The sequence below is a fragment of the Agelaius tricolor genome, unplaced genomic scaffold (genome assembly GCF_023055355.1).
Source record: "Agelaius tricolor isolate 1412-34295 unplaced genomic scaffold, bAgeTri1.0.p SCAF_9, whole genome shotgun sequence".
Taxonomy (NCBI): domain Eukaryota; kingdom Metazoa; phylum Chordata; class Aves; order Passeriformes; family Icteridae; genus Agelaius; species Agelaius tricolor.
The window spans coordinates 9,003,661-9,147,839 of NW_027269269.1; the positions used below are offsets into that span (position 1 = coordinate 9,003,661).

Genomic DNA, 144,179 nt, shown 5'->3' on the forward strand with positions numbered 1-144,179 from the left:
GATTTCTTTGGTGGCATTATTTACAAATCCACCAGCCATGCAGATACTTTACAAGGCCTGAACAAAAGTAAGAACCAGACTTCAATTTACTGCTACCAAATGTAAGAGATTGGTATTCTGGAAATATTTCCTACAACATAACAGTTGTCATATGATAATGGAAAAAAAACCCCAACCAAATCTTTCTAAAGATGTAGATTTTCTCCAATTTTTAATAAATATTTTTAATCAGAAGGGTAAAATAATATTCCTTAGAGCTGTTCTGTCTGTTCCCTTGCCCTAATTTCATCCCCATCTGTCCCCATGCCCCAACCTCATTCCACTCTTTTAGTGGACTAACTATTCGTGAAAAGGTCTCTACTAAATCCTAGAATTGTCTTTTCTTTTCTTTGGAGGGTTAAGTGGTCATGGCATGAAATGCAGATACTATCTCATCCCTGCCATTTGCAAAATAGGAGTCTGGAAACATATTCCTGTTTAATATTTTTCACAGATTTTTTTCTTATGATTTCATGGGATGTTCATGCACCTATTACTACAACATGGTCTAAGTTTTATATGTTGACTATTGTGGGGGAGCCTAAAAGGTAACAGCTGAATGCTGAACTGTGAAGCAGAATTAATTTTGTTTAGCTTTTGCACATTTGCAATATAAGAACATCTACTAGGGGTGATTATCTAGGCTTCCCTGATGATCACTGGGAGAAAATTGGATAGACAATTAGCCAAAGAAGAAAACTGAATAGCTCTATGCCTGTGTTGTAAGCATCTAAAGGTAAGTGAAAATTGTTTCCACCCCATATGGTATTCTTAAAAGCCAAAGAGCCAAAGGATGATGTATCTCTGCCTCCAAACATACCTTCCCTCTTTTATTGCCAGCCACTATCACTTTGCTTTTTCTGCAGATAATCTGGTAGCAAATTAGGCAGATGAACACTGCAGTGCAGTTTGTAAGGTCCATCAGAAGGAAAGCTTTCTTTATAGAAACTGCAGGTGGGCATGTTTCATATTTTAACTTTTCTAGATTGAAATTGATTCAACTTACATGACACTGTGTTTAATGAATATATTACTTGCAGGTTTCCCTGGACTGTTTTTTTGTTTCTATTTGCTTGCTATGCTATTAGCTAAATCCTTCCATGCTATCACAATGGTCTGGATCAAAGAAATTTCACAAACTGTGTAACTAGTGACCATCATTCCTGAAGTGCCATGATGAAAAAAGGGCAGACAAATGTTATGCAATCTGGTGTAGCCAACCTTGGGGAACCTATGAATTACTACAAGAGTCTAATAAACAACAGCAAGAAGTATTTTTTGACACTGTGGTGGCATAGCCAGACACAATGAATAAGCATCTTGCAATGCATGTTAGCAATTTAACTTCCTTTACTGTAGTTTATGAAACTGAAATTGCATCTGGTGTCAGTGTGGGAACTGCAATATGGAGCATAGAAGATTTTCAGGTAATTAATACCCAACTGTCCCATCTGGTGGCAGGATACAGAGTGACCGCTCGTTCAGGACTGAAGTCACAATGGGTAGAACTGATTGTCAAAGGAAGTCCTGAAAGATGCCACCATAGCTCAAACTGTAGAATAGAGGACATATACATGGAGGATATATTTATAAAAACTTTATCTTACCAAGAATGTTGGGTAGTGCTTGTCAAATTGTTTGTAACAAAATCACTATGTAGCAGAATGAGTTGTCATACTTTTTCTGTATCAGCCCTGTTTTCTTTCTCAAGATATATGTATACTTGTGTTTCATATTATATGTATTATAGATTATATCTTTCAATTTAGTTCCTAGAATGCAACAATTAATTGTATATAAACGACTTCATCCTGGAAATCTGTTTATGTGTTTTTCCTAAAGGTTACAATAAGCAAACAATTATCCCCATTTTATTGTATTATTTTCTCTTAATGAATGCTTGGTGGACCTTCAAAAAAAAAAAAAACAAAAACAAAACCCAAAAAAAAACCCAAAAAAAAAAAAAAAGAAAAATAGTAGCAAAAAGACAGTGACTATCTTTTCTTGAACAATCCTGCAGTCACATATAGTTGTTGATGTGTGATTGTGTGATTACACAGAGGAATTTTCTGTTAAAACAGTTATTCAAACAAACCCTTACTAATCTAAAAATATATGAATGACAAATGGTGGTAGGCATGAATGTAGAGAAACCAGGGACTCAGAGGGGAAGGCTGTCACGCACCACATAATGAGCCTGTTTGAGAGGTCACTTGCAACCCTTCATGCAACACAATGTTCTTTTCCCAACTTACTTTTTTCCCAATTTCCAAACAAGACAACTCAGGCCAGCAGCAAGAACACAGAGAATTCAGGGTGGCAGAACTACAGAGTTTACCACAGGCCTGCCAGCAGGAGCCAGCAGAGAAATCTCTGTGATAGCTGTCAGAGGTATAGCAACAACAAACAATAAAAGGACATGTCTGAGTTCAAAAATCAGTATTGATGCCAATCAATGACACATCATGTTTTCTCTGTAAGACTGATGCTCTCAGGCCTTAGAATTACAAGGGAAAAAAACCCCCAGTGTCTTATGCTTTAAAAGGTGGGAAATATTAAATATTTCCTTCAAAATATTAACGCTGAGAAGCATTAAAGCTGTCTACTACTGAAGTCACTGAATAAGATGGTGCAGCACATACATGTAGCAAAATAAATACAAAATAGAATATAAATCCAGACAGGATTATTTTATTACTTAGAGCTTTGTTAAAAAGAAACTTAGGGTAGAAACTGATTTACTGTAAAGGAATAGGATGCACATATGTAATTCAGAGAAAACATAAGTAAGATACCATTTGTGCATAACTTAGAAAATATATTTTTGACAGATAAACGGTTGTGATTAACTATTTTAAATACAGAAGGATGAAATTAGTGGTATATCAATAATTATAAATTTCATCTTGAAGGCAGAATGATGGCACTAATATCCATCATGTCAGGATCCCTACATGACAAAGCTGACATAGCAGTGAGATGTTTAGGACGTACTCACTGCAGTTACTCTGCTTTCAATTTAACAGATCTGTTGGTCTCCTTTCAACATATTTTTCACACTTTTTGAGGTAGAAAATTTCTAGTGTTATGCTGGGCAGATAACTGATAAATTTTTACTAGTATCATCAATAACCATAAGTGATTTGAGAACTAAAGTAACTACTGATGTAATCGTTTAATATGACACAGTAATGAACCTTACTGTTGACAATGCTAACTTGAGATTTCTAGTATGCACCAGAAAAAGAAACAAACAAAAAATTATTATCTTCACATTAGTAGAAGCTTCACACCTTCAACTTGTAAAGAACTTAAAATAAAAAGCAAATAGAATTTTTTTTCAAATTATTAACCACATCATTGCTGTGGCTGTATATGATCATGTCAAGCTAAACAACTTGTTATTCAAACACATTTTGCAGGCAAAAGCTAAATACCAGGAATAGTTGTTTGAACGTTTAAGAACTTTTTTTTGTTGGAGCTGTGATGTATTTGTCACTCTTAATAATACTTGTTTAGTCTTTACACATTTGCAGGTCTAAATATCAAATCTCCAAGATAAGAACATGATTCTGCAAAGTATGTACGCAGAAGGCTTCAGTGTATCACATTCTTTACATTCTTTGCTAGTGTGACAAATTTAGGTGACAAGTGGAGATGCTTTGAACCACTCAGGCAGGACACAGAAGTTAATATAGTGCCTTGCATGAACATGGAATGGAAGCTGAAAAGCTCTTAGGTTAGTCATTAAAATGTCAAATTGAAAATACTTTATTTCTTTCTGTAATGAAAGAAGGTAGAAAAGGGAAAAAATGTAATCTTGATCTCACTTATGCTGTAAGTCTATTGATTTCTGTCAAATTAGTCTTGCATTTCATGACATACATGGTCTCTGGTTCAAGATCTCTTTCCATATACACTTTGATTAGAAGGTTAAAAACCTTTCCACTTCCTTGGAAAATAAAAATACATTTTCTAGTTAATTCTATCTAGTTTTGACTTCAAATATCCTCCTACACACTTAAAATAGAGAAGGAGTATCTTATTATCTGTAATGGGAATAGGGGCTTGATGACTTGTAAAGTTCTTTATCTCGGAGCAATATGCCTCAGACTACTGGGTTGGAAACACAGTATTTATTCAAAGCCCACAAAATTATATGCAATGAAGCTGCAATGGGTTTAGTGACAGTATTTCAATTGGACTGACTTTCACAGTGTAGATATAGCACAAGTGGGTGTTAGTACGTTTCAAAATTTTAAAATTATTTGACAATAATTAATTACACCATGTAAACCAAGGCAAATGTAGCCTGACAGATCTTGTGTGAAGGCAACAAGAGAAGAACTGTATGTTTCTGAAAAAGATAAAGGCTAAGCGGGATCTTGTAAGGGAGGGGACAGTGTGTGTGTACACATTTTATGTGATGGGAGTAGGATCATCCCTAGCAGTCCAGCAATAATGATGCTCCCAGAAATCTCTGGGTCCCCACAAACTCGAGTCCTGAGTATAAATGTTCTGGTAGGAACACATCCTTAAATTTTCTTTGTCACTGTAGACCCTACTTCTCTCCCCACTCTTTTGCAGTTCAAAAATCCTTCAGTATCTCTGGCCCATGAACACCCAAGAGTGGTCTTAGCCAAGAAATTTTGAACAGCTTTTGAATGTGTTTCTGTGATCCAGTCCTATTGCTCTCATCTAGCTCACCAGCCATCTATGCCTAACTCCTCATCAAGCTCTCCTTTGAAGAAAAAAGCTTCATCTGTAATTTCTGACTGAGTGATTAAAATGTGCACTTCAGTTTCATATATTTATCCAGGGAGCATTCTTTGTGAACAAAAGGGGTACAGCAATGAGAGCCAAGTCACAGAATCATAGAACAGTTTGGATTGGGAGGGACCTTGAAGATCATGTCATTCCAACGCCCCTGCATGGGCAGGGACACCTTGCACTAGACCAGGTTGCTCAAGATCCTGTCTGGCCTTGAACACTTCCAGGGATAGGGCACCCACATCTTCTCTGGACAACCTATTCCAGGGCCTCTCCATCCTCGTAGTGAAGAATTTCTTTCTAATATCTAACCTGAATCTGAAACAGCAGGTTGGATCAGGCAAGAGACTATACAAAGGAAGAATTTTAGACATGGGTTGGCACAACATGGCCCTCATTCACATATAAAAAAAGGCAGAAGGCAGCTGGGAATAGAATCAGCAGTTGACAATGGTTATTCCATTTATCTTATGAAGAGAAAAACAAAATTACTAAGTAGTAATGGTTCCATTTTCAGGCTTTCTAAAAGCAAGTAGAGAGTCCTGCACTATAGAGCAGAGAAGAATTCCATCAGGCAGGTTACACATCCTTCACAACTCCAAGCTGTATAGCATTCTTCTATTCTTTCCAAGTGATACTCACACCCACAGCAGTGACACTGCTTAGCCATCAGTTAAACTGACTTTGCACCTTTCCTGCTTTATTCAGCTGTGGTTTTAATAGCATTCCCATGGCAGAACAAAAAGCCATGAAACCGACTGTGGCATGCCCTGGAGTATCCTTGTTAGGTGCATTCCAACCAGCTTACACAACAAGACTTTTGTTAAATGCAAGCAATTAAACATCACTGTATGAATCCTTGAAAATTTCAGGTTGATGTTGTCACTTTCTCTTGTTCCTGAAGAGGTTTAGATTAGTCTACAAGTTAGCAATACAATTGCACCTCTATATATCCTCTATATATTCCACTATAACATTTGTGTAAGTTATGCAGTGAGGCCGAATCATGGTACTGTGCTGTTCTGCATGGCATCTTTTGCAGCTTTCATTGCCATGGTACCCAAGTGACTTGTAGTAGTGCATTGAGAAATGTGCCTGTCACTCATTAGGCAAGCTCACTCCATCTCTCATCCTTTCCCTTGTACAGGGAACAGGAGCTTTCAGCTTTTGTTTTTCATCTTTGTCAGTGAAATATCTCAGTCACTAGACTTGATTGAGTGAATGATGATGGAATAGTTTGTAACTTGCTCTCTGTAATAAAACCAATTAAACCAACTCGAAACTACACTTACACTTCACATTAATGCATCAGTTCTTTTTATCTGAGAAGACAGATGTATTTGCTGATAATGTACTAAAAAAGGTGCACAAAGGAAATATTAAGCATGTAAATGCTGCAAATTTTTTTGGTCAAGGTTAGGTATTTTTTACCTCTAAAGCATGAAAGGTTAATATGTGCAGGTGGATCTCTGCTCCACCATGAACCTCCATGGGCTGCAGGGGCACAGCTCTCTCACCATGGTCTGTGCACCATGTGCTGCAGGGGAATCTCTGCTCTGGCACCTGGAGCACCTCCTGCCCCTCCTTCTGCACTGACCCTGGGGTCTGCAGGGCTGTTCCTCTCACATACTCTCACTCCCTTCTCTGGCTGCAAATGTTCTTGCGCAGAAATTTCCCCCCATTTTTAAATCTCTTGTCACAGAGGCGCTCCCACCATTGCTGATGGCTCAGCCTTGGCCAGCAGTGGGTCTGTCTTGGAGCTGGCTGGCACTGACATCATCTGACAGGGGAGAAGCTTCTGGCACCTTCTCACAGAACTCACCCCTGTAGACCCTCCCACCAAAACCATGCCACACAAACCTCATAAAGACTCAGGAAAACCAACTGGTTTTTCTAGTTCAGTATTCACTCTGATTTTACATATAGATATATATACATATTTACAGGAAATAATAGAGTGAAGATCTGATCACTTTCTCCAGAACAGCAATTTCATTGTAATTCAATTTGCAATTTAAATGTCTAATAGATGACTGCATAAATATCAATAAAGGCAAATTCATTAAAAATAGCATATATTCATCTTTGCCACAGAAATACCAAGTCATTAGAAAAGCCAGAATAATATATAAATGTCATTTGGTGTTGGAAAGACTTGCACAAAGTGTAACGAATAGTTAAAGTTATACTCTGCTAAGAGTCTCTTTTCTTCTTTCTCACAGAAGAAAAGGACCACACCTTGCTTCTTCATTCCAGCACTTTGGCATCCAAAATAATTCTCTTTAACCTCACTAGCTTTCAGATAGTTACAGAATGGATTATCATCCCTAGCCTAAAAAAAGAAAAAAATGCAAGTCCACTCCCATATCCTGAACCATTCCAATATAAATGCATCAAAAGGACACACCACCTTTAGCCAGCGTTTCCATCATATTGTGATTCTTGGAAAACCCACAGATTTCAGAACATCTGTGCCTATCTGACCTCTAGTAGAAGTATAGCCTGCTCCTGTAGTGCTGCGTGTTTTCACCCTGTAACCAGGCAATGCAGACCAGGCAAGTATGTTGAAAAATGTCTTTTTAAAATATAAATCGGATTGAAAAAATTCAGAATTTCAGCTCAGCATCTTTTTTTTCCTTTCAAGGGCATTGAACATTTTTTGTTCCTATAATTTATCTGTCCAATGTTTCTGGAAAATCACACAGCTGTGCCATCATTGTATCATCAATAACACCTATTGAGAGTGGCTTCAGGATTTGTGAAAGGTTTGGGATTGGTGAGAAAGTAAGAGTGCCTTGGGAAATACCAGAACTTACGAGACTGAAATAAGAATGAAGACCAAGGAAAGTTTGGCATCTAGGAAGGGCACCAACTGAGAAAATGGGAAATGTCACCTAGAAGCTGAGACAAAGGAACAGGTATCATGTTAAAGATGGGAAATAATCTAGGGGCATTCAATCAGTAAGCACAAGACTGAAGGAAGCAGCAGAATGGAATAGAGAAAGTGGGTCTTGTGGCTCTAGTGCAGACTCTGAAAAAAAAAAATAAATCAAGGGATCTGCATGCCCATCAACAAAGTAGGATGATATTCACTTTAGAAAGAAGAAAATATACCAGTGGAGTGGAGAAAAAAGAACAGAGGGGAGGAAAGGGAAAAAACAAAAGTACCTGGAAGAAAACATTTGAAACAACAGCCTAATATCAAATAGACTACTTGAAATAAAAAGTAACTGCAAAGATTTGGGAAATATACAAAAAGCACTAAGTGGAGAAGTACTGTCTCTTCATAACAAAGTAGAACAAATTAAATTAAATGGTTACACACAAGAGCAGTGGAACACATCAAGATTCCATCACAAAGTATTCTAGAAAGCAATTTTCTTTCAATGAAAATGTGAGATATTATCAACAACATATTTCTCAAATGCAAAGCCTGCACATAATTTTGTGCTGTCTGTTTTCTATAGTAATATGAAAGAAGTAGGAGCATGAGAATTATAAAATACACATGGTATCATTGGTACTAAACTTCCTATTTAAAATAAAATATCCTTTAACAGAAAAAATGGTTTGCAAAGAAGGGAAGATTTCCAAAACTCATTAGAGTGTAATTTTGAGAGCCATAGCTGGGACAAAAGAAATTTCAGAAATTTGACTGCAGGTAGTTCTGCACCTCCTCTAAAGACCACGTAAATGAGCAGCAGGTTTCTTCACACAGCTCCTCCTCTGGCAGTTTCAGTAGGTGAGCCGAGTCCCAGTGGCCCAGGCAGCCACTGAAACCATGGGCTGGCTGGGGCTGCTGGAGAGCAGGGACAGTGCCAGCCTGCTTGGCAAACGACTGTCCTGGGGCTTGCCTAGCTATTTTCTCAGCACATCACTAAATCAGGGGAAGGTGTGCATGCCTAGAGAGTACAGGGCTGTGTGCTATTCCAACACAAACACAATTCAGTATGTGAACATGGCCAGGAATGAAGGAGTGATTTTATTTGGATGCACTAATGTTTTAACTAAACATTTACAACATTTAATTCTAAATATCCCCTTGTGAAATAGTAAGTGCTGTGTTTAACGTGGAAGATACCTAAAGGTCAGATGTTAATTCTTCAGTGCCACGCCTTTTTTAGAAAAGTTTGTAATTACTTTTTTGCAAACTATCATCAAACAAAGTGCTACCAGTGAAGCAGAACTGAGAAATACAAGTGGACAGAGTTTCGCTTAAGTGCTATTACTGCAAAAATATTGTGGTTTTTGGGTTTTTTTTTTTACTATGATATTTGATATTTTGCCCCTGCTCTTAACTGACGTTATTAGAGGCGATTAAAAACCAGCTCTTCTCTGAAACAGGTGAACAGAAGACGTCTTGGAGATGAAAGAAAGCGGCAAAGAGCCTGAAAAGGAAGTAGAATTTCCGATTAAATTTTCCAGTTTATGGGGAAGACTTAAAGTTGCAGATTTTCTGGGTGTACTTGATTAGCATTCATTTTCACTGATGCTCTTCCTCGGCCACTTACACGAGGACACAAGTGCAGCGCAGGCTGTCCTACTAAGCCACTGTAAATCCAAGCAAGAGTTCTGTTCCCCAGCCGCGGGGAACACCGCCAGCCGCGCGGCCGGTCCTGCCGAACTCCCACGGGAGCGTTCGGCGGGGTTCATTGCCGACCACCGCGGGCCGTGCCCGGGCAGAAGCGGCGGGAGGCTGGCTCGGTCCCGGCGCTGGGACATGGCCCCTGCCCGGGGCAGCGCCGCGGGCCCCGCCAGCGCAGCCGGGTCCGTGCCGCGGGCCGCAGCGAGCGGCGGCGCCAGCGGGGGAGGCGCGCAGGGGGCACCGGAGCCCCAAGGGAGGCGAGCGGAGCCCGCCGCCCTCCCACCTCCCGCCCCTTCCCTCCGGCCGGGGACAGCCGCGCCGCCTGACGCGCCGCAAACTTTGCTGCCCCCGCTCCGAGCTGCGCCTCGCCCGCGGCGCGGCGGGCGGCGGCTCCGGCTGCCGGGAGCCCCTCGCTGCCGGGGCGCGGAGCGAGCGGGGCCGCGGCGCTGCCGGCGAGAGCCCAGCGCGGCCCCGAGCGCCGGTGCCTCCGCGGCGCTGCCGGCGCGCCCCGAGGGAGCCGCCGCGCACCTCCGCCGCGGGACAGCATGAGCCAGGCGCAGCCCTACGCCCCGCGCAAGGGCAGCTCCCCGGCGCCGGGGACCCGGCGGAACGACAGCCAGGACTACCTGCTGCTGGACGCGGAGCTGTGCGAGGAGAGCGCCCTGCCGCCCTACGCCTTCTACCCCGTGTGAGTCCCGCCGGCCGCGCCGGGGGTCGCTCCGTCCCTGCGCGGGGGAGGCGGTGGCGGGACAGGGGCGGCGGGCGGGGGTCAGGGCTGGTGGGCAGCCGCATGGGGACCTGGCAGCTTCCGTCGCCTCCCCAGGGCCGGAGCGGGGTAGCTGTGCTTGCCAAGGTGGAGGAGCAGCGTTGGCACCGCCGTGCCCGGGCTGGCCGGTCTCCCCTGAGCACGGCGTGGTGCCTTCCCGCTGGCAGGGAGGCGAAGGGTGGCTTGGGCTCAGCTGTGGAGAGCAGGGCGAGAGACGTCGGGTGTACCTAGAACTGATGGTGTCTAATGGGTTTAATGTAATTACAGAAATTTTGACTCCTGTGATCGGTTGCTCCCACCGAGAGAGCGCACATTGCAGGTGTGTGCATAAAACCATCCTCCTTTCATTAATGCAAAATAATTACAAAAAACCCCATCCTCCTATTATTATCTTTGTCAAGGCCGCGTAGCCTTGTGTAATTTCATTATGTGAGTTTTGGCAGGTAGTTACCATTTAAAGCAGAGTGTAAGAACATATGCAATAAAAGCTGAATTATGTAAACATAAATTACAAAGGTTCCAGGAACCACAACTTAAGATCCACGTCTATTGGCGTTCAGTGTTGGCAGTGTCCCTTTGGTTATGTGCTGTCAGCATGACTACAGTAATTACCACTTGTTAATGCTTCTGAGGAGAAGCTACCCAACAGAGGGGGAAAATGGGTATTAAGCAGTGCAAGATGAGTCCTAAAATCTCAGACGATTGCCAGGAGAAGTGTACTTTCTTTTTTACAAATTATATTTTATTGCTTAAATGGTAAATTACAGTTATCAGGCTCTCCTAATATTTGCTGTTTTATCTGTGAGCCACCTACCAGCCACTTGACAGCTACCTGGATATAGGAAAGGAATAACAACAGTGAAACTGGGAACACTTACCGTGCTTGAATATTTATCAACTCAGCTAAGAACAACCAGAGTTTTCAAAATTTACTGCTGTATTGCTATTCTTGAGTGTCTTTGTGGATCGCTAATTCAGTATGCTCATGTAGCTGAATGTAACAGCATATATTTCTGCACATTGGACTTAAACCCTGCATATATGAATGCATATATCTAATGCATATATCTAATGAATCCTTTCAGAAAAAAAAGCTTTGTGATGTTTAGTTCAGATTGGTTCTCACTAGTGGACTAAAGCTTTGAACTAATATGGCAATTCTGGAGTTCTTTTGCCATCTACTCAGAGTGGTTGTGCAGATGTGAGAGGATAGAGCTTGCGTTAAGTGTTTCAAATCATCTCTTCGAACAAAGTCTGCAAGTCTGTGGGGTGCTGATAATTTCCCTTCAAGAATGGAGTGAAAAAAGTGCCTGTGCCTGCAGCTCCTGGTCCAGCACTCTCTCAGTGTGGGACTGCTTCTCATCACCTCACAGTGGCCATAAGGACAGCCTGCATCCTAATTTAGTTGCTTTGTAGAACAAGGGTAGCACTAACCACAGGAAGTTATCAAGAGCTTGGTTTTCACATCCACGTTAGGTATGGAGAAGTTGTTCTTTGGGGTTTCTCTGGATGTGGAAAATAATCACTTCACAGAGATCCATAGGCAATGCCTACATGTGGCCACTGCCAGGACTTCCTTGGCTGGCAGGAATGAATGCAGTGAGTGAACAGGCTCCTCTAGGCTACAGTGATTACCAAGCAGTTTATGAATTTTTCTGCCTAACTTCCAGCTATATCACATTTCAGGTACACTTTGTAGATACACCTTTTCAACCAAAAGTCATTGGTTTTGCTAGAGGCCTTCATATGGCCAAGAATTTAATAAATAATAAGCTGGGCCATGTGTAGCATATGATCCTTATACTCTATCATCTACACATAGTAAGAATACTTTTCTCCACTTTTTTTTTTCATCCTCAAATTACTGGTATTTCCTGATGCTATTATGGTGATTAATGGAGATCAGTAATGCAGAGTACAGCTGATATCCAAAAAAAGCTGAGTTTTACCTCCTTTTAAACATTACTGAGAGGGTAACACACTTACTGGCATAACGTGGCATGTGACTATTGCTTGAAAAGTAGCTTGATTCTAAGGAATAGTTTTTCTCAAGTGGTGATTTAGTGCTAATGCTGATGTTATTGAGGACATTGTTTGTAGAACATGCTTTTCATGTATTGTTTTGTGACTGCTGTTAAGTGCTGTAGTTTCTGGATGATAATAAAAACCCAAACCATTTACAGAAATGTATTTCCTGTATTTTAGCTCCTCTTTCTGGAGAACAGATTTACTGTATCCAAGGTATCTTTACTGCAAAAAAGATTTCAAGAAGATACCTTGAGCTTATCAGCTGTACCAAGTAGGGTCACACAGTCTTTTGGCAGTGAATGGAAGGCTTTTACCTTTATATGTGGCATGATGCAAACCAAAATTTGAATGGAATTTTGTGCTGAAAAATCCTGCTGTTCTTTTGAATTCAGAACCTTAAGCGGGAAATCTAAAAGTTAGGCAATCTGTAGAATTTGTAAATAAATTATTTCCAAAAGATGACTTACTTACTTACTCCAAAGTCTTACTTTTTAAGACTTAAGACTTCTAAGATGTGTTAGAAATGATATGCAAGTAAACATTTTCTTTCTAGTAGTAGTGCTATTCCATCTGGTCATTGAGTCCTGCCCCTTATGTATCAAGAAATACACTGCAATATAAATGTCAGAAGATTGACTCCTGGAATGCAAAAATGTATGTTGGGATTTATCCCTCCTGTGCAAGTATTTCATTGGCAAAAAGCCCAGTTTTGAGGTTTAAAACAGGATGGAAAGTGCATTTTAATGTCTAACCCCAAGTCTGAGCGCTGATGTGCAGTAGGATTTGGAAGTGATAGCACTTGTATGTAAACTTGTCTGCTGGAAAAACGTTAGTGAAGGACAGATTGTCAGTGTACTAAGCTAGTGAGAAGACACTAATTCAGTCAGACATCTGGTTATAATGCTTATTTATACTTCACAATATTTTGCGTTGTGAAAAATAGATGTTTTCTTATAGATGTGAGGAGGGATAATTGTGTATTAAAATGTCAGTTGTAAAGTAAATGAGAAACACAAGTTATCAGATGAAAACAGGGGAAAAGGGTTCTGATATCCAAAACTGCCTTGAGACCTAGACTGTTCCTCAACTTTTGTGGTTTTCCAGCTAAGTGTTTCTTGAAATTACCAAACCTAGTACATACTTAAAAACCTATTCTTTGTTAAATAACATGTTTAATGATTTCTTTCCTGCCTGCAATATAATGGTTTCTGCCATTGACATAATGTAATTTTTATCTCTAGTCTCAACTGTCTTGCTTGAAATGACCTGTAAAATTATTTTCCAGACTCTTCATTAGACATAATCTCTTCAGGGAGTACTGTACAATGTGGCAGCTATGTTTCAGATTGTCAGCCTCTTTGATGAGATGCTTTGTCTTCTGAAAATATGTTGAAATAGTTTCGTTGAAATCAAAAAGGTAGAAGTGTTGGTATGGAGGGGGGTTAATTTCCTTTTATAGCCTAGTGTATGGAACAAATGCACAAATAATCATGTGATTTATGTTTGATGGATCTAATTCATACTGGGCACTGGGAAAAAAAATCATATGTGAATCTCTCATATTCTGGGTGACTAAATGTAATCCCTTAGGTCTCGAGTAAAAGGACAACAACATTGTTATCAAGCCCCCCAACTTTTAGTTCACTCTGTGTATCCTGCAAGTAGGTAGAAGAGAATGCTTCACTTTCCACATCACACATATCCCTATTTATTTCATATTAAGTAGACTTTTCCCCCACATGTGTTCATTTTTGGTGCAGGCTTATGGGATTTCTTGGGTTTAGTTGTTAGGCACTCTTGTGTTCACTGTGTACACTCACTAATTTAACTGGGAGCTTCTTTGGTCAGCTACAATACCCAGTTTCCTATGCTATGATTATGAATAATAATTTTTCTTGAGCCATTGCAATATATCTGTGAGTTTATTTATACCCTAACTCTCATTTAGTCACCAAACAAATGAAAGTTGTCTCCCTGGGGGACATAATTTTGTAAAATGGTAAGATTTCCATGAAAATATAAGTAATTTGTTAAATTTGCATGAGGAAGGTGGAGTAGTGATTCAGAAATGTGTGGGATGTGTATGGCATACTTTTCAATGTAAATGTTAATAACCAGCATGCTGTTTGTCAAACATTGTCCCAGCAGCGTTTCCCACCACAGAAGCTGAAGGTTATAATAACTGGCTACTTGAAGAAGTCCTGCCAGTATTGGTATCCCCAAATAAAGGTGGTTTGGCATGGTGGTTCTGCATCATCAGGCTGTGTTAGACTTTCCAGCTCTGCAAACATGAGCAGAAGAAGAGTTTGGTGGTTAAACTGTGTCCATCAAATTCTTTTGCTTTCATACCTCAGGCTGTTGTGCAGTGTGAGGCAATGCCTTAGCAGAAGGCCTTAAACTTGAAGTGCATACAGTGAGTTTTATATACAGGTTTGTGCACTTACTTGTGGGTGTAGCCATTGCTACAGAGTCCACTCAACAGGAGGTTTAAAGGATTTGCGTTGATAAGCAGTGTTTAAATCTAAGTTTTGATAATTGAATGTGGACAAAAAGCTTAATGGTAATTAAATGACAGGCAGTGTTCTCTGGAATGGATTAAGATTTTTGTCTTGAAGTACAAAGTTTATTACTTGTTTAGCACTGACATACACAATCAAGTATACTATTTTTAGTGAAATAAAATGCGTGGAATATAATGTGAAGATGACTGACTAAGGTCTGGGTCTGGGCTTACCTTCCATATCCATTTCTGTCCAACTACATTTTTTTCTACTAATAGTGCATTTATCAGCACAGCTCTATTGTAACCCCTAGTCTGATATGTTTGAATACATTTTTGTCAATATTGGAAAAAAAAGCCAAAAGGCAAGCTTTGGCATTAAGAATAAAAGGTGATTTACTACAAGAACCCTGAATAAGTGAAATAATGGCATATCAAGTATTGTCATTTTTAGGTGCTTTCTCAGAGCTGTGTGGGAAGTAGATAATTTGTTTTCTGAGGAGTTGAATGTAGTTCCCTTTTGTTAAAAAAATTACTAAAATATCAATATTGTGGTTGTGAGCTCAGATTATGCCAGCTCAGAAGAGCATGACTGAAGTTTATTTTGGTCTTTGAACTTGATTAAACACTGGATTTGATGTCAGTATTTACCTTAGTGAAGAGAACAAAGAAGTGAGGATATTTACAAAATATTTAACATCTATGAGGCCTTTCAAGCAGGTAGAAAGAAGGATCTTAAACCAAAGGATCATGGTTGATCTGTAGAAAACAATATGGACCACAAGGCCTGGTGCTGCTGCAGCACTAACAATTTTGCAGAGTATTCAGTCTGGAGAATTTTCATAAAGCTTTGTGCTATGTTACAAAATCCTAGAAGGGTTTGGTATGGGGGTGATCTTAAAGATTGTCATCTAATCCCAACACCCCTGCTATGGGCAGGGATGGCACCCATTAGATCAACTTGCTCAGAGCTCCATCCAACCTGGCCTTGGACAATTCCAGGTATGGAACATCCACGGCTTCTCTGGGCAACCTGTTGCAGTTGTCTCAGAACCCTCTGAGTAAAGAATTCCTTCCTCGCAGCTAATCAACTCTCTCCTGTTTTAGTTTAAATTAAAGCCTTTCCCTCTTGTCCCGTCCTGTCGGCACATGTCACATCAGCTTAACGAGAAGCTCGGTGAGTGCCCAGCAGACTGGAGAGATGGACTCAGAGCTGGTCTGTTGCCTCCTGTCATCTTCTGTCAGCACTGGGGTTAGTTCAGAGGAACACTTGGTTGTGCTGATTTTCCTCCAGGCCCGGCTTGGTTTTCTCTTATTGTGCGCATTGACTGACTTTAGGACTGATGACTGACTGCTTAGCAGCTTTTCAAAAGGGAAGATTCCCTTATCTTTGAGGAGTGATTTGTGTTTTCTTTTCTTTCTGTAAAATGTTTGCCTGCCATCAACATGTTTCAGCTTTTCTAGTCATGATTTTCCCCCTTATTTGGAACAGCTAGCCAGGCCAGACTGATAAACTTTGTTAGTCCTACTCTGTGTGCATGTACTAGGCCTGCCAAGTAGTAATAGCCCACAGTAAACTTCTCTGAGAATTTTTTCTAAGCAACTGTTTTTCATGATAGAAGATTATAAACCAATTTTCTTTTTTGCTTTTCAATGCAGTAATTGATTTTCTATACTAGTTTTAATTCCACTGTGTTAATCTTTAGTTATATGCTTTTCTTACTTAAGATAAATTATAAAAAATGTCTTAATGAAAGAAACATGCACTAGAAATTTCTAGTTTATTATCTTCATTTGCTAAGGTTGTTGTGTTGTCTGTGAGTTGAAGTTATGTTTCTTGGAGTTTTTTTCCATCTGGATTTATTAATTTATAGTTAATTCCAGTGAAACCACAATGATCAAAGTATATTACATACAAAAAGCTTTTGAAATGGTAATTGAAAGGTTATAGAGCTTTATTTGGGGATATGTGGGAGAGGAGTTTTTGAAAGTTACATGTGTGCTATACTAGTGGTGCTTATTCAAAGAGAAATCCTGTGCTCTGAGAACTCTCAAGCTTCTCTTTGACCTGAAGGATAATTCTGAATGCTGGAGGATCTGCCTGTGCCATGTCCACTGCTTGTCTTTTGCTTTCCTCTGTCCTGCAGGAGCACATAGAGTAGGGTGGTTGCTCACAGGGTTCATTCAGGCTCTGCAAAGGATCATCTTGCTCCACTGGTGAGTGGGTTATCTAGTTATCCTGATAAATCAGATGCAAAAGGCAGGCTGTGGGAGGGCAGCAGGGACTCTTCTTCTCTGTAGATTTTATATTCCTCTCCCTTTAAGAACAAGTTTCCTATTAATTACTCAGGACAGTTTTTGAAGACTGCTGCTATTGTGAGTCTTAGAGTGACTCTTGTGCGTCTCAAGTGAGTTTTAGAATAGTACTTCTCCCCATACAAGAGAAAAATTTGTTTTCTCTCTTCTAAGTGTGGAAATCTAAGTTAAAAATTGCAACAACCCTTGATAAAAATACAACTGAAGAGCAGTGGCACTTAGCTGATATGACTTCATTTTCAAGTAGTAAGCACGGGATGAAGCTTTGCAAGGATACTGGGTATTTTGTGTGGCTTCTCATTGTGAGATGTTCTCACTTCAGGATCAAAAGCTCTGGAAAACTTGGGCTGTAATCCATATTACTGTTCAAGTCCCTTGGATGTCAGTGGGGCTGGGAGTCTGTAACAAGCTCTTGCTGCCCAGGAAAGACTAAGGAGTTGCAACAACATGGCAGATATGTTGGAGCAAAAATAGCAATATCTTGAACTGACATCTAAGCAACAAATAAAACCACCAAAAATTAGGAGGGGAGAGGGACTTAAGTTTCTGAAGATACAGTTTAGATTGAAACATTTTGTAGAGCACTTTGAACAAAAAAGTCAGCAATAACAGTATCACCAGGTCTGCAGAATGAATGCTGAATATGGTACTAAGCTGAAGAAGTTAATGTTCCCTACTTTTCTTCAGAAAAAAAATTTAGAGGCTTAAGTTAGACAGCTATTTAATCATTTAGCAACATCTGATGTGAGCACATTTGTAGGTAAACAGCAAATGATGTGACAGTGAAATTTCAGAACTTCTTTGTATGATAAAATAATAATGATCTTACCTAACAAGTTGATATATAAAATATACACTGGGATTTCTTACCCCACAGCCACTTCCATCCTAGAATCAGCAACACCATTTAATGCATAACAAGAAGAGAAACTAAAAAAAAAATAACCTAGGCAGGGATTTACAGAGACAGCAAGGCTAATGCCTCTCATTTTACAAAGCTATCTGAGGATCTTTCATGAGCTGAGGTTTCTATTTTACTGATTTTACATCAAATCTGTAAACTGGCAAAAATTTCCCTAGTTATCAGTGAGAGCATTGAAAATGCCTTAGAGGGAGAGAATATCCTTTGTGGTTTAACTAGCTTTGTGCAGGGCATGGCTTAGTGAGGAAGGTGCTGGTAGCAGCACTGCTGGGTGTCTATGTGCCTTTTTCAAACTCTGTCTATGACAAGATTTCTGACTGCATACAGTTATTGATATCTCCAGAGGGCCAGAAGAGGCATGGAAGTACACATTGAGGAGGAAGGGAAATAGGACCACTGCAGAGGCATGTGATCCAGTTCCTGTATGTATTTAGAGGCCTGAGGACACTTTTGGGGAATCAGAATTACATGACAGATTCAACGGCAAAGTCTCGGTCCCTCTGGGAGCTTCTCAGGAGCCCTGGGCCAGTCCCGAGTCTGCAGACACCGGGGGGCAGCCCCGACACGGCCGACAGCAGGGAGACACTGTCTGTGTGTGCCCCGAGGGTGCTGAGGGCACCTGGGCTGGGGGGAGACACTCTCTGTGTGTGCCCCGAGGGTGCTGAGGGCACCTGGGCTGGCAGGGAGACACTCTCTGTGTGTGCCCCGAGGGTGCTGAGGGCACCTGGGCCGGCAGGGAGACACTCTCTGTGCCCCGAGGGTGCTGAGGGCACCTGGGCTGGGGGGAGACACTGTCTGTGTGTGCCCCGAGGGTGCTGAGGGCACCTGGGCTGGCAGGGAGACACTGTCTGTGTGTGCCCCGAGGGTGCTGAGGGCACCTGGGCTGGCAGGGAGACACTGTCTGTGTGTGCCCCGAGGGCACTGAGGGCACCTGGGCTGGGTGCCTGTGCAGCACAAGAGACACCAGAGACATCGGTAGAAGAGAAAGGGCCGACTCTTAGCAGGGGTTAATCCAAGGTTCTATTAGGATCCCAAAGGAGCTCCTGCACCTCAGGGGCCTCCTGCCCAGAGCCCCAGGAGCTGTGCCAAGGGTACATTTAAAGGGAGGTGGAAACCCAAAGTAGATAACATTTTACCAACCAGTGAGTGACCCTAAGGGATGGATGCTGGGGGATAGACATTTAGGACAGCGTATGGGGCAAGGCTTGGGGGGCTGACCCCTGGCCTCTCGCTCATCACTCGATGACCTGGACCGAAGCTTCTGGATGGAGGGGATGGGATGCTGAGTGATTGACAGAGAGCCAGGGTGGGGGTTTGGGGATGATCTCATCCTGGGAGAGGGATAACACAGGTAAAGGGAGGGGGGTACAGTCTGGGATAAACCATTTGGGAAAAATATGGGAATACAAAACAAAACTACTTCAAAGTATTACAAAGTATAAAAATGCACTACAACAGTGTCTTTTGTTGAGTGAGATGTAATTTCTGAATAATTTCTATGTCTGGAATACTTCTCCTGAATCTATCAATATTATATTGGCAGGGGGGGAATGTTGCCCCAAATATGAATTTCCAACCAGACAGCCCCTTGACAGTGGCACAGTACAGCTGAGTGCTCTTTATTGTAAGAAATACGGAACAAGATTTGTAGCGCTGAGTGCCATCTGAAAATGGAAGTGTGCCCATCTGTGCAAGCTCTCATCTAGATGCAGCAGCTGACCTTGCTGGTAAGGGGCATGAGGTGGCTCTTTTTGCATGTGATGCAGGCTTGGGATCCTGCCTCTGTGCCTGCTGGGGTTGTACTTCTCTGCTATGTTGTGATAGCAAGCAGTCAAGATCATTCCAGCTGTGTGATCATGTCACACTGCCTGCTTGTTCAGGTAAGCAGAGCTTTTTGTTATGCTCCTTGGGCTGGTTCTCATGTTGCTGTAATCATAACATTTGTCCTGAATATAGGCCATGGGTCATTAGTGGAATATGTTCAGATATGTTAGTAGGTGTCACTGTCTTGGCTGAAGAGTCAGTGATCGATGCGATCACCTTACCTCTCGCTCTGCTCGGTAACCCCTGAGCCCAAGACTGAGACAAAAGGTAGAAGGAAACAAGAAAACATCTAGTATTCTTCTAATATTCTTCAAAGTACTAGTTCTGAGAATATAAGAGGCAGTAAATATGAAATGATGACTGCTAAATACCTTACCAAAAAAAAGGCAAGATGCTAAAATCTATGTAACTGGAGGAGATGTTTAAAAGGAATCAAAAAAGTTATGGACAAAATAAGACTGCCCTTTTTTCCCACCTGTCTCCAGTCATCAATTAGCATCTTCCCAAAAATTCAAGGTAATTTCCAGAAAGCAGCAAAGACAGATGCAGCTGCTTTATGTTCTCATGTACAGGAATGGGACATTGCAGAGTGGTGGAGAAGGATGGTAAAACTATTTTCATGACACTTTTCATGTGCAGCATCTAGAGAAATGATATGTCAACTAGAATAACTTTATATCCCAGACATTATTGCTGCATGAGAGCATGGCCCTCTGCTCCTCACACTTTTGCACTTACCGCTGCTGCACTTACTGCTGCTCCAGAGAGTACATAGCATAACACTTACAGGAGGATCATGAGGAAAAAAATCCAATTTCTCAGTAAATAAAAATTGTAAGTAGAACTCTGAAAGTGTGTGTTTTGTCTTTTGGGTTTATTTCCTTCCCCATCCCTTCTTCTTGGATGTCATCTTTTATGCCTGGCAAGAAAAGAACAATTTCATTTTTCCAGTAGAGAATATAGATGAAGGCTGTGTTCCCATTTCCCAAGTCCTATGTAAAAATGAAGGCTGAGTAAATCTGAAACTTCTGTTCATGTGGAATGTTATTGGTTTGGTATCTGTTTTCATGGTTTAAAAATCACTTTCATTCTTTTTTTCCAAATAAGTCTTGACAGCACTGTTCTCAGAAGTATTCTCCATTGGCTTTTTGATCAAAAGTGTTTCAATATGGCTGAAATAAGAATGTTTGCATTTGGTTTGTTGAGGCCACCATAAATCATCCATGGGTTGATCCAATATTAACTGCTTTTGAATTCCCCCCCCGGGATGGCTGTAGAGGGCAAAGCTCCAGCTCTGCTGAACTCTTTCCTGCTCTGCAAACGTGACTTGACTCCCTGGGCAGTGCTCAGGGTGTATCTGCTTGTCAGTGTTCAGCTCATGGTGTTCTCTCAAGAGACCAGCCCAGGCAAAGCTATTGTGACCAAAACTACAGTTCTGTCTCCCTTCAGTGGGAAAATGTAGCTAATTGTGCTGTGGAACTGATGCAAAGCTGTACATTCCAGATCAGTTACAAAGCAACCATACAAATGCTTTCTTCTCCTCTACAATGTGAAAGTTTGGATTCAGGTAATGCACCCTCCCCTTGTCCCCTTAATTTTAATGTATTTGGTTAAAATCTGATAAATGAGGTTAGGCAGTTAGACAAGCAAGAAGACTTCCTGATGAATTTTTTTTTCAGAACCTGTATGCAGCACTAAATAAATGAAAAGGCCTCTTTGATTCTTATTTCTCCTGATGTACTTTATTTCTCCAGGAGGAGAGTTCCCTTCCATCCCAACAAACTACTGCTGTATAAGTCTTAGCTCTGCTAGTGCCCATGCAATTTCATGCTAAAAAACAGTGTACATTGTTATTCTGCTTTGATTCACTGGATTCTCTGGATGTTAGAATCATCATTCTTTATCACTTAACACTATTTAACTAAGGAAAGTTTTAATTAAATTACAGTTCTTCTCTGGAGCATGTTACAAATCCAGTATAATTTGATAATAAGTAGGACCATGTGAGAACTGGTTTTGATTGGTATTTACTATTGTACCTGACAGTAAGTGCTCCAAATTCTTACAGTTTGAATCAATCTGTCCGTTTGAATAAATACCTCTTAGGAAAACTTCTCATGTCTATATTTCAGTGTAGTGAATTATTTAGCAGTAAGATAGGTTTGTAGGGTGTCAAAGACCAAATTGCAAGACCAGTTTCAACTCAGGAAAAACAGAAATCTCAATCCACAGCAGCTACCTGCCAGAAAAATATTAGCAAGGCATAACTCTTCTTGTTTCTCTTCCTTATGTTTTTTTTTTTGAAGATAAAGGTCTCAAGGTTTTCTCTGTATATTCTGAAACTTTATTTTCCCCATGTGAAAGCAAACTTCTTCATTTTAGCTATAATAACAGTCTTTGTCAAGTGATTCTAAAATCCTCCCCATGCTATTCTATTATTATTACCTGACTGGGAAGCAACAACAGCTAATAACATTGTCATGTGGCTAGCTAGTTCATGGATTTCTTCTGTTCTGTGGAATCAAAGGCAACATGGTGTTCAGTGGAGGCCAGGGAATCTCTTCTGAGTGACAGTGTTTGCAAATGTCACATGTTCTGCAAAATATTCCGCAATTATAAAGTAACGGTAGCTGTTAAAGGTCTCATTCTATGCCTTTGATCTATCAAATCTGATCACAGCTCTTTTGTAACTTGTGTTCTGTGCTGCAGTCACCAGTACATCTGAGATCTGAGAAAGCCAAATCATCTTTTCCTGCTGGAATTGTATTTGTGACTTGCCACCAATTCTGTTTTCTCTAAAAGTGTCACTGAGGTCATGATACCAAGTACGTGTGCATATAATATACACATCATCATTGTTTCTTTATTCTTATAAAGTAAATAATTTGCATAACAGTAATTACAAATATTATAAGTAAACCAAAGTAATTCCCTTTTTTTGTACTGCTTTCCCTTTTACATATGCACACATTGAAATGCCAAGATCTTCTGCAGGAGCTCCTATTCATCCTGAAGTTGCACTGCTGCAGTTTTTATTGTGTGCGTGTGTGTGTTAAGGTAAATTTGATGCTACTGCATGGATTCTTTAATTAGAAGTACATCACAGTCACATGATGAAAATGGCTTATTCTTAACAGACATGCAGGAAGAGCATCAATTGGCACACTTCATTATTTTCCTTCAAACACAGCTGTTAAAAAAATGGTCTCCTGGACATGAGCATCGTATATTGTGCAAATCTTTACTTTTTCTAGGTAGGAAAAGTTTGCGTAGATCTAGCGTTCTCTCTGAAGCTGGTGTCAGCCTTCATCATTGGTTGAGTTACAAATACAGTTTCTCAGTGAAATTTTAATTTTGTAGAAATACAAGATCAGACCTAGATTCATATTAGATGATGGACGTATTTTATTTTATATGGAGTATGTGGAAGAACAAATGGATAAGCATATTAAGTTCCTGACTCAGTCCAATGTGACTACTGGAATAATCTTAATCATTACCTTTTTCTCATTTGTATTTGCTATATTTTTGCATATCTCTCTTATTTGAAACACAATTATCTCTAAGTTAGTTACTCTCTTTAGTATAATTATAATATCTTCTACATTTTTTGCAAAGCAAAGACAGCTTACTGTTCCTTCTTCCTAAGATGCCAAGCAGAAAATACACATGCTGCTTCTGCAGAAGGAAACAACTCTGTCACTAAACCCCTGATGGCTCATCCAATTCCAATAGACTTTCCTATTGCTCTTTTCTATTCAGATGTTTAAAAGATCTTTAGTACTTTTGCCTGTACTCTGAGTAGCCCTGAGGTTGTTGCTTGTCATTTTCCTAATCAGTTGTTTACATGGCTTTCATTTCATATCCAGTCCCTTTTATCCACAATTGCATGCACACTCATAAATTATTCCAGTTCTCCTGCAATCTTGAGACATATATTCAGCATGGAGGATCCATAATGTTAAAATCCATATTTTTCTCCCATCCTTATTTTATTGGCAGTTTTCCTCAGTTGATAGTCCTCACCCATGACAGGTGAAGATTAGCGAGAGATACACAAAGGAGACTATATTGAAAGATACTATATTTATAAAAAGGAATAGCATCTGCAATAAAAAAAAGAATATGCTCTGAATAGTATTTCACCATGAAAGGTTCTGAATGTGGAGACTACCTAGGAACTTGATGAGATCTCAGGGCTGTTATATTTCATATTTGCAGATTTCCTCAGATTTCAGCTACGTTTGATATTAGTAGTCAGATCTACAAGAGAGAAATACAGACTGAATAGATCTTTTGAGGATAAAAGAGATACTCAATTTTTTATTACAACCCAGAAGCTGACTAACCTGATGAAGGCATAATTTATTCCAGTGTTGGAGTGCTAGGTCAGTGCTGACTGGAGGGCATGTTGATCTGCCCTGTTACAGACTCACTGTCTTGTGTCATTCACTGTAGGCTTTATGGTTAAACCATGAAGGTGTGTTCCCCCTCATTCAGTTAACAATTTTTTTCAGTTTGTTCCACTCTTTTCTATCTTTACTTGCATTGCATGTGGAAATATTGGAGTAATCTTAGTTACCATGTTGTTTCCTGTCTAGGATTTGTACTTCGCAACTTGATGGGATTTTGTTGTGAACTCTGGGCTTCCTTATCCTTACAGATTAGAACAATTCTACTGAGGCTCTTGTGCATGTTTTTCTTAAAGGATGCCCAGTAGTCTTGGTTTAGAGCAAGCAATTAAAAAATGTGGCTAGCTAAAATTAATAAACCTTTATAAAAATAAAGTGAAAGTGATGTATTTAGACTTGTTACCTTCTGCAGCGTTCCTCTGACCTCTGACCAAGTAACAGAGGAAGCAGCTACCTGAAGAGCTGTCTTTTTAAGGTGTTTTACATTACTTTATTTATTCTTTTTCTAATCATCTCCAGGTCTCCTGTTCAAGATGGTTTTTGTGTTTCTCTGACCTTTTTTGCTGAGAACCATACCCAATTGCCTGGAACTACAACTGTAAAATAAACTGTGCTAAAGCTATTGGTGAAAATTGTATCTGACTCATGCCAGAAGTAATTCATACCTCTAGAAGACGAGGGAAGAGGAATAAAACAGGACATTTTGAGTTTGGTCTGAATTCTGTTCAGTGTTTCACCTTGTGCTTGAATCCCCTGATGCAGTTCCTGGATTGCTGTATTGCAGTTGGATTTAGATACATTCAGTGTCTAGGATGAGCTCTATTATCTGTACTATGTGATAAATGTTCGTTTTCCTTCCTTTTATAGATATGTATGTAACATGCACATATTCATATATGTTCTCCTTTTTGAAAATACGTGGCATTAATTGGAATGAAAGGAAATTACCCTCTGTCATTAAATGATCAAAGTAGAGAGTTCAGCAGAGCTCTTGACAATGCCAGCACAAGCTTATATTGTTATCCTATGACTGTATTGTTGTGTTTATCCACCTGCTGAAAGTTCTGTGGGTGGATGATCTCTGGACCTTACATTGTATGAATTGCACAAAGGCAAGCAGTCAGGAGTTCCTTCTCCATCCCCATCACAAGGGATTAAGGTCCCTAAGGGACCTTGCAGCTTCTGAGCTAAGGAAATGCATGGCCTTTCTGGCTGGATATGCTTCAGCAGGCTTTCCCTGAGGTGCAGAGAGGGTCAGGGAGAAGATAGCACCATGTCTCAGTCCCACAGGTACATAAAAGGAGTGTCTGAAGTAGCCAGCCTTGTGGGGTGCACTTGGCACACACAGAACTATTTTATCTGGTTTTGTGTCCAGGGAGGTAAAATCCCAGAGGTGGGCAGCAGACAAGCAGTGTTACAGAAGCTGCTGCTGCTTCTGAGGCTGTGTCTGAGTATTGGGGCTCCATTCAAGCAGGATAGTTATTAACTTATGACCAGGAATGCATGAAAGAATCATTGTTAGCAGCTTAAAAATGAGAGGACTACAAGGCACCTGGTAGCTATTAGTTTGTTTTGAGAAGTGGGATTCTCTGTGCTTAAATTGTAGTTCTTTAAGCTTCTGAATTAATCTGTACACAAAAGGTATGTAGGGAGCAGTGGAAGTAATATGAAAATGTAAATTATCTAAGCCTACCCATAAATGTGTATTTAACCTTAAGACCCCTCCAATTCAGAAAGCACTTTACCCTGTGATTAAGTCTTAATAGTTTTAAGGCAACTAAAGTGAAAAGCAACAATCTACTTTTATGAACTTAGACTTTAGTTACATAAAAGAAAGTGGAAAAAACCCACACTAATATTTTACTATTTTTTGCTTCTACAAAAATATTTTTTCTAGTTTCACATATTTAGTATGTTCATCTTACTGACCTTAAAAAAATGGACTCTTAAATATACTAAACCAATCCATTTAAATTTCCTAGTGCACATATTGTATCACACTCCTAAACATGATTCTGACATCCTGTGCTTCTAAATATTTTTAATTATTTTTATGGTTTATTACATTTGGAAGCAATAAAATTAGTTTTCTCTAGTATTTAATTGAATATTAATGACTCATTTAATGGAGTTAATAATATGAGTGAGAAATTTTGAAAGGCATAAAAATTTAGTTCTGGCATTTAAGATTAGTTAACAGTGCTTATATTATCTGACAGAAGCATGGATAGGCATGAAACTATTATACTTTTATTGAGCTAATCTGTTTCTCTGTGTGGATTTTATAAAGCATGTTATAAGACATTAATGCACTTGTCAGTTTTGCAGATTTAAAGGGGTTAAAAACACAAGATTATTTGCATAAATGAAAATTGACAAATGATCTAGTGTAGATGAACAGTAGTATTTTTATCTCCAAAGAGGTTTTATTGACTGTAAAGTATTAGAAGGAAATTAATTTAACAGTGATGCTTTCTTCTTGCCACCTGACAATTTAAATATGTCAGCCCTGAGTAGTTGTATTAACTCACAGTAGAGCCAGTGCAGAGAATCACAATGTTTCATGTCTGATTGAAGAGCAAGAAATTGAGAATAAGGCCTGCTGACTGCAGGGAAAAAAAATCAGCCACTGAATTAATTTTGAAGTGCAAATTGCAGTATATATACACTAAAACCTGGATATATCTGAGAAAGTCATTAAAAACATAGAGTGTATCTTGGCTTTAACCAAATTTTTGAAGTATCTACTGACAGAACTTCAGATATTCTTACAGATGACAGGATGGGAGAACAAGTGCTGTTGTATAGTTCTCCTGCAGTAGCCTTGAACCCTGTAAGTTTGAGCTTTGTTTATCCATCTCACATCTCTGCAGATTGTTTATTGAAGGTGAAGTGTATTTGACTGGATATTTCTGGATTTATGTAACACTTTCATTTCTAGTTATAAAAATTGTGCTCTGTTTCCTGCATTTCTCCAGGTATTGACTGGTTGGCTTTTCCTTGTGCAGGCTGAAGGGCTGTGTGGATTCTCAATTACCTGGATGGATTACATTCTTACTGATTAAACTGCCTTTTGTCTGTGTCTTGTGAGGGGTGTTGTGTTTTGATTTGAGAACCTTAAAAATTTGCATTTTTTGTTATTAAGTGGATGACTGGATGATTTCTAATTTGCAAAACTACAAAAAATAAGTTCACTGTCATCCACTTTCTTTAATGTCAATTCAGGCCTCTTTATGTTTATCTTTGGAGTTCCTATCATTTACAAAAACAATTCTTTGGAATCATGGGGCAGATGATGTCATAAATGCAATTGAGACACAGATAAATATAATGGGAATGATGGGCATTTATGCATGAGAGCATAACTGGGAAAAGAGGAGTGGTTTTGTAACAGCTTGCACCATCTTGAGATGACCCTTATTTATGGCATCGACTGTGGGAAGGGAGCAGTGTTTGTGCAAAGTTTATATAGATGGACAACACTGAGATATATTTTATTTGAAGATTAACTTATGATGAACTTTAAAAAGCCATTTTTTCATACATGCAAAGCCCTCCAAATAGTAAATTTATTTTAAGAAAGTGAAGATTAATTTTTCTGATTATGTGTGCTCAGATTGTAACACTACTTACAGAACGAGGAACTTACTGCATGGACAACTATAACTACTGTGAAAATAAATGTCTTTTTGATTATTTTTATCTGGCACTGGATTTAAAAGATCTCTGATTTTGTGACTTTCAAATGAATTTCCTAATGTAAGCTTCAAGGTTTGACAAAGCTGCCTGTGTATGATCATGACAGAATGTTTTTATGTGCATTCTTTCAAAATTTATCCTGCTGAAAAAGTACTAGTCTGTCAGCAACTCAGTACTCATTTAGCTGTATTTTTCCAGTTAGAAGTGTAATAACTTCAAGGAAAGTTAATGGTGACCTTCAAGCCTGAAAAACACTGAAACATTCTCAATTTTAAAGTTACATCTCAATATATATAGTACACTTTCAGGCTGAGAGCTTTCATTAGGGGCTTCTAAACCGAGAGTTGATCAAATTTTTATTTTGGGACTTTCTGAACCAGATAGAGGTCATGATTTGTTTTTCTGCAATAGGTTTAGGTTTCCAACTCAGGGCAAATGGATACTGTGACTTCCATATGCTAGGGCAAGTTTAGTGAAGCAGATTATTATCTATGCTTTCTTTAATCTAAAATGTACATTTCAATGACCAAAATTCCCATTTAGAGCCTGAAGGCATCATCACTCTTGACACAATAAGTCACAGTAGAAAGGCTCTGTAACATATTCTCATGTGGGCATTGAAATGTCAAAGGGTTGTGTGGATCACCAGCTGGAGTCCTTAAAATTTAGAAGCACTTGCACGTTCACACAAGCTTAGGCATCCTAAATATGGCCAGTAACTAGAAATTTATGAAATACAGTTGGTAAAAAATAAGCTACATTTCAGTCAGATAGATGCTCAGATGAAGAATTAGAAGTATGTCTCTTAAAATGAAATTTCATGTTTGTAGAGTTGATTCAAAATGTGTTATAAAAGGAATATGGAAAATATTAAAATAATTTTTTCAAAGCCTATCCGAAGCTTTCAGTTCTAAAGGCAAACAATCTTTTCTTTGCCATTTCAGTTTTTATAGCTCTATCAGATAGGGGTGATATTTTGTGACAACTGAATGGTAGATATACCAGCCCCATTTTAAGAACAGAATACAAAGTTTTAGACAGAAAATTGAAGAAAGGAATAATACGACAAAATGAAATGTAGCAAATTTCCAGTTACTGAAAGATTAATTGTACATTAATAAGAAGAACAGTAAGAGTTAATGTACCAGGACTCAGTAATCCATTTGATATGATGGGCATATAGGAATTTATTTGTTAAGTTAGGAAATATTGTTGTCATTGAAGAAATTGCTTTGGTGGAAGGAAATAAGAGGTTGAATTCTGGTTTCCAAATGTTTAACTTCTACAGTTTTTTGTGATATAACTCCTTGCCTAGTTCAAGGAAATATTTTTTTTCTTTTGATTTTGAAGCATTATGTATCTGGAAATTTTTTGTGCAGTGGAGGTCCTCCCAGATCAAGAAGCACCAATCCAGTTCCTTCAGTTTTTTTTTGGATAGCTCTTTTCTTGACTTTTAATAATTTATTACCACACATCACACCTTGCTGGTGATGATTTGGTCCATATTCAATCACTTGTAACATAGTTGCCTCTCAGAAACAGTTCCTGTTTCTTATGTTCCTCTGCTTCCAAAATATACTTATTTATTATTCCAAAATATACTTATTTATTTGCTCAGAGAAGATCCAGCTTGTTCATGTTGCACATGGTATTGTTCAGCTGAGTTTGAACGATTTCAGTCTCCAGCAGTGGAGACTCCACAAATTATTTTGTCAGTCTATGCCATGGGGGAGCATTTTTTCTTTAAACAAAATTGGAATATCCTGTTGTTGCAACTTCTGCTTTTTGCATCTTGTCCTTTCACTGAGATGAGTCTGGCTCAGTTATTTTCATATCCTTCCAGCAGATCTTTATCGAAAGCAGCAAGATCTTTGCCTCAGCTTTCTTTCCTACAAGATGGTTAAGAACAGTTTCCTCAATCTCTTCTTTCATTTCTTGAGCTCCAGCACTGTTGAGCACTTGCTGGCCTTACCCTGTTATGTCCATGTCTTACTTTTGTTGTGAGTCCAGAACTGGACACAGAACTCCAGATGTGCCCAACAGAGTCTCAACAGAGCCCAGAAAAGGCTAAGGATGACTTCCCTTGATCCGCTGGCTGCGCTGTTACTGATACAGCACCGTACAGGGTTCATTGTCCTTGCCAAAGGGGTACATTGCTGAGTCTTCTTTACCTGGAGGATCTTCAGCTCTTTTGTGGAATGCTGCATATTCTCCAGCTGTTCTTCAGCTTGCTGCATTGGTTTAATCTGTCCTGGACATAGAGGTCACAACTGCCTTTGATGAAGTTTGTAATGCTACATTTGGCCCATTTCTGTGGTCTACCCTTTGAACAGCAGCCCTACCTTCCCATCTGTCGATGCTCCCACCATCTTCCCAAAGGTGTCATCCATGTCACACATTAAACACTATTAAACACTAACATTGTTCCAGGAGGGTTGCTGGTACCCAGCTGTACTGGGCTTTGTAGTGCTTGTTGCTACCCTTTGAGCCCAAATGTCCTGGAATTTTTGTGCTCACGTTATCCTGTCCCTCTCCAAACCATACTGCATCAATTTGTCTACCCTGCTGTGGGGTCATATTGAAGGCCTTGCTAAAATCAAGGTCAGTGATGCCATAGCTCTAGCTTGGTACAGGGAGCCCAACATCTTGTCATGGAAGGAAGTCCAGTTATCAGGTGTGATTTGCTGCCTTTTCCACCTTGTTATCCTTCATGTGTGGGAAATGTCTTCTGGGAGAATTTACCACAGACTTCCTGAGGTACTGAGACTGGACTGATTCACCTACAGCTGTGCACTGGTTATCTCTGGGGAAGCCCTTTTTTGAAAATGGTTGCAACATTTGCCTTTTTCTGCATATCAAGAATCAAGAAACTTTCTCAATTGCCAAAACCTTTGAGAGATATTAGATGACAATCTTGCAGTGGTATTGTCAAGGTCCCTCAGCAGCTTCGCATGTGTCTGATGTGATCAGTTGTACTTATGTATATCCAATTGGTCCAATTTAATCTTCTGGTAATGTAGGTAATGCTTTACTCCCCTGCACTCTGATACTTGGCTCACAGACTTGACAAACTTTGCCCGTCAAGTCAAAGAAAACCAAGCTCTTCAGACTTACTGATTCCATTAGGTTCACTGCCACATTGAGTAATGGACCTATCTTCTTTTCAGCCTTCCTTTTTTATTATTTGGTTTCTTTAGAAACCTGTAGAGTTGCTTTTCATTTCCTTTGCTAATTGTAACTTTACCCAAACTTTGGTTTACCTAGTTCCATGCCTATGCGGTTGGACAGTATCTTTGTATTGAATCAAATAGCTTCTGCCTTCTTTCCACCATCCCTGTGCTTCCTTTTTACATCTATGCTCAGTCAGGACATTGTTGCTCATCCATACTGGCCTCCTACAATGCTTTTTTTGATATATCACAAAGGATTCTTGTCATACTTTTGAGGAGATTGTCCTGAAAACCAACAAGTCCACCTTGACTTTTTGCCTTCCCACAGGATGCTGCCGAGCAGCTTTCTAAACAAGGTCATGTTTGCTCTCCTGAAGACCAAGACTCTTAATTGTTGTTTGTCTTGCTGCCTTCTTTCAGAGTTTTGAGCTGTACAACCTCACAGTTCCTGATGACAAGGCTGTTGATGACCTTTGTATCTTATACCAATTCATAGTTTGTGTGTAACAAGTTGGAAAGTTCCCTAGTTCCCTGTCCTGCTTTTTGCCTAATCCATATACAGTGATACAAACAATTCCCTTCACAGTTTAAGAATTGAGAGTGTTTCTGGACCTGTTTCCAAATGTTGATTTTCATGCAGCCACCCTGTTCTCAGCAGTGAGAGAGTTTACTGGAACTGAGCAGAGTGGCTGTAGTGAAACATTCATTTTAACCAGCGTAGAGGTCGATGAGGATTAGCCTCACAGGCGTGCCATGCAAACAGTTGACTAAACTTGCGAAAAATGCTGTACCAGCTAGTGCCAATTTAAAGAACACATTTATTTGTTCTGTAAAAGAAGACTTTCATTAGCTCTAAAAAGGGTAGAGATACAGAACAAATGATAGAGAAATTTAAGTGTGTGTCTGTATGTGTTCCCCCAAGCACTCAGCCAGTCCCAGCCTGGGAAAATTTTAAGTAGAGAGTTCAATGATAGTAAGAGACAAGTGGTCTCTTAAGACCCCCTCTGTCCCCCACCTGCTGTATTGGTTTTCCTTACTCTAAAAGTCCACTTCCTGCTGATTCTAGATGGAAAGCCGGAAGGAATAGCTGATGCTTTTTGATTAAACCTGTCTGTGCACACTTCCAAAGGCCTGCACCTGACACTTACTCTGGAAGCTTCCAGGATCAGAGTGTCCATTCCCCATTTCCATCTTCCCCACCCCCCATCCTGTCTCCATTTGGCTTTATACAAAACATCTTCTCATATGCAGGTTGGGAGGGAGCCTTATAACTGCAGTTTTTTCAAAGCAGAGTTTGGACTTGATCCTAATAAATAAATCTTCTATGACAGTTTAATCTAGCTGCATATTATAGCCACAATGTAACCATTGAAAAGAATCTTCTCTGACAATATGCTGGAAGGCAGTGTATTTATAGTTATTCAATAGAGGTGTAAATGTGTTCTCAAATATTTCTAATAAAGTAAAAATGGGTCATAGTAGCAAAAAGGAGAAATTGGCTACAGCAACATTTAGGAATTTATTGTATGATAGTATTTAATTGAAAAGTAAAATCCCCAGTGTATGGGGGATTTTTATGTTTTTAATTTTTTTTACTGTGTGCAGTGTTTCTACTGGGTGTTTTGCTTCCATGAACTCCTCTGGATGGTACTTCTTATCAATTTATTGAAATGAATTATGAAGGTTTTGTGTTTGTAGTGGCGGAATTTTAATCTGTGTATTGATGTAATTCTGTGTATTGATGTAATTCTGCAGTGATGGGTATCTCCTTCTGGATGGAGATGCCATGACTTGTACTGAACTGGAGTCTTCAGCCAGGACAGGTCAAAAGTGGCTCCTGCAGAATCCCCATCTCATCATCAGTCAGCACTGCTGGAGACACGTAGTACTGTGCATTGTGTCCCTGCTGGCCCACGTTTACTCCAGTGCTGCAGTCAGTTGTTCCTCATAATCCCAGAGTGATGGGACACTGCAGGAGTCATATGGACACTGCAAGAATCATATGAACAGTTTCTTGCCAGCTTGGTAGCTGTAGGCTGTTTTGTGCAGTGTAAGTTCACAGAATCACAGAATATGATGAGTTGGAAGGGGCCCACACGGATCATTGAGTCCAGCTCCTGTCCCTGCACAGCACCATCCCCAGGAGTCACACCATGTACCTGAGAGCATTGTCCAAACACATTCTGAACTCTGCCAGGCTGGTGCTGTCACCACTTCCCTAGGGACCCTGTTCCAGTGCCCAGCCACCCTCTGGGTGAAGAACCTTTTCCTGATATCCAGCCTAAACCTCACCTGACACAGATTCAGGCCTTGGGTCCTCTCACTGGTCACCAGAGAGCAGAGATCCATGTCTGTCCCTCCTCTTCCCCTCACAAGGAAGTTTGAACAACAATGAGGTTTTGCCTCAGTCTCCTCCAGGCTGAACAAACCTCAGCAGCTCCTCATATGGCTTCACCACCAGCCCCTTCACCATCCTCATGGCTCTCCTTTGGACTCTCCAATAGCTCTGTCTTTGCAGCACACTCCCGCTGTGTATGTTGTCACAGCTTCTTCATCATCTTTGTAATCCCAGAGTGCGGATACACTGCTAATGAGAGTTTGGGTGCACTAACTATGTAGGAATATTGGTTTGCAAAAAACAAAAGTACTTATATGTCAGTAATCATGGAATGAGATTTCCTGAGGATTTCAGTAGGAGCCAGTTCATGACTGAAAAAGGTATCAGCCACAGGTCAAGATGCATATAAGGCTGATGAATGTTTCTTTGTGCAATGCGAAAGTTTTTTTACTGGAATTTTTGTTGTTTAACACAGACTGTTTTCTTACTGTTGTGTCTGATATGTGCTTTCCCCATATTAAAAACAGATGGAGAAAGGACATAGCAAAAGTGTGCAAATAGTTACAGCAAAAAGACTCATCAGCCTAAAGCTTAATTTGTCCTGAAGAATAGAAAACCTTGCTAGATGAATAGTGGGTTCTTTAAAAGCTCCTTACATTTTATCAATATTGCATCCAACATGAAAAGTCACATAAATTCCTCTTTCAAATCCTGTAGAAGAGATTTTTGAATATTTTATTAAATACTTAGATTCAATTTATTAAGAGTTTTCTTAAGTTCCAACCACAGATCTCAAAAGTGTGATGGACTATCTTAGAACTCTGGTTGCAGCAGATAAGTATGAAGAATTTCCATCAGAAAGTTGTTTGAGATTCCTCTTTTCATATAAATAATTTCTGTTTCATGAGGCTGTATTTGAGTAAATATATCTGATGTTTCTTGGTAACGTAAGAACAAGCAGCATTCCAATAAATTGTGAAAACTAGGCAATGAGAAAATTAGGAATGCTCAAGAAACCTCTCTTCACTTTTCCGATGTGAATTAATAAATTCACATCGGAAAAGTGAAGAGAGGTTTCTTGAGCATTTCTCAAAATCATTCCCTGGATTACATAACACCGATGAGATTCTGTGGTGACAGGTTACAAGGAATTTATACTTGTGTATAACAGATTCAAATCCACTTTGTGCTGTTATAACTGGGGGGAAGATCCATGCCTAACTAAAAATGTCATGCTTAATTGAACTTCAAGAATTCAACTTCAAAATTATTAGTAGCCTTTTGCTCTGTGTTCATAAGAAAATACTTGGCATTCTCATTTTAATTCCATATATATTATCAGCATATATGCACTTAATGTTTCTGGCTGTCTACAAAATCAGGTATTTCATATGGATTACATAAATAGCTTGCTGTTCCCACAGAGAACTTCTGCATGGATATGTATTCACAGTCCTGCCCAGGAGGATGCCAGCTTGGCCTGAACTTGCCCTTAGCTTGTAAATGCTTTTGGTATGGTGCAGCATTTGGGTTATGCACCCAGCAGGAAGGCAGATGGCTCAGGCTGAACTTGTGGCTTAGCTGTGATTACTCAGCTTTGCATTTGGTGGAGGTTCACATCAGGCCAGCGTAGAAAGTCAGCAGAATGAAATCTTGCCTGCAGGCAGGGATTCTGCAGATGTCAGAGTGTAATTTTTATGTCCATTTAGTGCATTTGTCCAGGAACTTCCATTTGACTTTTCTGCTGCATGAGGGAAAAGGAAAATCTTGCAGTGATTACAAGTATATGATCTATTCTATTTCTACCATTGCCTTAAGTATAATGAAGATACTACACTGTTGATTATCAATAACATGTTGATTACAATGTTTTGCTTCCACTAAAATATTTATTTGTTTTATTTTGATTTCATATTTTTCATATTTCAGAACACTTTGAAAGTCTTTGTTTCTTCCCACTGCTCTATTTTTCCACTTATCTCAGTGCTTACCTTCACAAACAGGTGAAAGATTGCAAATAATCTGCATAGAAGGATTCAAAAGACTCAGAGGGTCCTGATGTGGCCATTGATTATAATGAAATTGATATGCTGCCGATTTTGAATTACTTTTCCTCACTTTGTTTCATTTTCTAGAAAATATCTTGATGAAGCATAAAACACTTGCAGTCCTAGATATATCATGGATTGAAATGTCAATTTCTTTCAATTGTTTTCGTTTTCCATTCTTCAAACTCCCTCCTGTTTCGCATTCGCCTAAGCATTAGTGCAGATCCATCCCAAACATCTTCTGATTGTACAATAATATTTACATTTTTACATTGCAGACAACATGTCCGGAGAAAACAGATGGCTTATTTTGTTCTAATAGATGCAAATCTGAATTGATTAAAAAAAAAAAAAAAAAAGTTAAGGAAAACTGGGAGTAAAAGCTGCTGCTTCTTGTACAAGGGGCTTTTTTGATTTTAGGAGTGTCAAACATTTGTAATGGATGCAAGACCTCAGGAATTTTGCCTCCCTCTCCTCCTAAATTCATCAATAACTACACAATATTCTTTTCTTCTCTTTGTTTTGTTACATCTGCTGTCCTTGGAAATATATGGGGGAAGGGAAATCTTGTAATTCAGCTAGCCATGTTTCCTGGGATATTCAAGGTTTATTATTTGTTTTGGAAACACAGGAGCTTTATTAGGGTTATTCTTGGGCATTTGCTCTCTACACATTTTTCTTTCAGGACCCAGTGTGCCGTTTCCAAGTTTTTGAACGTGCCCAGCAATTTCACACAACACCTGTAAATGGAATCAGTAACCACTGGGAACTGAATTGAAAACTTGTAATTTTGTAACTTGAAAACCTGTTGGTGACAAAGGTACCATTTTCTTATGTGTCTGGACAGCATGTCACACAACAGGTTTCTGCTCAATTTCTAGTCCCTAGGCTATGTCTGTACTAGTAAATGAGTAAGTGCCAGGGAATGTTCCTGGGCAGCGGATCTCGCTCTGTATGGCTAAATTATTAGAATGGTCCCTGGTATGTTTTTGGGATAAGCCAACTAGCATTCCCAAATATTCCCACGCGCCACTCAGGAGTTAACCCAGGCAATGGAAAATTTCCATTAGCTAGTCTGAATGCTGCCACTGTGTTTTTTTAAATAACAGGGTTTAATAAAGGGTCAAGGGTTGTTCAGCACCAGTTCACTTTTTGGTGCAGATACCCCAGTTCCCTTATGTGTGTTCCACATATACTCTAACTCATAATTTTCTTCAGCTTTCCTTCCCATGTCTTGAGTATTCCAAAGAGAGAAAATTAATCTACTGGCTGAAAGGCAATCGTAACATGCTCCAGACAGGTCCTCAGGGACAGGACCAGGACAAAGGAGAAAGCAGCAGAAAGCACCTGCAATTCTCTTTCTCTATAACCATACATGATGTGTCCTGTTCTGAGCATAGAACAATTATTTTGACTTGTTTCCTGCATTAAGGGGAGCAGTCTATATTTTCTTGGGAAATTATTTGTATTGCAGGAACATGAAACCTTCAAGGACCCAGTGTGCCAGAGGCAGCTCACTTGCCTTCCCTGTGATTGAGCAACTCATGGCACCTAGCATATGAGATCAATGAAGAGTGAATGAACAAAACAGTGGTGTGCTGAAAGCCAGGGAAATGAATGAGCTTCATCCTCTCTATCAGGGATTCCATGTGTGAACATTTATATCTTAGTCATAGAGTGAAGCTCAAGTACACACAGAAAATATGTTATGCAAAATTTGTCTGTATTTACGTAGGTTAACTAATATTTTACATACTGCAGCAAAGCAGAATACATTTTTTAAGAAGTTTCATTTTGGTATACATACAGCCAAGTCATACAGTAAAATCCCTCATTAAAGTGAGCAACAGAGCTTTATATTATCTTTGATCAAGTAAGAGTTTTATCCCTGTACATTTTTCATGGATGTTTGTTCACTTGTTTAGTTTTTCAAAGACTGATGTTCTCATACATTGTGCTAACTCAAGTAAGATGGTGGCATATTTTAATAATGATTCAGCTCTTCCAAACAGATAGCATTATTTCATCTCATTACAGGAATTTTCTGATCCTTTTGAACATTAAAGGTCCAGACCAGTTCCCACACAAGTCAGTAACATTTGGATCAGATTCAAGGAGATGTTTGGCTTTATCTAGCTTATGCTGCCATGGTGAAAATGCAACTGCCTGGGGAATTTTCACAGCATTATTTGACCTTTTGCTAGAGCTTAGATTGAATATCAGAAAAGTGTGTTTTCAAGAGAGCATCTGTTCTTACATAAATCTCTCAGATCTATGCTTTAAATCTAATTTCTGGTGCAACTTCTAGCTAAATTCCCTGCATTCTGCTTTACAAAGTGGCAGAGTTTGAAAAAAATGGCATGTTTTAATTTACAGACAATGTTACAGTCAGAATGATTTAAGGATGTTGGAAAGATAAGGTTTTGGGATGAAGGCAATACCTTTCTTGGACCAGTTAGTATAGACTTGAATCAGAGCATGAAAAAGTTGTTATCCCCTCAAAAAATTTTAGTGATGTCTATGTAGGTATCTCCATCTCAACTAGCCATGCTTAGCTCTTTTACAAAAAGTGAAGATAAATAGGCACTTCTAATGTGCAGTTCAATTTAGACATTTACTTGGGGCAGTGAGTCATGCCGTGGAAGGGCTTATTTCTGTCCATCAGCAGCATGGAGGGTTCGGGATGCCGAGTTCAGTTGCAGATGTCTGCATTGTGTGCATCTATATTTAGTCAAATCAATCCTGTCTGATTGTGTCACACATAATGGATATGATTAGGTATTATCTCATTTCCCAAGTCAGTTCTGGTGTCAACATGAGTATACCCCATTAAAAGCATCAGATTATTTTCTCCTGTGCTGAGTGACTCATGTTTAAATTTTTTTAAAAGAAAAACAGACCATTCTGACATACATTGTCTTTCTTACTAGTGGGCTTCTTGTGTGGCTAAAGTAAGAAAGATCTTGTGTAGTGACGTAAACTGTGCACAGCACGAGAGTGACTGCTTGACAGAAGAGTTCCTCCAGATCTCATTAGCAATAGAAATGTGAGTGAGTCAGTGTTCTGAGTCATTTTTAGGGAGTATTTGGAAATGCCTGGGGTGTTCTGCTCAGGTGTGTTGAAATCTTCTGTACAACAGTATGAGAATCAGGGTCTAATTTGATCCTTCTAGGCAGAGTTGTTGGCATTCAAGCAGTCCTGCAAAAAATTCTGCAGCCATTCAAAGGAAAGTGATTTGTTTACTAACTCTGTCAAAGAAGCATTTAGGAATAAAATTCAAGATAAGAGGTGGTAAGGAACCTCTCATTCTCTGAGTTGTGATTAGAAACAAAGTAAAACATAGAAGCATTGATTTAGAAATTAAACTTATAAAGTTATAGACTTAATTGTACCAAGCTCTGCTAAATCTGTGTCTTGAATTTGATGGCATATTTTGATATTTCTTACAAGTCACTGCCCAGTGCCTAGACTTCAGCACTGGGAACAATTACAGTACTTGTTCCTTAAACACCAGTTTTTATATCCTGATTCCTTCAAACCCTCTTATCCACAAATGCATACACATCCCTTCCTTCTCATTTAACCTATCTAAAAGCGTCCCTTTATGAGCTGAGCCACAAATTGGCTTGTTACTTTGAAAATTGAGATGACCAAACATTGTTATGAGAGAATGTTCTCTGAAACCTCTGCAAAGGAAAGCTACAGAGGGGCGAGGTCGTTAATGACCATATGAACCCTGCATTTTCATACATATTTAGCTTTGCCATAAAATTGATTGAGGTGACAGGGCATGTATAGGGAACCCACAGACAGCTGTGATAGTTAATTACTGTGTTTGATTGTCAGGTTGCCATCTTTGAAAAAATGTTATTATGACAGATGGTGCTCATAAAGGTAGAGCTCAAGATTCCTCTACGCTCTTCTGAGGCTTCCTGGGTGTCTGTGGAGTAGCCAGAAAAATAGGGATTAGAAGAATTAGGAACTACATCAGTAAACAATCATAAAGGCAAAACCTTTCTCATAAGATGAGTGCTATTTATTTAGTTTTGCATAGTATTTTCAAATAACTCCTGTCACATCATTGAATTCTGGACACATGAAATGGATGTGTGGTTTTATTCTGGCATAGTCTCAAACGCTGTTCTGATGTACACAGTCATGACCAGATATGGGTAACTCATGCAAAGAGCTGTGGCTCCCTGTCACAAAAGCAATTTCAGAAGCTCAGAAAATAGAATACAAAAAGTGATGTTTTACAAAACACAGGACATTTATTAGTTCTTTACCAGGGGCATCATTTAGGACATACTTCTTTAATCCTAGCAAAACAGGTTATTTGGGAGCATTATTTAGTTTCTGACAGTGTTCAACACAAAAAAACCACCCTAGACATAACAATGGCTACCATAAAATGTGGTGTTTTATTCCAGATCTATTTTATGATATTTATTATTCAGTTCTTAGTAGAGTTGGTTTTGCAAAAAGCCATAGTGCTCAGGGATGTAGTGACACAATTATATTCTTTCCAGAAGCAAAAGCAGACAGAAATTAATGGTTATATCTCGGGGCCACTGACACCAAGCATAAGACATAAGCTTTTTTTGTTGTTGTTGTTGTTTTTCCTTTTGAGGCACAAAAATGACAATTTAGCAGTTAGCTTGTGACCTTGAAGATCAAGATTAAAACGTGTCCTTTTGACACTAAGCAAAGCACTTGAGACCTCTTTTAAACTTTGCACTGATTGCCCTGCAGAGAATCCCAAGTTAATATTTGGGGTTTGCTCCATGCCTGAAGTCACTAAAACCTTTCATTTCCTCACTAATGAATTTCAGAACAACTGAAAAAAACAAGTTTCCCTAGAAAAGAAGCTGCTTCATCCTTTGGTCTTACTCCAAATGAATTAACATCTAGGGGAATGTTTTCCTTTGTTGTCATCAGGTTTTGAATTTGAGTTTCTGCTGTTTTGAGGAAGGAGGACTGGGCTTGAATTGTTACCTTTTTTAGGGAAACAGAATCAGCCAGCAGATATAAAGCCAAGTAGGTTATGGATGTTCAGTGTTCCACGTAGTGACATCTACAAGTTTCTTACTTGGAATTTACTTTCTTTTTACTTCCCCTGAAACATAAACTCAGTTGGGAGATCTGCTTGCAGGTTTTCAGTATTTCTGTGGAATTTATAATAAGTGTAAGAAGCCTTTCCTGCGTACTAGGTAACATGAATTTTGGCAGTGTAAGACAGCCACATTTTCAGATTGCTTCCTTATTACATTATTGATGCTGTCCATAATTTCATGTGAAAATAGTAATCAAAATGCTTCACCAGCTGCCATTTTACTGGTTTTGGGTTTGGGTTTGTTTTTCTGATTTTTTTGTTGGTTCTTTTTTTTTCCTGCCACACAGAACCTGAATAGTAGCAGTTCACCTGGGAGTAGAGTTGGTGTAATCCTGTTATGCCAGACTAAAGCCTCAACCAGGATCTGCTGATTTTATGATGCAAAAGGAGAGGTGACGTGCAAAAGAAAGGGGTGGGCAGCACGTTTTTCTGGAATTTGTATAATCCAAATTCAGGCTCCCTCTGACACCCATGGATTTTAGTGTTGCAGAGAAATGTCCAAAACAGTGTCCTGTTTCAGGAAACAGATTTTGTTTTCCTGAGTAATTTCCTGACCTGAATTCCTGAATTTAACTTTTCCTTTAATTTTCTCATGCTGTTTCCTATTCAAAGAACATTTTTCCCCTTTGGATCAGCTGGCTGCCATCTTTTCATTTCTTAAAGTGCCTTGAATAACCCAGGTGCCAACATGAGAAGTATGTTTATGAGTCAGGTTTCTTGCATAATATTCTTTCTTGTCAGCAGGGCTTCCTGATAGAGCTGTGTTATGATAACACAACCCTTTTAGGTCATTTGACCAATTTTTTATGAGCCAGTTCAGTTAATCGTATTCAGAAGTTTCTCAGACTTCATTCAGGTTTTCTTTTCTCTAAGAAAAAATGTACCATTGAGAGTCATATTGTTGATGACTTTCAGTGCTATTGTTTGATATTTAATAATATTTATTTTGATTTCCTTTTTCTGATTTTAACTATTCTAAAAGTATTTTAATGTTTGCTTATCTTCTTTTAGTAATGGAAATTAGTAAAAAATTTGAGAAATTATGCCCCAGAGTCAGCAGAAGTTAAAGGAAATACGTGTTCTCTGTCATGGTATTGTTTTTCTTCTCTAATAAATTTACAATAAATTTAGCATTCTTTCAACAAGTTCATTATTGCTCAGTATTGCTCAGTTCATTATTTTAAAGCTGTTGTGATTGCTCTAGAAATTGCATTATATATGAAAAGTTATGCTAAGGAACACTGAAAGCTAGATCATGATAAATAGACTGTTATGTTTGATGACGCAGGCAAAGGGAACATAATGTATTAAATTTATTTTGTCCCTGCCATAGCAATGAAAGCATTGATTTTCTTGGAAAGGATGAGACTGACACAGCAAATACTTTTTCTATTACTGACCTGTCTAGAGAGTGGAATAAACAAAAAAGAACTAAAACAAATTCTATTAAAACTTCTGGCCCAATTTTCAGAAGGTTTGTAAGACTCAGGTAGAGACCAGTGTAAAAACTGATGAAGAGGGGACAGGAAGAAATAGTACAACAACTCATATATGAAAACCTGAGAACAAGTCCTTAGGTTTTGTATTTGTGTGTAATTTGGGGCACTGTTATTTATCCAAAATGCTTTAATCAGGATAAAGGTAAAATTGAGTGGTTTTTATAAGGAACACTGAATAGTCTGCTTTTTACATCTGTTTCCACCTTATTTCATCTTTTCCTTTTATTCAGTTTTGAAGATATTTTTCATTTCCTCTGAATTCTTTAAGTGTTGGTTTAAATTTTCTTGTAATGGGTAAGAGAAGTCTCTTCTACATAATTCTTCTCAGACTCCCATAATGCCTTTCCCTTTCGCCCACTAGTATTTTTCATGACTAGGAAACAGAAAACATAATATCCAAAATGCAGATCTCAAAAAGAAAGACTGAGATAATCCACCATATTTTTCATGGAATTTTCAACATCTGCTAGTGCCAGGCATTTAAGGAGGCACAAAAGGTGCTTCAATAAGAAATTAATCCATTCTGAAACTGGAGGTAGCATTAAATGAATCTGTTCATTTTTTTGGATAGCTGACCTAATTTTTCTACAGCGAACTTGGCCCAGATGCTTCATATCACTATTACTTATTTATAGGTAAAATGCAAAGTATTTTTAGAAAAAAGTAAAAGCTCATTCTTTACTTACAAGAATGTTTTATTTAGGTCACACAGAAAGAAGACAGTGGGAAATTTAATGTAATATAAATGAAATGTGAATGAGGAAATGTAGTTTTGTCTGTGTTTCCAGCCAAATCTACCACTCTAGAATCGCGCAGCAATGAGACTTGTGGCAAACTAAGGCAAGGGTAACAGTTACACCAGCCACAAACTTCTTTGAGCTAAATTCTGAACAGCTTTAGGTGATCAGGATTATTTCTGCTTCTGCAGATGAGACAATTTGATTATTGTTTTGCTTGTAGTACTAAGCACTGGAATGCTCTCACTTTGGTTTTCACAGTAGAGATCATTCCTGTTGCTTGTCTTGTATATGGAGATATCAGACGTCTCTGTAGAAAGGTTTCCTTTGGGCAGTGTGCAGGTTGTCTGTGAGGAGATTTTGATTATTGGCCTAATGAACTGAGGACTAGATTTGGGGATACATCACTTTCTCTGCTCACTAGTAGAAAAAGCAGTTCAGGGTGACCCTGGACTATTTACCAGCTTGATTAATGTTGAATAAGCAGTGAATAGGTTGATTGGACACTTTCTAAAACAGTCCGGTACATTTGCTTAATATTCTTTATCAGTGTGGAACTAAAGCATTGCACAAGTGCTCCTCTCCTTAACAGGTGTTTCAAATGTTTGAAACCCTCTTTGATGACAACTTGTGTGAACACTATTACCTTACTTCATCCCAGTCTAGTACACTTTTTTCAGAAGTTGAGAATTTATTTTCACCAAAGGTGGCCACAGCATAAGTTCACTGTTTTTATTTATTCCTGGAAGATCAAGATTTACATAGATTTTAGGTAGATTCATTGTTTACATTGAGAGACATATTTTTTGTGCAATGCAAGGCAAATCTCCTAAGCAGAACAGAGCTGGAGATAGACAGCAGTTCTCAAGTACAGTTGAAGCTTACACAGCCTGAGGTACTTCAGCACACCTTTTCCTTGCAGACGCAATTTCAGTCTGGTTCCTTTCAGTTTCCATATATCTACTTCATCTCTATATCAATAACAGTTGCATGTTAGTGAAGTATGTTCTGGATAAAATGAGGAATTTGCATCAGGACAGTCCAGCTAAGGACCTGTCATGTTCTGATTACTCTGCATCAGCAATGATCTCTGAAAGCTCAGTCAAAAGAAAAAAAAAAAAAAAAAAAAGAGCAAGAAAATGGTAAGAAATGCCATTAAAAGGAATAGGGAGTGGTTGTATTAAGTTTAATTAAGCAGTCTTCAAAACTAATTGCTTGAGGTGGTTAGTAAATCTAATGAAGAATGATTCCCTTTTCTACTCTGCCAAAAAAGTAATGACTGTCTGGGCTCAATATAATGCCCAAGTTATCACTTAAAACAATGATCGGTAGCCCTAGAAGATGACCTGCTCTTTGTACAGATTTAGCACTGTTTGCTGTTAAATGTGTGAATGGAAATTCAGCATTCTGGCAAGTGGAAAGTGAATCCAATCTGTGTATGACAGGACATATAGTTGTGTTATTTCCTGTGTTATTTCCAATTCTTGTACTTCAATGACTGCCTTCCATTCTATTGCTGAGTTCTAAAATGGCTTATGGAAAAGCAGGTATCTACACTATGTATAACTATAATAATGAATTGTTTGCTATATGAACCCTCTGAAGTTTCTATGGTTCGAGGAGTTTGAGAGTCCCTGAAAATAAATGATTTATCCATCAGTAGCAGGAAGATTTGAAAACAAGGGAGCACCCTTTGTTAATTTTCCAAAGTCCTTTCTAAGCACCATAAAAATGTTGCATGAGATAAGTGATATGCCTTATGTTTTCTAAAATCACTTAACAAGATTCCTTTCTAGAGATTATGAGCTGTGGTAAAACGGTGTTGAGTGAAAGATGAAATAGGATATTGGCCAATTTCCAGAAACCAAGAAACAGCCATAGATGGATCTTTTTCTAATGGAAGGGAGTGAAGACTAGAGTAATCCAGCAGCCTGTTTCTGTCACAAGGGAGATTTTATTATACTGCTGGGCTTCTTTATGTCTCAGGGGTGAAAGGAAGTTGAAGACTGGTAATAGCACAGACAGGAGAGATAAATGTTGTCCTACATCCTGAAAAAAAATGGTACCATGTTTTCTGGAAAAGTAAAAATACCTTCTGTATTTTAGAGAATCAGAAATAGAAATGATAGATGAGCTTTTTTTTTAATTTTAATTTAATCTGTTTTGAATTGTTGTATTTTAGGGGTAAAACCTCTACATTTATTCTATACCATTACAAGGTAAAGGATTTTGAGCCCTGATTACTTGAGTAGATAATTATCTGTCTGCTGGAATCTGGTGTATCCCCTTGAAATGTTTGTGCAACATTTTCACTGTATGTATTCCCTGAAGAATATCTAAGTAGGATGCCTTTTCTGCCTGATCTGGTTTAGTTGATATTAACAGTGATTTTCTGTGTTCAAACCACGTGAAGTGCATCCCATCAGTGCGTTAAATACCTTTAATTTTGCACATGAAAATAGAACCCAAATTATTGAGAAGAATGTTGTGGGTTTTTTCAGGCTTTTTCTTAGTATATTACTTTCATAGTATATTATTATTTACAAGCAATTTACTAATACCCTCTGGCAGGTTTTGAATATGGATAAAGTAGGTGACAATATTTTCTCTAATAGGTGTTCGTTTAAAAAAAAATGAAGGAGTTAAGAAAGTGCTTGGGGAGAAGCATTTCACAAATGAGGTTAATTAACACATATGGCAGTAAGCAGCATTCAGTTATGAAAAAAACCCAGCAGAATGAAAATGGCTGTGGTGAAAGGGCACAGTTAAAATAAACTGAAGAATAGCAACACTAGCAAGTGTGTGGAGTTTCTCTTGCTTTTAAAATATTTTCCTGAATGTGACAACATTATGAGCTGAAGTGAAATTAATTTTTAAACATCTTCTGATAGCAACTCCACTGCTATCTGAAGTCTAATGCCTCAGGACTGTAATGGGACATCGCTTCATATCTGAGGCCTGACTTAAATATACCCTTCCCCAGCATTGCTTGAGTTTTCTTTCTGTTTTCCATTTTTTTGGTCAACAGAATTCAACCAGAATCTTTCTTGTACCTCTGTGAAGTATCTACAGATCTGCCCATTCTAGCAAGCAGAACAGAATAAAGGCTGCTAGGTTAGGTTTACTGATTGTTTCACAGATTTAGGCAGTCTTTCACATGCTGCACCTACCTACAGTGTTCAGCTGTGGCCATCTGGAGTCCCAGCCCCTGCAGTTCCACAGCTGGGATTTTGCTGGAGCTCAGCTGTGTAACTGTGCTTAAGGGCCCATTATTCTCCACCTCTCCAGCCATTGTTCTTTGCTTTGGGAATATGAGCTAGTGACTGTGGATAGTGTCACTTCCCTGACTGCAGACAGCCTGAAACCATAGTTTCACAAAGTATGAACTGCACAGTTATCCTAAATTAGGTATCTGAGTTTTCCTGCCTTTAATTCAAAATCACCTGGTCCCAGCAGTATTAAGCTTTACAAGAAGTGAAGCATTGTTAAATGGGATTAAATCCTATTAAACGGAAACCCCATGTACTTGCATCTAGTGTTTTTTCCCCTCTAAAGGTCAAGAGACACTGTGCAAAGTATGTTTTATACATTATGGTGTGAAGTATTCAGATGAGGGGAGCTATCAGAAAAATGTTCTGACTGTGCTGCCGGGTACTTTAAAGAACTCAAGGTGCAAACTTGGTTGGGAGAACACAGGGGGAAGTTTTCCTCACCTGTGTTTTTTAATTAGCTGTGTTTTTTACAGCTAATTACTCATGTAGGGAGAAGCTGATCATCAGAACCATGAGGCTTATTATGGGTGTTGTTCTCTAGCTGTGAGCCATAGGTGAATAAGATTTTGCAACGGCAAGAGGAGTGATATTTAGAGGAAGGTATATGGCACCAGTAGAACACCCACCAGTGTTGCTGGAGAGTTTCTAGGCTCTTGCAGCAGCATTGAGAGCTTGTGCCATTGAACTTTCACATTTCAGCCCTGAAATGGCTGAGAAGAATGGGCTGCTCCAGAACTAATCAATTAATGCTTGATTCCCTCATCTTTCTGGTACATCATGCACAGATGTCTTTTAAAGCTGTTGTTTAATTTCAGACATTGATATTTATTGTAGAGGAACTTAAATCAAGATCAGCTGTCTGAATGCTTGAGTTCTTCAAATTCTCAGGAAAGACTACAGTCAGGACAGTTTCTATTCCTTAAATTTATTTACATTAGCCTCTCGGGCCTATTTTTTTCTCTTAGGCGTGAAGTGATTTTTATAAACATGCATCCATTAACTCTAAATTACCACTGTACTAAATCAGATTCCATGTCTCTCTGATAAATTGTGGCTTTACTCAGAGGAGCGACACAAATGTAATTTTGTCTCTAGTATATAGATGTACCTTCCTGTTGCCTAATTTAATAATCTTTATCCATACTGAAGTTTACATAACAAAATGTCCATAAAAATTCTTTTATTCAGCTAAATTTTTACAACATCTATGCAATATGAATATTAAAACTATTGAGACTGGAATAGATTATAATAGAAGCTTTTGGAATGTGCTGTAGGCTGTGCAAACACCTACAGACATGGGTATGGTTCAAGAAAACCTTTTCAGGTAAGCAATTATATACAATTATATATATTATTTGGTATACACATGATTCCATGTCTAAATATATATATCTATATCTATATATATATATAAATAAGAGGAAATTCAATCCCAGCAGTGGATTTTTGTTGGCTGAATTTGTCTAGTTGCCCCTTAAGCCTGTTGTTAGATTTTATCACCTGTAGCATTGTGTGTCACGTTGCACATACTAACTGCACAGTATGACAGAGCACCTCCTTTGCCTTGCTTTGATCAGTAATCTGCTAATTTACTTCCTGCTCCCTTTTCTTCAGTTTCTTTTGTAGGGATAAGTTACAGGCTCTGCTTGTACTTGTTCTTGAAAAAAAATATATAAAAGAAAGGAGGACAGGCAGAATAAGTGATCAGCTTTCCCTCCAAGTGCTACTTAAAAACGTGCCTATTTGTGGTCAAAATTGAGGAAGACATGGCAGAAGGAAAATGCACACTATAAAAGGGTGGTGTTGTGTCTCCAGGTAGATTTGAATGTGTTGTTCTGTCAGTGCATTGGCACATGTTCTCTAGATAGAGGGGGGTTGTGTAAATGGGTTTCTCATCTTCATCAGCTCTCGGCCAATCTCTGGGATCCTCTGTAGCTCTTCATCAGTGGCCCTGTGATGACTCAGAAATGTGAGCAAGAGAGCTGTACATGCGCAGTCCTTGGGGCAGGGAGTCAGAGCAGGGTGCCAGCTGCAGGCATCCTGTTTGTGAACTGCAGACAGTGAGTGGACAGGAGAGCATTAAATGCTGAGAAAATAACCTGGCCCTTCTGGACTCATAGGTTTCAACCTGTTCTCTGTTTAGGATTCACTAAAACTAGAGATGCAGTGTCTTTCAGGATTTTTTTTTCATTTTCCAGTTTTTTCAGCTGAAGGACCACTGTTACTGGTCTAAATATGATTAATATGCCCAGGTTCTGTTTATCCGGTTGTGAAATGGGAAAGCACAACCCGGAGCTTAATAGAGAAAATCCACATGAAATTGTATAGTCTGCTTTTCCCCTGTCTTCTAAATCATCTGTCATCATCATAGATATATCACTTCATGAGTGAATACAAAATGCTGGTTAAAAAAAAAATCCCCTTTATTTTGCCTTGTAACCTATTGTTTTGAGTAAGAGCTTGCAGTAGGGTGGTTCAACAAAGGGAAAATACAAAGGAAAATACACAGTTGTGTCTAAGTGACTACTGTAGACAGTAATCTTTGTGGTACAGACTGGTGTTAGACTCAAATCTTTTCTCCTCACCTCCTGCCACTGATTCCTGTCCTCACTCTGCCTCCTACCAGGGGACAGCACAAGGGTTCACATCTGTGTGATAATCTGGGTTGGAGAGCTGGGCTTAGAGTAAGCATTTTCCTGGAGGGGTGGGGGGAGGAGAGGAGTTTTCTTATTTCAGAAATGTTAATTTTCATTTAGATAGCTCCTTGCTTGGGGTCAGCCTGGAGATTTCCCAGCACTTCTGTCAGGATACTGAATGACATGGTACAACAGTAACCATGAGCAGCCGAAGCAGAGCAGAAGGTTTGGAGTGTTTCTGCAAGGATGCACATGAAACCGCATCCTGACCTAATTTATGAAGCAGTTAGCAAAAGTGCTGCACTGTATAAAATATGACAGTACAGGAATTAACCTGTTTAGTTTAATAGAAATTAGGCTTTATCCTTTTGAAATTAAAAAAAAAAAAAAAGAAATTCAGTTCGTCCCTCTATCTCTATAGGATCAACATTTTGTGTAAAAATATTTGCAGAAATAAAACACTGAACTTTGCGTTTAGTTTATTGTTTAAAAGATATTTTCTCTTTAAGAATCTCAGCATTTCCAGCAGTTGAAGGCCAGCATCAAGTTGCTTGTATATAATAGAAGTTTGCTTTGTTTGTATCCAGTTTTAGCATTGGTACAAGTATCCACACTCTATTTAGAGTACTTTTATTTATAACCAGTGGGACACAGCACTAAAGCGCGTGCTACACAGAAGTATGATGTTCCATGAGATATAAGAGAAATGGATTTTGCTTTTATTTGATTTCTGGTCACTTCATTCCTAAGGAACTCTGTGCAAGTAACAAGGGCTATGGTGTTGATGTCTGCTATTTCACTGCTAATGTAATAATGTTTTTTTTATAGAGGCATGTTTGTCATATATAGACAGCTGTGTTTGTGTTACAGCTGCTATATCAATTGTGATCCTTCTAACTGAACGAAGTTTTAGCCTCATTTTAAAAAACCATGACCTGGTAGCTTCAGTGATTTAGTCTACAAATCATCCAGAGTAGTCTTAAGATACTAATAATGATATGAGAGTTATGGAAACTTCAGTGGTGACTCTGATATGAACTAGAGGTACTTTTTCAGGGGGCTCCTATCTAGATAAACAAATGGTTCTTAAATTGCCATCTCAGATAAAGTCAGACCTGGCATTCTTAAATTGCTAACTGCAGTGGCTTATTAAGACAGAAAGGCCAGTGATACTTAGTGGATAGGAGAAGCTTGCTTGAGGCAAGCAGGCTCCTGGCAATTGTTGTCTACAGTGGTCTTCCTGACCGTCATCTCTCAGTGAGGTGAGTAATGAAAGCCATAACTCACCAGAGCTGCTGGCAGGCAGCTGCACTGTACAGTACTGATAGCTCTGCAAAAGGTGTGCCTTGAAATGGAAAGAAAGCACTTGAGCAGAAAATGGAGTTTCTGAAAGGGGAGGTGGTTTCAGGGCTAACAGAAGGAACCTCAACAAGGACTGTCAGCTGCAGTGACAAAGTTAGGCATGGCCAGGTTACTGGGGAGTGAACAAGGCATAAGACATTACATTTTACAAAACATGCAAGTTCAAATAGACCTATATACTTTGTTTAAGCCCCAAATACAAAGCCACATAGAAACCTTCAGAAATTAAGAATAATTTGCGTAAGACTGTAGAAATACAGAATTTAACATATCCCTTGGCATATGCAAGTGAAATACCTCTATAAAGATGTGACAATGAAGACTGTGATGTAATTCAGGTATTCATATAAAAGCCACAAATTAGCAAAGCGGCTAGCTGATAAAACTATGCTAAAGTCATGCTTTATATTTCATGTCTTCTAATTTTCCTTTTTATCCTCAGTCCAGAAGATAAAATGCACGCTTTAATTTGAATTATTAAGACCCTTTGATCTTTGTTTTACTGTTCTTAAGCAAGTGAACTTTGGATGGTCTGTCTCCAGAAGGGCAGAGGATGTAACTAACTTACTGAGTAGGCACCAAGAGGAACTTCCTGAAAATCATGTAAGGAATGTGGAATCCTGTATTTTTTATTAGATGCTGGGTATAGAGGAGAACAGTGGTGTTATCAAGTGCCAAGCTTAATAAAGTGTTTACTAGTGGGCACACACCAGTATTCTTTGCCACCTTCTGCAAGAAACAGTACAGAAAAATAAATATTTCCTATCTTTAAAAAACCTCAGAGTTGAGATTGCACATTGATCAAATAAGCTGTGAAAATAGGCAATTGAACTTTAATTAAACTGTGTTTTAAAGGGTGAATGCATTCAACATTTTTTACAGGTGAGGAAAAATGTTTGAGCAGGTGTTACACAGAGAGGAACTAGTTTTGCAGACGTAGCTAGACATTCTGAGCAAGATCAGCTACTGGAAAGTAGGAATTCAGTTTTTCAGTAATGACACTAAAATTAGGCTTTAAAAATTTTATTGTAAGTTTATTGTCAAATGTCTTCAGCAGACAGAATGAAATTAAGAATGTGCTCGGGTACACCTCAGTGTTCAGACCTACACAATCCAGATGCCTATAAGTCTTTTAAACCTTAAAATTATAGTAATCCTCAAAGAAAAGGATGATATCTTTTGACACTCCATACTAAGCGGTCTCAACCCATTTCTTCATGTCATCTGCCTTGCCTTACCATCCTAGGCTTACCTAGGTTAGGCCTTACCAACCTAGGCTTGAGGTTAGCTTAGTTGGGGTGTCAGAGCATGGTGCTAGTAACACCAAGGTTATGGATTTATTCCTCATATGGGCTGTTTACATCAGAGCTGGACTCAGTAATCCTTGTGGGTCCCTTCAAATTCAGAATATTCAGTGAATCTGTTTGCTTTGCTTTGCAGTTGTGATGTATAAAAGCCTCTGGGCTGGTAAAGCACTCTTCTCTCTTTTTTTTTCTTTTGAGGAAGAATTTAAATCTCACACCCCTCTTTAAAAGCTTCAAGCAATCTGAGTGCTATAACCTTTTGTGTGTTGTTCCTGATAAATCTGTAAGCTGACTCGGTTACAGCTTTCCAGGCTACTTTTTCTCCTTAGGCCATTTTTTATTCAGACATTGTTTTCCCAGTCATTTCCCTAAATGCTTCTGTTTACTTGTCATTCCCATTTTAGAGGTTGGAAGCTAATTCATCAATAATAAACCACTGGTTTATTACTCAGCCAGGGGTAAAAATTAGGGTTAATGAATGACAAATTAAATAAGGAGCCTGAGAACTGGTTGTTTGCCTTATTTTGGGTGTTTTCTCTCCATCATCCATTAGATAGCCACTAAACTACTTTTCAGGAGAGAAAGAAAAACCTTTTGTTATTTCCTGAAGAAAGTGTTTGTCAGACTATTACCCTTCCAGGTTCACAAACTGTGACTGATGAAACACACTATAAAACATAATTGTTTTTAACTGTTCCTGTACAAAAGCATTTGCACAACACAATCAGTTTGGGGAAAACACTTCTCAGCAGTCTGTAAACAAGAAAGCTTTGACAGTCCAGGTCTAATAAAGACCTCTGGGACAGTTGCAGAAGGCAAATCAATTTTCACCAAAATTTCAAATAAAAGTCCTAAAGATTTTATATTTCATACTGTGTGTTACATGTACATCTTCTGATAAAAACCCCACAAAAATACTCTTTCTTGTACCTTTCATCTGCTACAAAATTAAATACTTAAGGGTTGTTCATTGTGGGGTTTTCTTACTCCTAAGACAGTCACTGTCACTGATTATTTGTAAGCTTTATAGTACATGTCCACAGGTGGTTTTGGCTTGTTATGTACAGTGTTTTTCAGCCCCAGCTCACTTACAATTCACCACCAGCTCCTAAGGGTTATGGAGGAACCTTGGATCCTCATGCCAAAAGATGGAAAACCCAAGGTTCGGATACTTGTTTCAAGATGTTTACCGTCTTTACGTTTAGAATTTCAATTTAATCTTGCTTTCTACAGCCTGTCATTTTCTGTCCCTTAGCATGGTATCATATAGAGGTTCACACCATGTCTCTGTCTAAGCTCCCATCCTATCTCTAGTTAGATGGAGTTTATATTATTTAATTTTATATATGCTGCTATTATTTTATGTATATCAAGATCTAATTTTATAAAATATGTTTGGCAGATTATATATGCTATTATGTTATGTGCTACATATATTTTTAAATTTTTTATATATAAGTATGATAAAGGACTGTAGAAGAACAGAACATCCAAATCCAAATAATTGGATAGTTTTGAGCTGATTTATTATTGGGTGTTTGGTGCTGATGATTTTGTTTGGTATTACTTCCTATCTGATCTCCTAGCTAATTGCTAATTATTGACAGTTTACCAATAGCATAAGAGAATTAAATTTGAAAATGATTGATTTAGTTTAGCTATTTTCTTCTCTTTGTAAAAATAGGCTCACAGCCTTTGAAGTTTTCTGGAAGCTTCCTTACAGAGTTGGTTCAGAAATGATTACTGATGGTTTCAACCTTGTTTCAGCTGCATCCTTGACTTTGAACAAACAGTGGAAACTATTGTCACAGTGATTGGACAATTTTCAGAATTCTTGAGCTTCACAAGATTGAGGAGCTTGTGATTAAACTAGTGTGTCAGCACAACTTTCTCCATTTAGTTTGCTCTGAGAGCATTTGTGTCTATGACTTTTTTTTTTCTTTAGGATACTGCCAGAAGTGTCAGCCTCCTTTTTTCCTTACGTGTTTCCAGCCTGTAGATTTGCATTGCTAGCAGTGTACATGAGTACACATTTATTTTCTTTTCATGAGAACAGCAGGCATTATGTCTGGTTTTATATTCAGATATGCAGGTCAGGGACTTCAGTGCAGTATCTTACTAAAGCATGGTCCTGAAGATAGTAGCAAGGTTGGATTTTTTGAGTTTAATTTGTTCTAATTTTTTGAGATGTCAGTCTTCTTCTAAAGGTTAAAAACTTTTGAAGGAAAGCCAAGCCTTAAGTTTAAATGCATTAAGAGATTACTCTAAGGTAATTCTAAAGTATTATAAGCTCTTTTAAGTGAGTAAAGGAAGATGAGGACTTTAACCTGTCACTATACCAGCTTGTTCAATTTCTAGCAGATATTGCAGAATTTCTTACAAAACATTTTATTTTGGATTCAAATGCTGTGGATACTCACAGTTGTTTCCCATGGCCAAGCTTTCCCAGCTTCACAACTCTTTATAATGACAGTTCATATCCTCAAAGGGAGTTGAGGGTCAAAATCAGATCTTTCAGCATAGTTCTTTCACTTCATAAAAAACTCATTGTCAGAGACCTGATTAAGGAAAGTCAGCAAAAGCAGAATTCTGCCTCACTAGAGAAACCATAGTGCCTAAAAATGATTTCTTGGATGTAAATGCACCTGAGAGATAGCCAAAGATGTACTGCACCAAAAAAGGTGTCTAATCATTTTACTACAAACACTGACACAAGGGATTACTGTATTTTAAGTTTAGGAAGGTGTACTCAAGATGGGTTTTGTCCTGTGGCAGACGGAACCTCATGGATGTAGCAGGAAATGAGAGGAGCTTCACTCAGCAAGATGAAGGTTGAGAAGGAGATATGATTGCTATGAGTTCATGTTTTGCAGGGGACTACTGTAAGGAAAAGTGATACTTAGTTTGAGTAAAATAGATCTAAATTGGTGATTTTTAAATTTAGGCTGAAAATTAAGTCAATGTTTCTGAGTACTACAACAGTCAAATTCAAGATCAGTCTTTCCGTGTGATTAGTGACAGACAATAAAATTTCAGCAAGACAGCCTTTTCCCTCAAGACAGAGTCTGATATTTTAATGGGAATTGTTTGAGGTGATACCTGTACTTGTAAGGGACTTTACTCCATCATCCTTCTGTGGTCTATATTCCTGTTAAATTCTATGCATTAAAGGAGGCCTCTCACCTAATCTGCTGGCATTCTCTTGGAAACAATGGAAAAATAGAGGTTCTCCACTTATAACGTAGGTAGGAGAAACGTCTTTCCTTTATCTACAGAGAAGATAAAAATTACTAATTTATACTAGAATTCTGCTGATCCTACAGTGAAAATGAGATGAGTGGAGTACCATCCTGTATAATTCACAAAATCAATCTTACTATGCTTTAAGTGGAAGATATGGTAGAGACTGTGTGACCTTTGTTGCTCTCTTGCATTTAATTTCTAATTTTGTAGAACTCCTTCTTGTAATATGATATCAAAAATGATGACAATATTCCAGCCTTGATCATACTGGTTCTTCAGTACTAAGGAGTAATGAGTATGGTACTTTAGACTGCATTTCTCCAAAGTACACTCAGGAAATGTCTTGCAACCAACAGTTACAGTCTGAGAAGGATGAGGTTTCAAGTGGCTTTAAGATTTATGTGGCCAGTACTATGACACAAACATCTATTTAAGAAAAAATGAACTGGAATTGAGTGTAAAATAAATGTAAGAACGTCAGACTAAAACAAGACTGAACATACCCTTCTGGATTGCCAAATTCCTTTCCCTGTGCTTAGAGGCAATCAAGTGTCTTACACATTTCTAAACAAACTCCTGAAGTAATGTTTCCTTCTCTATCTAGTTAAGCAGAAATAATAAAACAGAAAATTCAGCTTTCTGTGTTGCAATTAAACATACTTATAGCCTTGTACTGCAAGAACCAGTTTTAATGACAGATGCTTAAATTTAATTAACTGTAGATGCAAATGGACAAACCAGGACATTCATTTCATACATATGAAATGCATTGATGCAGGAGAAATTGGTTACATTGAGATTCTAGAGATCTGCATCAGACATGTGGTACAGGCCAGCAAACAATAAAAATAAATTCTATTTCATTCTATAATAGGTTCTAATTCAGTTGATGAGCTACTGTATAAGGAGTGTATGTATTTAATATCCCATTTAAGCAATGCTTTTCTTCTAAATGCAGGCAAGGAAAGAGGAAGTGGTACTAGACAAAGACACTAATTCAAAGTATTCTTCACTGCAATGATTACCCTTTGCTTTGATAAATCATACTGAATGTTTTGCTAGAATAGAAATAGAATATCTTTCCCTTATTTGAAAGATGGAAGAGGAAGTGTTTAATGAACCGCAGTTTTTGGCTTGTGGGCTGTGTCAGTTCACCACCACAGACTGATTATGCTGGTGGATCCAGTAACAAAGGACCCAGGTGAGGCTGAGGTACTCAATACTTCCTTTGCCTGTTTTCAACATTAAGATCTGTCCCCACAAGCATTATATTGGGTCAGTTAATCACCCCAGACTGCTGAAGCTGATGCATCTCAGGAAAAAATGACCAAGATTCTGTTGAAGGGTCTATTTCCTTGTTAAAGGATCAAATACTACAAAAATAATTTTATACTGGGTTAGTTTTGCTGGGCACATAAAGATACATATTTTATATCAATGTTATTGACAATTTAACTAAGATTTTAGTCTACATTGAACACGTCTTTGTTATTTGGAAGAAGTTTAAAAAATATGTTCCAATTTTTTTGTGGGTTGAATTTTTTATCTGTCTATAATCTGTTCAGAGGAGAATTAAGTTGGACATCAGGAAGAATTTCTTCATGGAAAGGGTTGTTATGGAAAGGAGTGCCCAGGGAGGTGGTGCAGTCATTTGGTGCTTGATACTTAGTGCTTTGGTCAGGTTGACAAAGTAGTGATGAGTAAAAGGTTGGACTTGATGATCTAGGAGGTCTATTCCAACCTAAATGATTCTGTCCTTCTGTGAAATAACTTCAGTATAAATTAATTGAATTATATTCAACAGTAATTGGCTGCTGCACCGAAGAAAGAAGCAGTTCAAGATAGATAGTGAACTACTGCATTTAAATTATCAGTTTACTCAAAACTGAGAAGCCAATGTGGAGCTAAGAAAGTTGGAAAACTTGGTGCACTTCAAAGATGGTAGAGAGCAACCTTGCCATGATTTATCCCTCTGCACCCCTGGATGCCAGGTCTCAGGACTTTGTGTCTGGTTGGTTAAATTGAAGCCCAGGTCAGTTTATCTTAAATGTAGGTAACCCCTCACACTGCTAAGGACCTTCTCTGGTATAAAAGAACAAATCAATAAAAAATGTATATGAAAACTTTGCACTGCTTTTCAGACTTTCTACAAATCTGATATCACAGGAACACACTGCACTGTGAAAATATAGGAAGCTTACAAAATTCAACATATACACAGGAAAACTAGGATAAATATAAAATAAAGCTTATATAGCTTTTTTTCAGAGCTACATTTCTCAGTTCATAGGATTTGCATTTATCACTAGGAAAAAAGTTTGCTTCTGAAATGAATTTAAACATAAAACTAAACCTTTCTTTGCTTGATTTAAATATTTTGTGCTTCCCTACTTGCAATTCTGAATAACTATTTATTAAAAATATCAAATAATGAAACTAATAATTATAATTAATAGTTACTGTTGTCAGTTGTGATATATTCCACATTCCATACCTATTATTATCTTGCAGAAAATTGGTCCTTTTATATTTAAGACTTTGGCAATTTCAAGTATTTCCAGTGCTGCAGAAGACTTTATCTCTAGAACATAGAAGACAAGAAGCAGAAAGGAAATTTATACTAAAGCTAAATCTAAACAACCTAGAATAAATAGTACTTTGTAATGTTACTTATGGTGAAGAAATTTTGAATCACAGAGGACTAATTTTTTTACTGAAACTTAAATTCATATTCATTAATATTTAATGAATAAAATATTGCTTATGGTTATTTTTTGTGGGAAATACTGAATGTAGCAAAGTGTATTTGAGCATATGTATGTAAAGAATAATTAAGCTATTATTCAATAAAGAAAAAAGATGAAGTTGTGGGGAATATTAAGTAGTTTAGCAGAGTAATTCTAGAAGAGAAAATTATTTGCAATTTAATTTATATTGCAGATTGGAATCTTAATAGACTGAAAAAATAAGATTGATTAGTTAATTAGATTTCCTTATTTTTAAAGAGAATGTAGCATATTTTGTAACATTTCTCAGAAAACTTAAGTTTGCCATGTTCACTTTATAATAATGACTAAATAATTATTAATGAGGTATTTAATATTATGGTTGTAAATGGCTGAAGATTTCAGTTGTAGCAGACTGGACAACATTTCAGAGCTATCATGAATCAAGAATTAGCAGGATTTGTTGGCAAGCCCCTGAGTGAAGGAATAACTAGCTTATTAAGATTATGAACTGCAATAATGAAAAGAATGGTGGAGATGGGATGTAAGAGATGCCATTCCATGTATTTGATGTGCTTTTATCTTGTCCAGATTCAGTTAATGCCTGAACACTCCATTATAGATGTCAGAAAAACAACAGCAGGGTGCAGAGGAGAAACCAGAGCCAAAATCTAAGTTAGATGGTTGCTGAAGTGGAGAGAGTAAGAGCAAGGAAGTCAGCCTGACTGCTTTTGTGAAGCAGAAGGGAGTTTAGACATTTTCATCTTTGTGTGCCCTGTTATCCTGAGCAATCCCTCATTTCCTATCCCATGACTGCTGACTTCTTTCACACTGTGGCTTATTCTCAATCTGAGCTGGGAGGATAAAATAAGGAAAAAAAGTGTAGTTTTAGATGATGATTGATGACAGCTTTTTCTTCTTGTTGAAATAAAATGTAGCTGGCTACTGATTCTCAGGTTGTGTAGTAACAGGGGTTACGAAACGCATCGAATTCAGGGTTTCTGGTGTCCCTGCTGCAGTCAAAATACACAGCAGATAAAGAACTAGAATATTTTTATAAATTATTATTCAAAATGTCCTTGCATAAGGAAGAACTAACAATTTCTCTGTGTGCACACAGCCGGGGCAACGAGAACAGACTGGCCCTGCGGCGACAGACCATTCTGCGGGAGAAGGGCAGGAGGCAGGCCAGCCGGGGGCCAGCCTACATGTTCAATGACCGCTCCACCAGCCTTTCCCTGGAGGAGGAGCGCTTCCTGGACGCCGCTGAGTATGGCAATATCCCGGTGGTTCGCAAAATGCTGGAGGAATGTCCCTCGCTCAATGTCAACTGCGTGGACTACATGGGGCAGAACGCCCTGCAGCTGGCAGTGGCCAATGAGCACCTGGAGATCACCGAGCTGCTGCTGAAGAAGGAGAACCTGGCCCGGGTGGGGGACGCCTTGCTGCTGGCCATTAGCAAGGGCTACGTTCGGATAGTGGAGGCCATCCTGAGCCACCCCGCGTTCGCCGAGGGCAAGAGGCTGGCTCTGAGTCCCAGCCAGTCGGAGCTGCAGCACGACGACTTCTACGCGTACGACGAGGACGGCACGCGGTTCTCGCACGACGTGACGCCCATCATCCTGGCGGCTCACTGCCACGAGTACGAGATCGTGCACACCCTGCTGCGCAAGGGAGCCCGCATCGACAGGCCGCACGACTACTTCTGCAAGTGCAGTGAGTGCAACCAGAAACAAAAGCATGACTCTTTCAGCCATTCTAGGTCCAGGATCAATGCCTACAAAGGTCTGGCCAGCCCTGCCTACCTGTCTTTGTCCAGTGAAGACCCGGTCATGACTGCCTTAGAGCTCAGCAATGAGCTGGCCGTGCTTGCCAACATTGAAAAAGAGTTCAAGGTGAGTAGAGGGACGCTGATTCTGGCAGACATGGAATGGCAAACTTTATCCTTCATAAATCAGCAATATAATGTGGGAAAAGATACAGTTTTTTTACTGAGTGGAAGATTTAAATCTTTGTGAATGTCTTATTGCTGTGTGCCAATTGTAATTCATGCTGCTTATGTAGAATGTACCAATGAACTAATTTTCTACTTCCTGTCAGGCAGGAGAGTGAAGGAGGCCCTTCAAACTCATGGCTGAAGCTGGTCTAGGGCAGGGAAAGAGTGGTACATTTTAGTCACTTATGTCAGATAAGTTGCATGATTCTATCAAACCCTCATGAATTCTCTTTAGTTTCTTGTATTTGGACTTGAAGCTTTCATACTTACAGTGTATTGCATTCCTTCATGAGGAGGATTCTAAATAGATGTCCTCCTTTTTTAATGTGGTATTCTAGTATTTCTGTTCAGTTCTTCCTCTTTCTTACTTTTTTGTGCTTAGTTATATGTAAACTCTGTAGAGTTAAAAGGCTTTTTCAGTGTTAAATAGAAATTTTTATATTTAATTAATGGATGTTTTTGAAAAAAAATATTAGTTTAGACTCTTGAAGCATGAGTTAAGGAGTAAGAATATAAGGTTTTATCTGTCAGTAAATGCAAAGTCAGGCCTTGTGCAAACATTGCCAATGTTATTTATGACCTGGGTTAGCTAAAATCATTTAGCATGGGTTTGCCTCATGGGACCCTGTCAAAAGCAGATGCTCCTGTGACAGAGCTCTATATATAGACTTCACTAGCAGGAGATCAACATCCTTCCAAAGCTGTAACAGAATAATTTCCAACATTGTGTTAGCAAGTGTTTGAAGTTATCATGATCAATATTTAAGAATAATCTTGGCAGTGGTACAGTTTACAGAACTGTGAACCTGTCTCTACTCAGCCAACCTGAGCTGAGGTGTTGCAGTTCTGAATTAATTCCCCTGGACTTGTGCTCATAGGTGGCACCAGTCTATTATAAGAAGCTGAAATATTTATTGGAGATGGAAAATAAGGAAGAAGAATGTATAAGGTGATCTTAAAAACAGCAGCTGAACTGCTGAAATTGGAGGGAAGGAGAAAAAACCAAAATGCTGGGAGGACCATTTGAGATTATTGCAGAGAATGAATATCTGCCCCATGAAGTCCCTGGCAGAAACCTTTAAGACCTCAGTGGGCTGAGATTTCATCCACTGATTTCCTGTGCAGTTCAGGGAAGAGTATTGAAACCACATACTTTTTTCTCTTTAGCAGCTGCTGATGACAACAAAAGGACTTGATTAACTTAAAGCAGAGTAAATTTAGAACAGAGCTAAAAACCGTTTTTCATAAACCATAAGCGCAGCCTGTTGAGTTCACAGCTATGTTGAGATAAATAGCATGTCTGATTTATAGGAACTGTATAGATCCCTTTACCACAGTTGGAGTGACACAAGCTAAGATTATTATAAAGATAGATAAGCTCATTATCTGGAGCAGCCAGCAAGAGGTGCCCTTCAATGAATGCTACAGAACACAATCAGTGAGATGAGTGAGAGGACAGTACCTGTCCATGGCACCACCAGGCAGGGAATGGAGCACACAGGTGAGAACCTAAGTAGGCTGGGTCACAGAAAAAGCTTCTGCAGCCAGCTCTGAAGTGCCATGAGGAGGTCCTTCTTTGGTGACTTCTGTTTTTACAGTTCCTCTTTTGTCTCAGTTGCTCTCTGTAAAATGAGAGCTTCACTTCTAGTGTAGTGTTGTACAAAGAATTTTAACAGATTTTGGATACTGTCCCTCAGCAGAAACAGGAGATTAGAGACAAAGCAGCTCCATACTGCTGGGCATTAATCATCCAGGCTCTGCTGGGACTATGCATACTCTTTGGGTAGAGTGCAGTGGAATAGGAACACTGAGGAGCACAAGGCAATGTGGAAATTTAACTCTCCAATAATTTAAGGTTTCACCAGGAGCTGGCAGCTGGCAACATAAGGTCTTTTGGGAATGTTTTTATAGATACTAAAACCATGTAGTGGTTCTGGATAAATATTAAAGACTGTGAAGTACATTTATAACTGAATTTATGAGAGCTGACATTTACACTATTGATAAGTAGTGATGTTTACAATATCTAGACAGGCCAGGGACTTGACTGCAAAATACCCTGCCTTAAGTTCAGTGGAGGCAGTACAAGTGTGTAAAAGTTACAAGAAATGGAGGCTGTCAGTTCTAGTGAGTCTGGGCATGTTTGCACTCCTGCAAGCTTATATCCCTGGTTGCTGCAATTAATCTAAAAAAAATGTTACCCTTGCTTTATTTCAGGAGTTTGCTACAATTATTTGGAGAGTGTGGTCACTGCATAAAAGTGTGGGTTTGGCAAAAATGCTTAACGTGTGTTAGTGTAATCAAAACAAGTATATTTTTAGTGCATAGGTTGTGGCACTGGACATGGCAAATCTTTAGCTCCACCTAGGGTTAGCCTGAGCCATTTAAAATATTTCAAATCTTACCTAAATTAAAACTGAGCTTTCTGGTAACACACCATTTTAGGTCACCTGTTTGATAGTGCTGATAGGGTATTGTAGCAGGGAAACTTTCAAGTGGTTGCCTACAGCAGCCAGTGACACAGATAATTTCCAGGTCTTCCTCAGAGGCAATAGGAAGGATCAGTGCTAAACTGTGATGCTGGTTGTTTTATGACTGTCCTATAAATTGCTTCTCTCATTTAATATTAGAGAGAACACTGGCCATGAAACTGTGATTCATACAAAATAGGAAATGCCACAGTTGGGGGAAACCATTATTCTCTGGAATAAACCCCTTTCTTTCTACAAACCTATGCAGTAGTGTTATCCAGCATTACATGCATTTTGCATTTTGTTGCAGGTATTAAAAGTGTTGCAGTATTTAAGAGTGTTTTGGAGAAAAATACTTTATTAGGCGTAAAATCAGAAAAAAGTAGATTACTTCTTAAGGAAGAATAACTGGACAGATGTGTAAAGTACAGTGTAGAAATATTTCTGTACCAAACAAATAGGTAATTCAAGCTTCCTAAATAATTCTGACATCTTCAGGTATTTCTGAAGACCATTTAATTTAGTTTTGTGTCATAGAACCATAGAATGATTTAGCTTATAAATGACCTTAAAGATTATTTAGTTCCAACCCCACTGCCAGGGCAGGGAACCTTCCATTAGACCAGGTTACTCACACCCCCATCCAGCCTGGTCTTGAACATCTCCAGGGATAGAAAGTACTCTAGGGACAACCTATTCCAGTGCCTTACCACTATTTTTGCCTAATATGTAGTCTAAACCTATGCTCCTTCAGCTTAAGGACATTGGCTCTCATTCTGTCCTGCCAGGCCTTTTTCTGAAGTCCCTCTCCAGCTCTCTTGGAGCCCCTTTAGGTACTGGAAGGTTCTGTAAGGTCGCGCTGGAGCCTCATCTTCTCCAGGCTGAACAGCCGCAGCTCTCTCAGCCTGTCTGCATGGGAGAGGTGCTCCAGCCCCCTGATTGTCTTTGCTGGCCTCCTCTGGACCTGCTCCAACAAGTCAACCTCTTTTTTATATTGGGGGCTCCAGAGCTGATGCAGCCTTGCAGGTGGGGTCTGAGCAGAGCAGAGGGGCAGAATCCCCTCCCTGGCCCTGCTGCCCACGCTGCTCTGGATGCAGCCCAGGACACAGTTGACTCTTCAGGCTGCAGTCTGACATTGCTGCCCCATGTTGAGTTTTTCATCCACAGCACTCCCAGTCCTGCTTCCCATGGTTTTTCTTGATCTGTTCTCTGCCCAGCCCATGCATGCACTTGGGATTGCTTCAGCACATGTGCAGGACACGGCTTAGTGTGCAGCTTTACTAAGTTTGATATTATATAGAATATTTTTATTTTTGGAGATGGTGTTCGTGTTTTCTGTCATCTCAGTGGTTTGCCCACCTAAGAGCTAATATATTTACTATACACATAAAGATGTAGATGATATATGACAAATGTTGTCCTGCAGAGATGTGGCCTGAAGTTTTGAGAGGGAACAGTTGTGGCCCAGTGCTGTTCAAAATAGATAAGATTAGCATTTGTTACAAAGTCCACTGCAACGATAATGGCAACTGACTGGTTTACTGTTTAAAGGGATGAAATGGAAAATGTGTTTTTAAGTTAAACATAGATATATTACTGTTTGCTGTACAGTAATCCCCCTAATAAAATCATCCGAATTTGCTTTTCTGATGAGAAGCAAAATTCAATTCAACCCTCTCAAAATCTAATTTTCTAGTGGTTTTTTTGGGTGTTTTTTGTTTTCTTTTTTTTTTCATTTATACAACCCCTATTACAGAAATGGGACCCCCATCTTCACTACAGCAGTTGTCAGCTTTCCTAAAGAAAAGTAACATCACTTGTTAGAGAAGGAGTGAAGCACTGAAGGCATAAGGGCCACCTTTGAAAGGGAAGTAATGTATTTAGCTATCTGCTGTGACACCTAAATTCAACATTACATCCCACTTTAAAATCCTAAATTCTAGTATAGCAGTATCCATATTTCTAATCTTGTCCTCTGCAGTTCACTGAGCAGAGCCAGGACATGGTCTGGAGCACTGCTCCATCCCATCCATGTGGTTCATTGTCGTCCTGCATGCTGAGAACATTCTAATCCCAGGCACAGTCTGGGGGACAGCAGGAGCCTGTGACTGGTCACGGGGGACTGTGTGAAAAAAGTCTCTTTCTTTGGGAGATACAGCTGTAGTGATGCTCTCCTGGCTGTGGTCTCCTGTTCATGGTCAGAGGTAAAGCAGGCCATGGTCAGCTGAGGTTTTCAGAGTGACAAGTGCCTGCTTGCTCCCTTACTTGGCACCCCAAGACAGTCTGGCACGTTAAGGGCAGGTGACTCCTCTCAGCAGTGCTACTCTCACTCCTCTGCCACCAGCATTGTTCTCTAGTTCCTCATCCCCCACAGTGCTGCGTCACCTCCCTTCTGCAGGTGGGAGCAGCTAGTACTTCTCCCTCATCCTTGGGAAGAAATTTGTGAAATTTGGCACAATTTGTTTTTTTTCCTAAACTGCTGAGGAGCCCTGAGCCAGTGTTGTCACATGCAGAGAATAAAGCACACATGCTTTACTGCAGAATTCAGTGCTGATTCTTTTTAAAGCCTCCAACTGTAACTTAGTTTCTAAATACCATCTAAAGTTTCTCAGGAATGGACTTTTTTAAAAAATCACTACATTTACAACATGCAGTAAAGGAAAACTCATTATCCATGCCTTTGTCCATTTTTGAAAATAAATTAAGCCAAACAAATTGCCCCACTCCCTTGACTCACATAAATGGTAGGAGACATGTGAGACCTGGGGAGGGGGACCTTTATTTGTGTGTATACAGAGACACATTGAAAAGTGTATCAATCATTTTTGCTGTCATTTCATTTTTTGTTCTGCCTTCAGCTGACTTTGCCTGTGACACAGCAGAGGAGGAGGCAGTGATGGGCAATGCTCAATTTCCCAGTTGAGCAGTTGTTTGCCATAACCTGACTGCCGAGAACTTTTCATCTTGGCTACCACCACTGGTCACAGCTGTGGCAGTATTTCATGGGAGGGGGGAAATGTTTTACTGCATTTGCAGATGAGAAAATAAACTGGTGGATTTTATGGATGAATTTACAGGGTGCATTAGCATGATAATGCATGATAATATACTGTAGTACTGTGTACAAACCTAAATTCAGAAGGGATAATTCCCTGTAGAGTAAAGGTCTCCTCACATACAGTTTTGAAACTCCATGTCAGTCACTTAAGCTGGTGTCAGTCACTTAAGCTGGAAAATACTTACAGAGAGTGTGTATGAGTGTGGATGTATGTACCTATCTTCTACCAGAAAAAATACACATACTAATATATTACAATGCTTCATAAGTTCTTATGAAGGCCAAATTATATTGTTCATATGTTTACTGAAAGTTACTTGGTTTTTTATATTGGTACTCAAGGGTCAAATATCAGTTTGGAAGAGTTAGTACCTAATCATAGGTGGGTAGTTGCCTCTATGTTTCTCCTTTGTCTGTGAATTTGAAATGGCTAATTTTCCTTTCATTTGGAAGAGAAAATTAATGTGTTAAAAATACTGAATAGTGAATCTTAGCTTCTGCAGAAAAATGAAAGCGAAACAGAAGGTGAAATATTACTCTCAAAAAAGTCTTTCTGTAGTGTCAGAAGTCAGGATTTTGGTTAAAATCTCCTGTTATTCATTGAATGGAGAGAAAACAAATAATGCAATAATAAATTATTCAGAATGAAAGGAAATTATTACTTTTAGTATTTAGATTCTGTTGTCTTTGTAGATAAATGGCATTGAATGAAGTGCCTTTTGCTCTTATAAGACTTCTGAGTTACCTTGTTTATGTTATATTATTAAAAAAATAAATCACTAGCAGTTTTATGTAGATGTCTGTAAATATTTGTCTGTGAATGTTTGCATCTATCTAAGCAAAGTGAAGTGTAAAACTTGGATGCAATCCTTTAATATATCCAAGTAATAAACTTTTATTGTAGTGTTGTGCGTAATAAAGCACAAAGATGCATGAAGTACACCCTCAGCAAAGAAATTAGGGTATCCTGTATGCTCATTCTCTTCTAGGATGAAGTATTGGATGCATTGGATGGTGGTTAGTATGAAGGAAGTATTTAAAGAGAAGGGGCTAACTCAAGACTAAGGGTGGAAGAAGGGGAAATACCCTTAAGAAGAGACTGGAAGAGGGGGAAATGTGTCTGTGTAATAAAGCATTTGTAGAAAATTACCTTGAACATGCCACAGAGACTACATGAGCAGTCCTGCATGGTGTGAGGGGGTGGGAAGTTTCTTCCATTCTTTCATTTAGGAAAAAATTCTACAGTATTTCATCTTTTTAAGACATTAAAATGAGCAGAAATCAAAAAATAGCAGAAGTTTTTGACAGGTGTGTGCCTAAATCTCTTATGAGTTTTTTTTTTAGATTTAGATACACATCTATACCTAATTCCCAGCTATATCCAACTTTTATGGTCCAAACACAGCTGCATGTAAGGAGTGGTTAATGAACTGCAGATTGCAATGATTAAAATACCACTTTCTGTTTTGACTTAGGTCTTTTGGAAAACAGTGCCCAAGGACAACACTTGTTAGCTAAAGCAATAAGCAACTGAAGCTGCAGTTGCAGAGCAACATTTTGGCCCATGTGCTGAAGTCTCTTAAGAGGTCCTTGAGCCAGAGCAGAGCTGCAGTCAGAGATGTAGTGTCACCACACAAGCTGTACCACTGGTACAGGTTAACTCTATAAAAGTGTTGCTGGAGAACAGCAATCAAACCTTGTCTTTGCAAGCTAGAATAGATGTTGGAAAAGGGGAAAGACAAAGTTTACAAGAATAGTTTTAGGCATTAGAAATTTCAGTATATTTATGCATTTCGGAACATGGTTGGGAATTTCTTCAGATGTATCTTGCTTAGGATGCTCATCTTGGCCAGTTGAAATCTCTACAGTGCAATTTTCTACATCTTTTCTAAACTTCTGCAACAGCGAATAGAAAAATTTCCCCTCTGCTATACATCTCAACTTGAACTGGTCATTAAAATGTGTCATACGATGTTTCTGAAAGTGTTTTGTTTTTTTTTTTCTACTTTAATTGCCTCTAAAGCATGTCTAGACAAGTGACTCAGGTGGGAAAAGTGATAATGAAGATGTACAAGACAACCAAGGTGAGATGAACCCCATTCCTTGAACATTTAGGAGAAGAAAGGAATAACAAGATGCAAAGAAGCTATTCACATTCACAGAGGTGTAGGTGGAATGCAGAATTGCTTCTCTCTTGTTGGATCTAAACACCAAGATATTTTTCTTTCTGCTTCTCTTTTCTAGAATGATTACAAGAAACTGTCTATGCAATGCAAAGATTTTGTAGTTGGACTGCTTGATTTGTGCAGAAATACAGAAGAAGTGGAAGCTATTCTGAATGGTGATGTGGAGATGAGCCATAGTAATGGAGAGCATGGTCGTCCCAGCCTCAGCCGCTTAAAACTCGCCATCAAGTACGAAGTTAAAAAAGTAAGCAATTCTGTTGATCAAACAGGCATGTCATGATGGTGGTATAAAATTATGCTTTTGTTAAATTTTATGTTTTGGTAGCCTGTGACACTGAAATGAATGTTTGGGCCCTTTGGGCATAGTGGTTTTACAATCTAAAGAGTCCTTGCTTGCAATATAAACAAGAGGCAGATGTTTAAGGTGAATACTGGTCACAATAAGCATGAGATCAAATGACTCTAAAACAATGTGTAGCTATGTGCAAAAGTTTTTGATACATATTTTTATTTTAAATCTGTTTTTTAAAGAAAAAAGATGGAAAAATTTTGCACTACTTCTGAAGCCTGGAAAAATGTAAGATCTAATAAAAGCTAAAAACAGTACATCAGTCCTAGTGCACTACATAATAAGAAATGACACAGATTTTTGTCAAGCTGTTGTGTCTTTCTCAGGAATTTGAGAAAGCCTGGAGAAATTGCATGTCTCACAGAAACTGTGTTTGTGTCTGTACAGAGGGATCAGAGGAACAACCTAGGAATATTAGAACTGTGGTTCTGAGGTCAGGAGAAAGCAGGCTTTAGGCAGTGCCAGCTACAGGAATTATTGTCCCTTCTTTGCTTGCTTTCATTTCTACTGACAGTTTAATACTCTGTTCTCCATCTGAACAGTGCTCAGTGAAACCAGCTGAGTTTGTAACTGCATAAACATTGGAATTTCCCAGGAAACTTGTCTTGGATAATATAGGTTGTAAAATTCTAGGTGACTTGTGTCAATCAGGGAGAAATGATTTGTGTGGTGAAGTTTGTATGACCAAAGATCAAGAAGACACAGATAAAAGGTATACTTCAAAAGCATGTTACCATAAATTTTTAGAGAAATTGAGTTAACATGCCTGGGGGGCACACGCAAATTTATATGTGAGAGGTTGTATTTATGTGTTCATGAAGGGAAGGAAAGACAAAAAACCCTTTTGGCTGAACCAGTATATGAGCACAACCTGCAAAACACTTCCAAGCTACAGTCACTAAAGAGAGCTGAAACAGCTTTTGAAGAGAACAGCTTACATTGAGGTTGGGTCCTTCATACTGTGAGTCTTAGTGCTTCTGCACATATGAACTTTCTTTCAACACTTTCTCTTACCTCAATAAAGACATTTCTTGTACCTTCAGCCAGTCATCTTTTAAGTATAGAGAAAGGATCTAGAAAAAAACACTACATTCAAATAAATTTTTATTTTATTTATAGATTTGGATTTTAAAATGTACAGTGCACAAGAATCTACAATTTTTAACATCTACCTTTGTAAGATGCTTCTTATACTTTCCAGAGGACACAAAGAGCCTTTAAGGACAGACTTCTCAGTTTTGCAGTTTGTCCAAATGGTTCCAGAACCAAGTTATAAGTAATCCTCATCTGATTTCCTGCAAATGTGACAGCTGTTTTCTCATGCCAGCTGAAAAAAATGGTATTTTCTGTGTAATTATGTGAAAATAGGATGTATTATTTCTTTCCTAAGTGAAGATTACATAGCAATTTTTGCAGAACAGAAGACTCAAGGTGTTTTAGTTTCTGAAGCAGTAAAATTAAAATTATAAATGTCAGAAACATATAGAGTTTGCCCAGATAAATTAACCTTAGATGAAATTAATAGTTTATGATGGAATATAGTGTTAATAAATAAGTTTTTAATTTAAAGTATTTCTTGCTGATGGCAACATGCATGTTTGCTGGGAGATTTGGCTTATCAAAATAGATTTTCTGATGCCCCTGTTAATGCTCCTTTGAATTTAAGCTGCATTTTCACAATTCCAGCATTCTTAATCCACTTCCTATGGCTGTATTTTAAGAGAAGTTATTCTGAAAGCAGTATCATTTTTGTGCCTTTTTTTTTATTATTATTAGTTTGTAGCACATCCAAACTGCCAGCAGCAGCTCCTCTCTATCTGGTACGAGAATCTGTCGGGTTTGCGGCAGCAGACGATGGCAGTGAAGTTTCTGGTTGTCCTTGCGGTTGCGGTCGGACTGCCCTTCCTCTCCATGGCCTATTGGATTGCTCCTTGCAGTAAGGTCAGCCTGGGAAGCCCTGTCAGGGCCTCCTAATAACTCCTCAGCCTGTAAATTCCTGATAGCACTTCAGAAACATGTCGTTTTAAAGCCATGTTAGAGTGGAATGGCTGCAAGGTTGCACGTTCAGGCAATTGTAATTAAGACAAGTAAATGTGTTGTGTTAATTGCAATATGAAGGAAACTAAGTTAAAATGGTCAACCAAGTGTTACGTTGAGGAAATCCTGCTTTATAAACCAGTCAAATAGTTTTTCATTTAGTTCTTGCCTTAGCAGGCAGATGCAGAGGATACTCATTTTCCATTGATTCAGATGTAAACTAAGCTCAAGCTGTGGGTTGATTCCAGTTGCTTCAAAGGACATTGTCTTTTTCATTATCAAAAATAACTCTATAAAAGTCAAGACAGTGCTAGTATTCATCATATTTTGTGAGGTCTTAAAAGCAGTTGCACAACCTGCCCTGCATTCACTTGGAATGCTATGTCTGGGATTAGGTGCTACCCATATATCTGGTTTGGTTTATATATAGTATGGAAAACCTTTCCAATAAAAATGGGCTGCAATTTTTGACCTCACTGAGCTTTGTGTTGAATCCCTGTTTCAGTTGGCCAGTGAGTGGACAGTTCCCTTTTGAGTGGACACTAATGGAAAATTTCCCTTGAAAGTATGTTAGAGGGACAAATGGCCTCCTATAAGGATTATTCAACATGTTGCAGTACGAGATCCACAATTCTAGCAGGTTGAACTCTATAGCCTTTTATGTTTTACCAATTTTTTCATGTCTTTCAATCTAGACAATAAAAATCAATTGCATTATTTTCACTTTTTGGTATTATGACTAGGGGTTTTATGAAGAGTTTTCTCTTAAAACGCCTTGAGATACAACACATTTCAGTAATTGAATTTTTGCTGTAGCAGTGACTTACCTTCTTGTTATTTTCCTTCAATAATTTATTTGTCATATGCAAATGCAGTCAGTCTAAAATTAAAAAGTACTTTCTGGAGCTGCCAACTAAGTGGATAAGCTAAGACTTTTAATACTAATACAGGCACTCTCAAAAATAAAAAATTGCTAGAAGTTCAACTCATGTGAGTTTGTATGGAGCTTTCAGGTTTTTAAGTGTTGCACTAAACTATTTTTTAAGTTTTTCATAGTGTTTACAAAGCTGAGAACTTTTCCTTCGTACAAGTCAGGAGGAAATTAAGACTCTACAGAACTACAAATACAACCTTTTGAGGTGTCACAACTTTTTTAGAAAAAGAAAATAAGTTGGGAAAACTGCACAATAACTGCTAAATTGAGTATCACATCAGTCAGGAAAGGGAATTATTTTCTTCATAATTCACTTATAATGATAATGCTTTTAGTAAGTGTGTCAAAATCTTATTTTCGGTCTTGCCTCACAATGAAGCTAGCTAGTATTAAAAAATTCAACAGCTGTAATAGATTTTTCTCTTGATTATTTGTAATAAACAAAAATGATACAAAATAATTACAGTATTATTTCAAATCACTGAGTTAAAATATATATTTTTTATTTTTCATTTCAGTTTCACTTTTAATCTATTGCTGATATCCTAACAGTGAAACTGATGGATTATTCCTCTGAAAATAACAAATCAGTAGAAACTTGTAAAGATGACTGTGAACAGGGCATCACGGTATACAAACGTTTTCAGATATTTGTTTCTTTGTATTATTGAAATATATGATTATCTGTGTTACTGCTCTTTTTATATACATTTTATTTGGAATCAGTCAGTGCAATATCCTTGTGTTTGTTGATCTCTTTTGCAGCTGGGGAGGATAATGCGTGGACCATTCATGAAGTTTGTAGCCCATGCAGCTTCTTTCACCATTTTTCTTGGTCTGCTTGTCATGAATGCAGCTGACAGGTTTGATGGCACCAAACTCCGACCCAATGAAACAACAGACAATGTAAAACAGCTTTTTAGGATGAAGACATCCTGTTTCTCATGGATGGAGATGCTTATTATTTCTTGGGTAGTAGGTAAAAATTTTTGCTTAAATTGCTATGATTACAAGTGAAGCCGAACCCTTTCCTTTTAACGTTTTGTGTAAAAATTGCAACAAAGGGAGTTTATTCAGCTGTCTGCATTCCCACGTGGGCCTTGTGTTTTTTATTTGATGGCAGCAGGATTCATGTGTCTAGTTGATCACAAACATACAGACTAAGTATTTAGGTGAAATCTCTATTATCTGAAGATTAATTAATTCAGTTTAATGAATATCAAAGCAAAGTGTCTACCAGTTTTTGAGTGGTTGAGTCCCAGTGTGAATTTCCAGGAGGAAAGATTTTTACATGATGAGACAAGATTTATTTGTGTCCAGTTGTCTCTTAATCTGTTACTTTGCAAGCATGCCTGCAGAACTAATAGTGTTTAACTGAATATATTAGTGACAAAAGAGAAGAATATAGATCCCCAAAGATTTGGTGGTAGATATTTTCCATCCCAACACAGGAATGAAATGAGTTCTATGAGCAGTACTCTGAGCTGACCCATTCAGCTTGGTGATGTAGAACTCTTCAGCATCAGAACTTGAGCCCAGACATTCCAAAATATATTAGCTGTCAGATTCTTACTTTCTACCTTTTAGTCCAGTGGGGTTTAGATGTCCAAATATTTTAAGGATCTGCTTGTTAATTATGTCAGTAAAAAGTGAGAGCTAAATTCAAGCTACCCATTCAAGAGCTTATGCATTTAAAGTCTTTGCTTTTATGATCTCATTGTGATTGAAATTTGTATACCAACTGATTATAGCTTTAAAAGACCTTGGCAGTATTTATTTATTTAATTGTAAAGCTATTTATAAACTATTATAATTTTGTATTTTAGGAATAATATAGCACTTAGGTTTTCAAAGTCTATAAACATCAATATTTTCATCTGATAATAAAGAAGTAAATAATAAATTCTCAATTTTAAGTTCTACTTTGCTAATTTAATCTATTTTTTATCACTTTCATGCATAAGACAGTTTATAAAAAATTGATTCATGCATACTGATGTGACATTGGATTTAGCTACTGTAATTGACATTATTATTGTCCTTATCTGAAAATGATGAAAAGTGCTTTCAATTTGATAAGTGTAAAAATTAGTGACATTATTCCATTCAGTTATTAATTCTTTAGAATTTTACTTCATAATTACATAATTTTTACCTTGAAAAGAAAAAAGGATTTTCACAATAAAAAAAGCTGTCATAAGCTGATAATGTACTTTCATTTTATTACTAAGGGACAGTAGTTAGGAATCTGACAGATTCCTTTGTCCTATTGAAGAAGAATTAGGTCTGAGTCTTACTTTCATGATCATTTGTCACATGTGTAAAAGAGACATGTAGCCAGGGAAATGGCAAATAAGAAATTTTGAGTTATGCTTTAGCTCTACCACCACTGCATTTCTGCTCTTCTCGTCTCATTCTGTGTCTGTAACAGATGGTAAGGCTCACATCCCATTCCTCTCTTGGAAAGCTTTTGTAGTTTTACAGGAAAAAGCAGTCTGAAAGACTAATTATTACTCAGATGAGAAAGAAGTCTCAGAATGTATATAAATTTGTAGGTCCAAGGATGTAATTTTGTATTTGAACTCCTACTGATCAAAATAGTTTTGAATTTGACTGCAACCAAGAGCATGTCCTATATATAATAAAAATATAAATATATTATTTATATTATATTTAATATAATATAATATAAATATATTTTATAAACATATTGTTTCTACTATATTTATGTTATATGTAATAAAAATATAACACAAGTGTGAAGAATAAAGAACACACTGTTTTTTCTGTTCTCTCTTACACAGGCATGATATGGTCTGAATGTAAAGAAATTTGGTCTCAGGGTCCAAAGGAATACCTGTTTGAGTTATGGAATATGCTTGATTTTGGTATGTTAGCAATTTTTGCAGCATCATTTATAGCAAGGTTTATGGCATTTTGGCATGCATCCAGAGCCCAGAACATCGTTGATGCAAATATGAAAGATCTGACAAGTCCAACACTGGAGCCCAACATAAAATACTACACCTTGGGTGAGTTGATTGCACAATTATTGGGCCAAAACAAACTGATTTTCTTTTAATTAGTCTCCAATACCATAGTTTCACAATGTAGTACTGGAGACATTCCCACTGCTTCTCTTCTTTATCTTTATGACAAGTTGAACATGAGTCAGCAGTGCCCTGGCAGCCAGGAGGGCCAGCCCTGTCCTGGGGGCATCAGGCACAGCATGGCCAGATGGGCAAGGGAGGGGATTGTCCTGCTCTGCTCTGCTCTGGGGCAGCCTCACCTCCAGTGCTGGGGGCAGTTCTGGGTGCCACAATATAAAAAAGACATTAAACTATGGGAGAGTGTCCAAAGGAGGGCAATGAGGATGGTGAAGGGCCTTCAGGGGCAGTCATATGAGAAGCAGCTGAGGTCACTTGGTGTGTTCAGCCTGGAGAGGAGGAAGCTGAAGGGAGAGCTCACTGCAGTCTGCAGCTTCCTTGTGAGGGGAAGAGGAGGGGCAGGCACTGATCTCTTCTCTGTGGTGACCAGTGATAGAACTCAAGGGAACGTCCTGAAGCTGTGTCAGGGCAGGTTTAGGCTGGATATCAGGAAAAGGTTCTTCACCTAGAGGGTGGTCAGACACTGGAACAGGCTCCCCAGGGAAGTGTCATAGCACCAGCCTGTCTGAGATCAAGAAGCATTTGGACAACACTCTCAGGCACATGGTGTGACTGCTGGGGATAGTCTTGCACAGGGCCAGGAGCTGGACTCAATGATTGATCCTCATGGGTCCCTTCTGACTCAGCATATTCTATGTTTCTATGATTGCACTATTGATCATGTTTCTATGATTGCACTATTGATCATCAGTCCCCTGGCTGTGTTGGTACATCTTTTTGTAGACTGTTCTAGACAGCACTGAAATGAACTAATATCAAAATAAATTCACTGTCACCCACCCCTCTTCTAGATAATTTTAATCTGTTCAATTATACAATACTGTCCTGCAAACCAGTCTGTGGTGGTGCTGCTTTGAATGGAATGTATTGTAATGCAGCGACAGAACTGAGCAATGCGGTGCAGGAAGTTCATAAACCTATTTTGCCAGAAAAACCAATGTATCTGTTATATATTATTTGCTCAGAGACTCTATTATATTTCTTTAATATTTTTCAATCCTTGCTCTTTACCAGTAAGAGATAAAAATGTCAAGAAACTTGCTTGGGATATTTGGGAAGTCCTAGAAGGTATTTTGCTCAAATGGGGCAAAAATTAAGCACTGCTGACTTGTGTTCACTCTCAACACCACCACATCTCACTTACCATTATTAGATATTTTTCTCTAGATACTAAATTGCATCAGTTTCTGTCTTTATTCTGTGCTTCAGATACTGTTTCTGAAAAGGTTGCATTTTCACACTATCCAGACTGCAGAAAAGCAGAACAATTAAAACATAGATATTCTGAAACACATTAAATTGTAGTCTTAAAAGTTTTACTTGAAAGTTATAAATTTCACATAAGTCCTAAAAGCAACTAGTTGAGGCATTTTTTTCATGTATGCATGTACACTGAAGTCTGTTTGAAGGGCATCTGTGTATGGATGGTATTAATAGTGAGTATTTAATGCCAGGTTTCTTCATAGGGTAGCAAAGATAACTTGATGGACACCAGGTTGAACAGGAGCCTGTGCAGCAAAGAAGGCCAGTGGTATCCTGGGCTACATTAGGCAGAGCACTGGCAGCAGGTGGTCCAGAAATGCCTCCCATAGATAAGCACATGTTTTACTGACAGGAATTCTCGTCTTTTTTCCAGCCAGAATAAACTGGGATCCGTCTGATCCTCAGATCATTTCTGAAGGGCTGTATGCAATTGCAGTGGTGTTAAGTTTCTCACGGATAGCCTACATCTTACCAGCTAATGAAAGCTTTGGGCCACTGCAGATATCACTTGGCAGAACCGTGAAAGACATCTTCAAGTTTATGGTGATATTTATCATGGTGTTTGTGGCTTTCATGATAGGCATGTTTAATCTCTATTCCTACTATCTGGGGGCAAAACAAAACGAAGCTTTCACAACGTAAGTACAACTGATTAAATTGTAACCTTTATTTTCTTGACAATAACTCAGTAAAATACTAAATGTTCTTTGCAATGCTACTGTATTTTTGGATATGGGGAGCTGAGATCTCTTTATCAAAGCAAGAGAAAATAAATCTTCAAACAGATGGAGATAAATAGGAAAAAGTACCTCAGAGGTTTGGACTTATGTTTATTTATAAACTGATCAGGAGGAAATACATGTATTTAAATTAACTAACCTGAAAAAAAAAAATCACTATTTCTACACCACGACTTTACCCTGGAATTGTGGAACAGTAAAAACTCAGCTGGAAGATTATGGTCCATAAGACCAATTTTTTAAAAAATTGATGATTTGCCATCAGATATCCTGTCTTCTTCATAGTTTTGAAATATTTGTCATATTAATGGTGAAATAATTCCCAGTAAGTGAACTAATAGTGCAATTTAAATAAAGTATTTACAGGTTAATTATTTTAAAATTTTTAAAAAAATTTTTTTCATGTTAACAGCAAGCTTGTAGTATATAGATTAAAGTAGTTAACAAGTGAATCATTGTAGTATTCTTTTGAGGATGGATATATGAATCCTAAAACCATCTGATCTGAATCAGATGGTTTTATAGTTAGTTTTGTTAGGAATTTTGTGTTATGAAACAGCCGTGAAATTAGACAGTCTACTTTTATGTACAGAGGTGGAGTTAAACATTATGATAATGGAAATATTTGTACACTGTATAAAATTGATAACTGGCAATTTCTACAATAAGAATATACAGCTTTTCTTCAATAACATATGCATGTGTCCAATTTCTCCTTTTAGTGTTGAAGAAAGCTTCAAAACATTGTTCTGGGCTATATTTGGACTCTCAGAAGTTAAATCAGTTGTTATCAATTATAAACACAAATTTATTGAAAATATTGGTTATGTTCTTTATGGAGTCTATAATGTTACCATGGTCATCGTCTTACTGAACATGCTTATCGCAATGATCAACAGTTCATTCCAGGAAATTGAGGTAAAAAGTCCATTTATGATGAAATATCACCCTATTTACTGTTGCAACTGATTGTCTCTGGCTCCTGGAAAATTTTCTTGTTGACATCAAGACAAGTACCACATAAGCTTTTGGAAAGTTTTAGAAGAAAATATTAATGCCGCTGTTCATTTTTATTATAAAATACCTGTCAATTACTTGGCTGCATGTGCTTGCAATAGTAAGAACTGGACTTCAATAAGAAACTACTGGTGAATTGTGTTATGTTCCTGAAGAGTATGGGCTACATGGTTTTACTTTGTGCATCTTTTATTTGCCTCATTTGTAATTTCTTGTGAATCTTTCATTTGCCTCATTTGTAATTACTTGCTGAAATCCAGCATGACTGTTTGCATTCCATGGAAAACAGAAGGCTAAATCATTATCACTGTTTAGGAAAAAAGTAAGCAGATCTTCAGGAGATGGGCCATCCCAGGCTTTCCTAGGGGTTGCTCTTGCCAAAGCATCAAACTTGGGTTTGACTCCACTTTGGTCCCACATTCTGGGCTCTGACTGCGGCCTGTAGCATTGTCAAGCTAGAGCAAGAGCAACACATTCTCTAGGGATGTTCACAGTCTTCTGGATTGGGAGGCCACAGGGCAAATCTATCAGCTTTGGAGCATTAAAAATACAGTGACTGGACAAAACAGCCTCTAAAAACAGGTACAGCAGTATTGAGTCATGACCTTGAACTGACGTCAGTCCTTTCTGTAGAAAACCCTCCTAAACTTTACAGGGGGAAATAGAGGGTTTTGGTGATCATAAATGATAAACATAAACCATGGTGATGATAGTATATCTAGTTTAATCATATATTTCAGAAAATTGAAGGAATTAGGTAAGAATCACCTCATCTTTTTTAAGTTCATGTTTAAAGTAATAGAGTCTACAGACTAGTAACAGAGTCTGTCATTGTGGTCCTGTATCACAGACTATTAGCACTTACTCTGGAATAAACAACATTTAAATTAAATCCATTCTGTTCTTCTGCAATTGCATTATTTTAAATGGATTAAGAAGAACAGTTCCATTCACTGAAATTTTGGTTTTCATAAATCTTGATCTGTTTGAGATTTACTTCAGCCAATTACACTTAAAACACACATGAAGTTTAGCTAGAGCATCTTCAATAGTCAGAGTGGTATTAACCGTGTCTTAACAGCTGTGTTTCTGTTTTACAGGATGATGCTGATGTAGAATGGAAATTTGCAAGGGCTAAACTTTGGTTTTCTTACTTTGAAGAAGGGAGAACTCTTCCAGTACCCTTCAACTTAGTGCCAAGTCCAAAATCTTTGCTGTATCTACTAATCAGAATCAAAAAATGCATTTCTAAACCATTTTTGTGCCAAAAGAAAAGCTTTCAGGAAGATGCAGAGATGAATAAGGTATTTTTTTTTCTTGTATATATTGACTGCTAATTTTAGAAGATAATGCCAATTTTAACTTTATTTTTATTATTGCCCTGCTTTATTCATGAATTTCCCAACATACTTAATTCATACTGAATGAGTCACTAATATGGGAGAGTAGAATAGAATAGAATAGAATGGAATAATTACAATCCCTGCTGAAGTTCAGGTCCAATGACATCTCCTGCTTTCCCCTTATCTGCAAGTCACTTTATCTCAGAATACCATCTAGATGGTCAGACAGATTTTACTTTTCATAAATACACACCTGCTTTTTCCAGTCACCATCTGTTCTTGAATGTGCTCCAAGAAGTTTCATTTTTCATTGCATTATTTTGCCAGTTACTGAAGGGAGGCTGAGTGGCCCAGGGCTGCTCGAATCATAATTTTGACCTTTTTTGAAGATGGATCTGACATTTGCTGTTCTCCAGCTTTTGGGGAGCTCTCCCAATACCCGTGGTCTTTCAGAGATGATAGCATATTTACTAGGGGTGCATCTGCTGTCTCAGATGCGCCTGTGGATGTAGCACTCTGGACTGCCTGGTTCAAGTTCTTCCTGTCTCCTCGAATTCCTTCACTGAGCACAGAGGTCTGAGAAACTGTTGATGAAACCTGAGGCAAAAAAGGCATCAAGTCCCTCATTCTTACCTTCATCCAGCTGTCACTTAAATCCCTTTCCCCATTGCCAATAGGCCTGCATTTTCCTTGTGCTGCCTTACGTTGCTGTTGTAGCAATATTTCTTACTGCTCTTGGAAATGTCAGCTTAAGGCAATCTTTGTCTTTCCTAATGCCACCCTCACATGCCTGGGCAGTCTCCAAAGTCCCCCCTTGGCACCCTGTCTCTGCTTCCACTGAAAATGCCCTTTGCTTTTATTGTAAAATATTTTGTTACCTGTTTTACTTACACAGCTTCAGTAAAAAGCACTTGAGTTGATGCATTGGACTTGCTTAGTTTGTAGCAGGTGTATTTTTCCTGCACTATCTTGGTATAGATCATTTCAATTGCTTGAGAAAAACATTGGATGTTAGGTGGCATTGGAAATGTAAAGCCTGGCACTATTCTAGCACTATTGTAACATTTTAGGGAAGAAGAGTTATCCAAGGCAGCTGATCAGATGTAGTGAGTAGAAAGGTGAGCATTTGCTAACATACAGGAAAAAAAAAAAAGGAAGAAAGAATTTGTCATGGTGGAAAAACAAAATTTTCTTCGATGGAAATTTAAGTATGGAAGAATCTTTGTTAAAATGGGCTGTGGTCTGAGCAGAGGCCTCTTCAAGGTTAAGAGTTCTTGAATTTGTTGTTAAGAGTCCTTAGTCCTTAGTCTGGGGACCAGTAAAGAATTTACATGCATCTGTCAGTTCTCTGTCACAAGTGTGACCAGCACATTTTTCACACTTATTAGTTGAAGAGTAAAAGAGGAAAAAATGCTCACAATCCTAGAAAGAAAAAATGGACTTTTAGGGAAAAATCCTGTGCCTCTGAGTAAGTTGATACAGTTTATGAAAACAAATGTAGGTATTGTATTACAAACACTGTTATCTAAGTCAAAATTGCTATTTTGCAATTGTCTCATCTCTATTACCAGTAATTTTTCTAGTGTTTCACAGATCTCACTTCATTTTATTTGGAAAATCTAATCCTAATGTATTTAGGACCTAACAGGTATGACACATGCATTTGCTCAGGTTTTTAATGAATCTGACATTTGCAAAACTTTTCTTCAAGCTGCGTGATGCAACCTGATTTTAAAACCTCTGTGAGTGATAAAGTCATCACTAAAATATTGCACAATTGAGGAGATGCATAAAAACTTAAAATTGAATGGTGGTGGAAAACAGCAAATGGTTCTGTTCTAATTCACTTACTCTGTGAATTTGAAAAGCACATAAGTAGGTTATAAGCTTGTGTTAATGACTTTTTAGCATGAAATTTATGTTCCCATAAAACAGGTATTCTTATAAGTCCCATTTATACTTAGACTAAGGAAAGAAGATGTATTTTTATCACTCCATTCAAACATAGCAATTCATGTTTTCTAGCATTTTTCTAGAAAAGTGCATAGTGTAATACTAACCAGTTCTACATAAAACAGTAGCAGATTTGTCAGCTTTTATACCAGTCCCTCTGAAAGAGAGCTGTAGGAATGCAAACATTGTTTATCAGATTTTTTCCTAGCCTTGAATTAATTTTAAGTCTTCAAATATTAATGCTTTTACACTCAGTTCAGATTTTAGTATAACTAATCCTAAATGAAATGTGCATACTCTGCCGCCAAAGCAGCTATAAAAATGCAAATCAAATTTAAAAAAAAATTTACATTGAAAAACATAAAGTGTCTGAGTTGTATTTATTAATTTTTCAGGTTTTGCAGCAGATAGTGGTAGATGATTGCATTTTCACTTACCTTTTGGGCTTCTACATGCTGAATTTATCTGAATCTATGAGCTGTTGCCATCCTGTGCAATTCCAAGAAGTAGCTAAAGTGGTTTTGTGTTACCTTTTGATCCACTGTTGACGATTCATTATTGTTGAGGCTGTCATGGCATCTTCTCAAGGGCACTCTCAGGCTTTTGGGATTTTGACTTTTATTTCACTTAGTGCTGAGTGGGTTGATGCTGCTATGACTGCTGAGCAAGGAGCTACCTGTGCAGGTATATTTATAATATAAATAAAATGAGCTGTGGAAAGATAAGGAAAGATTTGGCAAGACCAGACCCAAGACTTGATGGCTGTGTTTGTGCTAGTATAACATGGGTAGCTTATCTGGGTTTTGAGGCCAATTCAGGAATGGCTTGCCCCTATTCAGGTAGTTTTCCTCACAAAGTGGGAAACCTCTTGTCCCTAAGCCATTCCAGTTGCCAGACTGTGCCTAGGAAGATTGAAGGTTGCTCTGGTGTGAGTCCAACCCAGGAGGGCAGTGAAAGTTTACTGGTGGAAGACATTGCACTGCAGTGCCCAGTAGTGTTAACACACACTGGAGTTCACTGGTTCAGACCCAGCCTGTGGGTTGTTCTGCTGCAGAGCCTGCATCTTCTCTCTGCAAAAGCTGCAGCAGCTTCAGAGTGAGTGGGAAGACAAGAATTAGGGTGGGAAGGAAGGAAATGCTACTCCTAGTTCCAGCTCTGCCCTGATCATTGCTAGCAGAAAACGAAGCCAGATGCTGTCAGTGCTAAACAGCAAGTAATTTACATAGCTGTGTTCAAAGTATAGCACACCAGAAATTAATTTCCTGAGACATATCTAAATGCAGTACTAAAGACTGTGAAGATGTTTTCTTTCAGGCTGTTGATTAAAATCCATAGATTCCGTCTTTCAGGCTAGAATTGGCATTTTAAATATCGAGTGAGAAACTCAAACCAATAAAAAGGAAAAAAGAAATTAAGGAAAAGGAGAGAGTTTTTTTAAAAAACCTACTTTGACTACTGTTCTAAATTTTAAAGTTGCCTTGGGATTGAGAAAATGTATTGCTCAAGAGTCACAGAACTTGTTCATCTTCCCGAGCTAAAAATCAGCAGTGAGAGATAATATATTTAAATTTTGTCCATTAAACATAGCCCTTCAGAAAAGATGTAAGGGACAGTTATTTATTGAAGTAGCTTTAAGCCCTCACTCAAACAAGAAAAATATGTTAACTTTAACTTTCCTAGTGTAAAACAGTATTTCTGAAATTTTCATGAGTGACGTCTGCTTATAGGAGCACAAACTGAGTCACTTTCTGGGAACCCTCCTTTTTGATCCAAGAAAGTACAATTTTTTGGAATTGCAAGTTGACAGCAGCTTCTGATTTAAGACGTTAATAAAGTGCTGAAGAAACCAGCTATAACAATTTCATTACTATTCTGATTGAATTGAATTTTAAGTAATACAAGAGAATAATGAAATGAGAGGCAAGTGTAAAGATGAAGATGTTTTCAAAGAACAATGATCCATATATCCTGCATTTCATATTTCACCCCCCACTCTAGAAGAAGACTTATTTTGGTTGGGATTTATATCATTGTTTTATTTAATTTACATCATTTCCTCTCTGGTTACTCATATTCAATAAATGGTAACTTAAAAATACGGATTCTAGGTCAGTCACCAATGTGACAGGTTGAGTGCACTCTAGTACTAATTTTGGAGAAAGAAAAAAGCCATAGGCAGGAAGCTTAAAGAGAGTCTAAAGAGAGCTTAAAGAGAGTTTAAAAATGTTAAATGTGATAATGAAATCTTGGCAGTCTCTGCCACCAAGTGGTCATTCAGCAATTTACAGTGGATCTTGTGTCCTGTTACTGGTACACATAAGATCTAAAGTTTTACACTTCTGATTTATCTGCCAGCTTTCAAGGTGGCTAATTAAAAGTAAATTATTATCTTAAAAACTGTGCTGGAGGGTGAAGATTAACATAGAGGCATTACAATGTGCCTGGTTTTACAAGTTTGCAGTGTCATAACTCATGTCACCACATATTACCAATTTTGCTATTTCAAGTGAAAATCAAATTGTAATTGAGCCGTAGATTAACTTTTGAGGTGAAACAATGTAACATAAGTTTGAAACTGGTAACCAGCATGAAGCTTTGCTTTTAAAATATGTAATAAAATACATAGTAAATACCCAAGGCAACTTCCCTCTGCTGCTGCAGAGGAAGTGTGATCTTACACTTTTTCAAAAAATGGTGCATGAGAAATCCAGGAGCTGAAATAGCAGGAAGATTGTTTTTCTCTTTTAACCCAGTGTTGTAGATGAGGCCCAAGAAGTGTGATTAGTTCTAAAATTCTGAAAAACATAGTGATTATGTAGTGATTGTGTAAACTCACTAGTCATTATTTTTTATTATAAATCAGATTCCTAGTTTAAGTTAAAACATTTTGATAAGATTATACTTTTTAAGATATATTCAAAATATCTGAAGTAGCTTTATTCAAGTGTGAAAAAATAGTAACTTGCCCTTTTTATACATGCCTGTCCACATGTAGATGAATATATAAGAGAAATATTAATTGTTTTATATGTTTTACATTATTTATCTTTTATCATTACTTTTGCTTAGTCAAGTAAACATAGACTAAATAGATAAATAATGTTTTTTAAAAAAGTATGGACAAATAGATTTGTGAATCTTTCTGAAGAACCAAAAATTCCCAAATTCAGTGTACACTTTATATTGATCACTAATGCATATGTTTTACCAATAGATTTAATCAATTTTTGTATCAAATTTAATCAATTTTTGTATCGAAATACAAGCCTGATCTAATAGAAGGTGTTCCTGCCAATGGCAGGGGCATTGCACTACCTGTTTTTAGATGTCCCTTCCAACACAAACCATTCTGTGATTCTATGGAATGCTGAACAAAATCTAATAGTATTTAAATTATTCCCGGTGTATAGCTGTGTAAGCAGCAAATCCTGCCCCATTTTTGTCACCAAATTGTATCCCAGCATATCCCACAGGTATTTAACAGGCTTCAAAGTGCCCCAGTCTGCTTATCAGTAGATGCTCGATATATTAGGGCATAACATAGAGGGGTTCAATGGAAGTGCAAAACATCCCACGGGATTTGAGACACTGCTCTGATGGCCCCATCCTTTGGAAGAGTAAAAATTTGGTTGGACCATTTCCATTTCAGTTTCCATTTCAGGGAACTGAATTTTTAGTGGCGTCCCACTTATTGCTGATCCAGATCCACCATGACTTATATTTCTTGCACTGCTATTTGTTGAACTGGCCCCACTCTTTATCTAAAGTAATACCATTTGGTTTTGCAGTTTCTCTTCACTGTTACTGCAGCCCAGTCATTCAGCTTGAGTCCCAGTTCACCATTTTGTGATGCCTTAGGTTTTCTGTCATAGGATATATACATGAAGTACACATATTGATCTTCTATTTATTTTGTACTATAAATAATGTTTCTGTTTCAGCTTGATCAAAGGAAGCAGTCGAGTATAAGAAGCTCAGATGAAATTCACTTGAACAGTTTAAACAATCCTCCAAGACAATACCAGGTAAAAACCAGTTTATTTTTAAATAAAATCAAGAAGTAGTAGAACTGGCAGACTGATGGCATGAGGACAGTTTTGAATTTATGCTAAGTAACATGAGACAAGGATAAATCCACAGACCTTGTATATTTCAGAAATAAATGAAATGGTTTATGTATTTGCAGTACAATTCGAGGGTGTTTTTCACTCCTCTTTGTTTCTTAAATGGCACCCTTATAGTGCAATTTATTTATGTGCTTTAGAAAAATGTTCTTAATTTTAGAGTTGAGTCCTCAACTGCACAATGTGAACTGAGAAATCCAAAAATAAACCCCAAATCTTTCCATTCCATTTGCTGAAGCAGATCAGCTTATTGTGGCACATCTCTACATACAAATGCCTCAAGCACTGCAAGTATCTGTCAGCCTTTATCCTATCAATGCAGTCTGGTTTTCCTTTGCCTCCTAAACAACTGCAATGAGCCTTTGTGCAGTTAAGTATAAGAAGACCCAGCACAGTCCTCATAAATCTCAGCTATTCTGGTCCAGAGACTGCTTCTTTCCTTCTTGTAATACTACAAAGTGGGTAGAAAGGAAGAAGCAAGAGCTGCCTGGGTAATATGAAAAGACAATCTGAATGAAAAAAGGTACAGAAAATGAGTATACTTTATTGATCACAAGAGAGATTTTCCCTTGGGCAGGCTAGCGCCGCTCCACTTTTATGTTATGTAGTGTCTACAGAAGTCTGTTCCAAAACTCCCTCACTTTTTCACAGCCAATTTCATTATGTTGCAGGGATAGATACTAAGATTAAAAATCTACACCATAAACATGTAGTGTGGCTTTGTATTTGAAAGATTCTTGGATCATTATAATAAACAGTACAGCTGCTGACCTTGCAAGCATGATCACGGTTATGGCCTGGGACCGCTAATCTGGCATGACTCACCTCAAAACCAGCTCTATCATTGTGGAGACAAAAGCAGACATATAAATCTATGAATGTTTTCTATCTTAAAATGGAAAAGAAGAAGTATTATGTTGTCATGGACTACACCCTATGAAAATATTAAACCCAAAGGCAGAAATACGTATCCTAAAATGTACTTGGATACCTTGTTCTTTTTTAAGTAATTTGAACTGTTGGGAGAGTCAGGGCCAGAATTCATTTTTTTCCTGGAAAGGTAAAATTTACAATAAATTTGCTGGCCTAGATTCCCCGTATTATTAACAGAGAGGTTGGTCATTCTCATGGTATAAGCTATTCGATCACTTTTAGTTGTCTCAGATGAGCTGTGCTCTCAGGTTTGCTCATTTTATCCATAGAAGGAAATAATATGTATATTTACCTTAGAAAGTATCTGTCTTTGGTTAGATGAGTCCCAGATGAGACACTTAAATGACTTAGAATTTTGGATCCCATTTTCTCTAAGCAAGCCCTAAACTGGGAAAACATAACTTACCAAATATATCAAAATAAGATCAAATAAACTAACAACAAAAGGATTTAGCAACTAGCAATGCTAAGCAGGGTCATTATCATCTTTGAGTAGCAATAAAGGCCAGATGGCTTCATCTACTTGGAGATCAAAGATGCAACTGTATTAATAGCTCTTACAGCCTCCAGTAGCAGGTTAAAGGTTATGAATTATAACATTCATAAGATTGTCTTTAGTTCTCTAACTTTCAAGTATATATATATATATATATATATATATATATATATATATATGCAGAATCATAAAGGTTAAATATCACCTATAGATTAAAGCAGAGATTTTTACATTAAATTTCTTTAATTTGTCAAGTTCTACACTGAAGTATCTGAGTGCAACAGAAGGTAATAGAGGTGTCATAATTTAACCCATCTGTCAGCTAAGTACCACACAGTTGCTTACTCACTGCCCCCACACTGCCCCCTTCCAAGTTCATGGGATGAGGAGGAGAATCATAAAAGGTAAAGCTTGTGAGTTGAGGTTATGGTGCTTCACTAATTTAAATAAAGAAAAAAAAAAAGTAGTCGTAGTGGTAGTAGCAGTAGTAATGAAAGGGAGAGATAGAGGAGCAGTGATCACCCTTCAAGGCCAAGCCCCCCCAGTTTCTATACTGAGCATGATACTCTATGGTATGAAATATTCCTCTGGCCAGCTTGGTTCAGCTGTCCCAACCATTCTCCCTCCCAGCTTCCTGTGCCCCTGATCAGCAACAGAGCATGAGACATTGAAGAGTCCTTGCCTTTGGGTAATCACTGCTCAGCAACAACTAAAACACCAGTGTGTTATCAACACTATTCTCATACTAACCCAAACTCACACTGTACAAGCTACTAAAAGGAAAATGAACTCTGTCCCAGCTGAAATCAGGACAAGAGCTCTTACTTTGAAATGTTATTACAATACTACTCCAACTAAGAAAACTCCTTTTTTCATTTCTTTGTTTCTTCTCTGCAGAAAATAATGAAGCGTCTTATTAAAAGATATGTGTTGAAAGCTCAGATCGATAAGGAAAGCGATGAAGTCAATGAAGGTGAGTATGTTGATGAATTGTATGTTTCATCAGAGAATCAAACTGAAGTGATTATATATTTCCAAAATGCTTAATCCCCTTCACATCTTTACAAGTGCAAGAGGTAAAGTTAACATGCTGTTGAAGAGGTGGGATTTATGTCTCTCCTCTCCCATCAGAAACTGTCACTGATCTGACAAGTGTTAAAATGTGTTGCTACATGTAGAAATAATAGAATCATAGAATAGTTTAGTTTGGAAGGGTCCTTCAAGATCATATGGTTCTTTAAAGATCTGGTGGTCTGGGCAGTGATGGGTTAATGATTGGATTCAGTGATTTTAGAGGTATTTTCCAACCTAAATGATTCTGTGACTGTGATTCTGTGATCTCTCTTACAGCAGAACAGCATCTTCTATCGAATAGATCATGTGAGTTTTGTGAACTCATGGTCTCTCACACTTTTGCCTTCAGATTTGTTTGATTCCTGAACTACATTTTCATATTTCTATCCCCAAGACACCATTCCACTGAGGTTAGCTCAGCTGGTCAAAGCATGATGCTAATAACAATAAGATTTTGGGTTTAATCCCCGTGTGGACCATTCACTTAAAGCTGGACTCAATGGTCATTGTGGGTCCCTTCCAACTCAGAATATCCTATGATTCACCAATGGGCAGCAGAATATCTACTTCTTCTGTTCAAACAAAGAAATACAGGAAAAAACCATAATTGTGAGATATTTGGGTATGTTGTTTTTTTCTTTTGTTAATATTGTGGTCCTTTAAAATCTGTTACAGGTGAATTGAAGGAAATTAAACAGGACATCTCAAGTCTCCGGTATGAACTCCTTGAGGAAAAATCTCAGAATTCTGAAGATCTGGCAGAACTTATAAGGAAACTTGGGGAAAAACTGTCACTTGACTCTAAGGAAGAAGAAAGCAAGAGATAACCAAAATAAGATATGCAACAGAATGTTAACAATTCCCTTAAAGCCATATTTCTGTTTTCCTCAAGCCTAGCTCACATTTCTAAAAAAGATTCAGAAATTAAATCATTCCAATGCTTTATTGAAAGAACACAGTGGCAAATCCTCTAGGTCTACAGTAGGGAGACCATACCACTTCAGTAAAGATATTTATTCTTTACCTGCTGAAGAATAATTGATCTGAGATAGTTTAAGTACTCAATTTACTGTCTAGAATTCCAGTGGAATTCTTGATGAGCTCAGTCATGAAAGATTAAAAGCATAGATCAAAATTTTCCTATGTTAACTGTTTATTTTTTGCAAATTTCCCTTTGTAACCATTCTTACATATATTTTAGTGAAGCAAAAGAGAAAAATCCAGGCTTTTATATATATATATATATATATACATATATCAAAAGCTATTTAATTTTTCCAGCATTCCCAACTAGCAAGAAAAGAAAAAAAAGCTAACTCTCTTTCTTAAGAATATGTAGGATATTAAAATAAACCTATGAATGTTTCCATGTAGAGGTAAGTACCAGGACACTCAGAGCACTGTGTTGTATTTTCCCCTACTGATCCCTGTCAGCACTGGGCTATCCTTTGAGATACCTAGGTTCCAGTGGGAGTTAATGCATTAAGAAAGAAATATTTTTCACCAAGTTTATTGAAAAGCTATTTCTGAGCCTGGGAGGCTGGAAGAAAACCTTCTTTAACCCAAAATAATTAACCCTTGATGTTCCAATCTGTTTAAGAATTACTAAGTTCTCCAGCTTTTATGCCTTGAACTGAACCTCCAAAACTGCAGGTTACAGGTTTGAATGCAACATTTTTATTTGAGGTGGAAGATACTAAAGTGTTAGGTCCAAACCTCTCTTTGAATTCTGGGAATGTCATGCCTGGGGGACCATGTTTCTCTATGTTAATCCTGTTTAAATGATTAAATTTTCTGCAGACATAGATAGCAAACAAAACAATCTTGTTGCAAAACATAATGAAATCTTATCTCCTCTGGATTTGCATCCCTCATCCTTTTTTCCACTGGTGACAGCTCAGCTCTTGTGCTGTATTCTTTAGGACTCTTTTAATGAAGAATCTTCACTCCATGTGGTAAAGAAAGGTCCAACATTTTCACCCTGCCCACTGCAATAGTTAAAAGTCCCTTTCTGTTAAACTGCAGATGAGCTATCCCATGCTCTGTCTGGCTGTTTGTTGTGTAACAATGTCCATGCAGGACAGTCAGATGGTTTCTGTCTTTCCAGATAGAAACAGCATAAATTCCATTCCATAATTTTTCCCTTGGTTAATATAGTAATTTGTGTTTCTCTCTTTGGACAGTCACTAATTCTGGAGGTGTTATAAACATATATTACATTGGGCACCTCTGCTTCTCTTTAAGCTTTTTTTGAGATTAGTGAAAGGGCTGTGAAAAATTATAACATGGCATCCAGGTATATAACACACCTGTAAAAGACTTGTATGAAACAAGACTTAAAAAGGCTTGTCAGTAATTGCTTTAAAATTAGCTTTGTGAAACTTATTTACTGTGGAATGTATTAGAATGTTTCTGCCTTTCCCTTTCAGGCTGGAGATTATTTTTATTGGGTCTAGATTAGTTTCCAGCTGGATTTTTACTGATAGTTCTTTTTAAAAAAATATTGATGGAATCAGTGTGTATTTTCAGGGAAAAAAGACATATTAGAATGGGTTTTGAAATCGCTTGGAGACAGGTGGAGGTAGGGGACTGAGGTCAGTTTGCCCTGTGAGTGTTTGTCATGCTTTGAAGGAAGAGCTTGGCACGAAAGTTTAGCCACGAATGGAGTATAGGGAGCAACATGTGTCCTGTGGGCTTCAGGTGCAATGAACTCAGGGTTTAGAAACTTCTAAGGCTTCTTCATCTGAGGGAGAAGGAGGAAAGTGAGGATTCAAAGGTAGTGGAGCACAGGCAACTGGTGTGACCTTAGGCTGGAAGGCAGTGTGATGGTAACTTTCACTGCATTTTGGCTCCTGGATGGTTCCTGGCCATCTCTCTTGGCCAGGACTGGCCTCTGAATTTAAGTTCCACCTGAGTATTTTGGACCTGGTTTTCTGAAACAGTGGGCAGTTCATTCAGCTCCACCGAAGGGCTGTGTTAGAGGCCATGCTGCTCAAAGCACATCTTCCGTCTGAGAGAAGCTCTTCAGAAAATCTGTTGGTCAGGATCAGAGGTAACACAGACAGCCAGTGTTCACTTTCAGTAATCAGAAGTCTTAATTTTTGGTCATTGTAATACACAGTTTGGATCTACTGTAGTGCTCATTGATGGTAAACCCTCACTCTCCATAAACCCAGAGAGAGGAAATGCATATACACAGTTTGAGATCCAGGCACTTTTAAAGTGAAGATTTTTATTACAGAGGTAAAATGTACACTGTGAATTTGTTTAAACCCAAAATTTGATGTACCTTAAAACTATAAGATCATAATGTATATATTGTATTTCATGAAGAAGATACATACGGATTTTTTTAATCATTGAAGATATTTTATATGTAGTTATTACTCATGGAACAATTTGTTAAATATATTTGAAGAGGTCTATTGCCAAATGTAGTGTGACAAGCAGTGTAGTATTTTAAATGAGCACAATGCCAAATATATTATGCTGATTAAAAAAAAATTAAATGTACCAAACTAAAAATGCCTTTGTGATCCATTGTATGAACATTTTGGTATTTCACTTTGGAAAATTGGCTGCTCCTGCTTGGAAGACTGATACGGTAAAAAACTTGGATTTCCTAACAACACTAATATTAAAATAACACATTTCAAAGAAGTATTTTCGTACTTAATTAGACTCAAGGCCAAGTATTTTGTCACCTGTGACTGTGCCTGATGCTGGTTCAGAACATCTGCAGTAACATAATTTTCACCTTACATAGTTCTCCTTTTGGTTTCTAATAAAACAATAATTTGATCAGAAAGTATTTCCATATTTTTTTGTGAATTATTAGGATAACAAGATAGTCTTGTCTTGCTACCTACTTAATTGTGTCTTTAAATCTTGTTAATTACTTGAGTTCAGCAATTCTGTTTCTGTAGCAGCAGCTTCCACATCTAAACCAGACCTGCTATGAAGTATTGTCTTTATATACATTTTTTCCCCTGAGTATTTCTTAAACTTGAATTTTGAAATATGGTGAGTAGATTTCGTCATCCCTTAGAGAATCTCCTTTCTGTTTCACCCAAATGTATTTCACTAAAAGGTATGGAAGGACTTAAGAACTTCTGAAGAGAAGGCAATGAAGTAAGAAAATCCCCAAATCAATGTCTGTGCAAGGTTTTCTCACACTATTCTGGATGAAACAGAATCACATCTAAATATTGAGAGAAGGCTTTATATGTCATGGAGGAATGGAAATTTTATTAGGGACCAATCATGCAATACAAGCCTAAAGTACCCAAGATTTACAGTGACAGATGCTGAGAAAAAGCTATGGGATTTCAAATTAAAGTTCTGACATTCCAGGTAAAAATCTGCTGCATTACACCATATTTTACAGCACTGACAGGCCAAGCCAATGAATGCTGCTGGTTTTAGAAGTGGCATCTACAGATTCATTTGATTTTAGATGAAGGCCATGAAGACAAGCAACTGAGCTTGTCTAGTCTTTCTTTGTGTTCAATGGATAGAAATCATTAAAGGCATGATTTTGTGTCATAAGGTAGACAAGTATTCCAGGTAAGTCATAGTAGAAGTGACCATTTATCTCCTGTTACTCTGAAGAAGCCACTCTAGCTGTTGGCAACATTTCTGTTGAAGTGTGAGAAGTCTCAGCTTGTCAGAAATCAGCACTCAGCTCATGAACGCTGCAAGGCCAATGAACCATCACAAATGATCATCTCATTGGAAGGGCTTGAACTGATGGGGACAGTCACTGCAAGGGGCAGGATCTAACTTCCCATCCCAAGAATCCATCCCATTCCCCAGGGATGATGGATGAGTTGGCTTCTTCTTTGCTCTGCACCAATATTTTCATTTTTCCTTCTTCATTAGTGTTGCTGTGGGTCAGCATAAACAAAACCACCCATTAAGCAAATCTATCACAAACGTGAGAAAAACTCTGTTACAGAGCATATGGCAACTAAATTCTTGCTGCCAAACCAGGACCTTTATGACAGAAGTTTATGTCTCATGTTCTAGTACATTGGGGTGAGCATATATTTTCAATAATATATTTTCAAAGCTTAAAATACATAGCTTGATCTTGGCAGTACTTCAGCTATAGCAGCTGTATCCTGTAATTCACTAAGAACATTTTCTCATGACTTCTGTGTCCCAAAATGCAGTTTAGTACAACAAAATCTTGCATTTGCTTCTTAGAGATTTCCCTCAGGCTTGAAATTTCTATCTGAACATTATAATTAATACATTACAAACCACATAATCTGAAACTGTACTCATTTGCAGAACAGAAGAAATTGTTCTTACAGTGTAAATTGCTAGTTTTTCATGTAAATATTTAACGCTTTTTAAAATTTGTTGGAAGCTGCCTGGTGTGAATAATCTATCCAAGTACTTAGGTTCCTACTTAAATTTTATTTTGGCTTGTGGAAAATAGAATTTGCAAAGTTTGTGCTTGGAAAATTACTTGTGCTTCAGAAGCTCATCTCAAAAGAGAAGTTAATCAAGGCTGAGGTGTGTACCTCAAGCTCCATGCTCTTAGAAGGCCAAGGAATCCCATGCACTGTTCTTCCCTTGTATATGAGTAACCTCAAAATGTTTAATTTGTTCTGTTGTTCCCTGGTTACCATGAGTACCTCAAAATATTTCATTTATTCTCTTGTTTCAATTTTTGCAAAAAGCCAAGTTTCCTGTTCCTCTTTCTGTTCTTGTCAACATTTTGTCACCATATGACAATGCAGTAGGGATCAAAAAGTACAAATTTTCAGTGCTTTCTCTGTCCAAGGAGATGTATTTTGGCACTATTTGGGTTTGTTTTAAGCTTTTGAATATTCTGTGCTTTAGCTCCTTGAAATTTCAACTTTGCTCCAATGGAACTCCAATCAAAGTAATTGAAAAAGATCAGTTCATATTCCATTCAAAGTAAAATGCAGCAGATAAATCATTATCAATATTATTGGCAATATTTTAATGCCCTTTTATATATGAACACTTTTATACCATTCTCATATTTAATTGTGCTTTATGTCCCTCATATCTTCCCCTCCAAGTTGTGTCTTCCTCCTTGACTTTTTCCCCTGCTTTTGCAACATCTCTCTGCTTAGCTTTGGCCTCTTTTGGTCCTTTGCAGTGCAGCTCATTTCCTCACTTTTTGAAGACACTAAATCTCCCAATTTTCTGGAGCTTTTGGGGTTTTTTTCAATTGCATTTCATTTGATCCTATCTCCTTTCCAGAGTGTTTGTAAGCCTTTCTTTTTGGGTTCGCAAGATTCCGTTTCCCTTCCCGAAAGGAAATGAAATTTCCTTTCGGGAAGGGAAACGGAATCTTGCAATTTCAATGGGGACCAAGAGAGGAATCTTTGGTGCATGTGCCAGAACTTGATGGCATGCCATGCCTTTTGATGGCTTTGACTTTGGGCCAGATTTTTTTCTTTTTTTTTTTTTTATTTCATAAGTATCCATGCCATGTCCCTCATATCTTCCCCTTCAAGTTCTGATTTCCTCCTGAACATTTTCCCCTGCTTTTGCAAGGTCTGTGAGCTCAGTTTTGGCCTCTTTTGGTTCTTTTCACTGCACTTTGTAAAATCCTGGTCCATCTCCTTGTAGTCACTAAATTTCCCAAATTGCCCCAATTTTTTTTTTTTTCTCTTCCAATTGCAATTCCTTTGAAACTATCTCCAATCCAGTGTCTTTGTAACTCCTTCCTTTGTGTTTTGGCCTTCAGCAGGAATCAATTTTGGCAAGCTTTGCTGCATGTGCCTGCCCTTGATGGCATATGGCCTGCAATAGATGGCTTTGACTTTGGGGAAGACTTTTTTCTTTTTTTTTTTTTTTTTCAAATATCCATGCCCTGTCCCTCATATCTTCCCCTTCAAACTCTGTCATCCTCCTGAACATTTTCCCCTGCTTTTGCAATGCCTGTGAGCTCAGTTTTGGCCTCTTTTGGTTCTTTTCACTGCACTTTGTAAAATCCTGGTCATCTCCTTGTAGTCACTAAATTTCCCAAATTGCCCCAATTTTTTTTTTTCTCTTCCAATTGCAATTCCTTTGATACTATCTCCATTCCAGTGTGTTTGTAACTTTTTCGTTTGTGTTTTGGCCTTCAGCGGGGATCAATTTTGGCAAGCTTTGCTGCATGTGCCTGCACTTGATGGCATATGGCCTGCACTTGATGGCTTTGACTTTGGGAAGATTTTTTTCTTTTTTTTTTTTTTTCAAATATCCATGCCATGTCCCTCATATCTTCCCCTCCAAGTTGTGTCTTCCTCCTTGACTTTTTCCCCTGCTTTTGCAACATCTCTCTGCTTAGCTTTGGCCTCTTTTGGTCCTTTGCAATGCAGCTCATTTCCTCACAGACCACTTTTTGAAGACACTAAATCTCCCAATTTTCTGGAGCTTTTGGGGTTTTTTTCAATTGCATTTCATTTGATCCTATCTCCTTTCCAGAGTGTTTGTAAGCCTTTCTTTTTGGGTTCGCAAGATTCCGTTTCCCTTCCCGAAAGGAAATTTCATTTCCTTTCGGGAAGGGAAACGGAATCTTGCGATTTCAATGGGGACCAAGAGAGGAATCTTTGGTGCATGTGCCAGAACTTGATGGCATGCCATGCCTTTTGATGGCTTTGACTTGGGCCAGATTTTTTTCTTTTTTTTTTTTAATTTCATAAGTATCCATGCCATGTCCCTCATATCTTCCCCTCCAATTGTGTCTTCCTCCTGAACATTTTCCCCTGCTTTTGCAATGTCTGTGAGCTCAGTTTTGGCCTCTTTTGGTTCTTTTCACTGCACTTTGTAAAATCCTGGTCCATCTCCTTGTAGTCACTAAATTTCCCAAATTGCCCCAATTTTTTTTTTTCTCTTCCAATTGCAATTCCTTTGATACTATCTCCATTCCAGTGTCTTTGTAACTCCTTCCTTTGTGTTTTGGCCTTCAGCAGGGATCAATTTTGGCAAGCTTTGCTGCATGTGCCTGCCCTTGATGGCATATGGCCTGCATTTGATGGCTTTGATTTTGGGGAGAATTTTTTCTTTTTTTTTTCTTTAATAAGTAACCATGCCCTGTCCCTCATATCTTCCCCTTCAAGTTCTGATTCCCTCCTTAACTTTGTCCCCTGCTTTTGCAATGTCTGTTAGCTCAGTTTTGGCCTCTTTTGGTTCTTTTCACTGCACTTTGTAAAATCCTGGTCCATCTCCTTGTAGTCACTAAATTTCCCAAATTGCCCCAATTTTTTTTTTTTCTCTTCCAATTGCAATTCCTTTGATACTATCTCCATTCCAGTGTCTTTGTAACTCCTTCCTTTAAGTTTTGGCCTTCAGCGGGGATCAATTTTGGCAAGCTTTGCTGCATGTGCCTGCACTTGATGGCATATGGCCTGCACTTGATGGCTTTGACTTTGGGAAGATTTTTTTCTTTTTTTTTTTTTTTCAAATATCCATGCCATGTCCCTCATATCTTCCCCTCCAAGTTGTGTCTTCCTCCTTGACTTTTTCCCCTGCTTTTGCAACATCTCTCTGCTTAGCTTTGGCCTCTTTTGGTCCTTTGCAATGCAGCTCATTTCCTCACAGACCACTTTTTGAAGACACTAAATCTCCCAATTTTCTGGAGCTTTTGGGGTTTTTTTCAATTGCATTTCATTTGATCCTATCTCCTTTCCAGAGTGTTTGTAAGCCTTTCTTTTTGGGTTCGCAAGATTCCGTTTCCCTTCCCGAAAGGAAAGGGAAGGGAATTTCATTTCGGGAAGGGAAACGGAATCTTGCGATTTCAATGGGGACCAAGAGAGGAATCTTTGGTGCATGTGCCAGAACTTGATGGCATGCCATGCCTTTTGATGGCTTTGACTTGGGCCAGATTTTTTTCTTTTTTTTTTTATTTCATAAGTATCCATGCCATGTCCCTCATATCTTCCCCTCCAATTGTGTCTTCCTCCTGAACATTTTCCCCTTCCTTTGCAATGTCTGTGAGCTCAGTTTTGGCCTCTTTTGGTTCTTTTCACTGCACTTTGTAAAATCCTGGTCCATCTCCTTGTAGTCACTAAATTTCCCAAATTGCCCCAATTTTTTTTTTTTCTCTTCCAATTGCAATTCCTTTGATACTATCTCCATTCCAGTGTCTTTGTAACTCCTTCCTTTGTGTTTTGGCCTTCAGCAGGAATCAATTTTGGCAAGCTTTGCTGCATGTGCCTGCACTTGATGGCATATGGCCTGCATTTGATGGCTTTGATTTTGGGGAAGATTTTTTTTTTTTCTTTTTCTTTAATAAGTAACTATGCCCTGTCCCTCATATCTTCCCCTTCAAACTCTGTCATTCTCCTGAACATTTTCCCCTGCCTTTGCAACGTCTGTGAGCTCAGTTTTGGCCTCTTTTGGTTCTTTTCACTGCACTTTGTAAAATCCTGGTCCATCTCCTTGTAGTCACTAAATTTCCCAAATTGCCCCAATTTTTTTTTTTTCTCTTCCAATTGCAATTCCTTTGATACTGTCTCCATTCCAGTGTCTTTGTAACTCCTTCCTTTGTGTTTTGGCCTTCAGCAGGGATCAATTTTGGCAAGCTTTGCTGCATGTGCCTGCCCTTGATGGCATATGGCCTGCATTTGATGGCTTTGATTTTGGGGAGAATTTTTTTCTTTTTTTTTTCTTTAATAAGTAACCATGCCCTGTCCCTCATATCTTCCCCTTCAAGTTCTGATTTCCTCCTTAACTTTGTCCCCTGCTTTTGCAATGTCTGTTAGCTCAGTTTTGGCCTCTTTTGGTTCTTTTCACTGCACTTTGTAAAATCCTGGTCCATCTCCTTGTAGTCACTAAATTTCCCAAATTGCCCCAATTTTTTTTTTTTCTCTTCCAATTGCAATTCCTTTGATACTATCTCCATTCCAGTGTCTTTGTAACTCCTTCTTCTGTGTTTTGGCCTTCAGCGGGGATCAATTTTGGCAAGCTTTGCTGCATGTGCCTGCCCTTGATGGCATATGGCCTGCACTTGATGGCTTTGACTTTGGGAAGATTTTTTTCTTTTTTTTTTTTTTTCAAATATCCATGCCATGTCCCTCATATCTTCCCCTCCAAGTTGTGTCTTCCTCCTTGACTTTTTCCCCTGCTTTTGCAACATCTCTCTGCTTAGCTTTGGCCTCTTTTGGTCCTTTGCACTGCAGCTCATTTCCTCACAGACCACTTTTTGAAGACACTAAATCTCCCAATTTTCTGGAGCTTTTGGGGTTTTTTTCAATTGCATTTCATTTGATCCTATCTCCTTTCCAGAGTGTTTGTAAGCCTTTCTTTTTGGGTTCGCAAGATTCCGTTTCCCTTCCCGAAAGGAAATGAAATTTCCTTTCGGGAAGGGAAACGGATTCTTGCGATTTCAATGGGGACCAAGAGAGGAATCTTTGGTGCATGTGCCAGAACTTGATGGCATGCCATGCCTTTTGATGGCTTTGACTTGGGCCAGATTTTTTTCTTCTTTTTTTTTTAATTCATAAGTATCCATGCCATGTCCCTCATATCTTCCCCTTCAAGTTCTGATTTCCTCCTGAACATTTTCCCCTGCTTTTGCAAGGTCTGTGAGCTCAGTTTTGGCCTCTTTTGGTTCTTTTCACTGCACTTTGTAAAATCCTGGTCCATCTCCTTGTAGTCACTAAATTTCCTAAATTGCCCTAATTTTTTTTTTTTCTCTTCCAATTGCAATTCCTTTGATACTATCTCCATTCCAGTGTCTTTGTCACTCCTTCCTTTGTGTTTTGGCCTTCAGCAGGGATCAATTTTGGCAAGATTGCTGCATGTGCCTGCACTTGATGGCATATGGACTGCATTTGATGGCTTTGATTTTGGGGAGAATTTTTTTCTTTTTTTTTTCTTTAATAAGTAACCATGCCCTGTCCCTCATATCTTCCCCTTCAAACTCTGTCACCCTCCTGAACATTTTCCCCTGCTTTTGCAATGTCTGTGAGCTCAGTTTTTGCCTCTTTTGGTTCTTTTCACTGCACTTTGTAAAATCCTGGTCCATCTCCTTGTAGTCACTAAATTTCCCAAATTGCCCCAATTTTTTTTTTTTCTCTTCCAATTGCAATTCCTTTGATACTATCTCCATTCCAGTGTCTTTGTAACTCCTTCCTTTAAGTTTTGGCCTTCAGCGGGGATCAATTTTGGCAAGCTTTGCTGCATGTGCCTGCCCTTGATGGCATATGGCCTGCACTTGATGGCTTTGACTTTGGGAAGATTTTTTTCTTTTTTTTTTTTTTTCAAATATCCATGCCATGTCCCTCATATCTTCCCCTCCAAGCTGTGTCTTCCTCCTTGACTTTTTCCCCTGCTTTTGCAACATCTCTCTGCTTAGCTTTGGCCTCTTTTGGTCCTTTGCAATGCAGCTCATTTCCTCACAGACCACTTTTTGAAGACACTAAATCTCCCAATTTTCTGGAGCTTTTGGGGTTTTTTTCAATTGCATTTCATTTGATCCTATCTCCTTTCCAGGGTGTTTGTAAGCCTTCCTTTTTGGGTTCGCAAGATTCCGTTTCCCTTCCCGAAAGGAAAGGGAAGGGAATTTCCTTTCGGGAAGGGAAACGGAATCTTGCGATTTCAATGGGGACCAAGAGAGGAATCTTTGGTGCATGTGCCAGAACTTGATGGCATGCCATGCCTTTTGATGGCTTTGACTTGGGCCAGATTTTTTTCTTTTTTTTTTTTATTTCATAAGTATCCATGCCATGTCCCTCATATCTTCCCCTCCAATTGTGTCTTCCTCCTGAACATTTTCCCCTTCCTTTGCAATGTCTGTGAGCTCAGTTTTGGCCTCTTTTGGTTCTTTTCACTGCACTTTGTAAAATCCTGGTCCATCTCCTTGTAGTCACTAAATTTCCCAAATTGCCCCAATTTTTTTTTTTTTCTCTTCCAATTGCAATTCCTTTGATACTATCTCCATTCCAGTGTCTTTGTAACTCCTTCCTTTGTGTTTTGGCCTTCAGCAGGGATCAATTTTGGCAAGCTTTGCTGCATGTGCCTGCCCTTGATGGCATATGGCCTGCATTTGATGGCTTTGATTTTGGGGAAGATTTTTTTTTTTTCTTTTTCTTTAATAAGTAACTATGCCCTGTCCCTCATATCTTCCCCTTCAAACTCTGTCATTCTCCTGAACATTTTCCCCTGCCTTTGCAACGTCTGTGAGCTCAGTTTTGGCCTCTTTTGGTTCTTTTCACTGCACTTTGTAAAATCCTGGTCCATCTCCTTGTAGTCACTAAATTTCCCAAATTGCCCCAATTTTTTTTTTTTCTCTTCCAATTGCAATTCCTTTGATACTATCTCCATTCCAGTGTCTTTGTAACTCCTTCCTTTGTGTTTTGGCCTTCAGCAGGGATCAATTTTGGCAAGCTTTGCTGCATGTGCCTGCCCTTGATGGCATATGGCCTGCATTTGATGGCTTTGATTTTGGGGAGAATTTTTTTCTTTTTTTTTTCTTTAATAAGTAACCATGCCCTGTCCCTCATATCTTCCCCTTCAAGTTCTGATTTCCTCCTTAACTTTGTCCCCTGCTTTTGCAATGTCTGTTAGCTCAGTTTTGGCCTCTTTTGGTTCTTTTCACTGCACTTTGTAAAATCCTGGTCCATCTCCTTGTAGTCACTAAATTTCCCAAATTGCCCCAATTTTTTTTTTTTCTCTTCCAATTGCAATTCCTTTGATACTATCTCCATTCCAGTGTCTTTGTAACTCCTTCTTCTGTGTTTTGGCCTTCAGCGGGGATCAATTTTGGCAAGCTTTGCTGCATGTGCCTGCCCTTGATGGCATATGGCCTGCACTTGATGGCTTTGACTTTGGGAAGATTTTTTTCTTTTTTTTTTTTTTTTCAAATATCCATGCCATGTCCCTCATATCTTCCCCTCCAAGTTGTGTCTTCCTCCTTGACTTTTTCCCCTGCTTTTGCAACATCTCTCTGCTTAGCTTTGGCCTCTTTTGGTCCTTTGCAATGCAGCTCATTTCCTCACAGACCACTTTTTGAAGACACTAAATCTCCCAATTTTCTGGAGCTTTTGGGGTTTTTTTCAATTGCATTTCATTTGATCCTATCTCCTTTCCAGAGTGTTTGTAAGCCTTTCTTTTTGGGTTCGCAAGATTCCGTTTCCCTTCCCGAAAGGAAATTTCATTTCCTTTCGGGAAGGGAAACGGATTCTTGCGATTTCAATGGGGACCAAGAGAGGAATCTTTGGTGCATGTGCCAGAACTTGATGGCATGCCATGCCTTTTGATGGCTTTGACTTTGGGCCAGATTTTTTTCTTTTTTTTTTTTTTATTTCATAAGTATCCATGCCATGTCCCTCATATCTTCCCCTTCAAGTTCTGATTCCCTCCTGAACATTTTCCCCTGCTTTTGCAATGTCTGTGAGCTCAGTTTTGGCCTCTTTTGGTTCTTTTCACTGCACTTTGTAAAATCCTGGTCCATCTCCTTGTAGTCACTAAATTTCCCAAATTGCCCCAATTTTTTTTTTTTCTCTTCCAATTGCAATTCCTTTGATAATATCTCCAATCCAGTGTCTTTGTAACTCCTTCCTTTGTGTTTTGGCCTTCAGCAGGAATCAATTTTGGCAAGCTTTGCTGCATGTGCCTGCCCTTGATGGCATATGGCCTGCAATAGATGGCTTTGACTTTGGGGAAGACTTTTTTCTTTTTTTTTTTTTTTTCAAATATCCATGCCCTGTCCCTCATATCTTCCCCTTCAAACTGTGTCATCCTCCTGAACATTTTCCCCTGCTTTTGCAATGTCTGTGAGCTCAGTTTTGGCCTCTTTTGGTTCTTTTCACTGCACTTTGTAAAATCCTGGTCCATCTCCTTGTAGTCACTAAATTTCCCTAATTGCCCCAATTTTTTTTTTTTCTCTTCCAAGTGCAATTCCTTTGATACTGTCTCCATTCCAGTGTGTTTGTAACTCCTTCCTCTGTGTTTTGGCCTTCAGCGGGGATCAATTTTGGCAAGCTTTGCTGCATGTGCCTGCACTTGATGGCATATGGCCTGCACTTGATGGCTTTGACTTTGGGAAGATTTTTTTCTTTTTTTTTTTTTTTCAAATATCCATGCCATGTCCCTCATATCTTCCCCTCCAAGTTGTATCTTCCTCCTTGACTTTTTCCCCTGCTTTTGCAACATCTCTCTGCTTAGCTTTGGCCTCTTTTGGTCCTTTGCAATGCAGCTCATTTCCTCACAGACCACTTTTTGAAGACACTAAATCTCCCAATTTTCTGGAGCTTTTGGGGTTTTCTTCAATTGCATTTCATTTGATCCTATCTCCTTTCCAGAGTGTTTGTAAGCCTTTCTTTTTGGGTTCGCAAGATTCCGTTTCCCTTCCCGAAAGGAAATGAAATTTCCTTTCGGGAAGGGAAACGGAATCTTGCGATTTCAATGGGGACCAAGAGAGGAATCTTTGGTGCATGTGCCAGAACTTGCTGGCATGCCATGCCTTTTGATGGCTTTGACTTGGGCCAGATTTTTTTCTTTTTTTTTTTTTATTTCATAAGTATCCATGCCATGTCCCTCATATCTTCCCCTCCAATTGTGTCTTCCTCCTGAACATTTTCCCCTGCTTTTGCAATGTCTGTGAGCTCAGTTTTGGCCTCTTTTGGTTCTTTTCACTGCACTTTGTAAAATCCTGGTCCATCTCCTTGTAGTCACTAAATTTCCCAAATTGCCCCAATTTTTTTTTTCTCTTCCAATTGCAATTCCTTTGATACTATCTCCATTCCAGTGTCTTTGTAACTCCTTCCTTTGTGTTTTGGCCTTCAGCAGGAATCAATTTTGGCAAGCTTTGCTGCATGTGCCTGCACTTGATGGCATATGGATGCATTTGATGGCTTTGATTTTGGGGAGAATTTTTTTCTTTTTTTTTTTTCTTTAATAAGTAACCATTCCCTGTCCCTCATATCTTCCCCTTCAAACTGTGTCATCCTCCTGAACATTTTCCCCTGCTTTTGCAATGTCTGTGAGCTCAGTTTTGGCCTCTTTTGGTTCTTTTCACTGCACTTTGTAAAATCCTGGTCCATCTCCTTGTAGTCACTAAATTTCCCAAATTGCCCCAATTTTTTTTTTTTCTCTTCCAATTGCAATTCCTTTGATACTATCTCCATTCCAGTGTCTTTGTAACTCCTTCCTTTGTGTTTTGGCCTTCAGCAGGGATCAATTTTGGCAAGATTGCTGCATGTGCCTGCACTTGATGGCATATGGACTGCATTTGATGGCTTTGATTTTGGGGAGAATTTTTTTCTTTTTTTTTTTCTTTAATATGTAACCATGCCCTGTCCCTCATATCTTCCCCTTCAAACTGTGTCATCCTCCTGAACATTTTCCCCTGCTTTTGCAATGTCTGTGAGCTCAGTTTTGGCCTCTTTTGGTTCTTTTCACTGCACTTTGTAAAATCCTGGTCCATCTCCTTGTAGTCACTAAATTTCCCAAATTGCCCCAATTTTTTTTTTTTCTCTTCCAATTGCAATTCCTTTGATACTATCTCCATTCCAGTGTCTTTGTAACTCCTTCCTTTGTGTTTTGGCCTTCAGCAGGGATCAATTTTGGCAAGATTGCTCCATGTGCCTGCACTTGATGGCATATGGACTGCATTTGATGGCTTTGATTTTGGGGAGAATTTTTTTCTTTTTTTTTTCTTTAATAAGTATCTATGCCTGTCCCTCATATCTTCCCCTTCAAGTTCTGATTCCCTCCTGAACATTTTCCCCTGCTTTTGCAAGGTCTGTGAGCTCAGTTTTGGCCTCTTTTGGTTCTTTTCACTGCACTTTGTAAAATCCTGGTCCATCTCCTTGTAGTCACTAAATTTCCCAAATTGCCCCAATTTTTTTTTTTTTCTCTTCCAATTGCAATTCCTTTGATACTATCTCCATTCCAGTGTGTTTGTAACTCCTTCTTCTGTGTTTTGGCCTTCAGCGGGGATCAATTTTGGCAAGCTTTGCTGCATGTGCCTTCCCTTGATGGCATATGGCCTGCACTTGATGGCTTTGACTTTGGGAAGATTTTTTTCTTTTTTTTTTTTTTCAAATATCCATGCCATGTCCCTCATATCTTCCCCTCCAAGTTGTGTCTTCCTCCTTGACTTTTTCCCCTGCTTTTGCAACATCTCTCTGATTAGCTTTGGCTTCTTTTGGTCCTTTGCAATGCAGCTCATTTCCTCACAGACCACTTTTTGAAGACACTAAATCTCCCAATTTTCTGGAGCTTTTGGGGTTTTTTTCAATTGCATTTCATTTGATCCTATCTCCTTTCCAGAGTGTTTGTAAGCCTTTCTTTTTGGGTTCGCAAGATTCCGTTTCCCTTCCCGAAAGGAAATGAAATTTCCTTTCGGGAAGGGAAACGGAATCTTGCGATTTCAATGGGGACCAAGAGAGGAATCTTTGGTGCATGTGCCAGAACTTGATGGCATGCCATGCCTTTTGATGGCTTTGACTTGGGCCAGATTTTTTTCTTTTTTTTTTTTTATTTCATAAGTATCCATGCCATGTCCCTCATATCTTCCCCTCCAATTGTGTCTTCCTCCTGAACATTTTCCCCTGCTTTTGCAATGTCTGTGAGCTCAGTTTTGGCCTCTTTTGGTTCTTTTCACTGCACTTTGTAAATTCCTGGTCCATCTCCTTGTAGTCACTAAATTTCCTAAATTGCCCTATTTTTTTTTTTTCTCTTCCAATTGCAATTCCTTTGATACTATCTCCATTCCAGTGTCTTTGTAACTCCTTCCTTTGTGTTTTGGCCTTCAGCAGGGATCAATTTTGGCAAGCTTTGCTGCATGTGCCTGCACTTGATGGCATATGGACTGCATTTGATGGCTTTGATTTTGGGGAGAATTTTTTTCTTTTTTTTTCTTTAATAAGTAACCATGCCCTGTCCCTCATATCTTCCCCTTCAAACTGTGTCATCCTCCTGAACATTTTCCCCTGCTTTTGCAATGTCTGTGAGCTCAGTTTTGGCCTCTTTTGGTTTTTTTCTCTGCACTTTGTAAAATCCTGGTCCATCTCCTTGTAGTCACTAAATTTCCCAAATTGCCCCAATTTTTTTTTTTTCTCTTCCAATTGCAATTCCTTTGATACTATCTCCATTCCAGTGTCTTTGTAACTCCTTCCTTTGTGTTTTGGCCTTCAGCAGGGATCAATTTTGGCAAGATTGCTCCATGTGCCTGCACTTGATGGCATATGGACTGCATTTGATGGCTTTGATTTTGGGGAGAATTTTTTTCTTTTTTTTTTCTTTAATAAGTATCTATGCCTGTCCCTCATATCTTCCCCTTCAAGTTCTGATTCCCTCCTGAACATTTTCCCCTGCTTTTGCAAGGTCTGTGAGCTCAGTTTTGGCCTCTTTTGGTTCTTTTCACTGCACTTTGTAAAATCCTGGTCCATCTCCTTGTAGTCACTAAATTTCCCAAATTGCCCCAATTTTTTTTTTTTTTCTCTTCCAATTGCAATTCCTTTGATACTATCTCCATTCCAGTGTGTTTGTAACTCCTTCTTCTGTGTTTTGGCCTTCAGCGGGGATCAATTTTGGCAAGCTTTGCTGCATGTGCCTGCCCTTGATGGCATATGGCCTGCACTTGATGGCTTTGACTTTGGGAAGATTTTTTTCTTTTTTTTTTTTTTCAAATATCCATGCCATGTCCCTCATATCTTCCCCTCCAAGTTGTGTCTTCCTCCTTGACTTTTTCCCCTGCTTTTGCAACATCTCTCTGATTAGCTTTGGCTTCTTTTGGTCCTTTGCAATGCAGCTCATTTCCTCACAGACCACTTTTTGAAGACACTAAATCTCCCAATTTTCTGGAGCTTTTGGGGTTTTTTTCAATTGCATTTCATTTGATCCTATCTCCTTTCCAGAGTGTTTGTAAGCCTTTCTTTTTGGGTTCGCAAGATTCCGTTTCCCTTCCCGAAAGGAAATGAAATTTCCTTTCGGGAAGGGAAACGGAATCTTGCGATTTCAATGGGGACCAAGAGAGGAATCTTTGGTGCATGTGCCAGAACTTGATGGCATGCCATGCCTTTTGATGGCTTTGACTTGGGCCAGATTTTTTTCTTTTTTTTTTTTTATTTCATAAGTATCCATGCCATGTCCCTCATATCTTCCCCTCCAATTGTGTCTTCCTCCTGAACATTTTCCCCTTCCTTTGCAAGGTCTGTGAGCTCAGTTTTGGCCTCTTTTGGTTCTTTTCACTGCACTTTGTAAATTCCTGGTCCATCTCCTTGTAGTCACTAAATTTCCTAAATTGCCCTATTTTTTTTTTTTCTCTTCCAATTGCAATTCCTTTGATACTATCTCCATTCCAGTGTCTTTGTAACTCCTTCCTTTGTGTTTTGGCCTTCAGCGGGGATCAATTTTGGCAAGCTTTGCTGCATGTGCCTGCACTTGATGGCATATGGACTGCATTTGATGGCTTTGATTTTGGGGAGAATTTTTTTCTTTTTTTTTCTTTAATAAGTAACCATGCCCTGTCCCTCATATCTTCCCCTTCAAACTGTGTCATCCTCCTGAACATTTTCCCCTGCTTTTGCAAGGTCTGTGAGCTCAGTTTTGGCCTCTTTTGGTTCTTTTCACTGCACTTTGTAAAATCCTGGTCCATCTCCTTGTAGTCACTAAATTTCCCAAATTGCCCCAATTTTTTTTTTTTCTCTTCCAATTGCAATTCCTTTGATACTATCTCCATTCCAGTGTCTTTGTAACTCCTTCCTTTGTGTTTTGGCCTTCAGCAGGGATCAATTTTGGCAAGCTTTGCTGCATGTGCCTGCACTTGATGGCATATGGAATGCATTTGATGGCTTTGATTTTGGGGAGAATTTTTTTCTTTTTTTTTTCTTTAATAAGTAACCATGCCCTGTCCCTCATATCTTCCCCTTCAAGTTCTGATTCCCTCCTGAACATTTTCCCCTGCTTTTGCAAGGTCTGTGAGCTCAGTTTTGGCCTCTTTTGGTTCTTTTCACTGCACTTTGTAAAATCCTGGTCCATCTCCTTGTAGTCACTAAATTTCCCAAATTGCCCCAATTTTTTTTTTTCTCTTCCAATTGCAATTCCTTTGATACTGTCTCCATTCCAGTGTGTTTGTAACTCCTTCCTCTGTGTTTTGGCCTTCAGCGGGGATCAATTTTGGCAAGCTTTGCTGCATGTGCCTGCCCTTGATGGCATATGGCCTGCACTTGATGGCTTTGACTTTGGGAAGATTTTTTTCTTTTTTTTTTTTTTTCAAATATCCATGCCATGTCCCTCATATCTTCCCCTCCAAGTTGTGTCTTCCTCCTTGACTTTTTCCCCTGCTTTTGCAACATCTCTCTGCTTAGCTTTGGCCTCTTTTGGTCCTTTGCAATGCAGCTCATTTCCTCACAGACCACTTTTTGAAGACACTAAATCTCCCAATTTTCTGGAGCTTTTGGGGTTTTTTTCAATTGCATTTCATTTGATCCTATCTCCTTTCCAGAGTGTTTGTAAGCCTTTCTTTTTGGGTTCGCAAGATTCCGTTTCCCTTCCCGAAAGGAAATGAAATTTCCTTTCGGGAAGGGAAACGGAATCTTGCGATTTCAATGGGGACCAAGAGAGGAATCTTTGGTGCATGTGCCAGAACTTGATGGCATGCCATGCCTTTTGATGGCTTTGACTTGGGCCAGATTTTTTTCTTTTTTTTTTTTTATTTCATAAGTATCCATGCCATGTCCCTCATATCTTCCCCTCCAATTGTGTCTTCCTCCTGAACATTTTCCCCTGCTTTTGCAATGTCTGTGAGCTCAGTTTTGGCCTCTTTTAGTTCTTTTCACTGCACTTTGTAAAATCCTGGTCCATCTCCTTGTAGTCACTAAATTTTCCAAATTGCCCCAATTTTTTTTTTTTCTCTTCCAATTGCAATTCCTTTGATAATATCTCCATTCCAGTGTCTTTGTAACTCCTTCCTTTGTGTTTTGGCCTTCAGCAGGAATCAATTTTGGCAAGCTTTGCTGCATGTGCCTGCCCTTGATGGCATATGGCCTGCAATAGATGGCTTTGACTTTGGGGAAGACTTTTTTCTTTTTTTTTTTTTTTTCAAATATCCATGCCCTGTCCCTCATATCTTCCCCTTCAAACTGTGTCATCCTCCTGAACATTTTCCCCTTCCTTTGCAAGGTCTGTGAGCTCAGTTTTGGCCTCTTTTGGTTCTTTTCACTGCACTTTGTAAAATCCTGGTCCATCTCCTTGTAGTCACTAAATTTCCCAAATTGCCCCAATTTTTTTTTTTTTCTCTTCCAATTGCAATTCCTTTGATACTATCTCCATTCCAGTGTGTTTGTAACTCCTTCTTCTGTGTTTTGGCCTTCAGCGGGGATCAATTTTGGCAAGCTTTGCTGCATGTGCCTGCACTTGATGGCATATGGCCTGCACTTGATGGCTTTGACTTTGGGAAGATTTTTTTCTTTTTTTTTTTTTTCAAATATCCATGCCATGTCCCTCATATCTTCCCCTCCAAGTTGTGTCTTCCTCCTTGACTTTTTCCCCTGCTTTTGCAACATCTCTCTGATTAGCTTTGGCTTCTTTTGGTCCTTTGCAATGCAGCTCATTTCCTCACAGACCACTTTTTGAAGACACTAAATCTCCCAATTTTCTGGAGCTTTTGGGGTTTTTTTCAATTGCATTTCATTTGATCCTATCTCCTTTCCAGAGTGTTTGTAAGCCTTTCTTTTTGGGTTCGCAAGATTCCGTTTCCCTTCCCGAAAGGAAATGAAATTTCCTTTCGGGAAGGGAAACGGAATCTTGCGATTTCAATGGGGACCAAGAGAGGAATCTTTGGTGCATGTGCCAGAACTTGATGGCATGCCATGCCTTTTGATGGCTTTGACTTGGGCCAGATTTTTTTCTTTTTTTTTTTTTATTTCATAAGTATCCATGCCATGTCCCTCATATCTTCCCCTTCAAGTTCTGATTCCCTCCTGAACATTTTCCCCTGCTTTTGCAAGGTCTGTGAGCTCAGTTTTGGCCTCTTTTGGTTCTTTTCACTGCACTTTGTAAAATCCTGGTCCATCTCCTTGTAGTCACTAAATTTCCCAAATTGCCCCAATTTTTTTTTTCTCTTCCAATTGCAATTCCTTTGATACTATCTCCATTCCAGTGTCTTTGTAAATCCTTCCTTTGTGTTTTGGCCTTCAGCGGGGATCAATTTTGGCAATCTTTGCTGCATGTGCCTGCACTTGATGGCATATGGCCTGCAATAGATGGCTTTGACTTTGGGGAAGACTTTTTTCTTTTTTTTTTTTTTTTCAAATATCCATGCCCTGTCCCTCATATCTTCCCCTTCAAGTTCTGATTTCCTCCTGAACATTTTCCCCTGCTTTTGCAATGTCTGTGAGCTCAGTTTTGGCCTCTTTTGGTTCTTTTCACTGCACTTTGTAAAATCCTGGTCCATCTCCTTGTAGTCACTAAATTTCCCTAATTGCCCCAATTTTTTTTTTTTCTCTTCCAAGTGCAATTCCTTTGATACTGTCTCCATTCCAGTGTGTTTGTAACTCCTTCCTCTGTGTTTTGGCCTTCAGCGGGGATCAATTTTGGCAAGCTTTGCTGCATGTGCCTGCACTTGATGGCATATGGCCTGCACTTGATGGCTTTGACTTTGGGAAGATTTTTTTCTTTTTTTTTTTTTTTCAAATATCCATGCCATGTCCCTCATATCTTCCCCTCCAAGTTGTGTCTTCCTCCTTGACTTTTTCCCCTGCTTTTGCAACATCTCTCTGCTTAGCTTTGGCCTCTTTTGGTCCTTTGCAATGCAGCTCATTTCCTCACAGACCACTTTTTGAAGACACTAAATCTCCCAATTTTCTGGAGCTTTTGGGGTTTTTTTCAATTGCATTTCATTTGATCCTATCTCCTTTCCAGAGTGTTTGTAAGCCTTTCTTTTTGGGTTCGCAAGATTCCGTTTCCCTTCCCGAAAGGAAATGAAATTTCCTTTCGGGAAGGGAAACGGAATCTTGCGATTTCAATGGGGACCAAGAGAGGAATCTTTGGTGCATGTGCCAGAACTTGATGGCATGCCATGCCTTTTGATGGCTTTGACTTGGGCCAGATTTTTTTCTTTTTTTTTTTTTATTTCATAAGTATCCATGCCATGTCCCTCATATCTTCCCCTTCAAGTTCTGATTCCCTCCTGAACATTTTCCCCTGCTTTTGCAATGTCTGTGAGCTCAGTTTTGGCCTCTTTTGGTTCTTTTCACTGCACTTTGTAAAATCCTGGTCCATCTCCTTGTAGTCACTAAATTTCCCAAATTGCCCCAATTTTTTTTTTTTCTCTTCCAATTGCAATTCCTTTGATAATATCTCCAATCCAGTGTCTTTGTAACTCCTTCCTTTGTGTTTTGGCCTTCAGCAGGAATCAATTTTGGCAAGCTTTGCTGCATGTGCCTGCCCTTGATGGCATATGGCCTGCAATAGATGGCTTTGACTTTGGGGAAGACTTTTTTCCTTTTTTTTTTTTTTTCAAATATCCATGCCCTGTCCCTCATATCTTCCCCTTCAAACTGTGTCATCCTCCTGAACATTTTCCCCTGCTTTTGCAAGGTCTGTGAGCTCAGTTTTGGCCTCTTTTGGTTCTTTTCACTGCACTTTGTAAATTCCTGGTCCATCTCCTTGTAGTCACTAAATTTCCCAAATTGCCCCAATTTTTTTTTTTTCTCTTCCAATTGCAATTCCTTTGATACTGTCTCCATTCCAGTGTGTTTGTAACTCCTTCCTCTGTGTTTTGGCCTTCAGCGGGGATCAATTTTGGCAAGCTTTGCTGCATGTGCCTGCACTTGATGGCATATGGCCTGCACTTGATGGCTTTGACTTTGGGAAGATTTTTTTCTTTTTTTTTTTTTTTCAAATATCCATGCCATGTCCCTCATATCTTCCCCTCCAAGTTGTATCTTCCTCCTTGACTTTTTCCCCTGCTTTTGCAACATCTCTCTGCTTAGCTTTGGCCTCTTTTGGTCCTTTGCAATGCAGCTCATTTCCTCACAGACCACTTTTTGAAGACACTAAATCTCCCAATTTTCTGGAGCTTTTGGGGTTTTTTTCAATTGCATTTCATTTGATCCTATCTCCTTTCCAGAGTGTTTGTAAGCCTTTCTTTTTGGGTTCGCAAGATTCCGTTTCCCTTCCCGAAAGGAAATGAAATTTCCTTTCGGGAAGGGAAACGGAATCTTGCGATTTCAATGGGGACCAAGAGAGGAATCTTTGGTGCATGTGCCAGAACTTGCTGGCATGCCATGCCTTTTGATGGCTTTGACTTGGGCCAGATTTTTTTCTTTTTTTTTTTTTATTTCATAAGTATCCATGCCATGTCCCTCATATCTTCCCCTCCAATTGTGTCTTCCTCCTGAACATTTTCCCCTGCTTTTGCAATGTCTGTGAGCTCAGTTTTGGCCTCTTTTGGTTCTTTTCACTGCACTTTGTAAAATCCTGGTCCATCTCCTTGTAGTCACTAAATTTCCCAAATTGCCCCAATTTTTTTTTTCTCTTCCAATTGCAATTCCTTTGATACTATCTCCATTCCAGTGTGTTTGTAACTCCTTCTTCTGTGTTTTGGCCTTCAGCGGGGATCAATTTTGGCAAGCTTTGCTGCATGTGCCTGCCCTTGATGGCATATGGCCTGCACTTGATGGCTTTGACTTTGGGAAGATTTTTTTCTTTTTTTTTTTTTTCAAATATCCATGCCATGTCCCTCATATCTTCCCCTCCAAGTTGTGTCTTCCTCCTTGACTTTTTCCCCTGCTTTTGCAACATCTCTCTGATTAGCTTTGGCTTCTTTTGGTCCTTTGCAATGCAGCTCATTTCCTCACAGACCACTTTTTGAAGACACTAAATCTCCCAATTTTCTGGAGCTTTTGGGGTTTTTTTCAATTGCATTTCATTTGATCCTATCTCCTTTCCAGAGTGTTTGTAAGCCTTTCTTTTTGGGTTCGCAAGATTCCGTTTCCCTTCCCGAAAGGAAATGAAATTTCCTTTCGGGAAGGGAAACGGAATCTTGCGATTTCAATGGGGACCAAGAGAGGAATCTTTGGTGCATGTGCCAGAACTTGATGGCATGCCATGCCTTTTGATGGCTTTGACTTGGGCCAGATTTTTTTCTTTTTTTTTTTTTATTTCATAAGTATCCATGCCATGTCCCTCATATCTTCCCCTTCAAGTTCTGATTCCCTCCTGAACATTTTCCCCTGCTTTTGCAATGTCTGTGAGCTCAGTTTTGGCCTCTTTTAGTTCTTTTCACTGCACTTTGTAAAATCCTGGTCCATCTCCTTGTAGTCACTAAATTTTCCAAATTGCCCCAATTTTTTTTTTTTCTCTTCCAATTGCAATTCCTTTGATAATATCTCCATTCCAGTGTCTTTGTAACTCCTTCCTTTGTGTTTTGGCCTTCAGCAGGAATCAATTTTGGCAAGCTTTGCTGCATGTGCCTGCCCTTGATGGCATATGGCCTGCAATAGATGGCTTTGACTTTGGGGAAGACTTTTTTCTTTTTTTTTTTTTTTTCAAATATCCATGCCCTGTCCCTCATATCTTCCCCTTCAAACTGTGTCATCCTCCTGAACATTTTCCCCTTCCTTTGCAAGGTCTGTGAGCTCAGTTTTGGCCTCTTTTGGTTCTTTTCACTGCACTTTGTAAAATCCTGGTCCATCTCCTTGTAGTCACTAAATTTCCCAAATTGCCCCAATTTTTTTTTTTTTCTCTTCCAATTGCAATTCCTTTGATACTATCTCCATTCCAGTGTGTTTGTAACTCCTTCTTCTGTGTTTTGGCCTTCAGCGGGGATCAATTTTGGCAAGCTTTGCTGCATGTGCCTGCACTTGATGGCATATGGCCTGCACTTGATGGCTTTGACTTTGGGAAGATTTTTTTCTTTTTTTTTTTTTTCAAATATCCATGCCATGTCCCTCATATCTTCCCCTCCAAGTTGTGTCTTCCTCCTTGACTTTTTCCCCTGCTTTTGCAACATCTCTCTGATTAGCTTTGGCTTCTTTTGGTCCTTTGCAATGCAGCTCATTTCCTCACAGACCACTTTTTGAAGACACTAAATCTCCCAATTTTCTGGAGCTTTTGGGGTTTTTTTCAATTGCATTTCATTTGATCCTATCTCCTTTCCAGAGTGTTTGTAAGCCTTTCTTTTTGGGTTCGCAAGATTCCGTTTCCCTTCCCGAAAGGAAATGAAATTTCCTTTCGGGAAGGGAAACGGAATCTTGCGATTTCAATGGGGACCAAGAGAGGAATCTTTGGTGCATGTGCCAGAACTTGATGGCATGCCATGCCTTTTGATGGCTTTGACTTGGGCCAGATTTTTTTCTTTTTTTTTTTTTATTTCATAAGTATCCATGCCATGTCCCTCATATCTTCCCCTTCAAGTTCTGATTCCCTCCTGAACATTTTCCCCTGCTTTTGCAAGGTCTGTGAGCTCAGTTTTGGCCTCTTTTGGTTCTTTTCACTGCACTTTGTAAAATCCTGGTCCATCTCCTTGTAGTCACTAAATTTCCCAAATTGCCCCAATTTTTTTTTTCTCTTCCAATTGCAATTCCTTTGATACTATCTCCATTCCAGTGTCTTTGTAAATCCTTCCTTTGTGTTTTGGCCTTCAGCGGGGATCAATTTTGGCAATCTTTGCTGCATGTGCCTGCACTTGATGGCATATGGCCTGCAATAGATGGCTTTGACTTTGGGGAAGACTTTTTTCTTTTTTTTTTTTTTTTCAAATATCCATGCCCTGTCCCTCATATCTTCCCCTTCAAGGTCTGATTTCGTCCTGAACATTTTCCCCTGCTTTTGCAATGTCTGTGAGCTCAGTTTTGGCCTCTTTTGGTTCTTTTCACTGCACTTTGTAAAATCCTGGTCCATCTCCTTGTAGTCACTAAATTTCCCAAATTGCCCCAATTTTTTTTTTTTCTCTTCCAAGTGCAATTCCTTTGATACTGTCTCCATTCCAGTGTGTTTGTAACTCCTTCCTCTGTGTTTTGGCCTTCAGCGGGGATCAATTTTGGCAAGCTTTGCTGCATGTGCCTGCACTTGATGGCATATGGCCTGCACTTGATGGCTTTGACTTTGGGAAGATTTTTTTCTTTTTTTTTTTTTTTCAAATATCCATGCCATGTCCCTCATATCTTCCCCTCCAAGTTGTGTCTTCCTCCTTGACTTTTTCCCCTGCTTTTGCAACATCTCTCTGCTTAGCTTTGGCCTCTTTTGGTCCTTTGCAATGCAGCTCATTTCCTCACAGACCACTTTTTGAAGACACTAAATCTCCCAATTTTCTGGAGCTTTTGGGGTTTTTTTCAATTGCATTTCATTTGATCCTATCTCCTTTCCAGAGTGTTTGTAAGCCTTTCTTTTTGGGTTCGCAAGATTCCGTTTCCCTTCCCGAAAGGAAATGAAATTTCCTTTCGGGAAGGGAAACGGAATCTTGCGATTTCAATGGGGACCAAGAGAGGAATCTTTGGTGCATGTGCCAGAACTTGATGGCATGCCATGCCTTTTGATGGCTTTGACTTGGGCCAGATTTTTTTCTTTTTTTTTTTTTATTTCATAAGTATCCATGCCATGTCCCTCATATCTTCCCCTTCAAGTTCTGATTCCCTCCTGAACATTTTCCCCTGCTTTTGCAATGTCTGTGAGCTCAGTTTTGGCCTCTTTTGGTTCTTTTCACTGCACTTTGTAAAATCCTGGTCCATCTCCTTGTAGTCACTAAATTTCCCAAATTGCCCCAATTTTTTTTTTTTCTCTTCCAATTGCAATTCCTTTGATAATATCTCCAATCCAGTGTCTTTGTAACTCCTTCCTTTGTGTTTTGGCCTTCAGCAGGAATCAATTTTGGCAAGCTTTGCTGCATGTGCCTGCCCTTGATGGCATATGGCCTGCAATAGATGGCTTTGACTTTGGGGAAGACTTTTTTCTTTTTTTTTTTTTTTTCAAATATCCATGCCCTGTCCCTCATATCTTCCCCTTCAAACTGTGTCATCCTCCTGAACATTTTCCCCTGCTTTTGCAAGGTCTGTGAGCTCAGTTTTGGCCTCTTTTGGTTCTTTTCACTGCACTTTGTAAATTCCTGGTCCATCTCCTTGTAGTCACTAAATTTCCCAAATTGCCCCAATTTTTTTTTTTTCTCTTCCAATTGCAATTCCTTTGATACTGTCTCCATTCCAGTGTGTTTGTAACTCCTTCCTCTGTGTTTTGGCCTTCAGCGGGGATCAATTTTGGCAAGCTTTGCTGCATGTGCCTGCACTTGATGGCATATGGCCTGCACTTGATGGCTTTGACTTTGGGAAGATTTTTTTCTTTTTTTTTTTTTTTCAAATATCCATGCCATGTCCCTCATATCTTCCCCTCCAAGTTGTATCTTCCTCCTTGACTTTTTCCCCTGCTTTTGCAACATCTCTCTGCTTAGCTTTGGCCTCTTTTGGTCCTTTGCAATGCAGCTCATTTCCTCACAGACCACTTTTTGAAGACACTAAATCTCCCAATTTTCTGGAGCTTTTGGGGTTTTTTTCAATTGCATTTCATTTGATCCTATCTCCTTTCCAGAGTGTTTGTAAGCCTTTCTTTTTGGGTTCGCAAGATTCCGTTTCCCTTCCCGAAAGGAAATGAAATTTCCTTTCGGGAAGGGAAACGGAATCTTGCGATTTCAATGGGGACCAAGAGAGGAATCTTTGGTGCATGTGCCAGAACTTGCTGGCATGCCATGCCTTTTGATGGCTTTGACTTGGGCCAGATTTTTTTCTTTTTTTTTTTTTATTTCATAAGTATCCATGCCATGTCCCTCATATCTTCCCCTCCAATTGTGTCTTCCTCCTGAACATTTTCCCCTGCTTTTGCAATGTCTGTGAGCTCAGTTTTGGCCTCTTTTGGTTCTTTTCACTGCACTTTGTAAAATCCTGGTCCATCTCCTTGTAGTCACTAAATTTCCCAAATTGCCCCAATTTTTTTTTTCTCTTCCAATTGCAATTCCTTTGATACTATCTCCATTCCAGTGTCTTTGTAACTCCTTCCTTTGTGTTTTGGCCTTCAGCAGGAATCAATTTTGGCAAGCTTTGCTGCATGTGCCTGCACTTGATGGCATATGGATGCATTTGATGGCTTTGATTTTGGGGAGAATTTTTTTCTTTTTTTTTTTTCTTTAATAAGTAACCATTCCCTGTCCCTCATATCTTCCCCTTCAAACTGTGTCATCCTCCTGAACATTTTCCCCTGCTTTTGCAAGGTCTGTGAGCTCAGTTTTGGCCTCTTTTGGTTCTTTTCACTGCACTTTGTAAAATCCTGGTCCATCTCCTTGTAGTCACTAAATTTCCCAAATTGCCCCAATTTTTTTTTTTTTTCTCTTCCAATTGCAATTCCTTTGATACTATCTCCATTCCAGTGTGTTTGTAACTCCTTCTTCTGTGTTTTGGCCTTCAGCGGGGATCAATTTTGGCAAGCTTTGCTGCATGTGCCTGCCCTTGATGGCATATGGCCTGCACTTGATGGCTTTGACTTTGGGAAGATTTTTTTCTTTTTTTTTTTTTTCAAATATCCATGCCATGTCCCTCATATCTTCCCCTCCAAGTTGTGTCTTCCTCCTTGACTTTTTCCCCTGCTTTTGCAACATCTCTCTGATTAGCTTTGGCTTCTTTTGGTCCTTTGCAATGCAGCTCATTTCCTCACAGACCACTTTTTGAAGACACTAAATCTCCCAATTTTCTGGAGCTTTTGGGGTTTTTTTCAATTGCATTTCATTTGATCCTATCTCCTTTCCAGAGTGTTTGTAAGCCTTTCTTTTTGGGTTCGCAAGATTCCGTTTCCCTTCCCGAAAGGAAATGAAATTTCCTTTCGGGAAAGGAAACGGAATCTTGCGATTTCAATGGGGACCAAGAGAGGAATCTTTGGTGCATGTGCCAGAACTTGATGGCATGCCATGCCTTTTGATGGCTTTGACTTGGGCCAGATTTTTTTCTTCTTTTTTTTTTAATTCATAAGTATCCATGCCATGTCCCTCATATCTTCCCCTTCAAGTTCTGATTCCCTCCTGAACATTTTCCCCTGCTTTTGCAAGGTCTGTGAGCTCAGTTTTGGCCTCTTTTGGTTCTTTTCACTGCACTTTGTAAAATCCTGGTCCATCTCCTTGTAGTCACTAAATTTCCCAAATTGCCCCAATTTTTTTTTTTTCTCTTCCAATTGCAATTCCTTTGATACTGTCTCCATTCCAGTGTGTTTGTAACTCCTTCCTCTGTGTTTTGGCCTTCAGCGGGGATCAATTTTGGCAAGCTTTGCTGCATGTGCCTGCCCTTGATGGCATATGGCCTGCACTTGATGGCTTTGACTTTGGGAAGATTTTTTTCTTTTTTTTTTTTTTTCAAATATCCATGCCATGTCCCTCATATCTTCCCCTCCAAGTTGTGTCTTCCTCCTTGACTTTTTCCCCTGCTTTTGCAACATCTCTCTGCTTAGCTTTGGCCTCTTTTGGTCCTTTGCAATGCAGCTCATTTCCTCACAGACCACTTTTTGAAGACACTAAATCTCCCAATTTTCTGGAGCTTTTGGGGTTTTTTTCAATTGCATTTCATTTGATCCTATCTCCTTTCCAGAGTGTTTGTAAGCCTTTCTTTTTGGGTTCGCAAGATTCCGTTTCCCTTCCCGAAAGGAAATGAAATTTCCTTTCGGGAAGGGAAACGGAATCTTGCGATTTCAATGGGGACCAAGAGAGGAATCTTTGGTGCATGTGCCAGAACTTGATGGCATGCCATGCCTTTTGATGGCTTTGACTTGGGCCAGATTTTTTTCTTTTTTTTTTTTTATTTCATAAGTATCCATGCCATGTCCCTCATATCTTCCCCTTCAAGTTCTGATTCCCTCCTGAACATTTTCCCCTGCTTTTGCAATGTCTGTGAGCTCAGTTTTGGCCTCTTTTGGTTCTTTTCACTGCACTTTGTAAAATCCTGGTCCATCTCCTTGTAGTCACTAAATTTCCCAAATTGCCCCAATTTTTTTTTTTTCTCTTCCAATTGCAATTCCTTTGATAATATCTCCAATCCAGTGTCTTTGTAACTCCTTCCTTTGTGTTTTGGCCTTCAGCAGGAATCAATTTTGGCAAGCTTTGCTGCATGTGCCTGCCCTTGATGGCATATGGCCTGCAATAGATGGCTTTGACTTTGGGGAAGACTTTTTTCCTTTTTTTTTTTTTTTCAAATATCCATGCCCTGTCCCTCATATCTTCCCCTTCAAACTGTGTCATCCTCCTGAACATTTTCCCCTGCTTTTGCAAGGTCTGTGAGCTCAGTTTTGGCCTCTTTTGGTTCTTTTCACTGCACTTTGTAAATTCCTGGTCCATCTCCTTGTAGTCACTAAATTTCCCAAATTGCCCCAATTTTTTTTTTTTCTCTTCCAATTGCAATTCCTTTGATACTGTCTCCATTCCAGTGTGTTTGTAACTCCTTCCTCTGTGTTTTGGCCTTCAGCGGGGATCAATTTTGGCAAGCTTTGCTGCATGTGCCTGCACTTGATGGCATATGGCCTGCACTTGATGGCTTTGACTTTGGGAAGATTTTTTTCTTTTTTTTTTTTTTTCAAATATCCATGCCATGTCCCTCATATCTTCCCCTCCAAGTTGTATCTTCCTCCTTGACTTTTTCCCCTGCTTTTGCAACATCTCTCTGCTTAGCTTTGGCCTCTTTTGGTCCTTTGCAATGCAGCTCATTTCCTCACAGACCACTTTTTGAAGACACTAAATCTCCCAATTTTCTGGAGCTTTTGGGGTTTTTTTCAATTGCATTTCATTTGATCCTATCTCCTTTCCAGAGTGTTTGTAAGCCTTTCTTTTTGGGTTCGCAAGATTCCGTTTCCCTTCCCGAAAGGAAATGAAATTTCCTTTCGGGAAGGGAAACGGAATCTTGCGATTTCAATGGGGACCAAGAGAGGAATCTTTGGTGCATGTGCCAGAACTTGCTGGCATGCCATGCCTTTTGATGGCTTTGACTTGGGCCAGATTTTTTTCTTTTTTTTTTTTTATTTCATAAGTATCCATGCCATGTCCCTCATATCTTCCCCTCCAATTGTGTCTTCCTCCTGAACATTTTCCCCTGCTTTTGCAATGTCTGTGAGCTCAGTTTTGGCCTCTTTTGGTTCTTTTCACTGCACTTTGTAAAATCCTGGTCCATCTCCTTGTAGTCACTAAATTTCCCAAATTGCCCCAATTTTTTTTTTCTCTTCCAATTGCAATTCCTTTGATACTATCTCCATTCCAGTGTGTTTGTAACTCCTTCCTCTGTGTTTTGGCCTTCAGCGGGGATCAATTTTGGCAAGCTTTGCTGCATGTGCCTGCCCTTGATGGCATATGGCCTGCACTTGATGGCTTTGACTTTGGGAAGATTTTTTTCTTTTTTTTTTTTTTCAAATATCCATGCCATGTCCCTCATATCTTCCCCTCCAAGTTGTGTCTTCCTCCTTGACTTTTTCCCCTGCTTTTGCAACATCTCTCTGATTAGCTTTGGCTTCTTTTGGTCCTTTGCAATGCAGCTCATTTCCTCACAGACCACTTTTTGAAGACACTAAATCTCCCAATTTTCTGGAGCTTTTGGGGTTTTTTTCAATTGCATTTCATTTGATCCTATCTCCTTTCCAGAGTGTTTGTAAGCCTTTCTTTTTGGGTTCGCAAGATTCCGTTTCCCTTCCCGAAAGGAAATGAAATTTCCTTTCGGGAAGGGAAACGGAATCTTGCGATTTCAATGGGGACCAAGAGAGGAATCTTTGGTGCATGTGCCAGAACTTGATGGCATGCCATGCCTTTTGATGGCTTTGACTTGGGCCAGATTTTTTTCTTTTTTTTTTTTTATTTCATAAGTATCCATGCCATGTCCCTCATATCTTCCCCTTCAAGTTCTGATTCCCTCCTGAACATTTTCCCCTGCTTTTGCAATGTCTGTGAGCTCAGTTTTGGCCTCTTTTAGTTCTTTTCACTGCACTTTGTAAAATCCTGGTCCATCTCCTTGTAGTCACTAAATTTTCCAAATTGCCCCAATTTTTTTTTTTTCTCTTCCAATTGCAATTCCTTTGATAATATCTCCATTCCAGTGTCTTTGTAACTCCTTCCTTTGTGTTTTGGCCTTCAGCAGGAATCAATTTTGGCAAGCTTTGCTGCATGTGCCTGCCCTTGATGGCATATGGCCTGCAATAGATGGCTTTGACTTTGGGGAAGACTTTTTTCTTTTTTTTTTTTTTTTCAAATATCCATGCCCTGTCCCTCATATCTTCCCCTTCAAACTGTGTCATCCTCCTGAACATTTTCCCCTTCCTTTGCAAGGTCTGTGAGCTCAGTTTTGGCCTCTTTTGGTTCTTTTCACTGCACTTTGTAAAATCCTGGTCCATCTCCTTGTAGTCACTAAATTTCCCAAATTGCCCCAATTTTTTTTTTTTTCTCTTCCAATTGCAATTCCTTTGATACTATCTCCATTCCAGTGTGTTTGTAACTCCTTCTTCTGTGTTTTGGCCTTCAGCGGGGATCAATTTTGGCAAGCTTTGCTGCATGTGCCTGCACTTGATGGCATATGGCCTGCACTTGATGGCTTTGACTTTGGGAAGATTTTTTTCTTTTTTTTTTTTTTCAAATATCCATGCCATGTCCCTCATATCTTCCCCTCCAAGTTGTGTCTTCCTCCTTGACTTTTTCCCCTGCTTTTGCAACATCTCTCTGATTAGCTTTGGCTTCTTTTGGTCCTTTGCAATGCAGCTCATTTCCTCACAGACCACTTTTTGAAGACACTAAATCTCCCAATTTTCTGGAGCTTTTGGGGTTTTTTTCAATTGCATTTCATTTGATCCTATCTCCTTTCCAGAGTGTTTGTAAGCCTTTCTTTTTGGGTTCGCAAGATTCCGTTTCCCTTCCCGAAAGGAAATGAAATTTCCTTTCGGGAAGGGAAACGGAATCTTGCGATTTCAATGGGGACCAAGAGAGGAATCTTTGGTGCATGTGCCAGAACTTGATGGCATGCCATGCCTTTTGATGGCTTTGACTTGGGCCAGATTTTTTTCTTTTTTTTTTTTTATTTCATAAGTATCCATGCCATGTCCCTCATATCTTCCCCTTCAAGTTCTGATTCCCTCCTGAACATTTTCCCCTGCTTTTGCAAGGTCTGTGAGCTCAGTTTTGGCCTCTTTTGGTTCTTTTCACTGCACTTTGTAAAATCCTGGTCCATCTCCTTGTAGTCACTAAATTTCCCAAATTGCCCCAATTTTTTTTTTCTCTTCCAATTGCAATTCCTTTGATACTATCTCCATTCCAGTGTCTTTGTAAATCCTTCCTTTGTGTTTTGGCCTTCAGCGGGGATCAATTTTGGCAATCTTTGCTGCATGTGCCTGCACTTGATGGCATATGGCCTGCAATAGATGGCTTTGACTTTGGGGAAGACTTTTTTCTTTTTTTTTTTTTTTTCAAATATCCATGCCCTGTCCCTCATATCTTCCCCTTCAAGGTCTGATTTCGTCCTGAACATTTTCCCCTGCTTTTGCAATGTCTGTGAGCTCAGTTTTGGCCTCTTTTGGTTCTTTTCACTGCACTTTGTAAAATCCTGGTCCATCTCCTTGTAGTCACTAAATTTCCCTAATTGCCCCAATTTTTTTTTTTTCTCTTCCAAGTGCAATTCCTTTGATACTGTCTCCATTCCAGTGTGTTTGTAACTCCTTCCTCTGTGTTTTGGCCTTCAGCGGGGATCAATTTTGGCAAGCTTTGCTGCATGTGCCTGCACTTGATGGCATATGGCCTGCACTTGATGGCTTTGACTTTGGGAAGATTTTTTTCTTTTTTTTTTTTTTTCAAATATCCATGCCATGTCCCTCATATCTTCCCCTCCAAGTTGTGTCTTCCTCCTTGACTTTTTCCCCTGCTTTTGCAACATCTCTCTGCTTAGCTTTGGCCTCTTTTGGTCCTTTGCAATGCAGCTCATTTCCTCACAGACCACTTTTTGAAGACACTAAATCTCCCAATTTTCTGGAGCTTTTGGGGTTTTTTTCAATTGCATTTCATTTGATCCTATCTCCTTTCCAGAGTGTTTGTAAGCCTTTCTTTTTGGGTTCGCAAGATTCCGTTTCCCTTCCCGAAAGGAAATGAAATTTCCTTTCGGGAAGGGAAACGGAATCTTGCGATTTCAATGGGGACCAAGAGAGGAATCTTTGGTGCATGTGCCAGAACTTGATGGCATGCCATGCCTTTTGATGGCTTTGACTTGGGCCAGATTTTTTTCTTTTTTTTTTTTTATTTCATAAGTATCCATGCCATGTCCCTCATATCTTCCCCTTCAAGTTCTGATTCCCTCCTGAACATTTTCCCCTGCTTTTGCAATGTCTGTGAGCTCAGTTTTGGCCTCTTTTGGTTCTTTTCACTGCACTTTGTAAAATCCTGGTCCATCTCCTTGTAGTCACTAAATTTCCCAAATTGCCCCAATTTTTTTTTTTTCTCTTCCAATTGCAATTCCTTTGATAATATCTCCAATCCAGTGTCTTTGTAACTCCTTCCTTTGTGTTTTGGCCTTCAGCAGGAATCAATTTTGGCAAGCTTTGCTGCATGTGCCTGCCCTTGATGGCATATGGCCTGCAATAGATGGCTTTGACTTTGGGGAAGACTTTTTTCTTTTTTTTTTTTTTTTCAAATATCCATGCCCTGTCCCTCATATCTTCCCCTTCAAACTGTGTCATCCTCCTGAACATTTTCCCCTGCTTTTGCAAGGTCTGTGAGCTCAGTTTTGGCCTCTTTTGGTTCTTTTCACTGCACTTTGTAAATTCCTGGTCCATCTCCTTGTAGTCACTAAATTTCCCAAATTGCCCCAATTTTTTTTTTTTCTCTTCCAATTGCAATTCCTTTGATACTGTCTCCATTCCAGTGTGTTTGTAACTCCTTCCTCTGTGTTTTGGCCTTCAGCGGGGATCAATTTTGGCAAGCTTTGCTGCATGTGCCTGCACTTGATGGCATATGGCCTGCACTTGATGGCTTTGACTTTGGGAAGATTTTTTTCTTTTTTTTTTTTTTTCAAATATCCATGCCATGTCCCTCATATCTTCCCCTCCAAGTTGTATCTTCCTCCTTGACTTTTTCCCCTGCTTTTGCAACATCTCTCTGCTTAGCTTTGGCCTCTTTTGGTCCTTTGCAATGCAGCTCATTTCCTCACAGACCACTTTTTGAAGACACTAAATCTCCCAATTTTCTGGAGCTTTTGGGGTTTTTTTCAATTGCATTTCATTTGATCCTATCTCCTTTCCAGAGTGTTTGTAAGCCTTTCTTTTTGGGTTCGCAAGATTCCGTTTCCCTTCCCGAAAGGAAATGAAATTTCCTTTCGGGAAGGGAAACGGAATCTTGCGATTTCAATGGGGACCAAGAGAGGAATCTTTGGTGCATGTGCCAGAACTTGCTGGCATGCCATGCCTTTTGATGGCTTTGACTTGGGCCAGATTTTTTTCTTTTTTTTTTTTTATTTCATAAGTATCCATGCCATGTCCCTCATATCTTCCCCTCCAATTGTGTCTTCCTCCTGAACATTTTCCCCTGCTTTTGCAATGTCTGTGAGCTCAGTTTTGGCCTCTTTTGGTTCTTTTCACTGCACTTTGTAAAATCCTGGTCCATCTCCTTGTAGTCACTAAATTTCCCAAATTGCCCCAATTTTTTTTTTCTCTTCCAATTGCAATTCCTTTGATACTATCTCCATTCCAGTGTCTTTGTAACTCCTTCCTTTGTGTTTTGGCCTTCAGCAGGAATCAATTTTGGCAAGCTTTGCTGCATGTGCCTGCACTTGATGGCATATGGATGCATTTGATGGCTTTGATTTTGGGGAGAATTTTTTTCTTTTTTTTTTTTCTTTAATAAGTAACCATTCCCTGTCCCTCATATCTTCCCCTTCAAACTGTGTCATCCTCCTGAACATTTTCCCCTGCTTTTGCAAGGTCTGTGAGCTCAGTTTTGGCCTCTTTTGGTTCTTTTCACTGCACTTTGTAAAATCCTGGTCCATCTCCTTGTAGTCACTAAATTTCCCAAATTGCCCCAATTTTTTTTTTTTTTCTCTTCCAATTGCAATTCCTTTGATACTATCTCCATTCCAGTGTGTTTGTAACTCCTTCTTCTGTGTTTTGGCCTTCAGCGGGGATCAATTTTGGCAAGCTTTGCTGCATGTGCCTGCCCTTGATGGCATATGGCCTGCACTTGATGGCTTTGACTTTGGGAAGATTTTTTTCTTTTTTTTTTTTTTCAAATATCCATGCCATGTCCCTCATATCTTCCCCTCCAAGTTGTGTCTTCCTCCTTGACTTTTTCCCCTGCTTTTGCAACATCTCTCTGATTAGCTTTGGCTTCTTTTGGTCCTTTGCAATGCAGCTCATTTCCTCACAGACCACTTTTTGAAGACACTAAATCTCCCAATTTTCTGGAGCTTTTGGGGTTTTTTTCAATTGCATTTCATTTGATCCTATCTCCTTTCCAGAGTGTTTGTAAGCCTTTCTTTTTGGGTTCGCAAGATTCCGTTTCCCTTCCCGAAAGGAAATGAAATTTCCTTTCGGGAAAGGAAACGGAATCTTGCGATTTCAATGGGGACCAAGAGAGGAATCTTTGGTGCATGTGCCAGAACTTGATGGCATGCCATGCCTTTTGATGGCTTTGACTTGGGCCAGATTTTTTTCTTCTTTTTTTTTTAATTCATAAGTATCCATGCCATGTCCCTCATATCTTCCCCTTCAAGTTCTGATTCCCTCCTGAACATTTTCCCCTGCTTTTGCAAGGTCTGTGAGCTCAGTTTTGGCCTCTTTTGGTTCTTTTCACTGCACTTTGTAAAATCCTGGTCCATCTCCTTGTAGTCACTAAATTTCCCAAATTGCCCCAATTTTTTTTTTTTCTCTTCCAATTGCAATTCCTTTGATACTGTCTCCATTCCAGTGTGTTTGTAACTCCTTCCTCTGTGTTTTGGCCTTCAGCGGGGATCAATTTTGGCAAGCTTTGCTGCATGTGCCTGCCCTTGATGGCATATGGCCTGCACTTGATGGCTTTGACTTTGGGAAGATTTTTTTCTTTTTTTTTTTTTTTCAAATATCCATGCCATGTCCCTCATATCTTCCCCTCCAAGTTGTGTCTTCCTCCTTGACTTTTTCCCCTGCTTTTGCAACATCTCTCTGCTTAGCTTTGGCCTCTTTTGGTCCTTTGCAATGCAGCTCATTTCCTCACAGACCACTTTTTGAAGACACTAAATCTCCCAATTTTCTGGAGCTTTTGGGGTTTTTTTCAATTGCATTTCATTTGATCCTATCTCCTTTCCAGAGTGTTTGTAAGCCTTTCTTTTTGGGTTCGCAAGATTCCGTTTCCCTTCCCGAAAGGAAATGAAATTTCCTTTCGGGAAGGGAAACGGAATCTTGCGATTTCAATGGGGACCAAGAGAGGAATCTTTGGTGCATGTGCCAGAACTTGATGGCATGCCATGCCTTTTGATGGCTTTGACTTGGGCCAGATTTTTTTCTTTTTTTTTTTTTATTTCATAAGTATCCATGCCATGTCCCTCATATCTTCCCCTCCAATTGTGTCTTCCTCCTGAACATTTTCCCCTTCCTTTGCAATGTCTGTGAGCTCAGTTTTGGCCTCTTTTGGTTCTTTTCACTGCACTTTGTAAAATCCTGGTCCATCTCCTTGTAGTCACTAAATTTCCCAAATTGCCCCAATTTTTTTTTTTTTCTCTTCCAATTGCAATTCCTTTGATACTATCTCCATTCCAGTGTCTTTGTAACTCCTTCCTTTGTGTTTTGGCCTTCAGCAGGAATCAATTTTGGCAAGCTTTGCTGCATGTGCCTGCCCTTGATGGCATATGGCCTGCATTTGATGGCTTTGATTTTGGGGAAGATTTTTTTTTTTTCTTTTTCTTTAATAAGTAACTATGCCCTGTCCCTCATATCTTCCCCTTCAAACTCTGTCATTCTCCTGAACATTTTCCCCTGCCTTTGCAACGTCTGTGAGCTCAGTTTTGGCCTCTTTTGGTTCTTTTCACTGCACTTTGTAAAATCCTGGTCCATCTCCTTGTAGTCACTAAATTTCCCAAATTGCCCCAATTTTTTTTTTTTCTCTTCCAATTGCAATTCCTTTGATACTATCTCCATTCCAGTGTCTTTGTAACTCCTTCCTTTGTGTTTTGGCCTTCAGCAGGGATCAATTTTGGCAAGCTTTGCTGCATGTGCCTGCCCTTGATGGCATATGGCCTGCATTTGATGGCTTTGATTTTGGGGAGAATTTTTTTCTTTTTTTTTTCTTTAATAAGTAACCATGCCCTGTCCCTCATATCTTCCCCTTCAAGTTCTGATTTCCTCCTTAACTTTGTCCCCTGCTTTTGCAATGTCTGTTAGCTCAGTTTTGGCCTCTTTTGGTTCTTTTCACTGCACTTTGTAAAATCCTGGTCCATCTCCTTGTAGTCACTAAATTTCCCAAATTGCCCCAATTTTTTTTTTTTCTCTTCCAATTGCAATTCCTTTGATACTATCTCCATTCCAGTGTCTTTGTAACTCCTTCTTCTGTGTTTTGGCCTTCAGCGGGGATCAATTTTGGCAAGCTTTGCTGCATGTGCCTGCCCTTGATGGCATATGGCCTGCACTTGATGGCTTTGACTTTGGGAAGATTTTTTTCTTTTTTTTTTTTTTTTCAAATATCCATGCCATGTCCCTCATATCTTCCCCTCCAAGTTGTGTCTTCCTCCTTGACTTTTTCCCCTGCTTTTGCAACATCTCTCTGCTTAGCTTTGGCCTCTTTTGGTCCTTTGCAATGCAGCTCATTTCCTCACAGACCACTTTTTGAAGACACTAAATCTCCCAATTTTCTGGAGCTTTTGGGGTTTTTTTCAATTGCATTTCATTTGATCCTATCTCCTTTCCAGAGTGTTTGTAAGCCTTTCTTTTTGGGTTCGCAAGATTCCGTTTCCCTTCCCGAAAGGAAATTTCATTTCCTTTCGGGAAGGGAAACGGATTCTTGCGATTTCAATGGGGACCAAGAGAGGAATCTTTGGTGCATGTGCCAGAACTTGATGGCATGCCATGCCTTTTGATGGCTTTGACTTTGGGCCAGATTTTTTTCTTTTTTTTTTTTTTATTTCATAAGTATCCATGCCATGTCCCTCATATCTTCCCCTTCAAGTTCTGATTCCCTCCTGAACATTTTCCCCTGCTTTTGCAATGTCTGTGAGCTCAGTTTTGGCCTCTTTTGGTTCTTTTCACTGCACTTTGTAAAATCCTGGTCCATCTCCTTGTAGTCACTAAATTTCCCAAATTGCCCCAATTTTTTTTTTTTCTCTTCCAATTGCAATTCCTTTGATAATATCTCCAATCCAGTGTCTTTGTAACTCCTTCCTTTGTGTTTTGGCCTTCAGCAGGAATCAATTTTGGCAAGCTTTGCTGCATGTGCCTGCCCTTGATGGCATATGGCCTGCAATAGATGGCTTTGACTTTGGGGAAGACTTTTTTCTTTTTTTTTTTTTTTTCAAATATCCATGCCCTGTCCCTCATATCTTCCCCTTCAAACTGTGTCATCCTCCTGAACATTTTCCCCTGCTTTTGCAATGTCTGTGAGCTCAGTTTTGGCCTCTTTTGGTTCTTTTCACTGCACTTTGTAAAATCCTGGTCCATCTCCTTGTAGTCACTAAATTTCCCTAATTGCCCCAATTTTTTTTTTTTCTCTTCCAAGTGCAATTCCTTTGATACTGTCTCCATTCCAGTGTGTTTGTAACTCCTTCCTCTGTGTTTTGGCCTTCAGCGGGGATCAATTTTGGCAAGCTTTGCTGCATGTGCCTGCACTTGATGGCATATGGCCTGCACTTGATGGCTTTGACTTTGGGAAGATTTTTTTCTTTTTTTTTTTTTTTCAAATATCCATGCCATGTCCCTCATATCTTCCCCTCCAAGTTGTATCTTCCTCCTTGACTTTTTCCCCTGCTTTTGCAACATCTCTCTGCTTAGCTTTGGCCTCTTTTGGTCCTTTGCAATGCAGCTCATTTCCTCACAGACCACTTTTTGAAGACACTAAATCTCCCAATTTTCTGGAGCTTTTGGGGTTTTCTTCAATTGCATTTCATTTGATCCTATCTCCTTTCCAGAGTGTTTGTAAGCCTTTCTTTTTGGGTTCGCAAGATTCCGTTTCCCTTCCCGAAAGGAAATGAAATTTCCTTTCGGGAAGGGAAACGGAATCTTGCGATTTCAATGGGGACCAAGAGAGGAATCTTTGGTGCATGTGCCAGAACTTGCTGGCATGCCATGCCTTTTGATGGCTTTGACTTGGGCCAGATTTTTTTCTTTTTTTTTTTTTATTTCATAAGTATCCATGCCATGTCCCTCATATCTTCCCCTCCAATTGTGTCTTCCTCCTGAACATTTTCCCCTGCTTTTGCAATGTCTGTGAGCTCAGTTTTGGCCTCTTTTGGTTCTTTTCACTGCACTTTGTAAAATCCTGGTCCATCTCCTTGTAGTCACTAAATTTCCCAAATTGCCCCAATTTTTTTTTTCTCTTCCAATTGCAATTCCTTTGATACTATCTCCATTCCAGTGTCTTTGTAACTCCTTCCTTTGTGTTTTGGCCTTCAGCAGGAATCAATTTTGGCAAGCTTTGCTGCATGTGCCTGCACTTGATGGCATATGGATGCATTTGATGGCTTTGATTTTGGGGAGAATTTTTTTCTTTTTTTTTTTTCTTTAATAAGTAACCATTCCCTGTCCCTCATATCTTCCCCTTCAAACTGTGTCATCCTCCTGAACATTTTCCCCTGCTTTTGCAATGTCTGTGAGCTCAGTTTTGGCCTCTTTTGGTTCTTTTCACTGCACTTTGTAAAATCCTGGTCCATCTCCTTGTAGTCACTAAATTTCCCAAATTGCCCCAATTTTTTTTTTTTCTCTTCCAATTGCAATTCCTTTGATACTATCTCCATTCCAGTGTCTTTGTAACTCCTTCCTTTGTGTTTTGGCCTTCAGCAGGGATCAATTTTGGCAAGATTGCTCCATGTGCCTGCACTTGATGGCATATGGACTGCATTTGATGGCTTTGATTTTGGGGAGAATTTTTTTCTTTTTTTTTTCTTTAATAAGTATCTATGCCTGTCCCTCATATCTTCCCCTTCAAGTTCTGATTCCCTCCTGAACATTTTCCCCTGCTTTTGCAAGGTCTGTGAGCTCAGTTTTGGCCTCTTTTGGTTCTTTTCACTGCACTTTGTAAAATCCTGGTCCATCTCCTTGTAGTCACTAAATTTCCCAAATTGCCCCAATTTTTTTTTTTTTTCTCTTCCAATTGCAATTCCTTTGATACTATCTCCATTCCAGTGTGTTTGTAACTCCTTCTTCTGTGTTTTGGCCTTCAGCGGGGATCAATTTTGGCAAGCTTTGCTGCATGTGCCTGCCCTTGATGGCATATGGCCTGCACTTGATGGCTTTGACTTTGGGAAGATTTTTTTCTTTTTTTTTTTTTTCAAATATCCATGCCATGTCCCTCATATCTTCCCCTCCAAGTTGTGTCTTCCTCCTTGACTTTTTCCCCTGCTTTTGCAACATCTCTCTGATTAGCTTTGGCTTCTTTTGGTCCTTTGCAATGCAGCTCATTTCCTCACAGACCACTTTTTGAAGACACTAAATCTCCCAATTTTCTGGAGCTTTTGGGGTTTTTTTCAATTGCATTTCATTTGATCCTATCTCCTTTCCAGAGTGTTTGTAAGCCTTTCTTTTTGGGTTCGCAAGATTCCGTTTCCCTTCCCGAAAGGAAATGAAATTTCCTTTCGGGAAAGGAAACGGAATCTTGCGATTTCAATGGGGACCAAGAGAGGAATCTTTGGTGCATGTGCCAGAACTTGATGGCATGCCATGCCTTTTGATGGCTTTGACTTGGGCCAGATTTTTTTCTTCTTTTTTTTTTAATTCATAAGTATCCATGCCATGTCCCTCATATCTTCCCCTCCAATTGTGTCTTCCTCCTGAACATTTTCCCCTTCCTTTGCAATGTCTGTGAGCTCAGTTTTGGCCTCTTTTGGTTCTTTTCACTGCACTTTGTAAAATCCTGGTCCATCTCCTTGTAGTCACTAAATTTCCCAAATTGCCCCAATTTTTTTTTTTTTCTCTTCCAATTGCAATTCCTTTGATACTATCTCCATTCCAGTGTCTTTGTAACTCCTTCCTTTGTGTTTTGGCCTTCAGCAGGGATCAATTTTGGCAAGCTTTGCTGCATGTGCCTGCCCTTGATGGCATATGGCCTGCATTTGATGGCTTTGATTTTGGGGAAGATTTTTTTTTTTTCTTTTTCTTTAATAAGTAACTATGCCCTGTCCCTCATATCTTCCCCTTCAAACTCTGTCATTCTCCTGAACATTTTCCCCTGCCTTTGCAACGTCTGTGAGCTCAGTTTTGGCCTCTTTTGGTTCTTTTCACTGCACTTTGTAAAATCCTGGTCCATCTCCTTGTAGTCACTAAATTTCCCAAATTGCCCCAATTTTTTTTTTTTCTCTTCCAATTGCAATTCCTTTGATACTATCTCCATTCCAGTGTCTTTGTAACTCCTTCCTTTGTGTTTTGGCCTTCAGCAGGGATCAATTTTGGCAAGCTTTGCTGCATGTGCCTGCCCTTGATGGCATATGGCCTGCATTTGATGGCTTTGATTTTGGGGAGAATTTTTTTCTTTTTTTTTTCTTTAATAAGTAACCATGCCCTGTCCCTCATATCTTCCCCTTCAAGTTCTGATTTCCTCCTTAACTTTGTCCCCTGCTTTTGCAATGTCTGTTAGCTCAGTTTTGGCCTCTTTTGGTTCTTTTCACTGCACTTTGTAAAATCCTGGTCCATCTCCTTGTAGTCACTAAATTTCCCAAATTGCCCCAATTTTTTTTTTTTCTCTTCCAATTGCAATTCCTTTGATACTATCTCCATTCCAGTGTCTTTGTAACTCCTTCTTCTGTGTTTTGGCCTTCAGCGGGGATCAATTTTGGCAAGCTTTGCTGCATGTGCCTGCCCTTGATGGCATATGGCCTGCACTTGATGGCTTTGACTTTGGGAAGATTTTTTTCTTTTTTTTTTTTTTTTCAAATATCCATGCCATGTCCCTCATATCTTCCCCTCCAAGTTGTGTCTTCCTCCTTGACTTTTTCCCCTGCTTTTGCAACATCTCTCTGCTTAGCTTTGGCCTCTTTTGGTCCTTTGCAATGCAGCTCATTTCCTCACAGACCACTTTTTGAAGACACTAAATCTCCCAATTTTCTGGAGCTTTTGGGGTTTTTTTCAATTGCATTTCATTTGATCCTATCTCCTTTCCAGAGTGTTTGTAAGCCTTTCTTTTTGGGTTCGCAAGATTCCGTTTCCCTTCCCGAAAGGAAATTTCATTTCCTTTCGGGAAGGGAAACGGATTCTTGCGATTTCAATGGGGACCAAGAGAGGAATCTTTGGTGCATGTGCCAGAACTTGATGGCATGCCATGCCTTTTGATGGCTTTGACTTTGGGCCAGATTTTTTTCTTTTTTTTTTTTTTATTTCATAAGTATCCATGCCATGTCCCTCATATCTTCCCCTTCAAGTTCTGATTCCCTCCTGAACATTTTCCCCTGCTTTTGCAATGTCTGTGAGCTCAGTTTTGGCCTCTTTTGGTTCTTTTCACTGCACTTTGTAAAATCCTGGTCCATCTCCTTGTAGTCACTAAATTTCCCAAATTGCCCCAATTTTTTTTTTTTCTCTTCCAATTGCAATTCCTTTGATAATATCTCCAATCCAGTGTCTTTGTAACTCCTTCCTTTGTGTTTTGGCCTTCAGCAGGAATCAATTTTGGCAAGCTTTGCTGCATGTGCCTGCCCTTGATGGCATATGGCCTGCAATAGATGGCTTTGACTTTGGGGAAGACTTTTTTCTTTTTTTTTTTTTTTTCAAATATCCATGCCCTGTCCCTCATATCTTCCCCTTCAAACTGTGTCATCCTCCTGAACATTTTCCCCTGCTTTTGCAAGGTCTGTGAGCTCAGTTTTGGCCTCTTTTGGTTCTTTTCACTGCACTTTGTAAATTCCTGGTCCATCTCCTTGTAGTCACTAAATTTCCCAAATTGCCCCAATTTTTTTTTTTTCTCTTCCAATTGCAATTCCTTTGATACTGTCTCCATTCCAGTGTGTTTGTAACTCCTTCCTCTGTGTTTTGGCCTTCAGCGGGGATCAATTTTGGCAAGCTTTGCTGCATGTGCCTGCACTTGATGGCATATGGCCTGCACTTGATGGCTTTGACTTTGGGAAGATTTTTTTCTTTTTTTTTTTTTTTCAAATATCCATGCCATGTCCCTCATATCTTCCCCTCCAAGTTGTGTCTTCCTCCTTGACTTTTTCCCCTGCTTTTGCAACATCTCTCTGCTTAGCTTTGGCCTCTTTTGGTCCTTTGCAATGCAGCTCATTTCCTCACAGACCACTTTTTGAAGACACTAAATCTCCCAATTTTCTGGAGCTTTTGGGGTTTTTTTCAATTGCATTTCATTTGATCCTATCTCCTTTCCAGAGTGTTTGTAAGCCTTTCTTTTTGGGTTCGCAAGATTCCGTTTCCCTTCCCGAAAGGAAATGAAATTTCCTTTCGGGAAGGGAAACGGAATCTTGCGATTTCAATGGGGACCAAGAGAGGAATCTTTGGTGCATGTGCCAGAACTTGATGGCATGCCATGCCTTTTGATGGCTTTGACTTGGGCCAGATTTTTTTCTTTTTTTTTTTTTATTTCATAAGTATCCATGCCATGTCCCTCATATCTTCCCCTCCAATTGTGTCTTCCTCCTGAACATTTTCCCCTTCCTTTGCAATGTCTGTGAGCTCAGTTTTGGCCTCTTTTGGTTCTTTTCACTGCACTTTGTAAAATCCTGGTCCATCTCCTTGTAGTCACTAAATTTCCCAAATTGCCCCAATTTTTTTTTTTTTCTCTTCCAATTGCAATTCCTTTGATACTATCTCCATTCCAGTGTCTTTGTAACTCCTTCCTTTGTGTTTTGGCCTTCAGCAGGGATCAATTTTGGCAAGCTTTGCTGCATGTGCCTGCCCTTGATGGCATATGGCCTGCATTTGATGGCTTTGATTTTGGGGAAGATTTTTTTTTTTTCTTTTTCTTTAATAAGTAACTATGCCCTGTCCCTCATATCTTCCCCTTCAAACTCTGTCATTCTCCTGAACATTTTCCCCTGCCTTTGCAACGTCTGTGAGCTCAGTTTTGGCCTCTTTTGGTTCTTTTCACTGCACTTTGTAAAATCCTGGTCCATCTCCTTGTAGTCACTAAATTTCCCAAATTGCCCCAATTTTTTTTTTTTCTCTTCCAATTGCAATTCCTTTGATACTATCTCCATTCCAGTGTCTTTGTAACTCCTTCCTTTGTGTTTTGGCCTTCAGCAGGGATCAATTTTGGCAAGCTTTGCTGCATGTGCCTGCCCTTGATGGCATATGGCCTGCATTTGATGGCTTTGATTTTGGGGAGAATTTTTTTCTTTTTTTTTTCTTTAATAAGTAACCATGCCCTGTCCCTCATATCTTCCCCTTCAAGTTCTGATTTCCTCCTTAACTTTGTCCCCTGCTTTTGCAATGTCTGTTAGCTCAGTTTTGGCCTCTTTTGGTTCTTTTCACTGCACTTTGTAAAATCCTGGTCCATCTCCTTGTAGTCACTAAATTTCCCAAATTGCCCCAATTTTTTTTTTTTCTCTTCCAATTGCAATTCCTTTGATACTATCTCCATTCCAGTGTCTTTGTAACTCCTTCTTCTGTGTTTTGGCCTTCAGCGGGGATCAATTTTGGCAAGCTTTGCTGCATGTGCCTGCCCTTGATGGCATATGGCCTGCACTTGATGGCTTTGACTTTGGGAAGATTTTTTTCTTTTTTTTTTTTTTTTCAAATATCCATGCCATGTCCCTCATATCTTCCCCTCCAAGTTGTGTCTTCCTCCTTGACTTTTTCCCCTGCTTTTGCAACATCTCTCTGCTTAGCTTTGGCCTCTTTTGGTCCTTTGCAATGCAGCTCATTTCCTCACAGACCACTTTTTGAAGACACTAAATCTCCCAATTTTCTGGAGCTTTTGGGGTTTTTTTCAATTGCATTTCATTTGATCCTATCTCCTTTCCAGAGTGTTTGTAAGCCTTTCTTTTTGGGTTCGCAAGATTCCGTTTCCCTTCCCGAAAGGAAATTTCATTTCCTTTCGGGAAGGGAAACGGATTCTTGCGATTTCAATGGGGACCAAGAGAGGAATCTTTGGTGCATGTGCCAGAACTTGATGGCATGCCATGCCTTTTGATGGCTTTGACTTTGGGCCAGATTTTTTTCTTTTTTTTTTTTTTATTTCATAAGTATCCATGCCATGTCCCTCATATCTTCCCCTTCAAGTTCTGATTCCCTCCTGAACATTTTCCCCTGCTTTTGCAATGTCTGTGAGCTCAGTTTTGGCCTCTTTTGGTTCTTTTCACTGCACTTTGTAAAATCCTGGTCCATCTCCTTGTAGTCACTAAATTTCCCAAATTGCCCCAATTTTTTTTTTCTCTTCCAATTGCAATTCCTTTGATACTATCTCCATTCCAGTGTCTTTGTAACTCCTTCCTTTGTGTTTTGGCCTTCAGCAGGAATCAATTTTGGCAAGCTTTGCTGCATGTGCCTGCACTTGATGGCATATGGATGCATTTGATGGCTTTGATTTTGGGGAGAATTTTTTTCTTTTTTTTTTTTCTTTAATAAGTAACCATTCCCTGTCCCTCATATCTTCCCCTTCAAACTGTGTCATCCTCCTGAACATTTTCCCCTGCTTTTGCAATGTCTGTGAGCTCAGTTTTGGCCTCTTTTGGTTCTTTTCACTGCACTTTGTAAAATCCTGGTCCATCTCCTTGTAGTCACTAAATTTCCCAAATTGCCCCAATTTTTTTTTTTTCTCTTCCAATTGCAATTCCTTTGATACTATCTCCATTCCAGTGTCTTTGTAACTCCTTCTTCTGTGTTTTGGCCTTCAGCAGGGATCAATTTTGGCAAGATTGCTCCATGTGCCTGCACTTGATGGCATATGGACTGCATTTGATGGCTTTGATTTTGGGGAGAATTTTTTTCTTTTTTTTTTCTTTAATAAGTATCTATGCCTGTCCCTCATATCTTCCCCTTCAAGTTCTGATTCCCTCCTGAACATTTTCCCCTGCTTTTGCAAGGTCTGTGAGCTCAGTTTTGGCCTCTTTTGGTTCTTTTCACTGCACTTTGTAAAATCCTGGTCCATCTCCTTGTAGTCACTAAATTTCCCAAATTGCCCCAATTTTTTTTTTTTTTCTCTTCCAATTGCAATTCCTTTGATACTATCTCCATTCCAGTGTGTTTGTAACTCCTTCTTCTGTGTTTTGGCCTTCAGCGGGGATCAATTTTGGCAAGCTTTGCTGCATGTGCCTGCCCTTGATGGCATATGGCCTGCACTTGATGGCTTTGACTTTGGGAAGATTTTTTTCTTTTTTTTTTTTTTCAAATATCCATGCCATGTCCCTCATATCTTCCCCTCCAAGTTGTGTCTTCCTCCTTGACTTTTTCCCCTGCTTTTGCAACATCTCTCTGATTAGCTTTGGCTTCTTTTGGTCCTTTGCAATGCAGCTCATTTCCTCACAGACCACTTTTTGAAGACACTAAATCTCCCAATTTTCTGGAGCTTTTGGGGTTTTTTTCAATTGCATTTCATTTGATCCTATCTCCTTTCCAGAGTGTTTGTAAGCCTTTCTTTTTGGGTTCGCAAGATTCCGTTTCCCTTCCCGAAAGGAAATGAAATTTCCTTTCGGGAAAGGAAACGGAATCTTGCGATTTCAATGGGGACCAAGAGAGGAATCTTTGGTGCATGTGCCAGAACTTGATGGCATGCCATGCCTTTTGATGGCTTTGACTTGGGCCAGATTTTTTTCTTCTTTTTTTTTTAATTCATAAGTATCCATGCCATGTCCCTCATATCTTCCCCTTCAAGTTCTGATTCCCTCCTGAACATTTTCCCCTGCTTTTGCAAGGTCTGTGAGCTCAGTTTTGGCCTCTTTTGGTTCTTTTCACTGCACTTTGTAAAATCCTGGTCCATCTCCTTGTAGTCACTAAATTTCCCAAATTGCCCCAATTTTTTTTTTTTCTCTTCCAATTGCAATTCCTTTGATACTGTCTCCATTCCAGTGTGTTTGTAACTCCTTCCTCTGTGTTTTGGCCTTCAGCGGGGATCAATTTTGGCAAGCTTTGCTGCATGTGCCTGCACTTGATGGCATATGGCCTGCACTTGATGGCTTTGACTTTGGGAAGATTTTTTTCTTTTTTTTTTTTTTTCAAATATCCATGCCATGTCCCTCATATCTTCCCCTCCAAGTTGTGTCTTCCTCCTTGACTTTTTCCCCTGCTTTTGCAACATCTCTCTGCTTAGCTTTGGCCTCTTTTGGTCCTTTGCAATGCAGCTCATTTCCTCACAGACCACTTTTTGAAGACACTAAATCTCCCAATTTTCTGGAGCTTTTGGGGTTTTTTTCAATTGCATTTCATTTGATCCTATCTCCTTTCCAGAGTGTTTGTAAGCCTTTCTTTTTGGGTTCGCAAGATTCCGTTTCCCTTCCCGAAAGGAAATGAAATTTCCTTTCGGGAAGGGAAACGGAATCTTGCGATTTCAATGGGGACCAAGAGAGGAATCTTTGGTGCATGTGCCAGAACTTGATGGCATGCCATGCCTTTTGATGGCTTTGACTTGGGCCAGATTTTTTTCTTTTTTTTTTTTTATTTCATAAGTATCCATGCCATGTCCCTCATATCTTCCCCTCCAATTGTGTCTTCCTCCTGAACATTTTCCCCTTCCTTTGCAATGTCTGTGAGCTCAGTTTTGGCCTCTTTTGGTTCTTTTCACTGCACTTTGTAAAATCCTGGTCCATCTCCTTGTAGTCACTAAATTTCCCAAATTGCCCCAATTTTTTTTTTTTTCTCTTCCAATTGCAATTCCTTTGATACTATCTCCATTCCAGTGTCTTTGTAACTCCTTCCTTTGTGTTTTGGCCTTCAGCAGGGATCAATTTTGGCAAGCTTTGCTGCATGTGCCTGCCCTTGATGGCATATGGCCTGCATTTGATGGCTTTGATTTTGGGGAAGATTTTTTTTTTTTCTTTTTCTTTAATAAGTAACTATGCCCTGTCCCTCATATCTTCCCCTTCAAACTCTGTCATTCTCCTGAACAATTTCCCCTGCCTTTGCAACGTCTGTGAGCTCAGTTTTGGCCTCTTTTGGTTCTTTTCACTGCACTTTGTAAAATCCTGGTCCATCTCCTTGTAGTCACTAAATTTCCCAAATTGCCCCAATTTTTTTTTTTTCTCTTCCAATTGCAATTCCTTTGATACTATCTCCATTCCAGTGTCTTTGTAACTCCTTCCTTTGTGTTTTGGCCTTCAGCAGGGATCAATTTTGGCAAGCTTTGCTGCATGTGCCTGCCCTTGATGGCATATGGCCTGCATTTGATGGCTTTGATTTTGGGGAGAATTTTTTTCTTTTTTTTTTCTTTAATAAGTAACCATGCCCTGTCCCTCATATCTTCCCCTTCAAGTTCTGATTTCCTCCTTAACTTTGTCCCCTGCTTTTGCAATGTCTGTTAGCTCAGTTTTGGCCTCTTTTGGTTCTTTTCACTGCACTTTGTAAAATCCTGGTCCATCTCCTTGTAGTCACTAAATTTCCCAAATTGCCCCAATTTTTTTTTTTTCTCTTCCAATTGCAATTCCTTTGATACTATCTCCATTCCAGTGTCTTTGTAACTCCTTCTTCTGTGTTTTGGCCTTCAGCGGGGATCAATTTTGGCAAGCTTTGCTGCATGTGCCTGCCCTTGATGGCATATGGCCTGCACTTGATGGCTTTGACTTTGGGAAGATTTTTTTCTTTTTTTTTTTTTTTTCAAATATCCATGCCATGTCCCTCATATCTTCCCCTCCAAGTTGTGTCTTCCTCCTTGACTTTTTCCCCTGCTTTTGCAACATCTCTCTGCTTAGCTTTGGCCTCTTTTGGTCCTTTGCAATGCAGCTCATTTCCTCACAGACCACTTTTTGAAGACACTAAATCTCCCAATTTTCTGGAGCTTTTGGGGTTTTTTTCAATTGCATTTCATTTGATCCTATCTCCTTTCCAGAGTGTTTGTAAGCCTTTCTTTTTGGGTTCGCAAGATTCCGTTTCCCTTCCCGAAAGGAAATTTCATTTCCTTTCGGGAAGGGAAACGGATTCTTGCGATTTCAATGGGGACCAAGAGAGGAATCTTTGGTGCATGTGCCAGAACTTGATGGCATGCCATGCCTTTTGATGGCTTTGACTTTGGGCCAGATTTTTTTCTTTTTTTTTTTTTTATTTCATAAGTATCCATGCCATGTCCCTCATATCTTCCCCTTCAAGTTCTGATTCCCTCCTGAACATTTTCCCCTGCTTTTGCAATGTCTGTGAGCTCAGTTTTGGCCTCTTTTGGTTCTTTTCACTGCACTTTGTAAAATCCTGGTCCATCTCCTTGTAGTCACTAAATTTCCCAAATTGCCCCAATTTTTTTTTTTTCTCTTCCAATTGCAATTCCTTTGATAATATCTCCAATCCAGTGTCTTTGTAACTCCTTCCTTTGTGTTTTGGCCTTCAGCAGGAATCAATTTTGGCAAGCTTTGCTGCATGTGCCTGCCCTTGATGGCATATGGCCTGCAATAGATGGCTTTGACTTTGGGGAAGACTTTTTTCTTTTTTTTTTTTTTTTCAAATATCCATGCCCTGTCCCTCATATCTTCCCCTTCAAACTGTGTCATCCTCCTGAACATTTTCCCCTGCTTTTGCAAGGTCTGTGAGCTCAGTTTTGGCCTCTTTTGGTTCTTTTCACTGCACTTTGTAAATTCCTGGTCCATCTCCTTGTAGTCACTAAATTTCCCAAATTGCCCCAATTTTTTTTTTTTCTCTTCCAATTGCAATTCCTTTGATACTGTCTCCATTCCAGTGTGTTTGTAACTCCTTCCTCTGTGTTTTGGCCTTCAGCGGGGATCAATTTTGGCAAGCTTTGCTGCATGTGCCTGCACTTGATGGCATATGGCCTGCACTTGATGGCTTTGACTTTGGGAAGATTTTTTTCTTTTTTTTTTTTTTTCAAATATCCATGCCATGTCCCTCATATCTTCCCCTCCAAGTTGTGTCTTCCTCCTTGACTTTTTCCCCTGCTTTTGCAACATCTCTCTGCTTAGCTTTGGCCTCTTTTGGTCCTTTGCAATGCAGCTCATTTCCTCACAGACCACTTTTTGAAGACACTAAATCTCCCAATTTTCTGGAGCTTTTGGGGTTTTTTTCAATTGCATTTCATTTGATCCTATCTCCTTTCCAGAGTGTTTGTAAGCCTTTCTTTTTGGGTTCGCAAGATTCCGTTTCCCTTCCCGAAAGGAAATGAAATTTCCTTTCGGGAAGGGAAACGGAATCTTGCGATTTCAATGGGGACCAAGAGAGGAATCTTTGGTGCATGTGCCAGAACTTGATGGCATGCCATGCCTTTTGATGGCTTTGACTTGGGCCAGATTTTTTTCTTTTTTTTTTTTTATTTCATAAGTATCCATGCCATGTCCCTCATATCTTCCCCTCCAATTGTGTCTTCCTCCTGAACATTTTCCCCTTCCTTTGCAATGTCTGTGAGCTCAGTTTTGGCCTCTTTTGGTTCTTTTCACTGCACTTTGTAAAATCCTGGTCCATCTCCTTGTAGTCACTAAATTTCCCAAATTGCCCCAATTTTTTTTTTTTTCTCTTCCAATTGCAATTCCTTTGATACTATCTCCATTCCAGTGTCTTTGTAACTCCTTCCTTTGTGTTTTGGCCTTCAGCAGGGATCAATTTTGGCAAGCTTTGCTGCATGTGCCTGCCCTTGATGGCATATGGCCTGCATTTGATGGCTTTGATTTTGGGGAAGATTTTTTTTTTTTCTTTTTCTTTAATAAGTAACTATGCCCTGTCCCTCATATCTTCCCCTTCAAACTCTGTCATTCTCCTGAACATTTTCCCCTGCCTTTGCAACGTCTGTGAGCTCAGTTTTGGCCTCTTTTGGTTCTTTTCACTGCACTTTGTAAAATCCTGGTCCATCTCCTTGTAGTCACTAAATTTCCCAAATTGCCCCAATTTTTTTTTTTTCTCTTCCAATTGCAATTCCTTTGATACTATCTCCATTCCAGTGTCTTTGTAACTCCTTCCTTTGTGTTTTGGCCTTCAGCAGGGATCAATTTTGGCAAGCTTTGCTGCATGTGCCTGCCCTTGATGGCATATGGCCTGCATTTGATGGCTTTGATTTTGGGGAGAATTTTTTTCTTTTTTTTTTCTTTAATAAGTAACCATGCCCTGTCCCTCATATCTTCCCCTTCAAGTTCTGATTTCCTCCTTAACTTTGTCCCCTGCTTTTGCAATGTCTGTTAGCTCAGTTTTGGCCTCTTTTGGTTCTTTTCACTGCACTTTGTAAAATCCTGGTCCATCTCCTTGTAGTCACTAAATTTCCCAAATTGCCCCAATTTTTTTTTTTTCTCTTCCAATTGCAATTCCTTTGATACTATCTCCATTCCAGTGTCTTTGTAACTCCTTCTTCTGTGTTTTGGCCTTCAGCGGGGATCAATTTTGGCAAGCTTTGCTGCATGTGCCTGCCCTTGATGGCATATGGCCTGCACTTGATGGCTTTGACTTTGGGAAGATTTTTTTCTTTTTTTTTTTTTTTTCAAATATCCATGCCATGTCCCTCATATCTTCCCCTCCAAGTTGTGTCTTCCTCCTTGACTTTTTCCCCTGCTTTTGCAACATCTCTCTGCTTAGCTTTGGCCTCTTTTGGTCCTTTGCAATGCAGCTCATTTCCTCACAGACCACTTTTTGAAGACACTAAATCTCCCAATTTTCTGGAGCTTTTGGGGTTTTTTTCAATTGCATTTCATTTGATCCTATCTCCTTTCCAGAGTGTTTGTAAGCCTTTCTTTTTGGGTTCGCAAGATTCCGTTTCCCTTCCCGAAAGGAAATTTCATTTCCTTTCGGGAAGGGAAACGGATTCTTGCGATTTCAATGGGGACCAAGAGAGGAATCTTTGGTGCATGTGCCAGAACTTGATGGCATGCCATGCCTTTTGATGGCTTTGACTTTGGGCCAGATTTTTTTCTTTTTTTTTTTTTTATTTCATAAGTATCCATGCCATGTCCCTCATATCTTCCCCTTCAAGTTCTGATTCCCTCCTGAACATTTTCCCCTGCTTTTGCAATGTCTGTGAGCTCAGTTTTGGCCTCTTTTGGTTCTTTTCACTGCACTTTGTAAAATCCTGGTCCATCTCCTTGTAGTCACTAAATTTCCCAAATTGCCCCAATTTTTTTTTTTTCTCTTCCAATTGCAATTCCTTTGATAATATCTCCAATCCAGTGTCTTTGTAACTCCTTCCTTTGTGTTTTGGCCTTCAGCAGGAATCAATTTTGGCAAGCTTTGCTGCATGTGCCTGCCCTTGATGGCATATGGCCTGCAATAGATGGCTTTGACTTTGGGGAAGACTTTTTTCTTTTTTTTTTTTTTTTCAAATATCCATGCCCTGTCCCTCATATCTTCCCCTTCAAACTGTGTCATCCTCCTGAACATTTTCCCCTGCTTTTGCAAGGTCTGTGAGCTCAGTTTTGGCCTCTTTTGGTTCTTTTCACTGCACTTTGTAAATTCCTGGTCCATCTCCTTGTAGTCACTAAATTTCCCAAATTGCCCCAATTTTTTTTTTTTCTCTTCCAATTGCAATTCCTTTGATACTGTCTCCATTCCAGTGTGTTTGTAACTCCTTCCTCTGTGTTTTGGCCTTCAGCGGGGATCAATTTTGGCAAGCTTTGCTGCATGTGCCTGCACTTGATGGCATATGGCCTGCACTTGATGGCTTTGACTTTGGGAAGATTTTTTTCTTTTTTTTTTTTTTTCAAATATCCATGCCATGTCCCTCATATCTTCCCCTCCAAGTTGTATCTTCCTCCTTGACTTTTTCCCCTGCTTTTGCAACATCTCTCTGCTTAGCTTTGGCCTCTTTTGGTCCTTTGCAATGCAGCTCATTTCCTCACAGACCACTTTTTGAAGACACTAAATCTCCCAATTTTCTGGAGCTTTTGGGGTTTTTTTCAATTGCATTTCATTTGATCCTATCTCCTTTCCAGAGTGTTTGTAAGCCTTTCTTTTTGGGTTCGCAAGATTCCGTTTCCCTTCCCGAAAGGAAATGAAATTTCCTTTCGGGAAGGGAAACGGAATCTTGCGATTTCAATGGGGACCAAGAGAGGAATCTTTGGTGCATGTGCCAGAACTTGCTGGCATGCCATGCCTTTTGATGGCTTTGACTTGGGCCAGATTTTTTTCTTTTTTTTTTTTTATTTCATAAGTATCCATGCCATGTCCCTCATATCTTCCCCTCCAATTGTGTCTTCCTCCTGAACATTTTCCCCTGCTTTTGCAATGTCTGTGAGCTCAGTTTTGGCCTCTTTTGGTTCTTTTCACTGCACTTTGTAAAATCCTGGTCCATCTCCTTGTAGTCACTAAATTTCCCAAATTGCCCCAATTTTTTTTTTCTCTTCCAATTGCAATTCCTTTGATACTATCTCCATTCCAGTGTCTTTGTAACTCCTTCCTTTGTGTTTTGGCCTTCAGCAGGAATCAATTTTGGCAAGCTTTGCTGCATGTGCCTGCACTTGATGGCATATGGATGCATTTGATGGCTTTGATTTTGGGGAGAATTTTTTTCTTTTTTTTTTTTCTTTAATAAGTAACCATTCCCTGTCCCTCATATCTTCCCCTTCAAACTGTGTCATCCTCCTGAACATTTTCCCCTGCTTTTGCAATGTCTGTGAGCTCAGTTTTGGCCTCTTTTGGTTCTTTTCACTGCACTTTGTAAAATCCTGGTCCATCTCCTTGTAGTCACTAAATTTCCCAAATTGCCCCAATTTTTTTTTTTTTTCTCTTCCAATTGCAATTCCTTTGATACTATCTCCATTCCAGTGTGTTTGTAACTCCTTCTTCTGTGTTTTGGCCTTCAGCGGGGATCAATTTTGGCAAGCTTTGCTGCATGTGCCTGCCCTTGATGGCATATGGCCTGCACTTGATGGCTTTGACTTTGGGAAGATTTTTTTCTTTTTTTTTTTTTTCAAATATCCATGCCATGTCCCTCATATCTTCCCCTCCAAGTTGTGTCTTCCTCCTTGACTTTTTCCCCTGCTTTTGCAACATCTCTCTGATTAGCTTTGGCTTCTTTTGGTCCTTTGCAATGCAGCTCATTTCCTCACAGACCACTTTTTGAAGACACTAAATCTCCCAATTTTCTGGAGCTTTTGGGGTTTTTTTCAATTGCATTTCATTTGATCCTATCTCCTTTCCAGAGTGTTTGTAAGCCTTTCTTTTTGGGTTCGCAAGATTCCGTTTCCCTTCCCGAAAGGAAATGAAATTTCCTTTCGGGAAAGGAAACGGAATCTTGCGATTTCAATGGGGACCAAGAGAGGAATCTTTGGTGCATGTGCCAGAACTTGATGGCATGCCATGCCTTTTGATGGCTTTGACTTGGGCCAGATTTTTTTCTTTTTTTTTTTTTATTTCATAAGTATCCATGCCATGTCCCTCATATCTTCCCCTTCAAGTTCTGATTCCCTCCTGAACATTTTCCCCTGCTTTTGCAAGGTCTGTGAGCTCAGTTTTGGCCTCTTTTGGTTCTTTTCACTGCACTTTGTAAAATCCTGGTCCATCTCCTTGTAGTCACTAAATTTCCCAAATTGCCCCAATTTTTTTTTTTTCTCTTCCAATTGCAATTCCTTTGATACTGTCTCCATTCCAGTGTGTTTGTAACTCCTTCCTCTGTGTTTTGGCCTTCAGCGGGGATCAATTTTGGCAAGCTTTGCTGCATGTGCCTGCACTTGATGGCATATGGCCTGCACTTGATGGCTTTGACTTTGGGAAGATTTTTTTCTTTTTTTTTTTTTTTCAAATATCCATGCCATGTCCCTCATATCTTCCCCTCCAAGTTGTGTCTTCCTCCTTGACTTTTTCCCCTGCTTTTGCAACATCTCTCTGCTTAGCTTTGGCCTCTTTTGGTCCTTTGCAATGCAGCTCATTTCCTCACAGACCACTTTTTGAAGACACTAAATCTCCCAATTTTCTGGAGCTTTTGGGGTTTTTTTCAATTGCATTTCATTTGATCCTATCTCCTTTCCAGAGTGTTTGTAAGCCTTTCTTTTTGGGTTCGCAAGATTCCGTTTCCCTTCCCGAAAGGAAATGAAATTTCCTTTCGGGAAGGGAAACGGAATCTTGCGATTTCAATGGGGACCAAGAGAGGAATCTTTGGTGCATGTGCCAGAACTTGATGGCATGCCATGCCTTTTGATGGCTTTGACTTGGGCCAGATTTTTTTCTTTTTTTTTTTTTATTTCATAAGTATCCATGCCATGTCCCTCATATCTTCCCCTCCAATTGTGTCTTCCTCCTGAACATTTTCCCCTTCCTTTGCAATGTCTGTGAGCTCAGTTTTGGCCTCTTTTGGTTCTTTTCACTGCACTTTGTAAAATCCTGGTCCATCTCCTTGTAGTCACTAAATTTCCCAAATTGCCCCAATTTTTTTTTTTTTCTCTTCCAATTGCAATTCCTTTGATAATATCTCCAATCCAGTGTCTTTGTAACTCCTTCCTTTGTGTTTTGGCCTTCAGCAGGGATCAATTTTGGCAAGCTTTGCTGCATGTGCCTGCCCTTGATGGCATATGGCCTGCATTTGATGGCTTTGATTTTGGGGAAGATTTTTTTTTTTTCTTTTTCTTTAATAAGTAACTATGCCCTGTCCCTCATATCTTCCCCTTCAAACTCTGTCATTCTCCTGAACATTTTCCCCTGCCTTTGCAACGTCTGTGAGCTCAGTTTTGGCCTCTTTTGGTTCTTTTCACTGCACTTTGTAAAATCCTGGTCCATCTCCTTGTAGTCACTAAATTTCCCAAATTGCCCCAATTTTTTTTTTTTCTCTTCCAATTGCAATTCCTTTGATACTATCTCCATTCCAGTGTCTTTGTAACTCCTTCCTTTGTGTTTTGGCCTTCAGCAGGGATCAATTTTGGCAAGCTTTGCTGCATGTGCCTGCCCTTGATGGCATATGGCCTGCATTTGATGGCTTTGATTTTGGGGAGAATTTTTTTCTTTTTTTTTTCTTTAATAAGTAACCATGCCCTGTCCCTCATATCTTCCCCTTCAAGTTCTGATTTCCTCCTTAACTTTGTCCCCTGCTTTTGCAATGTCTGTTAGCTCAGTTTTGGCCTCTTTTGGTTCTTTTCACTGCACTTTGTAAAATCCTGGTCCATCTCCTTGTAGTCACTAAATTTCCCAAATTGCCCCAATTTTTTTTTTTTCTCTTCCAATTGCAATTCCTTTGATACTATCTCCATTCCAGTGTCTTTGTAACTCCTTCTTCTGTGTTTTGGCCTTCAGCGGGGATCAATTTTGGCAAGCTTTGCTGCATGTGCCTGCCCTTGATGGCATATGGCCTGCACTTGATGGCTTTGACTTTGGGAAGATTTTTTTCTTTTTTTTTTTTTTTTCAAATATCCATGCCATGTCCCTCATATCTTCCCCTCCAAGTTGTGTCTTCCTCCTTGACTTTTTCCCCTGCTTTTGCAACATCTCTCTGCTTAGCTTTGGCCTCTTTTGGTCCTTTGCAATGCAGCTCATTTCCTCACAGACCACTTTTTGAAGACACTAAATCTCCCAATTTTCTGGAGCTTTTGGGGTTTTTTTCAATTGCATTTCATTTGATCCTATCTCCTTTCCAGAGTGTTTGTAAGCCTTTCTTTTTGGGTTCGC

General features: G+C 39.1%; 1 protein-coding gene across 1 annotated transcript; it reads left to right on the forward strand.

Moving 5' to 3' along the window:
• Positions 1–9,692: 9,692 nt before the first annotated feature.
• TRPC6 (transient receptor potential cation channel subfamily C member 6) lies at positions 9,693–90,261 on the forward strand. The gene is made up of 12 exons (XM_071434204.1): positions 9,693–10,082; positions 58,433–59,207; positions 67,082–67,267; positions 69,149–69,313; positions 71,109–71,322; positions 73,148–73,375; positions 75,147–75,411; positions 76,236–76,431; positions 77,631–77,834; positions 83,768–83,851; positions 86,277–86,352; positions 87,129–90,261. The coding sequence occupies exons 1-12, from the start codon at positions 9,940–9,942 to the stop codon at positions 87,278–87,280; spliced, it is 2,688 nt and encodes an 895-aa protein (XP_071290305.1). The 5' UTR covers positions 9,693–9,939; the 3' UTR covers positions 87,281–90,261.
• Positions 90,262–144,179: the final 53,918 nt, after the last annotated feature.

Coding starts and splice junctions, on each gene's coding strand:
- TRPC6 (XM_071434204.1), top strand. CDS start 9,940: ATGAGCCAGGCGCAGCCCTACGCCCCGCGCAAGGGCAGCTCCCCGGCG. Junction 10,083..58,432: donor CCCTACGCCTTCTACCCCGT/GTGAGTCCCGCC, acceptor GTGTGCACACAG/CCGGGGCAACGAGAACAGAC. Junction 76,432..77,630: donor GTTCATTCCAGGAAATTGAG/GTAAAAAGTCCA, acceptor TCTGTTTTACAG/GATGATGCTGATGTAGAATG.